Raw genomic sequence first — 134475 nt, 5'->3', positions numbered from 1 at the left:
TGTATTTGTCCCTGAGGGAACGTATCTTCCGGATACATTGGGTATGACATCATAAGAAGATGCATGCAAATGTCTAGAATCTGGTTTTATGTCAATGCTGCCAGTCCACGATCAAAACTCACCTAATTAGAACAAAACGATGCTAAAACATATTACAGTAGATCGGTAGAGTCTCCTCACTTGTATTCATACGAGTGTATCCTGAATACCTTTTACTCTGCTTTCAATCATGTGAAGTCCACTACTTCTTATCTAATGATAAAACATTAACCACTGAGACAACATGAATGAAAGTTTGCCTGCTGCTCCGTAGACGGAGAGGTGTTTGCTTGGGGCCATAACGGCTACAGCCAGCTGGGCAACGGCACCACCAACCACGGACTGACCCCCGCCCTGGTTTCCACCAACCTGCTGAGCAAGAGAGTGACAGAGGTGGCCTGTGGCTCCCACCACACCATTGCCCTCACGATTGATGGAGAGGTACCCTGTCATCAGTTGTGTCCTCGCGTGACTTTCCTCTCTGCGTAATCTGCGTCTCTCTTTGGACGGTAAACTTTTTTTCCACCGTGTTCAGGTCTTCGCATGGGGCTACAACAACTCTGGCCAAGTAGGTTCAGGGTCCACGGCCAACCAGCCGACACCGCGGCGGGTTAGCAGCTGCCTGCAGAACAAGGTGGTGGTGAACATAGCCTGTGGTCAGCTCTGCTCTATGGCTGTACTGGACAATGGAGAGGTAATGGGTCCTGTCACTCTGCATGAACAACAAGCGAATCCGTGCTACCAGTAGGTCATTTCTTTGGTAGTGGGCTGAAGGGGGTTGGCTAATGCAGACGTATATATTTTTAGAAACATACAGATTAATTAGAAGTTGTGTTTTCTCCACCAAGAAGACCGTGTTGATCTCCGAATGTATGCACCTAAAGAACGTGGCGCAAAAAAACGGTGATCAAATGCAAATGAGCTGTCCGATTTTCACAGTACTTTAAATATATACGCAGGTACAAGCTAATAGAAGCAGGAAACCTGCGTGTGCGTGTGTGTGTGGTCTAAATATGTCCCCTGTGTGTGTGTGGTCTAAATATGTCCCCTGTGTGTGTGTGGGGGTGGTCTAAATGTGTCTCCTGTGTGTAGATCTACGGTTGGGGCTACAATTGCAATGGACAGCTTGGTTTGGGCAACAATGGGAACCAGCAGACCCCATGCAGGATCGCTGCTCTCCAAGGTGTCAACATCGTCCAGGTGAGAGCCGAGGGGGAGCTGCAGCTCGTAAATCTCTGTTTTTTTGATGATTCATTTCAGTTAAAGTTCAGCCTAATCCCTTGCGTACACAGGTTGCCTGTGGATATGCACACACATTGGCACTCACAGACGAGGGGATGGTTTACGCCTGGGGAGCCAACTCCTATGGGCAGTTGGGAACAGGCAACAAGAGTAACCAAGCGCTCCCCACCCTAATAAACACCGACAAGGAGAGGTTAGTACCTTGTCCTTAATTAGCACTAACACCTCTCTGACACCACACCAGGTTACTGAGGGCCCCATGACAAGATCCTCAGATGTAGCTGCTAAATGCCTCAAAGACATAAATAGTTTGACATTATAGAGTAAAGAGACTGATTTGATTGCTGACTCTAGAGAAGTATTAGATAGAGCCCATTGTAGAGCCCATTTTATAAATATAATTTGTCTCGGATAGAATGTTCTTTATTAGACGTATTTCCACATACAACCTGCATTAGTACTTTGAGGTTTGAAGTTTTTTTTCTTTTCCCACCAGGATGGTGGAGGTGGCTGCATGTCACACCAGCCACACGTCAGCTGCCAAGACACAGAGCGGGCAGGTTCTGATGTGGGGTCAGTGTCGAGGTCAGGCTGTGGCCAGCACCCACCTCACCCACTTCAGCAGTACGGACGACGTGTTCGCCTGCTTCGCCACACCAGCGGTCACGTGGCACCTCCTCTCAGTAGGTAAGGGGGTGATAGGGAAATGGATATTTATATATATATTTTTAACACAAAAGAAGAGCCCAAGATCCCCGATAACATCCTCAATAATTGACATTGTCCCTTTCACCCCGTTACTGTTCAGAGGTGAACGCTGGGCAAATTCCCGGAAGTTAAGAAAAAAAAAAACAGGAACATCCGTTTCCTGTGCACGTCAAACAATCTTATGTTTACCGACTGACTTCGTTTGAACTCAATGCAAACTGAGGACTCAGATCTTTATTTCTCTGGTTTTTATGGAGCTAAATCCATGCCAATAGTTTTGTTCGTTTGAAAAAAAGATTTGAACCTGAAAATTCAAGTTTTGGTCTTGAACATTGAAAAATTCAACAATGTATTCGAAATAAAAATAAGTATGAAAAGTTTTGTTGGTTTAAATATAATTTAGATTCAGTTCTGCTTTTTTTTTTTTTTCGAATAAAATATATATTTTTCATTTTTCAGTAGCATATTTTATGTTTTCAACTTTCAATCTTTTTTTTCACTTTCAGATCGTTTTTTTTCAGGTTCAGACTTTTGGCCGGGATGTGGCGTGGTGGGCGTGGTTTCAACTACAGGGGCGTGGTATCATGAGTGACAGCCTTCTTTGTTAAGCTGTCACTCATGATACCACGCCCCTGTAGTTGAAACCACGCCCACCACGCCACATCCCAGCCAAAAGTCTGAACCTGAAAAAAAACGATCTGAACTTGAAAAAGATTGAAAGTTGAAAATATTAAATATGCTACTGAAAAATGAAAACATTTATTTTATTCGGGAAAAAAAACAACTGAATCTAAATTATATTTAAACCAACAAAACTTTTCATACACTTATTTTTATTTCGAATACATTGTAGAATTTTTCAATGTTTTTTTCAAGACCGAAACTTGAATTTTCAGGTTCAAATCTTTTTTTCAAACGAACAAAACTATTGGCATGGATTTAGCACCATAGGTTTTACGCTGCACTTTTTAATGGTATTGAAAAATCTGTCTAACAAGCCACGGAGAACATTGTGCAACCCGTTTCTGTCAAGGTGAGCTAAAAAAAAAACGAGGCACTCAGGCTGGAAGGCGACGTAACACAAGGGAATTACAAAGACATCTGGCACAGAACAAGGAGTAGACAGACTAAATACACAGGGGAATGAGACACAGGTGGAAACAATGAGGGCGGGGCTTGCCATCACACTTGAGGCAGAGGAGTGGCTGAGGGCAGGTGAAGGGCAATTAGGAGACACAGGGAAGACGCATACACAGGAAGCACACAGGGTGATACTCCGAAGCAGAAGGTGGCGGTAATGCACCAAATATAGGGGTGCCAACCACTGTTGAAAATCAAGAAGAAGAAGAAGAAGCAGCAGCAGCAGCAGCAGCAGAAGAAGAAGCAGCAGCAGAAGAAGAAGCAGCAGCAGCAGCAGCAGCAGAAGAAGCAGCAGAAGCAGCAGCAGCAGAAGAAGAAGCAGCACAGGGTGTTACAGTATGTGTACCAGAGAGAGTCGTGTCTAAAGGCGTCGTTTTGATTGGTCCCTTATGAGATTTTAATACGAGAATGTCGACACGGGTGAGCTTTATGTTTACAGTGAAATAAACTCTAAAATAACACTTCATTTGGCATGTACCCAGTTTTCAAAGACTGGTGTCATGAAGCCATTTGTTATCGTTCTTAAAATATTAAATCACTTTTCCTTGTTCTTGCCAGATGGCGATGACTACCTGACCGTGGCCCAGTCTCTGAAGAGGGAGTTTGACAGCCCGGAGATTTCCGACCTAAAGTTCTTGGTTGATGGGAAGTGTATCCATGTTCACAAAGCCCTGCTGAAAATCAGGTACAGAAAACAGGGACTTATTTCCGCACCTTTTTTAGTTTTTGCAATTTCATATTGTTTTTTTGCTTTTTTAAATATTTTTTTTGTGCAATATCCCCCTTTTTTAAAAAATGTAATTGGAAGTCCAGAAAAACAAAAGAACACAGTTCCCATTCAATCTGTGTTGGGTGAGGTATACAATGTGTAAGCATTTTGAGCTGTACAATATTTCATTTTGTTTCGACTATCTTCTTATTTTGGTTCTTACTTGCTTATGAATGACTTGGATGCACACAATCATCCTTTCCCTCCAGGGTTTTCTCTCTGAGGGCCACTGTGCTCTCTTCTTCTTTGCTGGACTGTTTCTAAGAGATGATTGTCCTTTCTTACTCACCAGAGCATCCTGCTTCTCCATGTTGGTCACCAGTCTATTTTTCACATTTCAAGGTTGTGCTTGGTCATGAGTAATAGAGGCGCTTGCTCTACCACAGTGGGATTTTTCAGAGGAACAGAAACACATTTATGGAAACATAAAATCCAGAGAAGCAAACACACTGGTCTTCCTATGATAATGACTTAAACGTATACCTGGTGAATGCTGCGTTGCCTGTATATATCGTAAGTTAGTTTGACAGCGTTTCCTCGTCTTTCCTGTTAATGTCACCGGGAAGCAAAGACAGACCCATTGTTTCCTGCTTTTCTTTTTATAACCACACTTGGACACAAAGTCTCTGTGTTCCAATGGCTTGCTCTTTTGCACCGTCGGTAGGAAGGAGACAGACTGTCTGCGACGCCAAGCCCTCGTGCACACGCTCACACGGAGATGCATGCAAACCGAGCAAGACACGTGCTTTGGCAAGATCACATGCAAATGACATGTTTGAGATGCTCTCTGAGAATTAAGGCGTTTCTCAACCGTGTGTGTGTGTGGGTGGGGGGGGAGGCAGGCAGCAGCCAGTGTTTTGAGCCAGTAGAGATTAGCAGCAATGGGAAATGGTAATCAGTATTTATAATGCAGAAGGACGGATACTGTGGGCTATGGTTGTTGGCAAAGTGCCTCAGCGTCGCTGCAGGATGTGTGCATTAAGAGTGAATTTTAAGTTGGATGACAGAAATATATGAATATACTTAATTTTTACTCCGGCATTACAATATAACCTTGGTGGTTTCTACATACTTTTTCAGAGTTTTAAACTCTTGGGCTGGTGGTGGGATTCAGATGTAATGGTATGGGAGCTTAAACACGATTCACATAGAATTCAGACACATTGTGAACACTGATTAATAGAAATAAAGATATCTTAAGTTTTAGTTCCTTAACTACTAATCGCATATCTTTCACGTTCCATCTGAATATTTTCAAAATGAGGCTGTAGCATTTCAGATTTTTGTAAATATTGTTCCTTCTTTACCGGCAGTTCATTCATATATTCAGCCCCTTTTATTTCCATACAGCATGAATGTGTATTGGGGCGTTCTTGCTTGAGTTGTGCGACCGATCACAGCGAACCTCGAGTCATTATTTTTTTTGTCCTGCTTTAATTACTATTGCATAATATCGTGATTCATGCAGTAGCATCCTTTTCTTCCCTCTCCCAGGTGTGAGCATTTCCGTGCACTGCTAAACGAAACTGACGAGGATGCCATAGAAATTCACCAGTTCTCATATCTGGTGTACCGAGCATTTCTGGAGTACCTCTACACAGACACCATCAACCTGCCACCAGAGGATGCTGTTGGTAAGCCAATACAAGGACCACAGTCCTTTACACACTGAACGTCTATGCAGATGTCCCTAAACGCGCTCACCGGTGTTTTGCCCCCCCCCCCCCCCCCCCCCCCCCCCCCCGCGTGCAGGCTTGCTAGACTTGGCCACGTACTACCGAGAGACCAGGCTGAAGAGGCTGTGCCAGGAAACAATCAAGAGAGGCATTACTGAGGAGAACGCCATCACGCTGCTCTCCGCCGCTGTAAAGTATGAGGCGCGGGTAAGCTCATAGCCCCTGGTACACAGTCAAACACCGTGGTGGCGGGGGGGGCCTTCTCAAGTAGCTAGTCGGTTATACTCCTCAGCACTGACCAGACAGCCCTCTTCATTTTTAGGACCTGGAGGAGTTCTGCTTCAAGTTTTGCGTCAACCACCTAACGGCTGTCACGCAGACCCAGGCCTTTGCCGACATGGACCACGACCTGCTCAAGAACTTCATTAGCAAAGCCAGCCGCTACGGGGCCTTCAAGAACTGACTAGAGGGCCCCTGTAGCGACGCACTCCACGCGATGGGGTCTCAGGTCGCTGAGGTCCTGCGAGTCGACCCGAGACCAAAGTAAACACCAGGCAGATGAGCACTTCCAAGGCCTTTGTCGCTGGGGATTTGAACGTTGGAGGAAAATGGCTTTAGGGCTTTAGGTTTCGCCCTCTAACTGATGCGTCTGTGTTGCTGCCCGACAACTGCTATCCCAAACACAGTAGCTGCTCGGGGCATAAATATTGGGTTTCCCCACTCGGTCAGTCCTGAGCAGACCGTGCAGAGGCATGAATAGAGGGATGTGCCACAGTGGTCGTCCATGTGTCACTGACAATAGGCTTGGCTGATAACGGAAGGTATCTGATTTGTTTCATCGACAGACCGATGGCATGCCTCATGGCAGCCAGCTCAGACAGGATGCCTGGAAGTGCTGCCCACTACTCATTGCAAAACAAGGGTTTGGCGTTGAGGCGTGAAACTAATTAGCAATGCGCATATCGCACTGTAGCCATGAATTGACCCTTCAAGTTGTGCTGCTTTTCGGTGAAGCCTTGATTCTCTAACATTCTGGATTGAGAAGTAGTTTTTAATGAGGAAAAAACACGAGCTGTTCTTCTTTCGGATAAAACTTGTATTTGACACCCCTTTTTTTTTTTTCTTCTTCTAAACAACTGCAGCTTGCATCTGGTCAATGGTACCATATGTTCTCCTGCATAAGTACATTTTGCCATTTTGTTTTATATTGTAGCTATTCACCTTTGCCATCCAAGCTTATGGTTCCTGCTTGATGTTTGCATCTCTTTAATATTTGCACTGTTTTGCAGTTGGCCACAGTCAGCAGACAATTTATAAAGGTGCAGTCAGCATGTCCGACCTGCAGGAGCGTATGGAGTCTGGTGTAGCCTGTGCAGGTTGTCCCACTATAGGTGCAGCTGATTTGTAATGTGTTTAATTTACAATTTGGTATGTTTACAAAAGTTTGTGTTTTTAATTTTAATTTTTTTTAAATTATCATTGTTTGTATGTTGGCAGCATCTGGATCTTTTTACAAATCTTTGTTTATATCTCTACCTAGGTAACGCCTTGTGGGAATTGAATCAATTGCCAACTGACTGTTGATTATAGGACCACAAGGTCTTTAAATGTAGTCACCAGATATTTTGTTATATTTCCAGAACTATAGCAATAGAAATGTAATTAAACACTTTTACTTTAACAAGCCAATTATTGGGGTTTTTTTGGTACATTTTGATGACTTAAAAAATGCCTGTCTGTTCTTATTTTGTATGGAAAATGCTGTAAACTGCTGACAGCGCCATAAAAGGGTAATATTTGATAATCTGACAATGAAATTAAATTGAGCAACTACATCATTTGATATCTGTGTTATTGCTTACAAACTGTCCACATACATTGACGACTGGCCAATAGGGGGCCACAGGGCCTGGCCCCACCTTGAAAAAAGTGTACAAAAATAATCAATTATACAAATTGTCAATATTTGTGTTTTGAAAATATGGAATATACCCAGTAATATTTGTAAAATAGGATATCTGCACAGAATATTTGCTTTTCCTGCACGTCCTCTCCGCATGTCTCAGCTGCGCTGGGGCCGAATCAATTGGACCCAAAAGACAGGGCTAAGAAGCAGTTTAGCCTATAACTGATTAAATATATAAATGAGTGATACACAATGTAGCCTATCAGCGTCCTAAAATAGATTCAGTTTTGGGCCAAAGTCGTCTGGCCCAAAGCTGCGCCTTCTCGTCAGGCTCTTTTTTAACGACATGACGAGCGCGAGCGCTTCTCTTCCAAGAAGATCCGACCTGCTAAAACCTGTCCTCCAAAACGCGTTGAGAGAAGAACTTTAGGGGAGAAACTACAGGTAAAACAACTGGGCCCAGATGAACCTCACAAGAAGACAACAGACTGGCTGAAAGGGAAGCAGCACAGGAAGCTTCTGTAGAGACCGGGACACCCGGAAGGTTTGGTTAGCTGGATGCTGTCGTGCTAATGTCGTATTGTGCTTTATAAATCAACGGGGACAGAGCCAGCATGGACAGTTATGGGAGTCAGGGACATGAAGAAAACATGAGAACACCAGCACACACATGGATAACATGAGAACACCAGCACACACATGGATAACATGAGACCACCAGGACGCACATGGATAACATGAGAACACCAGGACCCACATGGATAACATGAGAACACCAGGACACACATGGATAACATGAGACCAGCACACACATGGATAACATGAGACCACCAGGACACACATGGATAACATGAGACCACCAGGACACACATGGATAACATGAGACCACCAGGACACACATGGACAACATGAGAACACCAGGACACACATGGATAACATGAGAACACCAGGACACACATGGATAACATGAGACCAGCACACACATGGATAACATGAGACCACCAGCACACACATGGATAACATGAGACCACCAGGACACACATGGATAACATGAGACCACCAGGACACACATGGACAACATGAGAACACCAGGACACACATGGATAACATGAGAACACCAGGACACACATGGATAACATGAGACCAGCACACACATGGATAACATGAGACCACCAGGACACACATGGACAACATGAGAACACCAGGACACACATGGACAACATGAGAACACCAGGACACACATGGACAACATGAGACCACCAGTACACACATGGATAACACAAGAACACCAGCACACACATGGATAACACAAGAACACCAGTACACACATGGATAACACAAGAACACCAGCACACACATGGATAACACAAGAACACCAGCACACACATGGATAACACAAGAACACCAGCACACACATGGATAACACAAGAACACCAGTACACACATGGATAACACAAGAACACCAGCACACACATGGATAACACAAGAACACCAGCACACACATGGATAACACAAGAACACCAGCACACACATGGATAACACAAGAACACCAGTACACACATGGATAACACAAGAACACCAGCACACACATGGATAACACAAGAACACCAGCACACACATGGATAACATGAGAACACCAGTACACACATGGATAACATGAGACCAGCACACACATGGACAACACAAGAACACCAGCACACACATGGATAACATGAGAACACCAGTACACACATGGATAACATGAGACCAGCACACACATGGACAACACAAGAACACCAGCATACACATGGATAACATGAGAACACCAGCACACACATGGATAACACAAGAACACCAGCACACACATGGATAACATGAGACCAGCACACACATTGATAACATGAGACCACCAGCACACACATGGATAACATGAGACCACCAGGACACACATGGACAACATGAGACCACAAGCACACACATGGATAACATGAGACCACCAGGACACACATGGATAACATGAGACCACCAGCACACACATGGATAACATGAGACCACCAGCACACACATGGATAACATGAGAACACCAGGACACACATGGATAACATGCAGCACACACATGGATAACATGAGACCAGCACACACATGGACAACATGAGACCACTAGCACACACATGGATAACATGAGACCAGCACACACATGGATAACATGAGACCAGCACACACATGGATAACATGAGACCACCAGGACACACATGGATAACATAAGACCACCAGCACACACATGGATAACATGAGACCACCAGCACACACATTATAACTCCTCAAGTAGCCTTATTGGACAAAGTGAACGTCACTACCAGCTGGACGACGGACACAGGATTGAGGTGAAGAAACACAATGAGGAGGATAAAAACAGGCTCACTTTAACCCTAACAAGGTTCCTAGGTCCATCTTAATATATAAACATGTTATATTAGATTTTATATTTATATGTGATTTATATTATACAACATTTATATTGTATTATATTATATGGAATTTATGTATCATATTATAATATAATATTATTATATGATATATATACATTTATATACTGAATTGTATGAATAAGATGTCCTTATTATGTCAGTGTTGGAATACATTTTAAATATTTAACTACAAAGTAGAAATGCATGTTTGATACTTTTTTTGCATTGAATCATACTGGAATGTTTGCTGAAATTGATTGGATGGCCCTACCAAAAAAACACCAGCCGCCACTGCATATACATGAATATAAAACTATGATTTAGCATAAAGCCATCATGCCAGAAAGTAGTCATTAACAGGACCTCCCTGACTAGTTAGCATCTAAGCTAATTTTAACATTGATGTTAATGATGAAATGCTCATTGCGATGAGCGTCTATTTCTACAACACAAAGGTTATAATAAAAAACAGAATATATCATAGTAGGTATTTACATATTCTATATACATACATAAATACTTACAGACTTCAAACTTCAGTCCTGTCCTCTCAGTAGAATCAGAAATAAAGGAACTAATTACAGTAAGAGAGGAGGGATAAATCCAAGAACAAAAATGCAATTACATTCTACACCACTTGGCGTCTCTAATGCAACACATGAAAATGTGGGGCAGAACACTACACACACCGTGTATAAGTGCTCGTATTTTGTCATGTATAGAGGAAGTGGCGGCAATGGTTTGAACATGTGTAACCAAATCTGACTTGTGTTTGCAGCTAGAGATCGTGACAGATACAGTTTCCAAGTGTTCCTGCGAGAGGAAGCTTGTTATTCTACAGGTGTGCCTGTTTACATCCTGAAGTGCAGCTTTATGACGTTGCATCCCCGAGTCAGACTTCTTCCAGTTTTCAAATGAGTTTCAGGGTGTGGACAGAAGGACATCTTACAAGATGATACCATCCAATATCGTGGTGTGTAGTACATGTAGAATTTGGGAATTTTAGAAATATATCTGTTTTTCAGAATCTGGCAAAGGATTTCCATTTTACTTTCACGATCTCGACAAAAACAAGACACTATAAGCTTCATAGTGTGCTGAGCCCGAACGGAAAGCATGTTTGGAAATGTCGTGATGAAAGCCAGATCAGCAGCTCATGGACGATAATTCAGTTTGTTCCAGCTAATGGCTACCCCCAAAACACATGATGTTAGATTTATGGGCACATGGCTTTGAAGATAACACCCACTGTGATCCACAGTATATAAGACTTATTTGTTGTTATGGTCCTCTACTGATTTTGTATTTGCTTTAACTTTGTATTACAGTTGTCATTTCACCCTATTACTGAGGGAAAGGGGTCTTTTAATAGTGTGCAGAATTAGGCTGTCAGTCAAGTTAATATGTAGTGATATGGATAAAGTCTTAGACTAAACATACAAACACATTGTCACACAAAATGACTCAACGTAGCTGACATGCAAGTTAAACAGTTTTTCAAGTGAATGAGGAACTGCACTCAGCTGCCAACGGTAACTGGCAAACAAATTCTCTAAGTGCTCTAAAGTATGGATTAATTTTATCCAAATAAAGCCCATTGGTTTTCCTAAAAATAAATATGGGTTTAGAAGAATTCTAATCTCTTGATTAAAAAAACGACTTGAAAAATAATTGCAACTTAAGTTGAGAAGGTTTTCACAGTTACATGAATTCATGTGTAAGAAGCATTGAAATGTTCCCGGTCGGGAGTTAATTTTAAAATATTTTATAAGATCTGGATTATAAATTGGTCATACATGCTGTACTGTAAAATCGTAAACTGCAAAGACCCTAAAGCCACCAGTCAAATGTAGTGGAGGAAAAAAAGCCCCAAACTTCCCTCTGTAATGTAGAAGTAAAAGTATGATGTCATGTAAAATGGCTGTACTTAAGTACCTCGAAATTGTACTTGCGTACAACAATGAGTCAGCAATTTTTAAACTTACCACCAACTGTATTTTCTATATTTCAAGATAAAGAATCACCCATATCTGCTGCTTACAGGGGTGCTAGTTAAGTATTGACTAAAGCCAAGCATCCTCCTCTGTGTTGACAGGAAGTCGTTGGTTAGATAGAAAAGAGCTGCACCTTATCTGGGTTTACCATCCGCCAAATGAATATTGGTGCTGTTGGCGTCTCGGGGCCAGCTGTGGTCTACTGTGTGGTTGGCTCATCCACTCACTGCTCGTAGATCAGAATGATAATAACACCACCTTTCACTTCTGGCTGTAACACTGTGTTAGTTCCTTTTTTTTGAGTCTCGTGCTCCAGTTTCTGTGAAATCTGCAATCAAACTGGCATCGACTGGCTTGTCTTCCCCTCCTAAATACCTCTCGGCATTGCAATTCAAGCATGCACTATAGATTGTTCCACCCTCGAGACACCAGTAAAATGTGTAAAACATGTACATATAGCAGGAGAATAAAAACCATACACATGGCTATTTCTGGTGAAGAGTCGCCGAAATACACTGAGCTTCATCCAGAAAATGGAAACAACAGCCGAGGTCTTTAAATTCCAAACATGGTGTTCGGGCCAGCGGTGCCAGAAGACCAGACAACCCCGTTCATGTTTCCTTTAAGTGAAGCAGAGCTTACTTAAGACGTTTTGTCTCAGGCCCATGCCATTTACTTAAATGCAACATTATATGATGAATCTAAGGCACAGATATCGCTGGTCACGCTTTGCAATAAGCTACGCAGCATCCAAAATCCCTCGTTACTGATTCCCAAACCTCTTTACCGTCTCAGAATTGTAAATATTAGTTAGTTCAGTGGTGTTGACAGTTTAGTTGTTGGGGCTTTGGCACTACAGAGACTGTCAAGTAAAAAAAAATAGAAGGTTGACACTGAGTTGATGAGACATGCGGTAAAAGGGCTTTTTATATTAGTGTACATGCAGGCAGTGGTCTCAGCGGGGCAGGGGGAGGTATTTGTTTTACAAAGCAGTCAAAAGCCTGTTGATAAGGCAGTGTCCAAAGGGAGATAAAGAGGACAACGTTAGGATCCTCACTATCATGAAACGCTTCATTCAAAGTGTTAGAATCTAGAGACGGATATTACAGCCTCACTGATGGAACATCTCTTCCCCGTTGTGCCTTCTCTGGACATTTTAAAGCTTTCAGTCTCTTTGGGGAACCATATTGTACGTGTTTTGTATTCCTGAAGATGATTCTGGATGTGTGAGGGCTCCGGACTGCACGCACAGACATTCTGTTGCTGTGGCAGTCCTGGAACACGACCTTGGCCTCAGCCGTCCGAGTACGGACTGCAGTTCTGTTGCCTTGTGTCCGTTTCACTTGTCATGTGTTTATTTGTTCACGCCAGCTAAACATTTGTGCGGCCTCTGTTTCCAAGGTGAACATGAGGGAATGAGCCAAAAAGCACTTTGAGTTGCAGTGAAGCTGGTCCAGAATGTCTTTTTGTTAGACATTTGTTCAGCAGTTTTCATTTGAGTTGCTCATTTTGCGTGTTGCAAAGATCAAACACAATGAGTTTTAGTCCCGAAGGATGTGCTATTTTAGATCTTCTTCAAGAGGTGGGATTAAGTCATTGTTTTGAAAGTCACATGAGTCTTAAATCTCCTAAATCCCAAAGTTGAGTCCCAAATCCAACCAATTTTGGGGTTTGGAGTCCAAAACAAGTCCATATGCTTCAGAACATTTAATATCAATTACAAATGTGACCCAACTTCATTTTAATTAACTAATAACTAACTAATATTAATATTGTTAATAATATTTAATGTCTTTGGGTACACTGGGGGCGCTTTTCTAGTTGCGTGGCCATTAAAGTGAAGTCAAGTAACTACTTGATTGCTGTTTTATGGAATAATTCAACATTTTGGGAAGTGCTGTCATTCCTTCTCTAGCTGATCGTTAGATGAGAAGATTAACTCCACTCTCATGTATGTACGTTAGCTTAACACAAAGACTGGAAACAGGGGGAAACTGCTAGCCTGGCTCTGTCCAAAGGTAACAACATCCACCTACCAGCACCTCTGTAGCTCACGAACACCAGCTGCATAAACAATGCATGTGTTACCAGCTGAATGACTAATATCATAAGGGTTACCCGTTGACTGCAGGTTCATCATATTTACTATCTTTCATCTTACAGTTATGTTCTACGACCAGCTGTATTGGTCTCCTGACCTAAATGTGCTCCAGGCTTCTGTTTATTATAACCAGTTAGCTCAGTGTAGTTTGCCTCGTCTGTCTCAAATAATAAATAAATAAGTAAAAGAAGTGTGTAGCAATTCAGAAGTAAAACATGAAGGCTCAGTCTATGTTGAGGAACAACCCTTGTTGTGTAAAGTCACATTCCTGTTGCATTCTTTAAAAAATATTTGTCACCACCAAATGTATGAACTGTGTCTGACTACGCTTCTACCGCCTCTGACCACCGTTACACAACAGTTTATTATGCCACCTGCTATCTTTCTCATGCCTTTTTCTCGTCTATTTTAGAAGCCTTCAGTCTTGGCCTTCAAGGTGGCAGACAGTTTCCTGGCATTGTGAGAAATTTAACAGTCAAGGGATTTCAGGCACATGTTTTTGTTTAGGGACATTCGCATGTGAAGAGCTTGTTTTTACGTGCTGGATGGAACTATTTTGCGAGTGTAAGACAATAGTACAGGTTTTTCTATTTTTCTTGAACATTTCACTCTAGCCTTGATGGTGTTTATTTTGTGGTGGAGTGACAAAGAGAGGCACAGTGGCCATAAAACACCCACTGTCTCTTTGATTCTCTGCAATATGTTCCTTCATTTGTTTTTGGTATTGTTGGTAACTTTGTGATGTCAAGATGAAACATTGTGGAATTAGTGTCATGTTGCTCAACTCGAGCATGCTATGTTTGTATCACTGGAGTCAGTTCCAAATGGGGCAATATTATTGGAATCAATACAAATCAGCAAATCAGTCCCCCTGTGTTTGCATGGTTTTACTCAGATGAATTTGTTTTTAGCCCCAGTCGGTAGTCTACTCCCATTCGACAGTTACAGCCAGCCAACGGAAATACACTCAAACAATTTACAGTATTCACTGACCGCGCTGCCGATCACAAATGCTGAGAGCACCTTCAAGTTGTCTGAGACTAATTATTGATAAACTTCACATTCCTCCCTGCTAAGCTACTTCACTCACAACAAAGGCCTCAATGTTTTTGCTGACTGCCAAGTGGGGACAAAGACAACAAGGAGACAGTTCAATGTTGGTGTCCCGCCCACCGGACCTGTGGAGGCCGTCACCTGCGGCTTTACAGGGTTTTAGTGAACTTCTCCGGCCTCATTACTCATGCATTAGTATGTGAGCAGCCTTTTATGATGCAGCTAGTTCATTTAAATATAATTGTAATAATATAGGTGGTATTGCAACTACTAATTAGAGAAGGTAAATACATGTAATAAGGGTAACATTTAAAAAAGGAGTGGATTAGGATTTTACAGTAGTATTTAAGTCAATGTTACAATCCACCATGGATGCTGTAAAGGACTGTGCAAGGACAAAAACATGAATTAATACATTTAGAGGCCTTTTATCCTCACTCATTAAATCACATTTAAGACAGAAATGTCATAAAACAGAGCTGGTCTTTTGATATGATTATCGTGAAATTATGTTTCAACTCCAATTGCAGCTCGAAGCACTTAATTAACTTATATAAAACTGCTTTGAGAACTCTTATTGATACCGAATATTGCTTAAAAATAAGCTCACTATTGGTGGTATTACATTTAATATAGCACTGTTCTACTTTTGCTCTCTCACTGCTCAAACATTTGTTTAAAAATGATGTACCGGTATTTCATTCGCATTTATTGATGTATGAATATGTGTTCATAGTGACAGTATTCCAGCAAATGTTGAGCATGTATTGTGAACTTTCGATGAATTCCCTCACCATGCTGAGTGGTTGATTCCTACTCTAACTGGAGAGCAAACAAAGGAGTAGGAGGGGTTAGATAGGAGGCAGTGGGAGGGGTTACCACAGCTGCTCTCCCTTCCAAAGTACAAAAACTGCCTGTGATACCGGCACAAAGGAGAAGTAGAGCATAGTCTGAGTGTGATGCGTGCTGAGAGAATGCTCGGGAGGCTGTCAGAGTGAAGAGAGACAACCGGGGGAAAGAGAGAGAGAGTTACTGAGTGACTTCCAGAAACAGAGGGAAACCGTGAGACGCTCACATTGTGACACACTCAAAGCTCCAGAGCTCCTTTGAATGAGCCTGGTGGTTTGTGGTGAAGACCTTGTGAGAGGGGGAAAGCCAATAACAACTTTGCCGCTTTCGGAACTGAAAAGGCCAAAAACACAGGACTCAGTTTTTGACAAAGAGAAAGGATTTCGCCATGTGGACATCACTCTATGGTGCCTGAATGTGGATTTGCCATCATTTCTTTTGTGGACTCAGCGGCTCGTGGTAATTGTTTGACTGATCCATCTGCGTAAGTGAAGCTCAATCTGCAACTTGTGGGCCTGCTCGGGAGACAGGACAGGGGGGAGGGGAGGACGCTCCTGCCTGAATCTCTGTCCTCTGGGAGGGGTCTTTTCAATATGAGGTAACCCCCGAAATAGCCACACCAAGACAGGGACTCATGTTGACCATGTGCAGCAGTCCTCTCTAACATGGGCAGTTGTGTTGGAAAGAAACCTTTGTACCAATGGCCGGATTATCAGATGAGAGACTGTCTTTAAATGTATCGACTGTTCTGTGCTTTACTCTCCATTCATGGTGAATTCATTGTGCAGGGCAGCCCTTTCATTATATAGCTATTACATAAGAGACACCCCTCGTCCCTCCACTCTTTGTCTCTCAGGATGTACAACAGTACCCTCCCTCCCGACAACTTAACCCAGCACTGGGCTGAAAACAGCTCGGCAAACAGTTCTACCTGCGACAAGAACGATGGGTTCAAATACCCGTTGTACAGCACCGTCTTCAGCATCGTGTTTGTGGTGGGACTGATCACCAACGCTGTGGCCATTTACATATTCACCTGCTCCCTGAAGCTGAGGAACGAGACCACGACCTACATGATGAACTTGGTTGTGTCTGACCTGCTGTTTGTCTTCACGCTACCTCTGAGGGTCTTCTACTTCATCAACCAGAACTGGCCTTTCGGAGGCATGCTCTGCAAGGTCTCCGTCTCGCTCTTCTATACCAACATGTATGGCAGCATCCTCTTTCTCACCTGCATCAGTGTGGATCGCTTCCTAGCCATCGTGTACCCTTTTCGCTCAAGGGCGCTTCGGACCAAGCGCAACGCCAAGATAGTGTGCGTTGCCGTGTGGGTGTTGGTGCTGTCCGGGAGTCTCCCCACTGGATTCATGTTGGAGACCACCTCACCCCACTACAACAAGACTAACGCCATGTTCTGCTTCGAGAACTTCTCCTCCAAGCAGTGGAAAGCTCACCTGTCCAAAATGGTGATATTCATAGAGACGGTGGGCTTCGTCATCCCGCTTCTCCTCAACGTGTGTTGCTCCATCATGGTGCTGCAGACTCTGCGCCAGCCCCAGACCATCAGTCGTGGGGGGAAGCTGAACAAAACAAAGATCCTGCGCATGATTATTGTGCACCTCTTTATTTTTTGCTTCTGCTTCATCCCCTACAATGTGAACTTGGTTTTCTATGCTTTGGTCCGCACTAACACTTTAAAAGGCTGCTTTGTGGAGTCGGTGGTCCGGACGATCTACCCGATAGCCCTCTGCATTGCTGTGTCCAACTGCTGCTTTGATCCCATTGTTTACTATTTCACCTCGGAGACCATCCAGAACTCCATCAAGTGGAAGTCTCAGGTGAACCGTTCGTACGACGTCAAGTTCTCCGAGGCGCTGCAGTCAGAAACCAGCACCAACCTGCAGAGCAGCCTGAGGAATCTCAAAGCTAAAGTCTTCCACAATGAGTCGTCAGTGTGATGGCGCGGTTCCTACGCACAACATGAAAGGTATTACATCCATCCATCCTTCGAAAAATGAACCTCCTTGAGACAACGGGAAGTTTATTTGTTTTTGGTGTGCTTTATGGAACACCTGTCAAAGAGGTATTATCTTCATCTCAGGGCAAATGTTTGTACTTGTCGCCGACAACCTCGGCGCTGCAGTATTACTGCTACATGCATCTGTGGATTGCTTATTACTACTCACTCATTTTCCTTTCCTGTGGAGTATTTTGTAAATGTGTTCAGCACAATTACTCTGCAGGTGACTTTGAGGGAATCTGATCTTTGAACAAAAGGACAGTTCTGATGTTGAATGCTACTTTTGCCTGTATAATTGTACATGTCTGTGGTAAGTTTTGGTGCTAACTTTAGATTAGCATCTATTAAATTAACAAAGTTATATCAAGATATAGATTGTACAGGGCTTCTCTTTTTTTAATTTTTTTTATTGTGAATTACAAATAGGTCACCAAAGTGCCTTTTTTGTTCTTGCACCATTTCATTATCGCCTATGTCTTTATTGACCATTAAATGCACTTACACAGAATTCCAGTATTCCATACTGCTCCCATGCCACAGTAATGAATAAAAGTCAAGTACTGTTTAAAACAAAAAATTGTACCTGAAACCTTTTGTCATTTAAATGTAGTTAAATGAAGCTGGAAAAGGAAGGATTTTATATGTTGAGCATGGACCAAAATGACAATACCTGTTTATTTACAACATTAATCCTCATGACCGTTTCCACAAGTCAGGTGAAAATTGTAAGGTAGTTACTTGATAGGCCCTAGTGCACACTAATAGTTATGAAGCACACACACCATTAGGCGGGTTATATCATGTTTGTGCTGCATGCAAATGAGGAGGCCAAGAAGTGGAAGTAGACAGTCTGATGGAGTAAGTCTGACTCACTGCAGGGGGGGTAGCTTCCTGTGTGGACACCAGTGGTGAAGGAGAGGAAGTCTTTATTAATAGCAACTGTTCATTTCCAGGCCAACATTAAATGTGGTGTAAAACCCGCCAGGTTTAAATCAACATAATTGTATGTCTGTATGCCATTATGATGTCTGCTTAAACATAGTGAGAGTAGATGGGAGTGAAGTGCAGTGTCTTTTATGTTTAACTTATCCGAGATAGGAATCCCATTTTATCATCCTAGAACATTTTCTTTTCCTCCTCCACAAGGACACAGTCTTTGTAATGTCGTCACTGCAGAAGCTGGTCTTTTGATCAACAGGGAATTAAAATTTAAACAATTATGTGGCATAATTTGAAAAGATTGTTGCTCACGGCCTCATGGGAAAAAAAAAACTTCTATTTGCAGTTTGATAGAACTGCAAATAGAACAACTTTACAAGTGATATGTCATCAGTGAGTTAACACAGTGTGAGAGTGAAGAACAAGAAAGCAACATGGCACTTTAGCTTTATTGATAGCCTGAAGGTCAGGCAGCGGCACTTTATTCATACTCCACCTATAACTCTGGTTCTGGAGCCATGTGAGGGACTCAAAGGCGGGGATCAAAGACCCGGGCTGTTATTAAAACAAACAAGTTTCGAGTCGGAGGCGGTTCATGTCATCTGCACATTAGGCCGTCCTTGTGCACGCGTATACTGAGCATCTTGAACTAGAACCTGTTCTTGACTAATCACTTCAAGAGCATGTTGTTGTTTAATCCCTCTGCATGAACGAGTCAGGCCGTGTGAATGAAGCACATACAACTGTTATCTGACCACAGGGTGTTCATGGCTGTTGTCCTCTGGGCCAAAGGTCAGGGCAGAGATAGAGGGACAACTGGAGGAAATCACAGTACAAATGCAGTTGAGATATGCGAGTAGATTGTTTTCTTACACTAAAAGGAGGAAGTAAATACAGTTTTTACTGAATATACTCACATTTAAAATAAATCAGCACCTTCCTAAAATGTTGCTTAAAATGTCATGGACATGAAGTTGTGTATACCCTGAAGTCTTGTGGTTGTATAAGCTCTCTGTATCAGGGATCGGACCCCCTCACGTGAGCCCAGCAGGCTGCCCTGCATACACAACAGTTATCTAATCAGCCTGACCTCTCCTTCCCAGCAGGCTGCAGGGTGAGAAAACACAGATGCCACAATGCGTGTCATCACGTACACTCTGTTCTGCGCTGCTCTGGTAATTTCAGATGGGAGCGTGCATCAAAGCATTTTTTTTGTGCAGCACAAGATGGGTCGGGGATCTGGGAAATGTTATTGTGCGAGTGATGCGGGGACAATATAAAAAAATATATTAAACACATTTATACTTACTAAGATGACAACATTCAAAGAAAGGTTGATATTTTCGCCTCGCTCAACCTTAAGTAATTATTTTTAAGTAACTGAATCGCCCAAAACAAAAACAACGTTTGTCTTCCGCAATGTCATTGTGGTCAGTGTCTTCCTCCAGGTCTTTCTTTCCCCCCTGTTGGTAAACCCAGCATATTCTCTCCAATGAACCTTCTAATGGCTGCTTTGAAGTTCTGTCAGTCCCAACTGACTGAAGATCCTCTGGTGTGTTGAGAACTCGTGTCAGGAGTGATCTCCGCTGGGGCCTTAATGGGGACCTCTCAGTATGACGGGAGATCGTGGTGAGGTCTTCGTCCTCAGACTCACTCCACAGCTCTGGATCACATGACAAGGGCAGCGCCTGTCCCACTAAATGGATCTGGGGTGAAAGGGGGGTCTCCGCAAAGGATAATCAGCCATGTTCTCTGCACGGCTCACGGGATGAATTTCAGAGGAAATTGCTGTTATCAGCCTGATACGACGAGAGCCCATTTAGAGATGTGCAACATGTTCCCACAATTACATGAGAATCACATTCCACATTTACAGTCCCAAATTGGTTTTGGGCTAAACAGGTATTATTATTGCTCTGTAAAAAGTTTGTCATCCTCCTGGGGGGGGGGGGGGGGATTTCCTCGGAAAGTCGAAGTCAATAAAAACAATGAGGGAGATGGAACATTGCATTAACTAACCATTTATTAGGATGTGGTTTAACAAAAAAAAGAACTGTTGTCTTTGTGCAGAAACACAACAGCTCCTGTGCTCGAACAAACACAACCTTCGTTCTTCTAAAATCAGAGACAGCACTGAGCTAATAACCAGCGGTGGAAAGGGCTCAGTGTCCACAAGGAGGGAGGTAGGCTAAATAACTGCACCAACCAGCCCCATGTAATCCTCCTTAACTCACTGTCGCCTTGGAGCATAAACAGGCCTTATCAATCACTGGAAGAGTTATTTGACCCATTTGGTCTCCTGGTCGCATAACAACTTAGGAATGAAACAGAAAGCACAGACAGAATGTTGATGAAACACTCCCTTCATCTGGGTGCCGTGGTGTTTACAAAAGAAGTGTATGCCGCGAACAGGAAAGCTCATGCTTGTCTCATATGCATTTCAGCAATGCAGACAGGAATTTCAATTTGGGCATTTCAACTGCTTTTCACAAAGGGTGTGTGCACAAAGCCCATCATTGTACTTCCATCCATCGAGCGGATGAGTCTTTACCTTCAGTATTAAGAGCCTGTTTGTGCCATGTGTGACACCAGTGTAGAAGCAAAGATCTGACAGGAGATGGTTCTAGATGGATGGAGCTCTGTGGCTCCAACCGAGTAAAGAGATTTTAGGCAATAAGAAATACGAGGTAGATTTTGTGATTAGCTTTACTAGGTAGTCATACCATGCAAAGTATATTTTCAGTTTCAGCCTCCTAACAAGTCCCAGCTTGATCTGTGACTTTATTGGAATAGGGTGCAATGGTTCTGAAGAAGTCCCCACTGACTCACACTGTAGCATTCATTTCTCATTTTCCTGGAAACACAGGGTTGTTTCTACCCCTGAAATCTAGAGACCCAACAGCCCACGTAATATTCTGCCTTTGTTTCGGTCTGAGTGTTTCAGCCTGAGTGAACATAGTATTATAGTCTCTGCTTGATGGGACAGGGTGGGTTCTCCTTAACTGGGAGTCCTTCCTCTGGGAACTCCTGTGGATTTGAACAATGTCAGGACAGCCCACTGGTTCGACTGACAGTCTCATGAGAGAACGTAGAGGTCTACGGGTCAAATCCCACAGCAGCCACATGTCTCAAACATGCCCCCATGGGAAACGCGGTATAACTGACTCATTGTTAACTTTACCGAACTGTTGTGTATTGACAGCTATAGACTATAATTGATTGTAGTTTATCACTACTGCACTTTGGCATGACCTTCTCCTCTTGAAATGTTGAAAAACTTGACATTTTTAAAAACTTGCGTTGAGTCAATGCAAAACGTGATACAATTATTTATTTTTTATCTGCATTATAAATAATATTGTCAAACAATATGAAAACATACCAGTGATTCTGAGTTTAGTGTATCACGTTAACAGGTTTATTTAGTTTGGGAATAATTTAGAGCGCTAACTATCTTGTCATCTGTTCAACTTTGAGAAATGCTGAATCCTTATCTGCATGTTCACCGTACTGTGGACAGTGGAAGAGAAATACCTCACATTTATACTGTACAGTCAACACATGAGAGCTGATCGGCACAACTTGTACTGAAGCCTGGAGTCCACCGCCAATGCTACAGTACAGACCTAAAAACAAATGCCAGTAGCACACCCACACATACAAGCTTATGCTTACAGGTCAGCCATGAGGTCAGCATGTACCAGGAGGATTTTCCACAGACCACACAATACTCTCCCTCTCTTCCTCGGCAGAATTCTGTCTCCTATAACCACATAAAATTACTCTTTAAATCTCCAATGAGGTGATGTCCACTGGGTTCTCAGACCCGCTGTTCTCTAGAAGCCATAACTCTTCTTAAGACTTTGTGGTTGTGGTGTCACAATGGTGGTGCCCAAAACACAGTGCACTGACACAGAGGTTGGTGCAGTTTTGAGGGGGAGTGATGTCGGCAGGCTGAGGTTGCATCAGGGTAGAAAGTAGGCATGCAGACAGGAAATGCACCAGAATGAGAACATGTAGGTCATACACTACAGGCTGCTGAGAGGGCTGATTCACTGATGGCAGACAGGTGTGTAGGATAAGCAGAGGACCATGCCCACACACAGGAAATAGGAACACAAGCAGGAGCGCAGGCCACGGCCGTGACATGTTGGTTCCTAATCGAACTTAGAGAGCAATGATAAAAATACAACTTCCTCATCCCTTTGAACCAGGCTCCTGAAGGAGACACCGAATTTATTGACATGTTGGCCATAGGGAGGGAAGGACATGGCTCTGATACCCCCAAGGTTATCTGCATTGCTCCAAAAACACACACAAAGACGCACACACACACACACACACACACACACACACACACACACACACACACACACACACACACATCATTAGCCCCATGCAACAGGCAGATAAGATAATCCCACAGAGGCATAATCATCATATATTGATTGTACTATTTCTTTTGTTTTCCATGAACACAACATTAGGGGACACTTTTAAAAGAATACATTTTTGCTATAAACTGTTTTGTTAGCCTCTGTTAGCTTTCAGATTTTTGTTACATCCTTTTCCTTCCATTGTTTCTACGTGTTATACAACAAAAAAACTGACTTGATGTATGGATTACACAATGTGTAAAGGTCAAGAGTCTATGAAATGAGTTGAAGCTGATGGCTGACCTGACAAAAACACACATGAAAATCTGAAACGTTGTTTCAGCACAGACCAACGCAAAACATCACCGTGGGAAACTTTTCCAGAGTTGTAAAAGTACAAGTGGCACAGTGACTGATCAAGACATTAACTTGTCATTTCTTCCTGTTTGAACTTGTGCAGTCGGGGTTGCACTGTTTTAGATCAATAAGCCAAAGGCTAACTGTGCCTTTCCACAAGCCTGACATATTGGATTCATGCTGTGGCATGAACCTCCGCAATATTCTTTGTCATGCGTCACAAACAAAGCAGTTTGGAGTGTAAATTGATCTGTGACAACCTCATTGATAAACAAACATACTGGGTTATTTTTGAAAAATACTTTGCTGCTATTACTTTTTCAACTGAAGAGCAAAGCTATACTGTGAATCGGTTAATTGGGGGAGTTTTATCTGCAAATAATCTAAATGCATGCATCCAAATTTCATTTCAAAACCACAATGCAAGGTTCTACTGGATACAAGCAGAGATATAGTGGCAGATGTGAGATGTTTCACTGAAAATGTTGCAATATGGGGGAGGACAGTGTGTGTCACAAGATTAATCTTGAGATCAGTTTGTAGATCAGTGAAGTGATAAGGCAGAAAGCGCTCAAATTCAATTTCTACTCATGAAAAAAAGAGAAACGATTAGTCCAAGACTTCAAACTGGAATAGTTCATTGAATTTCTCCCCATGAGATAAGGGAAATTGCCTGCTGCCAATATCAAACAATAATAATTATCTGATTTCATAAAACTGCCTGTAAGCTACGAGTGTGGAAGCTTTTAAAGAGTGCTATCGATCTATTATCGGCTCCAAGAAGTCACCGGGCGTGTGTGAGCCACAAACAATAGCAGCCTTTTAAAATGGCAAAGGGCCCAATAACCTGGGCAGAGCCCGCACTGTCCCACTTCACTTAACACAGGATCCAAATGTAACAGTTCCTGTTTAGTTTTTTACCTTACTCTGATGAATTGTGGAGCTCCACAACAAACCCCTGCGTGTCTGTTGTCTGATACAGAGCATGAACATGCTGGCAGGAGACAATGGCGGGTCACCGCAGAGGGCTTGAAATAATCATAACAATGACAGCTCCCTTATTTATAGTTGCAAAGAGACCTCCAACTGCAGCGCCTAAGTGCTTTGTTATTAACAGGAAGAGCTGCTCCCTGCAAATAATAAAGAGCACTTCTCTTTACTGGGTGAGTCACGGTGGCAGGTTTCATTGTTTCCCTCACTGTGTGGTTGATACCACCGAGGTGATAACGGTCTACTAAAACCTCAAATACTGTACGGAAACTAATGTAGCTGAACAGCTAAAATACAAATAAATAAAACAAAAGACACTAGAAATGTGAACACTTCCCTCAGTTTGCTCTGAATAATAAAAGGAATTTGGTAGAAAATGTCTTTCTAAGCATCAGTAGCCAGACAGAGATCACTGGGTCATCTTGCAGCTGCAGTGCTCTTCCTGTTTGAAACTGGTGTGGAGGTGGTGTGTGTGTGTGTGTGACAGAAGGAGAACAGAGAGTGTTGCCACCGCGCCAATATTTTCTCAGAGGCAGTGATTCAATTCAATTCAATTCAGTTTATTTTGTATAGCCCAATATCACAAATTTGCCTTGTAAACATGGCTTTACAATCTGTACACATACGACATCCCCGTCCCAGGACCTCACATCGGATCAGGAAAAACTCCCCAAAAATAACCTTTCACAGGGAAAAAAGGGAAGAAACCTTCAGGAGAGCAACAGAGGAGGATCCCTCTCCCCGGATGGACAGATACAATAGATGTCATGTGTACAGAATGAACAGCATTACAAAGTTACATAAACACATTACATGAATATGACAATAAATGAATGGAACTCCAATCCATGAAACAGAAGGAGGTAGAGAGGAGGGGGGGCGGGGCGATCAGCAGGGCCAACGCAGGAGACCGGCTCACCAGGCATCAGACACCTCCAGGTCCAATGGACCCTATGAGACGTGAAATCACAACGACTCCGGGGAGGAAGCAGAGTTAATAAGGTGCAATGGAGAGATGTAAATTCATCCATAAGGAGAGAGAGAAGAGGAGATAGGTGCTCAGTGTATCCTAAAACATCCCCCAGCAGCCTATAAGCCTATAGCAGCATATCAAGGGGCTGGAGCAGGGCAAACCTGATTCAGCCCTAACTATAAGCACTATTAAAGAGGAAAGTCTTAAGTCTATTCTTGAATGAGGTGACTATGTCTGCCTCCCGGACTGAAAGTGGAAGCTGGTTCCACAAAAGAGGAGCTTGATAACTGAAGGCTCTGGCTCCCATCCTACTTTTTAGGACTCTAGGAACCACAAGTAACCCCGCATTTAGTGAGTGCAGCTCTCTAGTGGGGAAATATGGTACTACAAGCTCCTTAAGATATGATGGTGCATCACCAATCAAGGCTTTGTAGGTGAAAAGAATTTTAAATGTGATTCTTGATTTTACAGGGAGCCAGTGCAGAACAGCTAATACAGGAGTAATGTGATCTCTTTTCTTAGTTTTTGTGAGTACACGAGCTGCAGCATTCTGGATCAACTGGAGGGAATTAAGAGACTTATTAGAGCAGCCTGATAATAAGGAGTTGCAGTAATCTAGTCTGGAAGTAACAAACGTGTGGACCAGCTTTTCTGCATCTTTTTGAGACGAGATGTACCTGATTTTTTAAATGTTACGTAGATGAACAAATGCAGTCCTTGAGATTTGCTTAACGTGGGAGTTAAAGGACAAGTTTTGGTCAAAGATAACTAGGGATTCTTTACAGTGGTGTTGGATGCCAGGGCAATGCCATCTACAGAAACCACATCACCAGATAATTGATCTCTGAGGTGTTTAGGGCCGAGTAAAATAACTTCAGTTTTGTCTGAGTTTAACATCAGGAAGTTGCAGGTCATCCATGTTTTTATGTCTTTAAGACATTCTTGAATTTTAGCGAGCTGGTTGGTCTCCTCTGGTTTGATCGATAGATATAATTGAGTATCGTCTGCATAGCAATGACAGTTTATGGAGTGTTTCCTGATAATGTTGCCGAAAGGACACATATATAAGGTAAATAAAATTGGTCCAAGCACAGAACCTTGTGGAACTCCGTGATTAACATTGGTGGTCATTGAGGCTTCATCGTTTACAAATACAAATTGAGATTGATCTGATAAATAGGATTTAAACCAACTTAGTGCGTTACCTGAAATGCCAATCGACTGATCCAATCTCTGTAATAGGATGTCATGATCAATGGTGTCGAACGCAGCACTAAGGTCTAATAATACCAGTACGGAGATGAGTCCTTTATCTGATGCAATTAGAAGGTAATTTGTAATTTTCACCAGTGCTGTCTCTGTGCTGTGGTGTTTTCTAAATTCTGACTGAAACTCCTTAAATAAACTATTCTGATGTAGAAAGTCGCACAACTGATTTGCGACTACTTTCTCAAGGATCTTAGAGCGGAAGGGAATGTTAGAGATCGGTCTGTAGTTAGCCAACACCTCTGGATTAAGAGTGGGCTTTTTCAGGAGAAGTTTAATTACAGCTACTTTGAAGGAATGTGGTACATGGCCTGTTAGCAAAGACACATTAACAATATCCAGTAGAGAGGTGCCAATTAAAGGCAACACGTCTTTAAGCAGCCTCGTTGGGATGGGGTCTAAGAGACAGGTAGACGGTTTAGAAGTAGAAACCGTTGAGGACAATTGGTCTAGGTTAATGGGAGAAAAGCTATCCCAATATACACCAGGGCATACAGCCGTTTCCAAGGCCACTCCTCTTGATGACAGATCGGCAGTGGTTGAGGGCAAGAGATCATCAATCTTGCCTCTAATAGTTAAAATCTTTTCATTAAAGAAGTTCATGAAGTCATTACTACTGAGGTCTATAGGAATACACAGCTCCACAGAGCTGTGACTCTCTGTCAGCCTGGCTACAGTGGTGCTAAAGAGAACCCTGGGGTTGTTCTTATTTTTCTCTATTACTGATGAGTAATAGGCTGCTCTGGCATTACGGAGAGCCTTTTTATATGTTTTAAGGCTGTCTCGCCAAACTAAGCGTGATTCTTCCAGATTGGTGGAATGCCATATACTTTCAAGCATTCGTGAAGTTTGCTTTAGGTCGTGGGTCTGAGGGTTATACTAGGGAGAAAACCTCCTTTGCCTCACTGTCTTTTTCTTCAGTGGGGACTGTAGCACTATCGACAATATGATCAATCTGGGACGGACTAAAGTTAGCACAGGAGTCCTCCGTCACATTGAGACGTGGTATTGAATCAAATGCAGAAGGAATCGCTTCTTTAAATTTAGCTACAGCACTGTCAGTTAGACATTTTCCAGGTTGGATGTGAAAGACTAAGAACAAGGCTTTCAAATGTTTTGTAGTTTAGTTTAGGTTTAGGATTCATCAATAGGCTTGAGTCAAAGATGGCTGCTACTCCACCTCCTCGGCCGGTGCCTCGAGGAATGTGAGTATTAATATGACTTGGAGGAGTTGATTCATTTAGGCTGACATATTCTTCATGGCTCAGCCAGGTTTCAGTAAGACACAATAAATCAATATGATTGTCTGATATTAAATCATTTACTAATACAGCTTTAGATAACAGAGATCTAATGTTTAGGAGTCCACATTTAATTATCCTGTTTTGTTGCACTGTTGCAGTAGTGATGCTAACCTCTATGAGGTTATTTTGTATGACTCCTCTTCTGGTTACTTTTGATTTAATTAATTTAGGGGCGTAACGTAACTCTCTGAGCTTCGATGGTGCGGAGCCGTGCATCTAACCCACTTAGAACTGCCTCCAACCTAGCAAATGACACTTGTTGCATGTACCGTTATCATTAAGGGAGGCAGAGGAATATACATGAGACACTCTGAGCAAGAGGGAGCGGGAGAGGGAGAGGAGGAGATGTGCGAACAAGCAAAAGGCAAGGTCTTCCAAGCATCACTTGATAAGAGGGGAAGCTGCATGATTGGTGACACTATCGGGTTGCCGGGATGGAGTGGGAACAAGACCAATTAGGCCCTTCAGATTAGATGTCTGAGCGGGGGCCAGAGAGTAGAAACTGTAACGCAGGACGTTGCAGGTTTTAAAATGAGTAGCACCTCAAGGTAAACTGAACAGAGAAAGAGAAAGAGGAAATGCGATCGGGGCCCTCAGATTTTTCTTTTTTTTTCACTCGCGAGCTGCTCATGGCACGCGATATTCAAAAACCCAAGGCAATTGTTTTGCGTGTACTTCTCCTACAAACCAAAACACTGCAGCGAGTTTGCAGAAGTTGTATTTCTGCAGAAAGAGACACAATGCGTTGTATCAGCAAACTCATTTGATTTGACACAACCCTGATGTTAACACTCAGTGTAGGAACGCTACAGAGCAATTCATTTTTTGACCCATTTATAGCCAATGAGATATAACAGACACAACTTCACATCGTTCCTGCAAGAGGAAGCCCGTTCAACTGCTTGATCGGCTCCAAGTGCAACCTCAGAAAATTGTTACGTCACGATTTTGTTCTTGCCCCATGCAGCACCTCATACCCAATAATTAAAGGGTGTGGACTTAATAACATGAACACCTGCACAATTCCATGCAGAGCAATAGTCCTGCAATGCATTCTATTATTTGTGTAATTTGTGTTGTTCATTTCTGATATTTTAAGGTGTTTTATTATATTAATTATCATTATATATCCGCAATATTGTTTGAGATGCTGTCATTCATGGTAAATGGTGTCCAAAAAAGCAAAACCCAAACAAACAAAAAAAGGACTTTCGGCCTGCAGCAGACGCTGTGACTCAAGGCTCACTGTGGGCCTATTTCCTGGCTTGTTCTATTAGTGACACTGAGAATTATGGAATTATTAATATAATCTGAATCATCAACATAACAAAGATGGGAGTAAAACATGTTTTAAATGTAAAAATCAATAAAGAAATTGTAATATAGCAGACAAAAAGGCGTACTCTATATACTGCTGCATGTTGGCAAAAAATAATAATTGCTCAACATATTAGTGTCTAATAAAGAAATAACCCTTCATGAAATACACTTTAAAGATTAAAAAGGATTCCTGTTTTGATCAGAAAATATTTGATCAAAGAATAATTAAACAGAATAGCATTTTACGCCAATTTATAAAACCTGACACTTTGTGATACGTAAGGCTAATCCAGATGTTAGTCTCAAAAAGTACTGAGGTTAAATAATCCTCCAAAAAAATAGTATTACAGTCCTTAGTAACACAATACTTTAATACCATTCAAGCTCAGACAGTTCACATGAGACAGCTGTGCGACGAAGACGCCGTCTGCTTTGTCGTGGATGCTGATGGGAGACCCTGCTATCTGCAGGACACACAGCATGGTGGTGGTGCACTACTTTATCTGTATCCTCGCTCAACACGGACATCTTTGGAGGTACAAGGGGAGATAAAGTAAGCAGGGGGCTGGGGTGTGAGGCCCTGAGGGGGATCCAGTGTGTCTCCAAGATAAGGGGCGAGCTGCTTCCTCAATAAAACACATTGTGGGCAGAGATGTGGAAAGCTGTCAGCCAATGGGAGGCCTCAGCCACCGGGGGAACCTTGGCAGCAGGATAATGCATCCCTGGTGGGACTGTTGATGGTGAATCAGCATCGTTATGGTGTTGTTGACTCAAGGGCCTGTCGTATCTATATCCTGTTGAGCCCAAACCATCACGCCCGAGGCTTGTATTTTTGTGTTACCAACATGTGGTTAAGCTCTTGCCTGCTTTTACTCCATATTGCTGCGCTTCTAATTTGGCAAAACAAGACAGAAACCGACTCTACTTGTTCCCTTTTATTAAATGTCTTTATGCCCTTTCGGGTGGCAATAGCTAAGCAGTAGGAGCACTCCAATATTTATTTGACTATATTCGATTCTTAATATCAAAAAGGACTTCAACAAAGGTTTAATTATATCTGAGCCAGAAGCAGATGTTTCACTACAAACGGCTCACATCAGGGATCTCAACTCCACCTAGTGGTACATTACATTAATAGACCAGCAGTCAGCGTCTGCCCCATTGAATTAAAAGACAAAAGGATACCAATGACTGGACATGTTTAGTGTACTTAGGAAATGGTCATCAACAGGACGGACTCAAAATGGTGCGACCCCGTGGAGACCCGGCTGCTCTGAGGCTAGTACTTCCTGACCCCCCCGACAAAGGCAAACAGGAGCTTCCAGACGGCCTCAATCTACTGGGAATGTTATCATTGGTAACTCGACCAGTACGCGGCAGATGTGCCAAATCAAATGGGAGGAAGAGTGCAGAGAGACACACACATACACACATCTCAAACATCTTTATGTAAAAAATAAATAAATAAAAAGGTTTTCATAACAACAAATTCAACAATATCCAACTAAACTTGCCGTGTTTTGTAGCAGCAGTGCAATCAGGTTCACACAGACCCGTGCAGATCAATATACATAAACTAATGCGTTACCGCCTCACTTGGTCTCATATACTTGGTCTCATGTACATGATGTGAAATGATTTAGTGTCGTTGGTGAATGTCAACTCCTTGTGATTGAACAAACGAGGCTTTAGTGTTCCGACAGCATTTTCTCAACTTCATCCATCCAGTCGCACGGAGATTCTTCCTCAAAGTCTCTGTGAGGCGAGGAGAAACAGAACAATACATTTGAACATTGTTTCCAAAAAAACTGCACATTCCATACATTCAACAGATATTAAACACTCTTTGAACGTTCATATTTAATGTGAATTTTTATTGTGAGTAATGTATATTAGAATAGAATAAAACCAGAAGCCTACCGCCACTGTACCAGACAGATTAAATAAGGGGTGAGTAAGAAGTTAGGGGTACTTACGTGTCCTCGTCATCAGAGCGCGACCGCAGACGCTCCTCGTCTTCAGCCACTTCAGGCTCACCGCCGTCAGTGTCGTCCCCCCGCGGTTGGGAGAGGGGTCCTACCAGAGGGTCATCAACTGAAAGAGAGAACCCCAGAGGACGTCATATTCCTATCAAGAAGAAAAGGACTTTGTAACAAAAACTAAATAACACATTATTCAGATATCAACAGACCTCCGGTGCTTATTAAAAAGGTGCTGAAGGCTCTGCTGAGCCGGGCCTTCTCCAACAGACTCAGAAGCCTCTCAGGAGGATCTTTGTTCCATTGTCTCCTCTGCCTGCCGTCCTCTGGCTCTTCTGACACACCCGGACAAACAGGAAGACAGCTGACACACTCTGATACTGCTCGTCACTTCACAAACTGTGAGGAAGTGAACGCGTGCTCAGTGCTCTCATACCTCCGTGAGTAGAAGCCGCGAAGGCCTGGTTGGTTGATGCCGTGCGGTCAGATGAGACGAGGCTGGCGTTGGCCAACATCTGCCGCACGGTGTCCGATGGCTCAGCGGCCCACCGCTTTCGAGGACCCGGCCCCCTGCTTTTACAGTGCGCTTCGGGAAACCCCACTCCTGGGGTAAAAGGTTAGGATCATTTCAAATATATATATTTCTTGTTCTCAGTAGGGTCCTGGCAATAAATAACATGAATATTATGTTGAAGCTGCATGGATAAAAGCACAAAGAGCAAGGGGAGAAAAAGAAAGCATCAAACAATAAACAAAGAAGAATATTTGTGAACATCTCTTGCTGTCATAACGATGCGTTTCAGCTGCAACAGGAAGGGTTTGTTTCTTTCAACGCCAATTCGTCCGACCGTTCTCAGGTTGTTAAATAAATAAAGCATCTGAAAGTGTTTTTGAAATAACTCCGATGATACTCTCCCTGTATCGTTGGGCTGTGGTGAGGAGTAGGTATAGCGGAGTCCCGTCAGAAGGATCAAAATTCAGAGTTTGAGAAAAATCATATAAAATCGTGTGACACGTGAGCATATGTTCACGTGTAAAAATGTCTGTGAAGCGTCTCTCCCGGCATTGCAGCGGTAAATCACATATTCTTGACAACGGTGTTAACTTGGACTTGAACTCTACCTTCACATGTTGACGTTTTTATTAAACTCCTCTCTCCCAGAAGATGAGCCACCTTCTTCCCCTCTCGTTTGTCCCATCGCCCCGTACGCCTCCCTTGTTCCTGCGTCTCCAGCGCCTGTAAAAGATTCAAGGCGCTGCAGTAAATCACAACACATAACATGAGCTACGGGGGGCCATCTGAACTAACAGCGCCTTGTCAAAGGTCAGATTCCACACAGGAGAAGCTCGAATTGCAAGGGAACAGCACTTTTAAATGCACAGGTGTGTGTGCGTGTGTGTGTGTGTGTGTGTGTGTGTGTGTGTGTACCTGGGAGGGCAGGTGCGTACGCAGGAGTCTGGAAACGCGGTGAGAAGTCAGGATGCTGTGCAGGGACGGACGGTCTTTTGGGTTGGTCTTAAACATCTGCTTGAGCAAGTACTGCAGCTCATAGGGCAGGCGATTGGGGAGGGGAGGGTACGCACCCCGGCACACCTTAAGGATCAGGCTCCTCCAGCTGGATGCCTGGAACTGGACACAAGAGCGAGGCGTGAGACAAAAACATTAATGTTTAACATAAATACATAGCAGATTTCAAACTCAGCTGTAGAAACTGGGCCTCCGTGATTCAACAACAAAGCTTTTACAGCATCTCGCTGTGACGCAAGATGACAGCAGGATTATTGGACACAACAATTCATTGACAATATTTGGAGAGAGGCCCGCAGTCAAATCCCGTGGAAACATGGCGAGAGGAGGGAGGGGGGAAGTACCGGGTGTCGCAGGGTGCAGAGCTCGTAGAGAACGCAGGCCAGAGACCACACATCACTGCAGGACACACAGACACAGAGATGGTTATTCATTCCCTCCAGACATGCGTCATGTACTGGCACGGTCGAGAAGATAAGACGAGACGGGTGAACCCACGCACGAGTTACATAATCACCGCTGAGCTGAGAACACAGGCTTATTTTGAAATCCCCCCCCACTGTTATTGACACTCCAACGCCCAGGACGGGACATTCAGGGCATTGTGTGAAGGAGCGACGTCGATCGAAAACCAAGGCAGAAGGGCTTACGTAAACATGGAAATTGAGGAAAAAAATCACGAGGATTTTCTTTTCTTCGTCAAGAAAAAGTCTGTACATTAAAGTGTCCCTTTTTAAAATTGTAATGAGTTTTGGAAATTGTTTGTGCTCGTAACTATGCAGCAATAACTTAAAGAAAACAGAGCTGCTTCACACCTCTGGTCAACAAGCACCAGGAAATGAAGCCAGAGAGCGGCTCAGCGGCCCTGTGGGAACAGATGCCAGCCGGGGTTCCCCGAAAGGTAATCAGTAGCGCCCCCACCCCGTCAATCATGGGGAGGACCAGCAGGAGCTCATCTCCATTCAGCACTGTCTTTATGGACACAGCCCTCTGTACCACATTTTACAAATACTATTTATTCAACAGCTTTTTAAATTTTTTTTATTGTTCTATAATTGGGGGGTTACGTTTTTTGCTTTTACCAAAATTAACATTTCCTGTTGCAATGCGCCAATTTCCTGAAATGGCCATTGATTCAATGTTATGAAGTTTGAACCTTTTTACTATTAGATTGTGTGCCGCAGAACATGGAGGAACCAGTCGAACAAACATGGGGAGGTACCTCTTATTGTTGTATGGCTTGTTGTCCCAGATTTCTGGAGCCACATAATATGGTGTCCCAACATATGTATGAGCGTACGTCTTTGAGCTGCAACACAATTATGGAAAAAAATTGGTCAGAGCTCAAACGTAAGCAGCGGCAAATCGAGCACCGGGCAGTAATTTAAAACTATAAATCGTGGCCGTACCTGTTCAGAATACACGCTGAGCCGAAGTCCCCGAGCTTTATTGTCCCATTATCTGTCAGGAAAATGTTCTGGGTACGGAAATGAAAAAGAAGCGACGGCTTGAGATGAGGCCAAAATAATAAGACCAGCCAAAATGATGACATTATGTATAAGTGGGAGTTGGGATCTTATCTCGTTCAGCATTTTCATCATTGTTCATTTCCCTCTCCAGCATTTACACTGATGCGATTTTATCAACATGCATCCAACCAATGAACTCAATTACTGACTTCCTGTTCCAACTCATCTGGTCCTACTCATGAGTTTGGAATGTCTGTTTTATGTATTTTAACCGTTTCAGTTAACATTTATAGTAACTATGACGTCTGCAGACTACTGCACCTTGGACTTCAGATCTCTGTGCAAAACCTGTCTGTCGTGGATATGCAGTGCGGCAGCACACATTTGAGCAAACCACCTCAAGATCTGGAAACATAAGATGGCAATAAAACAAAAACACGAAATACATAAAACATCATACGAGACACAAAAGGGTGAGAATAGTTCCAGGAAGGTCGAGGCTCACGTCATCGACACAGAACTGCACAGCTTTCTGTTGCTGAATCCTCTGGAGCAGGTCTCCTCCACTGCAGTACTCCATTACAATACACAGGAAGTCATCAGCTGAACAAACACAATCACACCGTCCATCCTGCAGTCCAAACCACAATAACTGTATGTCTTGTTGGAAGAGAGATAGCCTTGTGAATACCTTCGAATGCCTCCCTGAAGGCCACAATGTTGGGATGTTTCATTCTGGACAGCAGGATGGCTTCTCTCCTCGAATTCTCCAATTCAGAGTGATTCTATAAAAATGCAAAAATGCATTCTCTATTATGCAAAACAATCAGCCTCCACGTCTCTGTACAGTCTGGTAGGTTATCAGCACAGAGCAAATAGGCCTAACATGTCCATATCCTACCCCAGGGACATAACAGTCTGGAATAAAGTAGTCTGCAGCAGGTTGGTTTACAGGGTGGTGCACATCCAACATCTCCTAACGTGTAATCCTCTATTTTATGACTAAAATCACTTGACCAGAAAGGCTTGCTGCTCTGTTCGCACATACCTTTGGCAGCTGGACTTCCTTGACCACATACTTCTCCTGACTGCTTTTACACCGGACCAACAAGGCCCGACCGAAAGAGCCCTCACCGATGACCTTCTGGAGTGAGTATCTCTCCATCGAGCTCCTTCATAGACCACAAAGAGACCACAACAATACAACAACTACTAATTCGAGCGACAGAGAGTGAGCCGATGGAGGCAAGAAGAGTGTCTTGATTTTGGTCTTCAGTGCTCACACAAAAGACACATTTAATCACAGAAATTCTACCTGACTCGGGCTGTTTGTTCAGCCGCTACTTCCTTATTATTATATGACGTAAGCAAATTACACTTGTACTGCACAGCGTGGTCGCTAGATGGAGGTCGAGTATAGCCTCCTAATACTACATATTATTATAACATACACATAAACAACATCGTTGTTATTTGTCATCGTAGTCCAATAATGTCATATTTTGTTCTGTTTTTGAACTGCTTAGGACCTAATACAAACTACATTACCTAAGCCTTAAGTAAGTATTTTTAACGTTTCCTCTTTAATTATTTGTTTTCCAAACCATCACCTTGTGTTATTGTGTCCACACTGTATTGTGTATTGTTCGAAATGCTGCTGTACTGCCATGTTTGCCCCTCAATAAAGTACAAACGTCAGTATCAGCATCAGCTTTTGAAAAATTGTTGTAGGTCATACATCGTTACGCCAATAGAGCCCGGATAGCTCAGTCGGTAGAGCATCAGACTTTTAATCTGAGGGTCCAGGGTTCAAGTCCCTGTTCGGGCGGTAGTGTTTTTGACTTTTCTGATCTGACTGTACCAGTTTAAGACCAAGATGTATCTTTCTGTTAAACTAACCACCGACGCAAGGGAAGTACGATCTGTGAGTTGAGCTTATATCAGTCGGTTCACATTCGCATCAAATTCACAGTATGAGATTACGCTGTGGAGACTGTATCACAGTGCAATGATAATAATAAGACAAATCTGATTTAAAAAGTAATGCAGACACTGTTCACTGTGATGGATTAACACAATGTCAGCACCTTTCAATACTTTTCATATCACACAGCAATGAATGGAGACCACCAACACATGCAATTGTAAATGGCCAGCACAAATATTAAAGTGTATACTACACGTTTTGTAACTATAGGGGCTGAAACTAAGATAAAGGAAAACAGTGTGCAGCAGGATATCCCAAACATATTGTGCAGCACAAACCAAGTGCTTCATAGCCAAACGATTGCATAGTGGGTCCAACTCCATAAATCTGCTCTATGGCAGTGCTCCACCACAGGAGGAAAATAAAAAGCAGTAATGAGGTAAATATTGGGCATGGTACAACCGTTTTTCTGCAGCAGTTTAATAAAATGTGATGGGCACTTTTTGAAAAAGTTCTATCCATTATAATCACAATTCCTCAAGGGATCGCCGGGGGCAGGAATCGATCGAGGCTGACAATGGGCGTGAGGCGCAGTAAATTAGGTCTCCACCCTGGGCAGGAATCGGGTCAATCACAGGGCTGACACATAGAGATCACAGTCTATGACAGAGACAGACAACGACACACAACAGTTATCGTTACCTGTATGTCTCTGGGCTATCGGGGGAAGTCGCAGAAAACAATGACGAGGAGCAATTGCAAGTTGCACACAGAAGGGCCGGACGGCAGGTTCGAACCCTCGACCACGGCTTTCAAAGATGTTTTCAGCTTCTACTGACAGATGGACGTTTCCTGTGTTTTCATACATATTGAGTGAAATACTCCTGGCAGGGTTGGCAATAATGAGAAACTACCAAGAGTATGCTTGATTTACAAAACGTATCCAACCCCCCCAACTCTTCTCCAATGAAAGAAGCTAGCAGCAGTAGCTCCAAAAGTTGCTAAAGCTGACAAGAAAGTTGTCACGTTAGGCCCCCCTTCCAAAGCCATCTGCAAAATTATCATTATGAAAGTAAACATATCATAATGAATGTAAACAGCTGACATGGCTATTGTTAGTACTCACAATTGTTAAGCAGCTTGTGGATTGGACGGGCTTCTTAAACACCTGCGACAGCCACAGATATTGGCTTTTTCTGTCAGCATTTGATACATCGATTGCTGTCAGGATGTAATACAAATTTCAACAAAAATGTCATTTTTGATCAAATAAGACAAGATAGCCATAATCTCTTGGTATTATATAATAGGCTACCAGTCGAGGGGTAAATCAGAGTCGGCCAACTGCCAACTCCATCTGGTGATCATGTAAGACAAATTGTAGATTTTGTAGAAAGTGGCTGAACAAAATTTCTTTTTTAAACACCCATTTTCTCATATAAAACTTTGTACAATTGATTATACCTATATGCAAAGATATATAAAAATACATTTAAATAAAACCTGAATGGACTGAGAGAGAAGGCATGTTCTGTCTCTTCCATGGCAATCTTTTTTTTAAACCCCGAATAGCAGCTTGGCCCTTCTGTGAGGTGTAACAAGATGGCGTTTGTAGACCTGGCTGAAGTTTGATCTGCTCCTTAATAAGTGACACTTTCACAAGGCATTCATGGGGTTTTGCTGGTTATGAAATCAAAGATCATGTTTCTCCAGGAACGGACATTTCTGTAAGTGGTGACGTTAAGAACCTCGAGTGTGGAGGTTTCTCAATCCAAGGATCGGGCCCCCACGTCGGCCTCCTTGACGAAAAGGGCGATTCAGAAGAGTTATTTATGAAGAGAATATGAAAAGTATGACTCATTCAAGTGGCAGCTTGATAACTTTGAAGCTTAGGACCAAAACAAGTCAGTAAAATGTGATGTAAAAATATGTTCAGTGTAGTTGCCCATGTCATATAATCTGACATGTTTAAGCTTCGGTTGAGTTTTTCAGTGAAATACATATTTCTGAACAAAAATCCTTGTGCCTCGCCAGTCTATTTCAAGCTCACATTATATATAGAATGCCAGTTGTATATTTAGGAATATCAGAGACCCCTTAAAATCCAGAGAAAGATACTTTGGGGTTAATATATATATATATATATATATATATATATATATATATATATATATATATATATATATATATATATATATATATATATATATATAAATATAAAAGACACAGAATATGTTTCAAGAGTCTCGTTGCCCGGGCAACACATTTTAACGTATTAGGCAAATTTTGACGGCAGTGTCAAATGTTCAAATTGATGTCCTGTGAGACATTAAAACCTTTGCGTGTGCCATTGATGTAATAAACCAGCGCATACAGATCCCATTACAGATGCAGCCTGGTTCCAAGGCACATCTTAATATTGTGAATGAATGAGCTGAAACGAAAAGGCAACCCACTTTGATTACCAGGCACTTACAGATGGACATCAAAGAAGCAAAACCACGACCTTGTGTGCCGTGTCGGCGGAGCTGCTTCGTGGATGGTGAAGGTCACTCTGTGGGACGATCCAAAGTTGATCCCGACTTTAAGGTTACGTAACAGAGGTTTCATCACCATTCTTAAGCTGAGAGCATATGTTGATATCCTGATAATGACCTTAGATGCTGTCACCGTGTCCCTGTTTTTCACTTCACTGTCTTCAGTGCTAATAGGTTTATCCTTCACAGGCCTTTGGGGATGGATCAGTCTGCCTTTTCTCCCTTTTTTTTCTCAGAGGCAACAGTTACAGTTACAGAGGGAACCTGCCAGCTTTATTAAATACTCACAAATAGAATGACACCACCATACTAGATGTTAGCGTGTTGTATCTTCTGCAGCAGTGTCAGAGAGCTTAGAAGCTCATAGCAGACCTACAGGAAAGTTATTTAAAGAGGTGATGAGGTGAGCTGACGAAAGAGTGATGGGTTCGGAAAAAATAAGCCATTCATTTTTGACATTGTGTAAAGAGAGTTACACGCTGGTACACCACGTACCACAGTGATGTTTATCAAGGGGGTCCTATTCCAGTCCTCAAAGACTTGTGAGGTATTTTTGATAGACTTACCACAGGACCATACACATGCATAACATGTGGTAAATTACTACAGAACATGTGCTGCATTCCTGTGGTAGATGTACAAAAAAGTCCACACAAGTCTCTCTGAGTACCACAGAAATGTCACAGGAAGACAAAAAAAGTACCAGAGAAAGTTACCCTAACAACTCTTGGTACTGGCAAAGCAGAACATATGGCGGTTTAACCCGGAAAATGTTTTGTTTTGGTCTCCTCACAAACAATATTTAGCTTATTTCATGCCATATAGTGTTATTTACTTGGGTATAGCATGCAGTGGGTTTTATCACAGCTTGGTTGCAGAGCTGGGATAACTCTTATTTTTTAACATTGTTGTGGGGTGATCTTCATCTGCTGTCTTAGTTAAATAGGTCTCTAATTTCTCAATAGGTATGTCAGCTGGCTCAAAGTAACTTGACAAAACATAACTTTAAAGTTAGGGCTATGGTTAGTGGTGATTAAGGGCTCAAGGAGGGATTCCTATAAATACCAGTGGCCAGAGAGCTGTTTGTGACTGATAAAATGCCGGGATTAACTTTATCAAAGACCTTCTGAAAGAGCTCTGCTGGGACAACATCTCTGGGACAGGTGATGCACGTCAACGGCTCTTTAAAAACCCGACGGGAACATAGGTTTGAGACCATTGTAAACAACATCAAAACTGCAGCAGACTGGGAGCCGGCTGCTCACAAGCTTTTGATGAAGGATAAGAGAATCTGCATGTTTCTCCTGGGAGGATTCTGTAGGCAGAATGCTGATAGCAGAGTTGATTACACTGAACAGTGCTGCGTGTTGCAATGCCTATTAGGTAGGAGCTCAGTGAATGCTGCTCTTGCATCTTCTCTCACATTACAGTAGGTCTTCCATAGGGTGCTGACATATTTTCACCTTGTTAATTGTCTCTGATGTTCCATCCCTATAGGAGTTTATGTTCCCCGAGTGAAGAGAAGGCTGTGAGGCTGGGTTTTCCTTTTCCAGTTTAAATAGTTCAACAGAGATCCATTCAGGGAACTGCGCCGTCTCTCCAAGCTTTGAAAAACTTTCTTTCATATTAGTATTCATTTAAATTAAAAACTTGTTATTATAACTTTTCCTCTCCGGACTTTTCTTCGGGTCCACCCAAAGGTTTTTGAACACAACACCTCCCACAGATGTGTTCCCGAACAGCTAGCATCAATAAAAACATGCAGGATGGAGGCCGGCGTCACCTTTCAATCTACCTCAGTTAAAGCTCAAGCTCCGGCAGTAGCATTATTCCTGAAACGTTCCTGTAACCGTGAGACCTGGTTACACCAAAAGTATTTTTTCCAGAGAACTTGCTCTGGGCACGGTCTTAACAACTAATAACAATAATAACGATTCTTGATACAGAGTATATCTCTCAGCTGAGGGCTTGTAGGCTCCGCAATACACAGACCACGCACAGCTATCCTGCTAACGGTCTCTCACGTTCCCCAAAAAGCCTCGAGCTGAATCTAAGTTTTGTTTTTATAACTTCGTGCAACGGCAATAATCACTTCTCATTGGTTTAGATTCACAGGAAATACATTAGCTCATAGGCTGAGCCGTCTCTCTGTTGGTGCGCAGGCGTGTCCACGCCTCTTGACGTCATCATTGTTCCCGTGCGCTCCTCTGTGCCATGCGGTCTTCCCACGTGGTTCTTCTGAGCTTGCCTCTCCATCTGCAAAGCTCACTACTCCTATCGTTCCCCTCCTCATAAGTTGTGTAACTTACACAGAGACATCCTTTAATAATGCAGTATATTTTCAAACAATAATCTACACATAGATATTCTTCAATAATATAGTAAACTATTAAATAATAATCTACACATAGATATTCTTCAATAACCAGTGTGAAGCTATATTAAACTATTAAATCCTAATTTATATATAACTTTAGTAAATTATCTAATTCTATAGAGGGTACCAACACCTTTTCATTCTTGCTTCCTTCCTCCCATCCCTCAGCACCACTCTGCTCGTACCAGAAACAAAATGACTTGGAGATGATGGAACGAAGTGGCGCAGAGGAGGAGTAAGAAAACGAGGAGGTCGTTTGGGATTTAGATGTTTCATTCTAATATAGTCCTCTGTCCTGTGGGATTTTATGCCCATTTTAAAGAAATTGTCAAATAGATATCAGTGAGGAGCGATCATCCTGCATGCAGATGACTGATGACCTTGTGTTACATCCACACATTTGCTGTACCCCCCTCCACAATGCTCCCTTCAGTATGGGTACTGCTTCTGCCTCTTCCCCGCGAAACAAGACAGCCAGGTGCACAGCAGCATGGCGCCCGCCGCCCCAGCCCCTGTGCAGTAATACGCCCAGCCGATCTGGCAGGAACCTGCAGAGGGAAGCACAGGATTCAGGGTGATTTCTTTCCACCGTTGGGTTCTCTCTGTCTGTCAGTCAGCAGGATATCTCCAAAAAACCATAAATGGATTTGCTGCAAACCCGTGCTTTTAATTACTCGGGCTGATTAGACCTCTCCTCAGGACTGGGCACGAGCGTGCACCGACGCCGCTCGATTGAGATCTCTCGGACTCTTGTTAGCTTTGCCTGTGCACACGATGTGAGGTGGCACACAATGACATAAACCTTTTCCACAGAAGACATTTTGAAAGCATTAACAAATAAAAATAACGGCCCTCTTTGAACCTGAGCAGTGTGTAATCAGCCGGAATTGGAAACACCTGTATGGGCGTGTATGACCTTAAAAAGAAAGGTAAACAGAGTGGCACAGCTAATATTGAGGTCACTGACATTTCGTCTTAATAAAAATGCATTCCTCCCAGTATGACGATTATGTTTTTCCTGAGATCCAACCAACTTCCTATTTAGAAGCTCTGCTGCTTTGAGTCACTGCCTCCAATCCTCTACGCTGATTTAGTTCGTCTGGCGTATGTTTATTAAATGCCCATCATGCGGACAGGGAAATATGATAATTGACACCCCACTAACTGGCAGTTCCTAATTGCAGTGTATGAGACAAACATTTTGTTTTACTTTAAATCCGAAAGATTGAGCTTATCTACATATTTTCTGCCCAAACCACTGCACTTTCTGGGGAACACTAATTGTTTGCATTCTCGTTAATGTAGATACTGCACTTAAAAACTACTTTACGTTCACATTTAGTATATTATGCTTACAGACAACTATCTTGCTATCATGCAGCACTATTAATCAATAATGCAATATCTTTATGGAGATTGTTGTTATAGTAGCACAAAACCTTTTTTAAGTGAGCTTATCTCAGTAATTATCTCGCTAGGCTACTGTCGAGGAAAGATAACTAATTAGAAGGAAATTAATTGATGCATAATATCAGTGCTTTCCCTCTCAAATAATCCCCTCTACTATAATATTAAAACTGATGGAGCACAATTTAAGGTTTTTCAACTGACGCCATACAATTGTGTTGCCTGTAACTGCAGCAGAATTCACTTTGTGGTATGAATTTCTTATTTTTTTGCTGGTTTTCCTTGAAAATTAATTCTTATGCAGGCTATATTTTTTGATCCAGCTGCTAATTTGCAGCTAATCCAGAATGTATTCCTGCTGGTTTTCAAAAAACATAATTGTAATGGAAAAAAGGTAATCCATGTAATTATTCAAATTGATATATACTGTATTTAGCTATTTTGATGAGAAGTATTTCAAGTGCTAATCTGCATTTATTTCTTGGTTCCACCCATTAAAGTGATCGCATATTGAACATTTGCATCAAATGCTCAAATCCTGCAGGTATGCAAGATGCTCTTAAAGGGCCAGTACACCCACATTATAAAAGAAAACGCAGATAGTTCTGGTTTTCTAGCCAATTCAAGTAGTGGTCCGTATAAACCAGTGTGTGGTTCTCACTGTATTACACTGCTCTGAGTGTTCAGAGCGATCAGCAGCTCAAGTCATCTTTAATCAGTTTCAGCAGTTGTAATATCCCTTTGACTCAGCAGCTGATGAGAGCAGCGACAGTTCCTCTGCTACCACACATTTTGCATGTTTCAAGACAATCCGCCTCCTATGAGTAACAACCCCTTAGTAAGATTGTCTGTCAGTCTGAGGTATGGGTACTGATGTAAAGGAGGGAGCAGTCCAACTTAACCCCAATGTGTCAGCCTGCGCTGATGAGGTATCTGGTTGACATTCTGTAACAATCGTGGGTGATATCAATCAGCTCAGAACAGAATGCAGAGGAGCCATGCTAACATATTAAACAGCAAGAGCAAGTACTGAGAGCGATTTCTCAAGTGACGATGGAGGAAGGCGGCTTGCCATTATATGGGGATGCCAGGCATTGGGAGAAAACGTGCATGCTAATAATGAGGGCCAAATACTTGGGAGTACAGCAGCATTGTAAATGAGCTGACTTTGTACACTCGAACTTGGAGTGTTGTTTGTTAATCAAAGGATGGTCAAACAGAGAGGAACAAGGACTACAAATAGGGACTGGAAAGCTGGGTGTAGCTCACACACAGCTGTGGTAATTGCTATGAAAAGGTTGCCGTTATTGTTGTTCACACTGTGAAGGCAGGTGGACTCCGAGATAGCCCTTGACATTAAGCTGATGGATGCGCGGCTACTTCATGTCCCAGGGTGTGATTGCATCTCAGGCTGTGTCTGGAAGACTCAAGACACTTTGAAGTTGAGTAACCTGATCAAAAGGCAAATAGTCTGACTAGAGGTCACGGGATTTACCTCATCAATAATAGTGAAAAGGTAAATTCACAAGCACTGCCCGGCCTTATCCTCTTTATCGATTTTCACTTGTAGTGAACACTACGGAGATCAAGAGGTCATGGGAAAAGCTTTTCAGGAATGTGAGAGGAGGCCTGTTCAGTTAACCTCAGGGTGCGATGTTCGATCGAAATAACTTTGAATACCACATTTCAATAAACATTTATTTACAAAATGAAAATAATGACAAAGAATACTTCGAAGAGTGAATACAAAACATGTGCTAATATGATAAAATACATTATCATACACAACGTATATCATCTTATGAATGCGTTAAATAAACTATGCTTAGACTTTTGGGATCTGAATAGGTTGAGTCGAGGAAGCAGGCAGCCAGTGTTGGATTGCTTTACATTATAGGGATTATTGCATTTTAGTTTGTGTTTAAGGCAAGGATGAGACAGGGAGAGGAGACACTTCACGTAACAATGAAGCAAGATTACTTTTCTCTTCATCATCACAGGGCACACTATGCACATAAACATCAATGGCTGAAGAAGAAGACAAAAAAGAAAGAGAATACTAAAGAAGTGTAACAATTTTACAAATAGGATTGGTCCATACATTTTTTCATTTAAGAACACGTTTTTACAAAGCCGTGTGTGTGTGGGTGTGTGTGTGTGTGTGTGTGTGTGTGCTGCATTATGAAACAGTCCCTGCAGTTGTCAGATGAGTTGTGTCCCATGATGCTCCATAACGACTTGGTGTCTTTGGTGCCTGATGTGCTGTACTGGTGTCCACAGGGCCGGGGTCTTCTCCCTTTCCCTGTACCCCCCTCCACAATGCTCCCTTCAGTATGGGTACTGCTTCTGCCTCTTCCCCGCGAAACAAGACAGCCAGGTGCACAGCAGCATGGCACCCGCCGCCCCAGCCCCTGTGCAGTAATACGCCCAGCCGATCTGGCAGGAACCTGCAGAGGGAAGCACAGGATTCAGGGTGATTTCTTTCCACCGTTGGGTTCTCTCTGTCTGTCAGTCAGCAGGATATCTCCAAAAAACCATAAATGGATTACAATGACATTTGGACAGATAAAGCTTTGGCCAGGGAAGTTTAAAAATGTTTACTCCATACAGATAAATAAACTGCAGGAGGATTGTATTCTTATTCAAAGTGAGTCAAGACACTTTAGTTTTTTACAAGGGCTATTTCCTTTGTTTATTACCTTTTTTGTGCTTATAATATGGATATATCGACCTTTGTTGTCCTGTGTACACACAGTGCCCGTCCAAAAGTGGTAACAACTGGCACTGAACAATAGTGTATGAATGGAGAACTGAATGTCCACCCTGATGCATGTTTGTGGTCATAAAAAGGTTCTTACTTCATTCCACACGACTGCATGCTGCGGAGGTGTTCAGTGTTGATGGATGTCTTAGTCGTGTGTGTGTGTGTGTGTGCTGTGTACGAGTGAGCCTGGATGTGAAGGTCACCGCCAACTGACAACATAACTGTCGGTTCATTTGAAATGCATCATAAAAATACGACACTGTCTCTATTTTTTCCTTCGATCAAACATTAACATGTAAGTTTCAAGTCAAGTCAGTTTTATATACAGCCCAAAATCATAAATACAGCACATGAGTCGTGACACTCTCTGTCCTTTTCGACCCTTGTTTCCGATGAGGAAAAAGTCCTCGGAGTTGAGAGCAAAACAATGTCGTGAACTGCTTCACATTTCTGTTTGAGCCACAACATTTCCCTTCCTCTTGTGAAAGGGAGCTGCATTGTTGAAACAAATGCAGTGGACCTAGTGAAACTTCATTTGCAAACAGACAGTCTGGTATGTGCCAAATGCACTCTCACAGCACAGACCTATGGAACGCACGCCAGAGTCAGAATGTGCTGAAAGTGAGCCAAAAGCAAGCCCAAATTAAAACATAAAAGGCCTTCTTCTATAATCCGCAAAAGGGAATTATGTGCACTATCAAAGAAGGATCTGACCTAAATCTGCCTCTATATTTGGAAAATGTGGAGATGACCATCAGTACCTCCCATTATAAGCATCACATTTGGGGAGGATGTCTGATGAAATGCCGTTATCTGATTACCAGCCGGGTGGTAGGAGAAAGAGGCGTCTCATTAACGAATCATATCAGCTGTCCATTCACTGCAGAAACCTGATTCAGCAGGCAAAACTGAAACCACGTCTCATATTTTCTGTTGCAAATTTCACCCAGTGTCGGCATTACTGAAAATGAGCTTCCCCTCCTTTGAAAACGTGCCTGTTCTTTATTAACTATTAACATGATGTTGGAGTATTCCATTTGAAAACATTGGCAGGCCAAAGCAGTGACTACTTTCATTCTGTAGACATAGGTGTGATCATTTCCCCAACTCTTTTTCTTTAATTTTTTTTTTCTTCCATATTGAACATGCATGTAATTAAGGTGCTCTGGCTGCAGACACCCACAGCTATCTTTGAATGACTAAAGTACTGACTGCTCTATTCATGACTAATGAACAATACTCAATCACAAGATTACAACCTGATATCCAACATCATTACTTCTGACGACACAGTCTGACTTTCCAGTAATTAAGATGACGTGTTTAGGAATTTAAATCTGACAGAATCATATGGACATGGGTTGGATTTCAACGTTGTGTCACATCTAGCTGCGATCTGTAGAATTGAAGTATTTCTAAACTAAAAACTAATGTAACTCATAACAGTTTTGTTTGCCTTGTTGGTGATGGTTTGGTTCATTGACTAGTGATGCTTTGTCAAGTCACAACCTGTCCTTGAGTAACATATGGTAAAATTAATAGTCAAATATAATGGTATCAGTCGGTTACTTTTCTACGTGTTACGGTGAATTCTTGGAGAAAACACTGTTTTTCTCGCATGCCTCCGCGGGGAATGGAGAAAAGACTTAATGAATTGAAGTAAATGGGGTCTCTAACAATTTGTGGAGTATAATCCAAGTCTCATTTATCTAGTTTTAGGCTCACTACCCCAACATGGATCTTCAATTCATCCAGACCTTTTTGATTCTCTGTTCAGCGTGGAGGCACGTGAGAAAAAAACATGTTTTCTTAAAAAAACGTTTTACTTTAACACTGGATGAGTAATTGATATACAAATGGTCATTTAGGAGGGAGGAGTATTCGTATAACTAGGTGTTTTGTAACAAGCTGCACTTTTTCGCTCAGCAGTTAGCCAGTTCTATGAGAACAGAGAAGCTCTGCATATCCTAATGTGTGAGGAAGAAAGTAGAAAAAATAGATCCAACTTCTTTAAAAAATAAAAATAGAAGTGGCAGAAACTTTAGCATGGTGGACGTTGATGTAAATTGAAAGAGAAAGCAACTTTGCATTCCTGATTACACAAGTAACGGTCTCGACAGCTCTAACAAAAATGTACCTTTGACATTTAATTAAAACATTACAATCACATGAAGTGATTTTTCTCGGTTAAGTGGAGGATCAAACGCTATTTGATTAGCATCAAATAAAAAAGCAGCTCCAGAATGAATAGCCCCTCCACCTGCAGAGCACCATACAGTAGCATATTATTGTCCATCTATTGTCTGAGATCGCCCTGACAATGCCAGCTGAATACAGAGCACAAATATGGCTCCAGCTTTATTCTCGACACATATTCAGAGCTTTAAAACTCTGCAGAAACTCTGTTGAAAAAAGTATTCTCAGTTTTCAGCTTTTTCATCCAGAAAATCAGTTATCAGTTCTGGGACAGACAAATGTACACAGTCATGGTTGAATCATCGGTGTGTGGGCCGTAGCCATGTGTGTGTGTGTGTGTGTGTGTGTGTGTGTGTGTGTGTGTGTGTGTGTGTGTGTGTGTGTGTGTGTGTGTGTGTGTGTGTGTGTGTGTGTGTGTGTGTGTGTGTGTGTGTGTGTGTGTGTGTGCGTGCGTGCCTGGTGGACACCTCACCTAGTTGAAACTGGCTTGAGCTGTTGTTGCAGGTCTGCTGCACCTCCTCACTGTCCCATCCCAGTGGATAGAGTGCACAGCCAGATCCGATGAGCAGACCTGAGGATGAGAGAAAGAGAGTCCATCAGTGATGAAGGAATCGCACCAACCTGACTGATCACGTCTCGGGGCTGACAAGACAGCAAGGACACACGCTCACCATCCAGGGGCTTAAGGAAGGGCTGCATTGCTTTGCTTTTTTTTGCGCCATGTTGTGTTTTAATAATTCAGTAACTCTGAACTGTTTTACCTAACAAGCCTCAAATCCCTTTGTAAAATGACACGGATTGTGATTTTAACACTCCATCACATTTTTACCGCGACGAAATAAAGCACTCCTCTGCCAGCAGCTCATGAAAAAGAATAGCTGCAAATGAACAAGGAACATATGCAAATAGCTTGGCAATTTCTCACAGAGGCAACAGCGAGAACCCCCCCCCCCCAAAAAAAACAAGCATCTTTTTGCTGTGCAATAATTACTGTAAAACTCTGTAAAATCCTTGGGGGACTGCTTTAGGTCAGTGATTAAAGAGACTTAGGACTGTGCTTAAAGCTGCACCCAGAGACAAGAGTAAAATCTAGTCAAGGCCATTTACATTACGGATTAATATCCACCATATTAGCCTACAGCCGGGTCTTGACAAGTTATTACCCGGATGCCAAGGCCTGTCTCTTGAAATTACCCTGTAGGTGGCTCTGCCATCACATTAGCGTAATCCCCTCCGATGTGTCTACCCTGCTATCAGTTTTGGGATGTGAGGATGGCAGCAGAGGAAGAGAAGGCAGGAAAGCTCCGCCTTCCAACCCGATTAGCCCTGCCATCCAGGACTGCCTTATTACATACAGGCCAAGATAACGAGCAGAAATTAATCCATATGCGAATGCCAATGAGTCAGACAAACTGGCTAACATCAGAGGTGGAGTTGGAAAAGTGAAAAAGACATCTGTGTTTTCCCCCAGCCGCGGCCAAAAGGACGGCAAATGTCATCCGCTCGCTTCTGGGGAGAAAATAGACTGGCTGATGATGGCACCTGTGGTAGAAAATCAATTCGGCGAAACTCTGGCATGTTGATGAGAATGAGGGGTTATAAAAAAAGCTCGGACCCAGCAGCTCAGGATCAGAGGGACCCAGGGGTTGTCAAACGTATAACAACTCTGCCGTTTCTTCTTCAGCCCCTTGAGAAAACTTCAGGGGAGTTTCTGCTTCAGACCCAAAATTAAAACCTTTAAAGTAACACCGGGGCATTTGAAGTCAATTCTGTGGACCTGTGACGAACATGAAAACACACTACTTTGCAAAGTGCAGAAATGCATTTCGGGAGCAGGCGAGCGAACACACACACACACACACACACACACACACACACACACACACACACACACACACACACACACACACACACACACACACACACACACACACACACACACACACACACACACACACACACACACACACACACACACACACACACACACACACACACACACACACACACACACACACACACACACACACACACACACACACACACACACACACACACACACACACACACACACACACACACACACACACACACACACACACACACACACACACACACACACACACACACACACACACAATATTACCAAATATTAGAAGTTACATAATGTTATCGAATGTGTTTTGATTCAAATTTGTAAAAGTAAAGACTGTAGAGCATGCGAGCATGATAATTTATTCATGATTAATATTTAACCAAATCAAAAATTCCCTTTCAAGTTTAATGCAGAGAGATACAGCAGCATGACATCAAATGGAATTTCCTTGCAGCATATGAGAGGGGGGGGGTTAATGCAAGGCAGCTTGCGGCTTTGTCTCTCATATACATTGATTGTTATTCTGTCCTGCAAACTCTAATATTTCCATTTGTCAAAAAATCAAGATTCATGGGGATTTGCAGTCATTCTTTGATGAACCGGTTTGTCAAAATGATCAAAACCATAAAGAGCCGCCGCTCTGTAGCAGGCACCTCAGAGAGGACGAAAGACTTCAGTGAATAGTTTCCACATCAGGTCAGAAGATGATGATGACGACGATGACATGGAACGCTGAGAATCTAAGACGATACAGACAGGAGGGAAATGACTGCCACAACAAAGACAAAGGCTAAGTTCCATTGTGTAACCCCAAAAACTAAAATAATCAAAAGGTTTCTGGGTGAAGTGCCAGTCTTTTCTGTTGTTTTGGGGGATAAACTCAGTGAGCCTGCACCGCTGCAGTGGGTGAAATCAATGCGATGTTACCATGACACTATGGAGACAGATACTACGTACCACAAATCACTGTGGGAGCAGATAAAAACATATAAACACATCGCCAAGGTGTAATTCAATACTGTGGCCCTGCATTTCTCTTTTGGCTTTTTCTTTATTTGATTATCATTTTCTTTTTTCATTTTCTTTTGCCACTCAAATCAAATCTGTCAAATCCCATCCGCCACACTCACTATGTGGGTTATTGAGTAGGGAGGCTGGTGACTCGGATGTAGGAGACAGATTACCAAGAATGGAAAATGTTCTTTCACACAATATTCATGAGGCAAGCTGCCCGAGAGATGTGTGGACCTGTGAGAGGCCGCTACCTTGGGCTCCGATTCTCCATGCGCGCGGTTTGGGACTGATACTTCCCGTCCTCCTCATTTCCTAAGCTGAAACAGATCTTTACATCTCATGATGAAACCATTGCGCTTAAGCTGCCATGAGGGCCGTGGCGGAACGAGTCACCACGAGGCTGTTACTGCAGCCGGTCCACAGCGATTGCTGCGTCACACCGTGGACGGACAGAAAAAAGATCAGAAATGTGAGAAATCCACGGTCGCCCACGTGCGCCTTCCACGGATGTTGTTTAGAATCAAAACGAGTTTCCCTTTGGCAGCATCACCCCGCGCCCCCGGGTCAAACATAAAGACGGCCCCGTCTTTCTGGGACATCGGCAGAGATTAAAATGCCGCTCTATCAACACAGGAACGGGAGGTTTGTTTGTTTACTTTGCTGCTTTCTGCCCACAACCGCCGTTTGGGGTCTCGTTTCAGTTGCCAGCAGAGGAGGATGGTCGTCTCTGGCAGAGGAGGCGGAGAGGCAGAGGGCCAGAGAGCGTGTGCAGTGCAGAACCTCAGAGGCCAGACAACTTATTCATAGATTGAGTTTCAATTGATCTCCATGAGGTCGTTAGCACTGTGACTATCTCAAGCCTAATGGCTCCTCTGAAGGGTTATTCTACAAACTGGGATATAGTTCAGATGAATGGACTCAACCAAATACAATCGGTCCCACGTATCAGTGTTCAATCCATAAAATCTCCTCTAACACAGTGAACTTTTCGTTGCCGCGGATTTCATCATCGTAGTGGAGCTCACTTCTGAAATGGCTTTAAAAAGCACACAGAGAAGTGCTTTGTTCCGTCAGAGCCGATCCATTGTTCCCCGGTCCTTCTTCTGTCGACGCTTTTTACCTGAATGAAAAACTGCCCCCTTTTCATATCCCCCACATTCTCTGATTTAGGGAGTACTGATGCCTTTTGTCGAGCTTTTCCTGCCCTCTGTCAAGAAGCATGGCATTTCTTTACCCTCCCTCCTGCCCCGAGACAATACCATTCAAGGTTATCATTCAGGGGCCCAAAGAGGACGGGGAGAAAGGGCTGCCGCTAAGCTGCACAGAATTTTGGTGGCCAGGGAATTTGTGCCTGAATGGGCCGGCTTAATGTAAGACGTTACCTTCTGGGATTGGATGACCCTCTGAAAGAGAGACCCACACCTGGGGAGGCAGTTTTACAGAAACATGTTAATATCACAAGGAAAAGGTTGAATACTCACTAGGTAGTTTGAGTTATAAGCTTTCATATTTTCAAGTTATTTGCTCAGTTTCCATCATTATGCAGCTAGTTGCTCTTCTGTGGTATTTCTGACAAAGCAGCTGCTCAATGAGCGTTTGCTGTGGCTAGCATGGGTGTGGATTTGAATGACAAAGAAAGACATGTTGTACAAGTATCACACAGGTTCCTCGCATTGGAATTATTAGATGAAGAAAGTGTATGCATTAAGACATTGTCAACAAGTTATTCTGAGATTTAATTAGAGGAAGCGACAGGTTCTGAGTCCCTACGGTGTCACTTCAGCCCAAACAGCCCATGTGAGTGATCTGTCAACCGTACCTTCCCTGCATGTCGAGGCATGTTGTTGTCGTTTTTTTTAAATTATCTCCCTTCACTTGAAACGCAAGGCATACATCAGCATTCCTGCTTTTCTTGTCATGTTTTGCTTCTCTCTGTCATTCAGGTTGGATCACTGCAGTCGTTTTCAGACGGGCTTCCTCCTATGTGAGCATTCTTCGCCGTCGAAGCCGGTGTTTTCGAGACGAGGATCTGGAGATTACGTTGAACCGTTAGATGCCGGAGCTCTGAGAGATGCAGGATGAGGGGGGCGGGTACAGAGGAGAGAAGGGATTTAAAGAGACTATGTGGAGTACGTGCAATGTGTGATGTGCAAAGTGATGCATATGAATATTCGCTGCAGCCGGTGGCTGGCGTTCAAGCCTTATTAAGCCAATATTCTATTTTGCTTCTTTTTTTTTAACCGCATCACTTTTCTAAGCTGCTGTGGTTTTTTCCTGCACAGGCCTCCCCATAAGATTATACATCAATCATCTAGTTGAATGAGAGGTGTGTTCATGGTGTAGATGGTTTTTCCGGTTGAACGATGTTTCCAACTGTGACATTTTCAGATACGTTTCCCACCCCCGCGTGGAGGGTGACAACACATTAGATCTTCCAATCTTCATTTGAGTCCGCTGAATATCAAACACAGGAAACTGTATGACTGACCAGGCCGGTAAGAACAGGGCTGTGTGACAAACCGGCTCTCCCCCATGCTCTGACTATTCATTCAGAGTGTGACCATCCTCCCATGTCTGCCTCTTCCCTCCGGAATCTGCTACCGCCGGCCCGAGAAAAGGTCAGACAGTTACAAACGGCCCTTTTTATTCCAGCAGCCGTCAAAGGACTTAACAAGACGCATTGTTCGTGTCGTGTTCATGTGAGGCCTGCATGGTAATATTTCCATGTCATCCTGCAGACAGGCCGTCGTGTTTTTCACTTGCCGCTTTATCACGTTCTTAATCTATCTGCCGTGCGTCGGTTTCCCTCTGGGACTAATTAATAATAAACTCAACCTAACTGTTTTAAACAGCCATCAGCACACTCTGCGTAGTTCACATTTCTGTGAAGTTGTGTGTTGTCAGGGTTAAGAATTGAAAACACCCCCCCAAGAATGTGAAATGTAGCCATTGTTTTAATTCCTGCTTTTAATGCAATTGTTTGTTACATGCTTTGCAGAGACTAAACTAATTAACCGAAGAAGCGATGCTGAATCCAGGTGTGTTCAGACACCGCTACCAGTGCTGCCAAGTTATTCATCGAAAAAATGTGAACGCTTAAAAGCCGTAGCAACGGGTCGGTGTGTTAAACGGAGCAACACAGGAGTGCAGCAAAGCAAGCTGGGAACCATGACGTGATGCAATGCACTGGATGCCGCATTGATCCACATGCAAAGAAGAAGCTGGGGCGACATAATAACGATAATCACCAATAAATGAGAGAATTTGATCAATATTGAGAGCACGATGATTTATGCCGATGACTCATTGATTTTTATTGCACACTTTTTTACATTTAAATAAAGAGCCCTGCTTTGACTCATGTCGTGTTACCTTACTGTTCATGAACAAATCTTCATTAAAATATGCATTAAAAGAAGGTTATTCTTCAACAGAATTTTCCGTGCATTTTTATTTTGCCTGTAAATTATTATTCTACTCTGAACTACAACAACATTCAGGAAAGTTTTTCACAGGCTGCCGCTGCAGAGTGCGCTCGCAGTGGCATCAAAACGCTCCTCAACAGTGAAGCCAACACATCTCATTGTCAACCTGCGAGTTCAGGAAGCGCTTGATTTCATATGCAGCAATTTCTTCCTGTCAGCAGAGCACACATTTCAAGTGTCAATATCCAATCTATCATGCTCATTTCATTGTGGGAATCCCAAATTGTGAGCGTGGTTAACATTGAGTAATTGTGCAGCACTTAAAAAGTTCAGATTGTGGAACGGTTATGGTGATGGAAAGCTGTCAAAGGTGAGACCGGGCTGAATATTACGTCTGTTTCTTGGGAATATTTAATGTACAGTATGTGCTGGTTTGTTGGCTTGTGCCGCTCTCCTGCAACACGGTCTCATTTCACTCCAAGTCCACCCTTGAGTTCCCTGGCCCTGGGTGGAAAGAGCAGCTTGTGTTGTATTGATCTGTTTCAGTGCTTTCGCTACGGGCATTCTGTCGGGAGCCGGCCTTATCTAATCACACCATTCATTTGTCACACAGTTTCTGGCTACAACCGGTAATTAATAAACACAGCAATTACAAGAGCGAAATGAACTTCTGGTTCATTAAGCAGTGGGCGATTATTAGGCAGGAAAAAAAAACAGAAAACATCTGGTCTACAGCTCAGGAGCACAGCGCATTGGATACACATGAAAGAGGGAGAGGGGGAGCTAAGTAGCAAATAACTTTCAAAAGACAACGTCTTATGAACGTGTGGGAAGAATGAGCTCTTCGCACGAGGGCGCAGATATTTTCTGTATGTCTCACTCTTTCCAGCAACAGACCCACGCCTCCCTGCGACCTCAACCATGGCTCCTCTGATCTCATGTTGCAAATTGGACATTCTTCCCCCTCCTTTCAGTAACGAGGAGAAGTCAAATAAGAGGCATGGGGGAAAAAAAACTAACAAGGGAAAGAATTCTGCAGGATATGAGAGAAATTCCTCCGCTTGCTTTTCCAAAAGAATTGTACCTTTCTCTTGTAAATGTCGCCACTCCTGTGCAAAGTAGCAGAAACAATGAGCTCATGTATGTTAGTAGGCTAACTGAGAACAACCTGATGTGTCCAGACCACCTGACCGCTGCACTGGTGTTAATTTGCTGCCTTCTTTTTTTTCCCCACTCAAGTCAGGGGGAAGATTAGCTTTTGCAATATCTTGCAATATTTTAATGACTTATTATCATTGTGAGGCTGGGTGGCAGGGTGGTGACAATAAGCTACTTTACTTGACAAAGATAGAGTCAAAGCCAAGATTCTGGACAACAGCTTTTCAGCCTCATTTAACGGACATTTAGAAAAATCTAAGAAAGTTGAAAAGCATGCTGGAAAGGAAATACAAACACCTTCTACAGACTATTCTGCAAATCAGCATGCTCGTCTGGAATTCCTTTGTAAAGAGTGATGGCTATTCAATCCATCAGAGAGGCGAGTGAAGAGGAAAAAGTATGAGAAGAACAAAGCCAAATCCTCCTCAGGGTCGGATCCACTTTATATGGTCCTACAAGTGTAGCTCTTCTAACTGGGTCACGTCTGATGTGTTGAGCCCCCTCTCCTCCCACTGACAGAAAAGCCCGACGGTAGGCCACGTGTCCAAAAGTCAGCGTCCACCTCCAGTGATGCCTTCCTGCCTTAATTACCTTTTACAATGAGCGGTAAACATGCTAACACAAGGCCTTCGGGAGAGGGGGGGGACTCAAAGACACCGCAATCTACACTTTATTATTCATGTTAATAGCATCCAAATATGCAATGAATGTTTTAGTATCTTGCACACAGATGCTGGCAGACATCAAAATAACTCTGACAGTGCTGGGCTCATCATGTGAGATGCTCCATACTGCAAACACAAAGAGCCTCCTTTCAAAAGACAATGCAGCGCTTCAGGGATCGAGGAAAAACTGACTCCCACTGCCAAGTGTACAAAGTACTCTGTAGCATGCGTTTAAAGCGCCGGCCCACTGCATCCCCGCCGTCTTCTGGGACACACAGCAGGCAAGCTTATCTGGGGAGCGAGTTTACTTCCCATACTCCCAGAAATCAATCATTCCATAAACCAACAGGTCACTTCTGCCACCAGGGTTTCATTGTGTGGGTATTCTGTGGAAACCATTATCATTCCCATTGTTCAAGCCCTGGAAAGGTTGTATTAACACCAGATTATGACCTGATGCACTACAACACTCAAAACAAAGCACCAAATCGGAATTAGTTTTAAAAGTTTGTAATTTCATGAAATTAGCCTATTTTACTTTCTTGTCGAGAGTTAGATGAGAAAATCAATACCAGTCTTATTTCTGCACAGCGAATATGAAGCTACCACCAGCAGCTGGTTACCGTGGATGAGCACAACGACTGGTAATAGGGGGAAACATCTTACCTAGTTCTGCCCAAAGATAACACAATAACTCAATAAATCACCTTTTATTTGTTTGTTTAATCCATACAAAAAAAACAAAATGTTGAATGACTCGTGGATTTTAGTTGGCTAGCTGTTACTTTCTGCTAAGCTCAGCGAATCCATGTACAGTAGCTCTAAATTCAGAGACCCGAGAGTGAATCTTCTCATCAAACTCTGCAAGAAATGTTAAACTATTCTTTTAAGTGGACATTGTCAGACGTGTCTGATGTTTCTGCTGAGTTATTCTTACTTGTGTATATATGTAGATAGATAAATATTATATGATGAAGTTCAAGTGGCTCCTCTCTCATCACATGTTGTTATCGTGACATTTGAGAGCCCGCGAGGAAGAGGAGAATAGTGGAAATGAGAGCACATTATGTAACATGTCAAGTAATCTGTGAGCAATACAATGGGCCATTACAACGTAGAGGCACAGATCAGGTTGTGCAGGGCTGTGTGTGCTTTTGATATTGTGTATGCTATTGAATTGGTATTGTGATCCTAGATAATCACATAATATCTGGTTTATCCTGTCTGCTCGAGGATGAAAAGCTATTTCTGCCCCGACGATTCAGCCGATTGAAACTAAACAGATGTCAAGAAAGAGGCGACCAATTCCATTTCACATGAAGATTTACCATTATCTTTTTATGTTGCCATGTCATCTCTGACAGGGTAGTAAAAATAAATGAGGTAAACAGAAGCGAATGCTGTTATGTTAAGATAAACGTTGGCCTTGTCTTCTTGCCAGTGTTAGGGAGGCCTTTGAACCCACACGTAATAAAATAACATTGAGCATTTCGGACAGCTTCTTAATGCTGATTGTGTGGCAAAGATACATGACACTGTCATTTGTTTATTTGGCCTTGGTGGGAAAGATGCCTGGTGTGGTACAACACGACGAAAAGCGCAGAGCGCCTGAGGGTTTTTCCCAACCCGTCAATTATTTGTACCACTTGGTCAGGGCACTGTTTAAGTGTGACAACTTGCTTCTTGTTTGGACAGGCACATGTACATTAAATCATCGTCTCGATTAACAGTTTGTAATATTGTCGGTTAAGCCCGGAGGCCAACCAAGTAAAACACATTGAAGGTAAAGAAATAAAACCAGCTGGGTCACTATATGAAGCCAGACAAATGTAAACCAAAAGGGTTAAATGATGTGCAGTGGGCTGAAAATTAAGCAGTCTATATGGGTAATTATAGAGAATACAGAAAAACACCCACAACTATTTGATATACATTCATGGCCTTGCCTTGTTTACTCCTGCGTCCACTTTGGACAATGTGGGAAAAGTACAACGTAATGCAGAACGAACAACGGGCCAGTGTTCCAGTTGATGTGTTTCTAATAAAATGAGAACTTTTAAAAACAGGACGGCGCCCTGGTTTCTTTTGACCATGCTTCCAACAACGCAGACGTAACACCTCCATTCCACTCCTGCCTCGCACAAACACATGGCTTCAATCACGCTGCAGGGGTTCTTGTCATGCGAGTCAGTAGATGGCATGAATCCAGAGATTATAGCATGGGAGCAAGGACGAATGAAAATCAATAGTTCCCGGAGTCTTTTGCAAAACTGCCTTTCACTGAGATGCTCAAAGAAGAATTTTTTTTTTTTTTGAAAGGAACAGTGCTATTTAAGCACCAGTGGTTCCATCCTGCAGCCAGGCTGGTTAGAGTGCATTTCCTCTCCCATTGTCTCACGCTCAATTCACACGGGACTAATAGCACAGTATGTTCATGTTATTCATCAACTAGCTCCATACCCTAAAGCATGAGGACCAGGGAATGAAAGTGAAACCTTTTTAGTTTGACACTATGCAAAGCTACCCTTCAAATTGTCTCCCAAAAGCATTCCCAACCATGTTCCACAGTTTCCACTACTGCTTCAAGTGTTTTTGAAGTGCAAAAAAACCCCAAAAAACGTTGGAATCCAAGAACAAAAATCAATTTGCCTGCGATTAGTAAGTATTACCCGGGGGGGCCTCTGACTTCACCGCGATGTGGCAGGTCATTTTTTTAAATTACAACGGTGGCAGACTCGCATTAGGATTAAAATTATCAAGGATCTACCTCTATTATACAAATCCCAACCTCAGGTTATATCAGTTTCATACAAACAGAGCTTTAGAAAGTTTCATCAGTATTCATGAACATGAATGTCTCTTCGTCAGAAGCTTAAAATTAGATAAAACTTGGGTCTGCATGCGCTGACGGTGATTAGAGATCAACTTTATGGGACGAAGCTGTGAAACTTTGCAGCCAAATTAACTCTGTGCTATTGGTGATGAGGCAGTAAGATTTGCCTGCGGTGTGGTGTCATGTGGCCACAAAGGTTCCCATTCACTGTCATGAGAGCTCCGTCTCCTGATTAAAACCAGTTCAAGTGCATGTGGCTCTGAGAGGGACTTGTTCCTGCTCTCAAATTAGGACTCAATTGTCCAAGATCACAGGTTATTTTCAGAGATTTTCTTCTTGACTGTTGATTACTGTAGCCTTGCGGTGACTGAATAGCCTCACAAGGGCTGTTGGGTATTTACCACTGGACATTTCAGAGCTAGTCAGTCTGATGGATTGAGCCATAAAGTGTTTGTCCGTGGGGCTAACAGGAGTTGGATAAAAGATTAGGAGTCTGTTGAGTCTTGATTAATGTTAGAGGATATAACCTCTGGCCAGTGGTGCTGAAAGATTTATATAAACAGGGGGCTCGGTGGCGAAATGTACGCACACTGAATTGGAGCGATTTGAAGCCAGTGAGGACAAAGCAATCACAGGGTATCCCCGCGAGACAAGCTCAATCAAAACAGAATTGTCTCAACTCCATAATGAGGCACACAAGCGCATTAACAGGCAGATGAAGCAGGACAACAGCAACACAGACTAGAATAAAAGAGACATGCTTAAAAAGGCAAGAAATGTCCTTTTTCCCACAATCAGAAAGAATGTGATGACGGAGGGGAAAAAATTCCTGTGCATATTTAACGAGGACCATGTCCATGTTAAACCCTGCCCCACCCCCTGGACTTTGGCTGCCTGATTAGCATTCAGTGAATTCATTAAGACACAATTGCTGGTGTCTGGGAACATGGGAACTCCTGATGGAGGAGAGGTTGAATTCAGCCCACTGGGTAAGTCTCTACAGAAAAAAACACCCCATCCCCCAAACCTGAAGGTCACCATGTCCTTACTCAGCTACTGATCTGATGATCTCAGGCTAACAGCAGTTGTGGGGCTCTGCGTTATTTGCACACGCTGTGTTGTCTCCAGCATGCAAAGATCTGCACCGTCCCGGAGAAAACTGGAAATGAGAGTGTGACTTTTGGCTTGATTCATGATCACCCACAAGTCATCCCCCCTGGCTCCTGTGCTGTTTCTCCATGTGAGCTTTTAAAAATATATATAGAAACGAAATCAGACTTTATAGCCAGCACACCATCCATCCCTCAAAGGTTGCAACCCCACCCCCACATCCCCAACTATTAAAATCAATGTTGAGATGAATTAACAGCAGAAGCCAGTGGCGGTGGTGGTGTAGGGGTGGGAGGTGAGGGGCACCTGGTAGTAAACTCCGGCTGCTCCAGTGGTTCATAAGTTAGGGAGGCGAGCTTTGGTCGCGTCCCGGAGAAAACGGTGATGAATCATTCCTCAGGGAAGCACTTACACACTTCAGGCCGTTTAATGAAAAACACCAAAAAACCTGTCCTGCATGAAAGCCTCAATAATAAATCACTGGTGAGGAGAAAATATTGCATACAGCCACAGTGCAAAAACCCAATAGAGTTTGGCTTAACTCCCCTCTCACTGCCAGACTGTCAATCTTGTGTGTTTCTTCCACCCAGTCCGTTATCTATTTGACCTGCAGCTCCAAATACAAATCCTTATGTCATCACTTCTCAAACAGAGACAAACAACCCTAACCCCCCCCCCCCCCCCCCCCCCCCCCCCCCGGGGGTTGAATATTACAATTTAGGCTTCTCTGTTTTTCACTGAGTGGTCTCTTGATGGCTGAGGAAATATCTTTTACCCGCACAAGTTTTAAGGTATTCGCAAAAAAACTTAATTACCATTCAAGAAAAGAAAAAAGAATAATACGAAGAGCAGCCTGGCGGTCCACAGCTCTCGTTCCAGAGAGAAATGTGTGCCATATCCTGAAGCTTATTTCTGTTTTCCTCCACCACAATATGGAAGCAAGACTTTGATCATCCACTAAGTGTATCTCACTCACCAGGAGAGGAGCAACAACAGAGTCAGGGCATAAAAGTTGGGTGTTCCACAGAGGGGCATGCGGAGCGGAGGAAAATGAAAAGAAAAGCAGAACACCTCCAGCTGCTGCAACACACTTGACAGCAAGTGTCAAACAAAACAAATTGCTAAACCTTTCCTGACAGAGCGGTCTCCGGATTGTCCCGACAAGAGTGGAAAGTATTATTATTTACCAGGCACTGAGACGGCCATAGACAGATCACCAACACCAAGATCAACACTGCCTTTGGTGTTGGTGATGGTGGGGAGGTGTGTGTGTGTGTGTGTGTCTATGTGTGTGCATGAGTGAGCTCAAGTGGTATGAGTTCACATCTGAGAATTCATTCAGAAATGCTCAGTTATTGGTGGTACTTTCGTCCAAAAGGTACCACCAATAACTGAGAATTCCTTCGTACCGCGTTCAGTTTTTGTCATGGAGCCAAAAGCTAAAATGGGCTTCCTCTCAGCAGGGACCAAATTCTTCTGTCTCAAAAGATTTCCTTTTGGAGCCCCGGCCATGGCAGGCACATAGGCACGAAGGTGAGAGGGTCGATAAACACACCCAGGTAGCGCGCTTTCATTTGGGAAGGAGGGAGTGCTTTAAAAAGAAATTCAGCTAATGGCACTTAAGAGAAAATACAAAAGAATGCAGGGGAATCTGCGCCGTTTGTAGATGTATTAAGAGATGGACAGGAACTGATACCGCAGCAACAATAGCTACGATAAACACATGGGCAGTGCTTTCAAGTCAAAAGAAGAAAGAAATGTGATGCATTTGAAATGTCGTAACCACGCCTCTATGTTAATCCCTTCTGTGCATGCGCGTGCACTGGACCAGGTATTTGAAGAATAAACACTGCAGAATAATAAAGTTATTTTGAGCAAATGACAAAATGTCAGCATTATGTAATGTAAGCATTAGCTATAAATCAAACTAAAACACAGTGACGCTAATGCAAGTAGAAGTAAAAACTACAAAAGGGATTATATATATATACTGTATAATAAGTATTAGAGAGGAAACGGCAACAAAGAATGCAGTTTGTTTCCGTGTGAGCGTGTGAGTGATAAGATCAGGGGCATGTTGCATAGGCAGCCATTACTGCCGAGTGTTGCAGCGATGGGATTACTGGTACCCGGAAGGCACAGATGGCACCCAAAAGTCCTCGGAGTCGTTCGGAAAAGGTCACGCACAAAACACAGGGAAGCCACCTACTCACCCGCCCGTTCACCGCTGCTAACCGATGTCTCGGGCGGGTTGCGGGTCGGACCTTTGGTCCCTCATCAGTCATCCGAATGCTGCACAATCATTCTTTTCAAGTGTGGAACAGGGAGAAGAACAGAAATGCCTTTAAAATGTCAAACGGCGGCGTGCCACACGCTTATTGGCGAGATCGTGGCAATGGCTGCTCTCAATGAGAAGCTTATGGGGGAAAACAGATTTTATCGCAGCTCTTTTGTTACCATGTTTAATGGGACAGGAAAGGAAGAGGGAAGAGATCCAGAGTGATGCATTAAAAGTCATTAGTCTTTATGGCCGTGCAGGGAACAAATGAATGGCTCTGCACCTTGTGATTTAGTCTGAAGGTCAGTTTTGACCCTTTCTATTCTCCTCCCTCTCATTTATTCATCCCTGTCATTCTGCATGCACGCTCTAGGTCTGTGCTTTTTGCATTGCAAGCAAGGAAACTGGCATTCCTCTTCCGTCTTGTTTTGCCACACCGCTGTGTCTGTGTATTTCCTGCCACCATACGGCTGCATCCTCCCCAGGCGTTGGCTCCTTCACCAACACCATAAGGCAAGGCCAACGAGACAGGCAGCGCTCCGCAAGACTCTCACAGCGTCTCCGTTATCCCGGTTTTATTTCAGCGATCTGATTACAGAGGGATATTACTGTATAGAATACACATACATACCGACTCATAAAGAATCGGGGCACAGAAATGCAGCAGAGCAATTAGACCGCCATGTACACAGACAACCCTCAGGAGGGTTTTCAGGTATGAAGCTGTTTGGAAAACCGTGCAGCTTATTTGAGATTTCTAAGTCCTTATTCTTCTAAAATTATACAGGTATAAGCAATAGCCAATGTGCATACTCTTTCTAAAATATAAACAAGCGTCTTGTGCATGAGAAACAGCGTCACTTGACTTGATAAAAGGGCTAGATGAACAAGGTCATCATTAGAAGAAAAAATCTTCGGAGGTAAAGGTTTGCCTGTAAGGCAAATAACCCCCACAATCCTTATCCCTACTCCACCATACGGCTTTTAACTCAGACAACATCCACTGGGAATGGACCGAGGCTGACAGCTGGCAAACCAATCACTGAACTGTGGGGAGCAATTCTGATGATGTTACCAGTCCAAATTCTCTCCACCCCAAACAAACTGGTGAGTTACTGCTTGTGGATGTCAAATAAAGTGTGATTCTGTAGCTGCATGGCTCATTTCTGACCAGTTTTCCTGGATAATCGATTAAACAATAACTATACCTATTCCGAAAGGAAGTCACGAAGGGCAGCTGGTGACAGCCAAGTGAGCGGCGTGTTCATCCAGTCAGGTGCTGGAATGGTTCATAATAATGGATGAGTGAAGGAGAGCACTGTCAGTCGCCGGTTGAATTCTCCACAAACCCCAATGAGTCAAATGTGTGGGTTGGCTGTGTGATGTGTTAGCAACCCATTTCATTCCAAAACGCAGACATTACAAAGGTGCAGTGCAGCAGTATTTTGATCGGCACATACTGAACCGCTGGACCAAAACTGTTGTTGCACTTCACCTTGGCATCGCAACACGTAAACTCGCCCATTATCTCCTCAGCTTGGGAGTCGGGCGGTATTGTGAGTGGTCGGAAAGAAGTCAAACATCATTTTGTGTATCCTGATTTTTGGTTGCATTTTGCATTTTGGCACCAGCAGTGTTAGACTGAAACCAACTTGTGGTGGAAGGAGGAGTGAAAACCAAATCTGGAGCCGTTAATTGATTTAGCAAACTGCGACGGCAGACAGACATGTCGAGTACGTGTTGAAGCATTCATACCCCAGTATCACACCTCATGTGTCGAATGTGCTTCTCCCTACACCCTCGTTTCAAATGAAAAGGTGTTAACACTCCACTTCTTCTGCACTGGCATCACGTTGCAAGGAAACTGAACTCTGACCCATTTTTAAATGAAAATCTTCCGCCTATGAATCAAAAGACGATATAAATGAAATCTGTGTTAAAAGGATAAAACTGTTTCTCTGATCATTTTCGGTCTTTCCACATGAGATGCTCACATAGAGCTCCTCTGCATTTGGCGGGGACGTACATGAAAGGCATTATGATGCAGTTACAGATACCGGTGTCAACACATGAGGAGTGACAGAGTCAGCACCGCCCCTGACATCTGTGACTGATTACAAGTTGTAATGTGCCGGTGATAAATGTGTGAACACGAGGCGGTGATGAATTTAACGCCGCTCCCCAAGGAACCCAAGCCTTCCATTACATGTCTTATTACTGCCTCCCGTTCCTGATGGCTTAATTGATCCTTGTGGGCCAACAAAGTAAATGCTCCTCCACCCATCCGGAGATCATGATACCCGATAGGAGGGGGAGGAAAAAAGAAAAGAAGCGTTTAACCCAACCGGCCCCTCGTTCAACATTCAATTACAGAATTGCGAGTGTCTCGTAACATCGAGCAGTTGCTGGTCCCTAAGGGTGAACGCAGCGTTTGATCGCTGGATGCAACGTGTTTTTTTCCTCAGCAAAGAAAATATGAAAATAGAGGCCACCGGTCTGATTGGCATGTCCTGCTGCCTGGGCTTCCTCTGCTGTGGTGCGTGCTAAACTGAGCGCCTTCATGGATGAATTCAGAGGAGAAATGCAAAGCATGGAGGAATAGCACCCACAGAGGTTGACCACAGCATATGCTGCCGCTTATTATTCCCTGTGTCTGCCTGTTTTCCATCGTATTTATAGCAGGGGGGGGGGGTCTTGATTTAGATCTTCTCCATCTGGTGATTTGTTGTAGGGATGAGTGCCACATCTTCCGCTCTCCAGTGGAATCTGCCCCCCCCCCCACACTCTGTGTACAGGCCTTTATTTAAAGAAGATGGTAAGTGAGATAGCAGGGCATTGCTCCTCTCTCCATCTTCTTCTCTGCCACCAGCTGCTGCTGCACAGTTTATGATGCTGGCTGGGAGGCATTGGGGGTGCATGAAGTGTGTGTGTAAGTGTGTGTGTGTGTGTGTGTGTGTGTGTGTGTGTGTGTGTGTGTGTGTGTGTGTGTGTGTGTGTGTGGTGCCGGAGGTGAAAAAAAACAACAAAAAAAACTCCAACTTTCTCTGCTGGTATGCAAAGATTCCACAGGCGGCCTCCAGAGCCCCTTTCCTTCCACAACCCTCCCCCCGCCTCAGCTTCCATCAACCTTCAGCAGCCCCTGAAAGGGCGGGGAAGAGAGTGGAGGTAACAGAGCTGAGGTTTGGGGCACAGAGGGGGAAGAGGCTGATTATAAGCCATTCTTACCCACTGACTTCCATGTCTGTGTCTCTTTATGCATCTATAGAAAGACGCGCAGGCATTTGTGGAGCAAATGTGAGTGGCAAAGTATTTGATTTCCTGTAAATGCACAGGAAATGTAGGGTAGGAAAACCAGCTACCAAAAGAAGATGTGTTTGATCTAATGAAGAAAAAATGACATAAAGGAAATAAAATTACAAAAAAAATAGAATTTGCTGTATATTCCAGAACATTTCAGCAGCACAGACATGAGCCCATTTCCGCTATAATTATATTTTAGAGGAGATCATAATACCTCTTAATGGTCGGGAAAGTCATTTCAACAGACAACTGGTAATGTGATCGTCTACCACACTCAATTCAGATCTTTCTTTAAAAGCCTTTATTTCATTACACTCTAATGTATTCTTTACTCAGTGTGCTTGTGCAGGGAGAAGTGGATGAAATGAGGGAACAGACGGTTAAAGATGAGCTACTATCTCAAATGCCTCATTTCATGGGCTATTTTTATGCTGAAAAAAACCCTGCAAAACTTTAAAATTGGGCAATTTCTGATTAATTAGCATCTGGCTTCAGCTGAAACGTGCCGTTTGTCTCATTCACTGAAGTGTTTGTTGAAGCTGTATTTGACTTCCTCTCGAATGGCTGGGCCCCCAGTCGCTCTTTCAGGGGCAACCTGTCATTCACTTTGGCACGATTGCAAGACTTTCTGAGTGTACTTGCCAGAGTAAATAACTCACCATGAGGCCGGCCGTCTGTCTGACGGAGCTTTAATGTTTAATGCTGAATTATATACAGGCCAGAATAATAATCCAGTATAAATAAGCACATACAGACTCCTAAAGATTCACACAATGCTAAAACAGACTGTAAAGCCCTCAAACTAGTCGGATAGAGGCATTCTGTGACAAAACACACATAAAAAAAGGAAAGAAAAAGAAATCACACAAATGACTTGCAAACACTTCTTTTTTCTTTGCCTTCCTGATTCTTAGCTCAGCCGAGAACAAACACCCTGATGGGGAGCATCTTTGGCTGCCTCTGCACCATGTGCCTGTGTTTGCAACACTGTGAGAATGATTGTTTGCTTTAATCTGGCTACGTGACAGAGCTATGACGGAAATTTGCAACCGGGGTAAGCCAAAAATATAAAATGTTGTTTCAGCAAATATTTCTGTGAGCAGCTTCCAAAACAAGATGGAACCCGTCGTGAGAAACAGGAAACGGCACAAACAGCAGAGCCAGGGAACGTAACCTCCCGGGCTATTTGCTGGCCGTCACCTCGGAGTGCGAACACTGTCACGCACGCTTGTTGCCGCAAGGCAAGAGGGCCGTCTTCACTTAATTTAAGAGTTTTACGCTCACTAATGGAGCCTGGGGGGGTGCCGGTGACCAGATGAAGGCTTTGGGGTTCAGCATCCCATTGTAGCTCTGCACTAGGCCGCACCCCGCCTGCAGTCTGTCTTGAAGACGGATGAGGCAATGGAGCTGGGCTCGGGGGCCCCCTAACTCCCTGCAGGGACCTCACTATTGGGCTGGTGGATTAGGTCTGGATCACAGTTGACGTGCCACAGCAGAAAGCAATGGGATGGTGGAGAGAGAGAGAGAGAGAGAGAGAGAGGGCAGTGTGTTTCTTCTCTCTATACTTCAAAAGTGGAGCAGCCAACGTGTGACCTCAGGGTTTGAGATCTTCAGAACCTTTCTATAAAGTCATATAAAATATATACATATATATTGCTGAAACAATTAGTCAAACAATGAATTATTCAATCGGCAAAAAAAACATTACAAACTAAATTATAAATCCTACTGTACTGGACTTCTGGTTGGACAAAACAAGCTGTTTGAAGGCGTCATCTTGGGCTCAAGGAAATGAGCTGCCACCCCCTGTCCGTATTAATATCACGGAGAGCCTGTGTGCAGCACCTGTGTGCACTGTTTAGGCTCCGAGAACATAATAATAACAGATCGTCCTTCCAATTGTTTCATATTATCACTGGCGAGACCACATTAGCAGCCACTCAAGCGACAGTAGCCCATTCACCCCCACCCCCACCCCCAATGATCACCCCAACACCCCTATCCATTACTGCTTCCTGAAGATATATAGCCAGCCATATACATGCCAATGAATCACAGCCCTGCTCTGCACGCGACATGTTGCCCTTGGTTAGGTGTTACTTCTTAAGCTCAAGGTCTAACAACCGAGGAGTAATTACCACAAAGCGGTGAGATAGAGGAGGATGTTAGAGGATGGTATGTTTAGCCGGAGTGCGGGCGTGTGGGATTGTGTGTGTGTGTGTGTGTGTGTGGTGGTGGTGGTGTGGGGGGGGGTTGGGGTTTGGGGGGGGGGGGGATCTTTAATTGCTCGACGCACGACCAATCCTTTGGGGTTTTTTTCCAGAAAAAAAATCTGCATGATCCGCATGTGAAGAATGAAGATTAACACAATAAACTGTGGAGAAACACATCCGGAGTACGCAGCGAGGCAACTAAAAGACATTCATCATCAAGTGCCAAGTAGTGGTCAGCCGGTAGCGGCAGAGAGGATCTATATCTCTTTTCACAGATCAATAAGTCCTGCAGACGGCCCTGTCACAAGCCCCGGGCCCGGCTCCTGCTCGAGTCTCCACCCTGCACCGACCTACCACTCGCCTCCTGTGTAACTGCCTGCGGGGCTTGCCAAGGATAGAAGAGCCCGCTCAGAACAACAAAGCCTCCGAGAGCAAGGACACTATGGCTCCAAGCTGACGGATCCAGAGCTTTGATCATGATTATTACAGATCAGGTGTCTTCATGACTCGGCGACACCCTGCTGAGAGCCCATCAGGAGGCGCGGCTGTTTGAATACTGTGGCTCGACGACAACACACCTCTAAATCCCTACGATACAAGCTGTCAGCTTTTGAAATGTCGTTTTGTTCAGTTGCCTTCCAAGAAAGAGGACGTTTGCGAGAACTCGAAAGGAAACGCTCGCCCAAAGAAGTATTTGAGAAACAATCAGTTACTTTACCCCATTTATGTATCTGTTCTTTCTCATCAACCCATGCAGGTTTTTACTTTGGGCTGCTATCCCTCCGTCACACGTTACAGCAGAGAAAACCATTCATAGTGACGTGACTGCGTTGGCAGTAATTGTAAAACACCAGTGCTTTTTCTGTTTGACGTTTGGAGTGCTATAAACGTTCTTTTCAAACTGAATGGACGTCGCCGGGGAAATCTACACGCGCCAGTTGGCAGTATCCGGTTGAGAAAAAAAAAAAAGTGCTCAGCTTGTCTCAAGTCTTTCACTGTAAGTGTCTCTGGAGGACGGAGAGCAAAGCTGCGGATTGACCAGCAACCACATATTTGCCACTTTTTCTTCAGTTTGCCCTTACCTTTTGGATTTGAAAGCCTAAAGAACAGGCTGAAAGTGAGGTTGACCAAGTTGTCAGATTTCATTTGAAAGCTGTGCCATTTAAATCTAAACTCTTGTTTTTTTCTCTTCTGTTTTTCCTGTCTCGTTAAAACACATATTTCCCATCCTAAATGGCCGTTGAATATATATTGATGCATTACAGTTATATGACTGCTGGCAGCATTAGAGGGAAACTCCAGCCCGAAACGCTGTATGCAGGTTTTTTTTAAACAATTGTTTGAACGCGGAAAACTCGGTTTCACAAATCTGTGGATTACATCAACTAATCGATATTGACTTAAATAGCTGTTTCAGGAATCGCTGAAAATGGGACTGATCAACTCAATCCGATTATATGTTTATATACTATCCATACTGGAATTTAAATTATTGTATCAAAAGCTTTACACTGTAGGATCTTTTTTACCAACTTGCTGTTGCACAATTCATTATTACAACAATGAATAACAATTCAGTTCATTCTATTTTATTTGACAAATTCAAGGAAGCAATGTTGAGGCCAAGCTTGATGTTGCTTTACACTTCAGAGAGCGATCCCACTTCCACACAGTGAGGCGTGAAGCCTATTGATTTAACACTCGTATCAGATCAGTACTCGGTATCGGCCGACAGCCCAAGCATGACTATCGGTATCTGGACTGAAAAAGCCGGGTCAGTGGGCCCCGACTAATCAAACCCCATTGCAGAATAGACCGATATAGCAGTCTCTCCAGCAGAGCAGACTGCAGATCAGCCACTTGAATTTCTATAAAGAGGTGCAGCTCGCTTGCTTCACAGTTTGATCTAAAAGTTGGTCATATGGGATGCATCCGCCAAGATACATAATACAAATTCTGCTCATATCCGAGAGAGGACATTTCCAGCACGGATCAACAGCCAGCAAGGCCACATGCTTTTCAGCTGTTTCTCATCTCTTTTGGCAGGCAAAATAATAATGGATAACTCATCTTCAACTGCATTGCCCGGGGAAATGGAAGCTCTCAGAGCTCCAGACACAGTGGAGGCTGGAGTGGAAGATGCTGAGATAATAATGGACATTTCGTGGCCAAAACCCAGAATGGTATGGCAGGGTCTCCGTCTCTGTATTTATTGACATTTTGTGCAAGCAGCCTGGGTCGTTTTACCAAATGGCTTACAGACTGACCTTGATGTCGCTGCTGTTCATGGGTGATGGGCAGTGCAACTACTGGATGACGGATGTCAAAGTCGCCTCCCTCTATAATAGCCACCTCTGCCACCTCACTTCAGAGAGCTGATGCAGTTACAAAAAAAAAACTGATGTTGGGTAGCGTTTCATTTCTGGGCGGGTCAAGTGAAAGACATGGATGTGACAATCAACAATCTGATATCAAGGAGGCGATCAAAATAATACAACCTACTATTTGCCCACTCTGCTGTGTGGCTGCTGTTTTATCAGCAGGCCTGAGTGCCTGACTTCTCCCCTTCTATTATCTCTCTCTTTGCAAGACATTCGGCATCCGTCATGAGTGAGGCTGAGTGCTTTCCGTTTGAAAAAGAAATTATAAAAAAATGCTCCGGCCAACCACTTGCTCTTGGTTATCTTCAAATGTCAGATGGTGAAGCCCATCGCGGTCAGGCTGAAACAAGTTGAGCACAACCGCTTTGAAGGACTTCATTTCCTGATCCAGCGGATCTCTCAGAGATCGAGCAATGTCGGGAAAAATAACATTGACTTCTGGACTTGTCAGAGGAGTTCAGCCAGCCACTGAATGTTGTTATGACAAGCAGTCAGCCAAATTTCCTTTTATTTGTAGGAAATGCAGCCACCTCTGGCAATGTTCTAATGCTTTTCCTTCATCTACGTGCTCTAGACAGGAAACCGCGGGAGGCAGGGAAGGAAGTTGCCCGCATTAGAGGAGCACTATCAGGACGGCCACAATAGTGACACATTCACTAATGATCAAGTCTTAGCTGGCGGTGAAGGAGATAAGGAGATGTGAGTGATACCACTGGCACCGCAGTTCGTACGCTTCACCTCCCAAGGGTTTGGATCCACGTGTAATCACACCACGTGTACAAATCCTTCCCTCTGCTTCACCCGACTCCTTTTTCTTTAGTCGTGTCTCTTAAAAACCTTGAGGTTCTATTCTAATTTCCCCCTGCAATGGCACTTCGGTGTGGAGTAAGCAATTGAGGTTCATTTGTTTCATTAAAAGAATAAAAAGCAATACTTCTTTCAGATGTTGGATACTAGAACAGCACAATCATTGCCATGAAAAAAATATCCCATTTTCACTTCTGAATTAATTTAGATTGCTCTTTCTGGCGACAGCATACTGTAGATGAAAGCCACGGGACAAAGCATACAAATGATGGTGGTCAGTGTTTGTATTATCTTGGAGCCACACACTGATGATTGACGTTTTCCTTATGTTGGAGAGTCTATAAAGCCAGAGAATAAGTCACATTTAATAAATTCGATTCATCCACACCATCCCCCGCTAGAGACAGCAGCTCGTGAGCCAGCTCAAGCAATAGCTGGAATATGTGATTAAAAAGCCATGGGTTCGGCCACAGTGTAACTTTAAATCACTCCCGTGGAAAGTTCCTGTTGTATTCTGATGCGACAGGAACTAGAGCCAGGTCCCCGTTGCCATGGGGACCCCCTAGCGAGCCCATGGGCCAGGAACTGGTTGTAGTTGGCTCGTCAGGCCTGGGAGAACAATACCGGGGGGCTCAGACTGGTCCAGAGACAGAATTAGTGCAGAGAGAAAAGTCACTCTGCTGGATCAAAGAGTGCCTTTGTTCTCATGCTCCCCTTTTGGAAAGCAGCGGAACTTTTGCAGCCGGCGCTTTTCATTTCAGTTTTCTGTGTCATTTTGTTTCGGTTTCATTTTGAACTCGTACACGGGTCAAGCAAGACTGAAGAGAACACAGAAAAGAGAACACGTGACTCAGGGTAATAAAGGGCATGGAAGGAGGCGGAGCGGGCATGGAGGGCAGGTGAGGAAAGAGATACGTTATCGCTGATGATATCAGTCTCACCACCTACGATATAGCTATTTGTAAACTGCCTTTGAGACAACTTGTCCCTCAGGTTTTAACTCCAACATTATTCTATGTCTCACAATTGTCTCTACAACACCTTTCCAACCTCAGACAGGTGTGCGCAGCTCTTCCACCAAGCAGTTTTTTCCATAACAACCCTATATAAGGGCATCAGCGCTTGCTGATCTTCTCAAACACATACAAATATGGGTAGAGCACATCTGCTGTCCTGTTTATAGCTCTCTCCGAGAGGGAGCTCCTCTCTCTGAGCATTCCAGAGACCTTGTGTTATGCTTTACGGCGCTGCATTCAAAATACATCCAGCCAGACTGTCTTACGGGCGTTCCATCTCTGGGCCCTCTTATCCCAGCGCACTTTCACAGCCTTTGTCTGCTGGCTAGATGGGGAAAATGCCGGACTTCAGGCTCTTTCTTGCCAGGTTTAGCTTTTTCGTGTCTTGTTTGGGTTCACAGGAAGGCCAGGCAACAAGGTGCCGTGTAACTGTTGAGTCTTTAATACAATCTGCTTGCGGAGGGTCACAATGTGCTTGTTGAGCTGAATGAACTCCAATCAGCAGACTGCTGGTGGTGTGTTGTTTATTGTATCTAAAGGCAACTTGTTGCTTAACTTGTTTATCTTCAGCAACAGAACACTGACAGAGAAGACTCGGGGGATGTCTCCAAATGTTGATCCTCCCTCCCTCTCCCTCTCTCTGCTTTGGGGCTGTACACCCTGCTGCTGTAGAAACCAGATCCTATAAGGGGGAGAGCCCACCCAACTGCAGCTGACCAGCTGGAATGAGTGTCTGGGAAGCAAAGCAGAACTGGAATCACAGTGTGTCGCCTTCCACCCAACCACTAAACCCTCCCTGGTCTCCACAAGCACAAACGTGGGCCACAAAATGGAGAATATTGTTCAGCTCGTGTCAGCCTGATAAAAACTGAGGCATGCATTTTTCTTTTTTCTTCCCCTGAGACATAATTTCATGCGGCACAATTACAGGTTTGTCATTTTATGATAATGACGGGAGTGACATTTTGCTTATTACTACACCAAGGTGCCTCTGATGGATGTTTCTGCAAGGCATCAAAAAAGCCCAGAATGCACATCCGATTCCTTCAAAGGATTTTGTATTTGTATTGATCACTAAAACACACAAATGCTCACTCTCTCAAGGGCCTTGCTGCCTCTAATTTATATGAGATGAATTCATGACGGAAAAATCCTCGCCTCTGCTAGCACGATCACGAGCTAAATATAGATTGTAGCCCGCTGCTGTTACGACAACAAGAGGAAAGCAGTGGAATGTATTCAACTCTAACACTTTCTCTTGTGCAACACATGCAAGCGCACTCATTAAAAGCCTCAAATTAAACTGGTAGTGGTTCTGAGGATGGGGGAGTTTTGGTGGAGGGGGGGCGGGGAGGGGGGGCACCAGAATGTATTTACCCTGAATTCCCAGCATTACTTTGGGCAGACAGTGAAGGCAGGCCTTGGCCCCAGTGCACAGGACATTAATAAACTCAGCCGCATGCAGGCTAAACTACCAGCGCTCTCAAACAAACACATATGGACGCAGGAAGCAACATCTTCACACGTTACGCGACTTTTCACGCGTGCAGCCCCGCCACCAAGTGATCCAACAGGCCGAGGGCCGCTGGGGACGGACAAATGCCTGTGCACAGGTGACCCCCACTCCCCCGTCCTCCTCTGATCTGATCTCCAGCTGCCTTTTACGCCACCTTGACCTGTCCTCGCAGTCTCTCCACTGAGGGACAATGCTTCCCTCCCGGAGCTGCACACTGACCCTGATGTAATTCACCCGAAGACAGAGGCGACTCTTTTCCACACATTACCGCCCATGAGGGCTCTGGCTTTTCGTGCAGCTCCTAATGCGATTCCTGGCCTCTCGGGGATAAGATGCAGGAGATGCTCCTCAGTCAAATTAATAGAGACATCCAGTAGTCAAAGTGGCAAAAAGGAGAAAAATGTCCTTGTTCTTAAGAGGGAATTTCGCATGGAAAGGACAGAGAAGTGTACAATACAATGTATATATGGTTTGAGGGAAAAGAAACTAAAGACAGGCAATTACTGTGGATTCTTATGCCAGGAATAGACTTGTCTCCCGGCTATTATACGCTGCCATTTTTATTCACAAATCCAGCCCATACTCTATTTCTTTGCTGGCCTGCTATTCGACCTATGAGATGGCAGCACAAAAGGAGTATTGACCCCACATTCCCCCTCACTAGGAGGAACAGGGTATAATTAACTGTAGTGTTAAAGGCATGATGCCTCTGAGACTGTAAAACAGGGTACGCATACTGAGCAAACTACTTCATCCCAAAGGACTCAGGCCCAATCCATCCAATCCATACCTATTCATTTATTCAGCCGACTCCTGGCCTCTGACTCCCTCCGAAATGTCTAACGGGTCAAATGTGAGCTTTCCATCTTCTTCATCTCGAATTAGATGTAACATGTCGGGAAGTTCAAGAAAACAGTTTTTTCTTCTTTCTCTTGTTCTCTCTTTGCATTTCTGTTCACACAGCGGGGTTTTATCTGTCACAGAAACAAGTCCTAAGATGGCTCAGACTACATGAAAGGGGTTTATTCTTGTATCTCTACCTGTGACTCAAGTATTGCTCACTGTAAGTACCGGCTAGTGCACTGACACCAAACATGCTCTCCGCGATGTGTGTCACCAGCGATACAGAAGAGCGGCGCCTCCACCATCTGTTAAGCATCTGCCTGAGCGGTGATTCACACATATTCACTGTTTTAGGTGTCAGTGATACGTGTTAGCAATTACTTTTCTGACTGCTGCGCTCCTTCTAGAGGAGCAAAGGAGAACATCCTGGGTAATTATCTCAGGAAACCAGCAAACTCTTCACAAGGAAGTGAATCTGCTTCCTGAGTTGCAATACATTTGTCAGTTAAATAGCAATTGTGATGGTGTAGGAATGCCGATGTTAGCAGTTAGTTGCTAGCATGGCTAACTCGTTGTGTCTAACCAACATCCACAAACTAAAAACATTAGTTTTGTTACAACGATAACAATGAAACAAAGAGAATCCTCACATTACAATATTGATTAGCTGGCCTGGAACCAGCAAATGTTTGACATTGTTGCTTGGAAATTATTTATAAATTACCAATTGATATCCCAAATTCTTTTATTGCCCACAACTGGCTCTGTGTTTTATAGCTGCATTAAAGCCAAGCACAAATGCAAACGTGCAAACACTTTTTTTGGAACAGTTCGGTTCCGAGTGACAAAAATGAGCCGATATGCAGCACGCCTGCTACTATGGCAGTGAAAACAATGACCTAACAGAGGAGCAGACTGAAATAACCCTTCTGTCTGTCCTTTGGTTGCCCAGACTTCCTGTTTGACAAACCTAAATCCCTGTTGATGCTGGGCTTTCCGCCCTGTTTCTCTCTGTTTCTGTTTCACTCTTTTTTTAATTTTTTTTTTCATCCGTTCACTCTTTCTGTCCTTCTGGCCCAGGTCCACCCTTCGGGTCACTGGCTCAATCTTTTATTAAATAAATTATGACAGACAGCGTTCACACCCACTGCAAGGAGGAGGAGGAGGAGAGGGAGGAAAGGAGATGGAGAAGGAGAGAGGAAGGACACAGAGGGGCGGACAGAAAGTAGAATTAGGGGAAAGGTGAAACAAGGCTGAAATAGAAAGTTAAAGCCTGAGAGAATTGTAAATAATACTGGAACCCGAAACGGTAGAAAAAAAGGGGGTGGTGGTGGTGGGGGGGGGGGGGAGGGGGGGGGGGACAGAAAAGGAGGTGTGAGTTCATCCTGAGAGAGTGATGGGTGAAGGAGAAAGATATAGACCAGAATGTTGGAGACCACTCTGACTCCAAACACCCTTGTGGTGATGTTGGTGAGGCTTTAGGGAACTGTATGTTGAGCAAAAATAGCTGCCGGGCTCAATGAGCCCATTACAGTGTTGCGAGAGGGTCTGCACTTTAGGTGATCAATCAACCCGGAGGAAGAGAGGTCCACTTTATAACCATCAGTGGCCGGAAACGCGTTCCAAAAAACATTACACGAGACTTGTGTCCATAGTGAAAAGGCCTGGCTTCCTCCTCCCAAACATCTGGGCCCAGTGCTATCTCATTAGTTGTATGCAATGCCTACATGACAGATGAGATAGTGTAGTCCATCATCGTCACATCAAACTGGCAGGCCTTTGAGGAGGAAGGAATACAGATTTTGGGGAGTAAAAGGATAAAAAGGCGCATCAGGGAGTATTCATCCATCGCTGAGGAAATGCCTCGCGATCCGACATCACTGTCAAGAGACACTGTTCCAGACAGAATCGCCCCCCCCCCCCCCCCCCCCCCCAGGAAACATGAGCTCTTCATCCCAAAGCCTTCCTCATGCGGATGCGATTTCATTTAGTTGCACCTCTTGAAAACGAGTGCTGATGGCGAGAGGGGAGTGGAAGCACACATCCTGGGACTGGGCGTGATCCAGCTGGCAGGAGCTCACAAAGCCGACACAAGGACAAAGCCCCCGGCTGTGGTGGTATGGCTCTCGAACAGGACAACACGCCCCTGTGCCAAATAGCCCTTGGCAACATCACGGAAGCCAAAATTGCAGACCATCCGTAATTTATTTCCATGTCTTTAAATGTACCACTCACACCCATGCCCTTGACGTACACTTTGTGGTAGCGCATGCAGATGTGGGACATTGCATTTGAACGACACATGACCAGAATGCTGTATTACATGTTACACTGAGGAAGGCAAACTTCGGTGAGACAGACCCAGAGTTGAAAGTATTTAATGTTTGTTTCATCCTCTCCGCGGCTTCATATTGTTCATTTACTGACATCGCACACCGGTGTGGGCAAACGAGATGCTGGCACGGAGATGTAAACAGAGCCAATCAACCAGCAAACAAAACAGAGGAGCTTTTCCAGCAGGCAACTGCTGCCAATTATTTGATGGTTCAGATCAACTGCAGCTTCACCGGAGGCAGGTGGGGGGGAAGTGTTCAACCAGCGCGGCCAACAGGCCCGTGCACCATATGGAGGCTATAAACCCAGCGCGTTGCGTTCTCTCACCCACACACATGTCCTTTTGTTCAGACAAACCAGCCCCATCTCCTCTTATTAAATGATGGTTCTGCTTTCACGTTCACATATCTTCAAACCCGCTTTGAATGAAAAATAAAAAATAAAATTAAATAGAGAGTCCAATTCACATGTTTTGAAAGCGGTCGAAGCATAAATCAAATTAAATGAAAAGTGTGTCATCTCTCTCTAAAAGGCCTTACGTAGGGGCATCACAAGGCATGTGGAAGAAAACCCACATTTTTCATCTTATTTCATCAAAGGACTGTCAGAACCCAGGGGGTAATATTTAATGTAATATACATTAAATGTCTCTAATCAATAATAAATGCTTTTTAGCCTATCCCAGAGCGATGGCATTGCAAATATCTGCTAAAACTGTGAAGAGTATTCGGCACTTCTCCCAACAATGACAGACACAATTAGACTGTATGGATTCCCTGCTGACCATAACCTTCCCTTATGGCAGTGAAATATGCTGCGTTGGGCTGTTTTAAACTTCTTCTTTTTTTCCCGGGACAGAAAACTTAATAATACAGGAGGTCACATGAAGTCCTCTGCTTGCACCATACAAACTGCCCCAACAAACTCCCTGCGAGAGGCCAAGTGCAGCCTCTAATGCATTATATTGTTTGTCCTGGTTATCGCCTTCAATTTGAAGGATGCGGCGGTTCATCACCTTCTCAATAAAACTATATTGCCTTTATCCTGCAGCCTTGCACAGCTATATCGCCTGACGTTTTTATCAAGATCTCAAGTGATCTCAGACCATCTGACATTCTCCGCGGGTCGAGGCAATATCTTTTGTAGATTTAAGGCATGTTTTAGAACAATGCTTTATCACTGCCTCTCCGAATGTGACTTGTGATGTTATTTGGGCTTCACATGCTGCAAATCAACCTTTGGAACCGTAGTTTTGGGGATTGATTGATTGGTTTGAAAGGGCAACGGGGTGTAGAAACTGGGTCTAACTTTGCAATTCCTGTTACCAAATGGACATCACCAAAACTTCAGAGGCCTCTGAACCAAAATATATATAATAATGACGTTACATCAGTGCACAGTCTAGATATAGCTACTTTAACATGGCTTTATAATTGAACTCTGGCTCTGGCACAGACCACTATTTAAAAGCACTCTCTTTTACAAATCTGGCACCCAGCACCGACTGTCTCTTTTTCAGCACGCTTCACACAAACTGACTGCTGCCTACTGGCATTCGTTCCCTTAACTCCAACTGCACCACCCGTCATTTCAGAAAATCACATTTTAAGTTTGTTTTCCGAGCCTTTTATAAGCCCCAGAAATAGTATCAGGTAAAAATAGTCCTCCCACGCATCATTATTCCTATTATTTAATTGGTGAGGAAGCAGACCCGTCGTCCAATCACAGAGCACATCAAAGTGTCAGTCATCATGAGGCGATCAAATAGCAAAATGTCAAAACAAAACCACCTGTCAGACGCAGAGAGGACAGTGAGAAAATAAACACCAAAAAAAGACACACAAGAATAAATTAAAAAGGCAGCTTTCGGTGCCGAGGGGAGATACAAAGTACTTAAAAAAGTTACACTGGGGTCTTGTATCGAGCCGGTGGAAAACACACGTTAAACAGCTTCCTCCCCCCCTGCTGTGCAAGACTCTGCTTAAGGAAGCCAAAAGACAAGGCGAGACTCTGCAGGGGAGGATGGGATCAAAATCCCTAACAACCAAATCAAAATCAAAAATCTTTCAATGTCTGAACCTCCTGTCTGTGCCACAGTGGATTGGAGCTCGCACCGCTGCATAACTAAGACAAGAAATAACCACACAGGCGCTTGTTTAGTGTAAACAGCACCGAGCGCTCAGGCCTTTGATTTATGAGCCAGAACCGTCTCATAGTATCATAATCAGACGCAAACTCTCCGGCCCGTACAGGGAATCTGGGCCTTTTCCATTAGCAATTAACCAGCTCCGGAGCAACTTGCCCAGAAGCAAACTGGGAGAAAGCTGAATTACAAGACGTAAACAACAACAGGAGCAACAACAGTTTCAGTCTGTGCTGCAGCTAATGAGATAAAGCGCTGATAAATCCTTTCTGCTCTAATCTATTTTTATGGAATTGAGATAAATTACAAGGAGATATTAAAGTGGATGTTTTCCTCGCGGCGGCCCAGAGGCCCCGGCCTCTCTGGTGAGACACTCTTCATTAGTGGCCAACAATAGGAGCAGAGGAAGCACAAAAGGAGGAAGACACCGGCTTTAGACCGGGAACCATGAGTTGTTTTTTTCATCTGGCGAATGTGAAATGGCCTCATTTACTCCCTCTTACTGTTCCCGCTAATTGTTGAGATTTGATCACATGTTTCAGTAACAGTTAGGTTACACCACCACACACACACACACTCACCAGCAGGTCCTCATTTCACAGCGAGATTCTCAGTTAATAAGAAGTGAATGCAGAATGTTTTACTCATCTTCTTCTCTCCCAATTTATCCAGACATTTCTCCACTCTTTGCGAGCGGTAGAAGACAATGCACGGAGGAGCCCATCGAGCTTCCCAATTGTGTCATTTCCCATTTGCCCTTCAGAGACATCTCTGCCCTTTGGCTCGCCAGCATTCAAGTTAAAAAGAACTGAGCGGTGCCCCTTGTATTCGACCCCGCCTTCCTCCGCTGAGAAATTGCAAGAAAGACAGACAGGATTTTCTTTTTTTTTATCCTATAACCAAAAATAGCATCTTGCTGTAATACTCTATGTATGGGGTTGCTGTGAGCTTAAAAGGAGCTCTCCTTACATAAAAGTGCTCATTTCTGAATAAGCCAGCCAGCCTTCACCTTAATCATCCTCCATATTATACATCATTAATACTGACGTTCCAAAAGCGGCTAAGAACTAGGACATGACACGTCCTGGTGGTCCTCTATAGATTTATCCTTCTGGAAGAAAAAAAAAAGAAAAAACCTGGCAGCTCTGTCAAATCTGCCTGCAACCTGCTTCTCTGTCACATCATGTTTAAAGCCCGGCTGAAGTGACGGGGATTGTTGGGGATACCCGCACACAGTATGTGAGCAAATGCTTTTGAGTTGGTGAGAGGGCCGGAGAAACATGCAGCTTCAGTGGAAGCCTTCGCTCAGACCTCGCGTCCCGGGGAGAACGCGCACAAAAAAGCCGACAGTGCATACAAACAACGCTGCTGCCGTGCTTATTGCCATCAAACAAACAAACAAAACAAAAAGGCATTTCCATGGCCAGGACTCCCATTTTTGCAAAGAGAAGGAGAACGGCCGTGGGTCTCTCTGCAACTCGAAAGGATCAAATCCACAACATATTTTGGGCACGCCGGCTCGATTTTCCATCATTTCATCAGCTGAACTAAAAAACTAAAAGGTATGCATTGATGCCAAAGTCTGCTGCACATAAGAGAAGAAGTAAAATAGTCCAAACTGTCTTAGTTGAGACCAATGCCACGTGTTTGGCGCAAACACACTTGATGTGAAATCAACAATTCAGTTTGTAAATGGGGTATTTCTTTTTGAAAACCTTCTTTTAAATGTTCATTCAATGCAGAATCGCGTGTGTGCTATTTTTAATCTGCAATCAGGAGCTAAGAAATGTAAACGGACCCGATGTCTTTAGCCGGGCTCCATTCCTTGTGGAGCCAAGTGTCTGAGGAAACAACAGCTTTTCTGGGCCAACAGCAGGTTTGTTGGCCAAGACAACTGGAGCCGGAGGTGAAATGTTCACGGTTCATGAGATTCCTACGCCTCCTTGTTCCCTCGCGAATGTGATCCCGTTTCCTGAAGTTGATCACAGCCATTAAAACCTCACAGTTCTCTATAAACATCTCAGCAGTTCAATGCAAAGCAAACCGCCAGGACTTATGTGATTTGAGAGATCAAAACTCCTATCTCCTCAGAATTCTAACCAGAGCCTCGGCTCTGCACGCCTACAGTCAGAAGAGAGACACAAAAACACAGAAACATCAACTCACCTCCAACAAACTGAATGCCGCCGGCCACGCGGCCGATCGTACGCGAGATGAGGTCAGAGATGCAGCAGCCCATGAGAGCTGTGAGGGCCACCAGCAGGAGGAGGCCGCAGCCCACGCCCGTCACCACCGTGCAGATCCTCCACTCCAGGCTCGGGATGCCGAGGAAGGAGGCGTAGCGCCCGCACTGCTCCAGCATCACCGTGGCCTGCCTCTCCTCGTCCCTCACCGGGTAGGAGCAGCGGCGAAACGTGCCAAAGGACACCGGCTTGTCCATTTGCGTCCCCAGCAGCCAGTAGGGCATGAAGAAGCCAACGCAGGAGGCAGCGGCGCACAGCAGGGACAGCAGGGCCCAGATAACACCTGTACATGTCAGACTAGACGCCATGGTAAACAGCCTGCGAGCGGTTCACACAGTCCCGGACCCAACAGCAGTTATATGAGCAGTCGCAGTGTGGTGGAGCGGCCTTCACCTTCTCAGTGACTCCCGGCCCCTGTCAGGAGGGAGAGACGCAGAGAAGACAGAAAAAAGTCATCTGTGGGAACAAGTTGATTGCTTTTGGAAGACCTTGAACAGCCAGGACAGAATGAGAGTGTTATTACTTATTAGTTTGTCAGGTCTTACCCCCCTCCCCCCTCTTTCCTGTCCTGTAGTGCACTGAAGGATTCTTCCTAAGTAAGCAGATAAGTATGCTGAACAAAACTCGTCGTTTAATAAGAGGCACAGCTATCCGATATCTTCAATACGATTAGGATTCGATTCATGACGAATAGCAGACACAATTCAGCAATTATCAAACCCAGGCCGACACGTTATCAACTCAAGTATGCTGAGGGAAAGCAAGGTTATTCTCTTTTTCCTTTATAATCACCCAAGAGAAATAAATAAATAAAGCATTCTAGTTAATTCACAACATGCAGAGCATTTAAGGCATCCCTGAAAATGCATAACGACAACCAGTATACCCCAACAGGTAGGCTATTAACTGGTGATATCACGTGTGGTTACTTGTGAATGTAGTTTTATTTTTAAAACAATGTTAACTATTGTGCAAAACGGCAACAATCATCAGTATAATACACTTGATCATTATAGTACACACATATCAGAGCACAACTGGAACAAGTGTGGGACTATAACAACGAATGAAAATGCTCAGCAAGGAGCAGAGGAACTGGACACGCAGTTTGAGGACGCGCTCCCTGCAGGAGCAGCCGCGACGGGAACATGCATGCCGGGGTTTCTTCCTTCGGGGTGACCTCACGGAACGCGCTGTGTTATCGCAGTGCTCACACCGCCGGAATGCAAATCATGAAAACAAGAAAAATAAGCGCTTACATGTCGGGAGAGCTCCGGAACAAGGTGCGCTCGGTGTCCACTGCGAGCTGATTTCCATCTGCTGACTCCAGCTGTGTCGGCTCTCAAAAGCAAACTTTTTTTCTTCAGTCGAGGAAAAGAGGAAAGAAATGCGTTCGGCCGAAGAATGTTGATTCCCCCCACCCCCCTGGACACACACACAAATATAAAAGTGATGGCAGAATCCGTTCACAAATCACTTCCTTCCTCATCAATATATTTAAGCGAGGCGAAGATCAATTATTCACTCCTATGCGGTGCAGAAACGTGCAGCGCGGACTGACTGGCTGAAGTCCCCGTTTGCACATTCCTGGTTAGAGAGAGAGAGAGAGAGAGAGAGAGGGTCGGATGGAGGGAGGCGGGGAGGGGGCGAGTCCATGAAACACTCTCGGGAGACGACCATCAATCACACAAATCCCCACCCAGGGGCTGGACTCACCGCGACTATCATTCCCCTCATGCTTCTGATGCATTCAATGGTGCCTCGTAAACTGCTGCACTTGGAAATAACCATCCCGCATCTAGTAAAGCTCGAGTTGCCGTGGCGAGGAAAGGAGGATAGGTTATGAACGTATTGGTGTAGCAGTCCGATAGTATTTTCAGCACATGGTAAATATTCGAACTAGTGAATACTTGCAAGTATTTGGTCTTTTTCATGGAGCATTTTGTAACAGTAGGGACTTTGAGAGAACGGATGAGAGCTCACATATTGTGTATCATATATGTTTAGTCTGCCTTTGTATCTTAACGTCTTGAGACAGAGTTGGAAAAAGTGTTCTCACATTAACGTGTTACCTTTTGGAGTCAATGTGTTCTGTAGATCAATAAATAAAAATGTTCGAAGACTTAGGTGATTGATGAAGACTTTGGGTTTAACCAGCCTGATGTATTAACATTCATAATGGAGGATACTTGCATCCTGTGCCAAAACGTATATGTTTATTAGTCTAGGATACACTGCCTATTAACTGAGAGACACTATTAGACTATGGAGATGAATTTACTGGAGCAATGTTTTCTTGAAAGGCCACCAAAAGAGTAAAATATCTCTGATATCTGTCGACAGCATTCAAGTAAAGATCTCATAGAATACACAATTGCTCAGAAAAGGATTGAGTAGTTGAAACCCTAAATAAATCATACTTAACACCATGTCGGGACAAGATAATTGAAAATGATATCAGCTGTTTATTATTAGTGTGTTACAGGTCGAAAATAGCGGAATAATCTGTGTCGGTTCGCTGATAGTCACGTAATTTAGCCTACATGTGTCTAAACCCAGGCCTATGGATGTGGGACATTAACTCACTAACCACAAGGTCACCCCACTATCTTCATTCTAAAGAACCGAAGCACGATTCATAAAAAGTGGAATATTTCCATATGTACATGAACGCAGCACACCCTGAACAGGCTTTAAATCGGGGATCTCTTTTAATTGTAGTCTCGTCTCTCTTAGTTAACCTGTCTCAGATATCGACCCAGTAAACTACCTAAAAGAGGTTCTCACTTGTAAATAATTACTTTGAATATCTAGTTACATGGCATTAACGTTATTATCCCGTACTTGGAATGATATAAGAACATATAAAACACAGCTTCTGGAAGAGGTGACGAAGCCTAAAATTGAGAACAAGTTATATTTGTATAATGTCATCGCAGTTATCAGTCCTGTGGCCTCTTCTCTTAAAAAAATAATGAATTAACTGCTTAGCGGAACGTTGCATCGTTTTCCCACCGGACGCTAATTTCAGACGGACCAAAACATCTTTCCGAAAGTTGACGTGGAGGTGTTTGTGTACGATGGCTGATACTAAACTAGACATTTCTACTGATAGCTCCGCTGTATTACCGAACCCAAATGCGCCTTCTCCGCCCAATAACCCGCTGTCGAGGAAGCTGAACAAAATACTGGAGACGAGGCTCGACAATGACAAGGTACGAGGGAATAGTTTAGCTTCTTGCTAGCTAGCTGTCATTGACTAGCTAAATCTGGAAGATAGTCGCGTAATAACTGGACATAATGCTGCTCCAGTTACTCACGGGCTGTGGTTAACCACAGTAACAACGTCCAATAAGTGTCATTCATTTAACAGTTAGCGTGCTGATGCAGTTTCAGTGCGGGCTGTAGTTGTACACGCAGAGGTTAGCTGTAGTTGTACACGTAGATGTTAGCTGTAGTTGTACACGTAGAGGTTAGCTGTAGTTGTACACATAGAGGTTAGCTGTAGTTGTACACGGAGAGGTTAGCTGTTGTTGTACACAGTTTTACACGTAGAGGTTAGCTGTAGTTGTACACGTAGAGGTTAGCTGTAGTTGTACACGGAGAGGTTAGCTGTAGTTGTACACATAGTTGTACACATAGAGGTTAGCTGTTGGGGTACACATAGTTTTACACGTAGAGGTTAGCTGTAGTTTTACACGTAGAGGTTAGCTGTAGTTGAACACGGAGAGGTTAGCTGTAGTTTTACACGTAGGGGTTAGCTGTAGTTGTACACAAAGAGGTTAGCTGTAGTTGTACATGGAGAGGTTAGCTGTAGTTGTACACATAGAGGTTAGCTGTAGTTGTACACGTAGAGGTTAGCTGTAGTTGTAGACGGAGAGGTTAGCTGTTGTTGTACACATAGTTTTACACGTAGAGGTTAGCTGTAGTTTTACACGTAGAGGTTAGCTGTAGTTTTACACGTAGAGGTTAGCTGTAGTTGAACACGGAGAGGTTAGCTGTAGTTATACACATTGAGGTTAGCTGTAGTTGAACACGTAGAGGTTAGCTGTAGTTTTACACGTAGTGGTTAGCTGTAGTTGTACACGTAGAGGTTAGCTGTAGTTGTACACGTAGAGGTTAGCTGTAGTTGTACACGTAGAGGTTAGCTGTAGTTGTACACAGAGAGGTTAGCTGTAGTTGTACACATAGAGGTTAGCTGTAGTTGTACACATAGAGGTTAGCTGTAGTTTCACACGTAGAGGTTAGCTGTAGTTGTACACGTAGAGGTTAGCTGTAGTTGTGCACGTAGAGGTTATCTGTAGTTGTACACGTAGAGGTTAGCTGTAGTTGTACACATAGAGGTTAGCTGTAGTTTTACACGGAGAGGTTAGCTGTAGTTTTACACGTGGGTGCTTGTTGGGGTCCTGGTTTGTGTGTCCTCATCTCACACACGTTGTGATGTCCTTGTTATGCTTTCAGGAGATGCTCGAGGCTCTGAAGGCGCTCTCCGTGTTCTTCACCGACAACAGTTTGCGCACCAGGAGAAATCTTCGCGGCGACATCGAGAGACGAAGCCTCTCGATCAACGAGGACTTCGCCCGAATATTTAAGGACGTGAAAGAGGTACGTTTCTAAAGGAAATACCGGTTGTTTACCATTAAACATCGCTCATGTCCAACTCAATTTAACCAGGCAAAGTACCTGTGCAGTGGTTATTATTATTTTTGATTAAGATGGGTTGACACATATTCACATGGAGAGAGAGGCTGCTGCGTACATGGTTTACAATATTTTACTAAACAACACAGACTGGCCCTGGTGTTTTTGTTTTCATATTATTAGAAAGGTTTGCTGTGATTGTGATGTAGAACAGAAGATCCCATTTAGAAAGTGCATTTTAAAGTTCAGGGCGTTGAGATGGAGGTTCTAGTTCAAGGAGTTGTGTACGTTTCTTTTGGGGACTCTCAACAAGAGCCTAGACCGTAGTGGGGAATCTGAAAACCTGAGATCGAAGCAGGCCACTCCACAACATTTTATTGGATCTGTAGTGTTTGACTCTGCATGTGTGAACAAGGCTGCATATTAAACTGTGACTTCATGTTCTCCAAAGGAGCTTGAAAGTGTTCATGAGGATGTTCAGGCCATGAGCATATGTTCTGAAGAAATGACCAATCGCTTAAAGGTACGTTATATTATATCGGCATGTACACATAATGACTTACTAAAGCTAAACTCTTCATAACAATACATATTTATAGATAGTATATTTGTGCATGGGGTGTCATTCTATTTAAATTTGCGAGCATAATGTTTGCAATCCAACTTTTAAAAACGCCAACTTTTCTTCAACAGGCTGCGAAGGAGCAAACTCAAGACCTGATAGTAAAAACCAACAAGCTGCAGGGGGAAAAGTGAGTTGAAAGCTGACTGAGAATCTTCGTAGAAATCTCTAAAATACATGAATCTTACAATTATTGGGTTACATGTTTTGCCTCTTGTGGCTACAGCAGATACACCAGGAAAGTAGAAATTTCTTTACATTATAATGCAATCCAATAAACGGTAATCATTAACTACCACGATCAAACAATTAAAACACTAAGTCTCCCAAATGTAGTCGTGTGTCAGAAAGTTAATTCAGCTCGACAGTAGTTTGCTTCTCTTGATTGTGATTGCATTATATTGTACGGTTCTTCTGATATTTTGCTCAATACCTCTGCCTGACACAATGTTATGTTTTATTGCACAACACTGAGCTACTCAGTAGAGGTTAGTAAGCATTCAGAAAACTGAATCTTTTATGTCAGGTTGTGTTCATCGTAGTCATAATGTAGTGTTGGTATTGGAATTAATCCAGAGACACAATTTAACTTTTTAAAAGCAAAACTGAGTGTAGCTAAATTAACAACATGACAAGGCAGTCGCCTGTGAACTTTTAAACGAGCGTTTCAGAATGTCAGCGAGGGATAAGAGAGATTTTATTCTAAAATATCTTCAGACATTTTCTATTCTCCCCATATCTGTTCTGAGGCCACAAATCATTCTGGATCACAAACGTCACTGATAGGCATCTTCATCAGGCCGAAGCTCGACTCCATCAGTTCACTCTCTCTGTAGTCTCATTTCTCTCTGCAGAGAAATGACCTTTTCTATTCAGGCACATTTCAAGACAAATAGCACTTCAATCAAACCACACTGCGGGAACAACTTGATCCACTTTGGCAGTGATGAGCTTTTATTGCACACACGCTTTTTGGAAAGAGCATGTGTGTTGTTTTACAAGACTTTCCCCTAAAAGTTATGAACCAAAGGGTATTTCTACATTTAGTTGGAGCCATGCAATTCAATTAAGAAGCACATGTGGATCATTTCAATATTTGTACAAATACAGATTTGACCTGGAAAACTAATAAGTTGAAGAGTAGATGTTCTAGTCTGTGAAATGCAGCTCTTTTTTATACTGTCAAATGTTGGAGAGATATGGGGCAGGGCAGGAGGAGCTGGCAAGCACAGCTTTATTTCTGATGAGGAGTGGTGAATGATTTATGAGTTGGATGAATATTTCTCCCGCAGTTGTCTATTTGCATAAGGAGGGCGGCAATCATCATTAACGGAACTTCATTTGTGTTATTCGTACGGTCCTGTGATGTTTAGCTTTGAGATGCACATCAAAGTAGTTCTTGTTTACACTGCATTACTCCCTCCCTCATGGAAGCCAGACAATTACAATTGGAGAGTACCCCTTCAGAGTGTTCCTGTGTTTGAGTGGGGGCATTGGGGTTTGCTGACGACACATATTAGGAGCCATCAGATATGAAGATCCAATATATAGAGCTCTGCATGAAGTGGAGCCATGAGTGGAGTCAGACGGTGCATCTCGCCCAGCTGTTACTTTTGAAATGCTAATGGAGGTTTTTTGGGCTTTAAAGCCTGCCAATAATATGAATTGAGGTATCATGAAAGCCGGAGTGCATGACTTTTACGTATAAATGAACGTCTGTTACGTTCAAGCCCTTACCAAACAAGTTCTCTCGATGCTTATTGAGCATATTGCCGCCAGGGAAAGCGCTCAGTATTTAGCAGTAGTTGTGGTGACTTTCCTGTGCTTCCAGGTGAGCTGGCTGCATTGCTCTCGCCTCCAGAACTGCTCTCTTCAAGTCTTAAATCCTTCCTCTGACCTCTGAATGTTTTGTATTTAATATTTTTATTCTTATTTGGTGGAACCACTCCTGGAAGCTAGCTGCTGCTCTATCGACATGGCTCCTCCATTAGTGTGAATACTCTCACTGCCAGAGGGGGGAGACAAAAGGCCCGCACTCCAGCTTTAATCTATGAATTTGGCAGGGCGAGTTTTCGACTGCAGAAAAGAAAATGCCAGCTCCTGTTCGTTCGTAGCTGAGGGTTGGGATTGGAGTCATTAGCATTTTGTGGCAATTGTGACCTTAGTACTCAGTGACCTTGTGAGCCGACACAGGCAGCGGCACGGGCAAGATAAGGTAGGTCTCTGGCAGAAGACACTGTATACAGCTGCGATGCACAGAGGCAATTCCACGCTCCGCTGACACAGCTTCAGGACCTCTTTGGCGGAAAAGTGCCGGGGGGGTGGGCTCTGAATCTGACAGCAGTGAATACGTGCAGGCAGTGAATTAATACAAGTCGTATCGTTCTGTGAAGGGAGTCTCTTTTTTCTTTTCTTTTGAAGGTAGGTGTTCAGAGGTTTTACATGGACGCCCTTCTGAGTGCCCGTCTTTGCACAGCGGCCCCATCGGGACCTGCTGTCCGTCCGTGTGACATGTTAATTCGCGGAACTGGAGTGACCCCGCAGCCAGATGGGACAGTGCCTTCACGCGGGGCTTTAACCTTGTCTTTAGTGATTTCTCTCTCAGAAGAGATGCCAGGGGAAGCGTGGAGTCAAGCTGTCCTCCTTCAGTCACCCATCAGTCAGCCCTCTGCACCACGCCACTCCTGTTTTCACTGTCGGACCTTTTTCAGGTCACACAATCCTCTGCAGTCCCCGGCCACTGTCTTTTTTTTAAGGTTTCTTCTGTTGACACTTTTTACAGCAGCGCTACATAATCTCATATTTGGTGCTTATAGGTGCAGCTCTGCTGAAAGAGAGCATAGTGGTTGTCAAACCCTGCAGATGCTGCTGATGTGTATTTATCTGGCAGAGCAGGTCTGTCCCGAACTGTTTGCTATCTTATCTGCCAATGGCACTGTGTCATTTGTCAGCTCTAATGCAACGGAAAGGAGTAGCGCATTGCTTACAGTGTGCAGAAGCAAAGGTGGGAGAGGTCGGGCCGGCGAGAGGTCGGGCCGGCGAGAGCCGACGACCTGTGTTTGTCTGCCGACTCACAGACGTGTGCTGCTCTTTTGTTTTGGGCTGGCCCTGTTCAAAGGCGCTGTCAGAGAGATCCCTAAATGTGTGTTGTGTGTTGTTCCCTAATGAAACGTAATGCTCCCCAGCTGCCCGGCATCGTGTGATCTTTGCATTAGCGTGACATGTCGTCTGCTGAACAAGTTGAGACCGTGACCTCACGAGCAGCCGGTGCTGAAAGGGGGGGAGGGGGGGTTGGTCTGTTGGTTTAGTTCGCCAGCTATTGCTGAATTGCACAGGTAGCTTCAGAAGGCCTACATGGAGCTCTGTGTGTTAGTGAGACAATTTCCCCTGAAAATACAGCAAATGTTTTCGGTATGATCAAGAGGTTTAAATGCCTCGAGAGAACAATCCGGACATCATAGGGTAAACACAACCTGTATAAAAGGACGCTTGAGCCTTATTGAGGCCCAGCTGGCTGTGATCATTGGCCCGTGGCTAACTAGCGGCTCCTCGAATGCCAAATTTCCACGCAAAGCCTTTTAAAATGGATAATCGACCCACATGGTTTCCAATTTACGAGAGGGTTGGATGTCCACTTGTTGAGAACAGTCAATCTCGGCATCATCTGCACCGTGTGAATTGTCAGGCAGAAAAAAAAGTCAAAAAAACATTTTTTTGGAAGGGTTTATTTGATAAGGGACAGTGCACATTAATAAAGACATTTCTGTAAATGTGCCAAAGTTAGCCAAGAGGCTATTTTTCATCTGTAGTCCTGAGAGGCAGATGTCAACAAACCTAAAAACATAGATACGATTACATATACAAGGTTTATACAATATTTACGCTTTTCAATGGGTGCACAAACAATTAATAGTGAGAATAGTGAGTATCCTCATTTAGGAGACTTTGTCAAGTACTAACAAGACATGCAGCACAGAGGCTCACAAATTCAAAACACACAAGGCAAATAGAATAAGGGAGAATTATCGGTTAAAAGATGGACAGAATAAGAACATCCATGTCAGAGGCACAGAACAGAGTACATGAAATATAAAAATCTGTCAGACACATCTAAACAACAACAAAAGACATGCATGCAGGTAGTCAAGACATACAGACAGCTGACAACAGACGGATAGTCGACAACAGACATACAGACAGCTGACAACAGACGGATAGTCGACAACAGACAGACAGCTGACAACAGATGGATAGTCGACAACAGACGGACAGACATCTGACAACAGACGGATAGTCGACAACAGACGGGCAGACAGCTGACAACAGACGGATAGTTGACAACAGACAGACAGCTGACAACAGACGGATAGTTGACAACAGACAGACAGCTGACAACAGACGGATAGTCGACAACAGACGGGCAGACAGCTGACAACAGACGGATAGTTGACAACAGACAGACAGCTGACAACAGACGGATAGTCGACAACAGACGGACATACAGCTGACAACAGACGGATAGTCGACAACAGACGGACAGACAGCTGACAACAGATGGATAGTCGACAACAGACGGACAGACAGCTGACAACAGACGGATAGTCGACAACAGACGGACAGACAGCTGACAACAGACGGATAGTCGACAACAGACGGACAGACAGCTGACAACAGACGGATAGTCGACAACAGACGGACAGACAGCTGACAACAGACGGATAGTCGACAACAGACGGACAGAGGGAAAGTTCAACACGGGCAGATTGAGGACAGTAAGGAGCAGTTCAGTTCTAGTGCTGACAGAAAGTGCTGACTGGGTACTGACTAACTATTTCCTTAATTGAGCTTTAAATGAACTGTATGTTTGTAGATCTCTGGAATGGAGTTCCAGTCTATTGCAGCGTGTACAGAAAAAGCAGACTGACTGAAAGCACTTCTCCTGAGTGGGACAATACAATCCCCTCTTGCTGCACCTCTTGTGAGCCGATATCCAGTTTGTGTGATAACAAATGGGTTTTTTATCGAACAGTTAAAATGAGATCGAAATCAAATAACTTAAATGTAATGTTATTCACGGAGCAAGCTCTCGGGTTTCATAAAGTTGGTGCTGCACCATCAGCTCTGTGAGGTTATTAAACGGGCATCGGCAGAACTAGTGTTGGCGCTGTTCATGAGATTGGGCTGTGTTATGCTCCTGAAACGATATCTCTGCTTGAACACACTAAATCAATTCAGAGGAATCTGAGCAGTGTGCTCGCACACAGAGACAAACGCTGTAACTGTGTTTCACTCCATCGTGTAACATTATGTAACCTGCCTCTAAGTCCACCATTCACACATTGTGCAAGAAGAGCTTCCGTATCGAGCTTCTTTGAGGTCTTCCTTTGAACCACCAGCCCAGAGTCTCTGCACACTTGCCAGAGTCACTCAAGTATGTTTCCCCTCTCTGGTATTCGATAATTGCAGTCTGGTGGAAGAACGTGTCGTGTCCTGACAGCGCCGTGGAGAAACGATCCTGCTGCTCTCCTTTGCTCCGCTGCTACAGCTCCCACAACCCGCCCTCTCCTCACTGGTCTGTCACTTTTAGCTGAACGCGGGTTTCGAGAGGGGGGAATCAGTTGCAGTTTTGCTGGTGCTTCCACGTCTGTGAAGTTCAACACGTCCATCGGCAGAAGCTTTTATAAATAAGGGATTAGGAACGATCGCTGCCTTAGAATGAAACTCATGAGGTCAGCTGAGTAAATTATTTAATTGCCGGTCAAGTTGCGTAATTCTGAGAACAGTTTTGCAAGGTGATAAAAACAGACACTGCCTTTTGGTTCTTTAAAAAAATATTGATTTTGTGTTTTCTGCATGTCAGTGTCAAGTAGGCCTAATTTGACAAAAGATATTACAAAGTTGTCTGTGGCTTAATCTTATAAAGTCCTGAATACAACATATGTGAGTCACTCAAATGAACTCCTCTCATAAACACGGGGAACACAACCTAATTTAAAGGCACCAACTGTTGGTAGGAATGCAGTCTGTGGCTTAAATGCGTTAAGAATGAAAGTCCAAGCTATGGCGTGTTAAATATGACCAATCAGATGAGGCTTAAGAAGCTTTGGTTCATGCCATCCCATAAAACTGATGCGCTGGATGGTATAAAAACATTTTTTTTAGCCCTGATTCATGTGCATTTCTGTCTTTTTCTCTTGAACTTGTGAAAATAATAACTCAACAACCTTTTAATGATATAAATTCCCTGTGTGCACAACCGTTTCTCACCGTAGAACCGATAGAAAGCTCTCTGCCCACATTAGCATTTTAGTGATAAAATCTCTCCTTCCTGAGACAACAGTAGCTTCTCGCTGTACAAGACTTTACATATTTCATGTTAATGTTGCTTGTGTGTTGAATAAAGCATGTTCGCGTGGAAATAGTTTTATTAATGGCCTCATTAGCATAGCTTGTTGTTTTTCTTAAATATATCACTATAGTTCTAATGGTATATCGGGTAGCTGTGCCTCTTGTTATCTCTCACTCGTATGGTGTGTTTTCTCTTTTTTGTCACGTATGCAGGGTCGGGAAGTGATAGGTACCTTTTTAAATACAAATAATATAATTTCTGTCACCTAAATAATTGCCTGTAATTATAAATATTGCTTTTGACAATCTCAAAGTGAAAGTGCAGCTTTTTAAAAAAAAATCTTTGAAAGTATGACACTGCAGCCTGTGTGTGTATAGGGAATTAAAGGCGCTGGGACCGCCAAGCTGTTTGTGCGGCGTGACAAAATCTCAACCCACGAAACACATGAAGGGCAAAGATGTCCTCGAGGTCCCGCGTGTGAGCGTGAGCTGCACACAAAACTACTAAATCATAGAATCCTCTTACAGATTTACAACCCAGTACTTTCAGCTGGCTGAGCACTGGTAATAGCTGTGTGAGAGACAATGGTCCGATCACGTTGGGTTCCTCTCCTCCACCAAAACAACCTGGTGATTTACCGATCCAGCCTTGTTTTCGCAGACGGGAGGAGAGAATATAGCCACGGTGGTTTGGATGGAGCCACAGGGACCGAGGGAGCGCTCCCTGTTGTCCTCCTATCCCGTGACAAGAGTTCCCTGTTTGACTGGGGCGGTTGCCATGGACACTATTGTGTTAAGACACTTATAGTGACACGGATAGCGTTCGCTCCGCTGTTATTGATGGTGACAAAAAACATGGCCAGTATCTGGCTCTGTGTTCTTTTTGTGTCTCTTGTCTTCCTCTGTTATTTATTCCATGCACATGATATCTTGAGTCTGTGCGTGTGTCCCACCCTGTTGTCTCCGTCTGAGCTCACTGTGACCAGAGTGGTGTGACTGCCATCTGCTGGGCCGCTTCAAACATTACAGCTTGTTGACAACATGCGTCTTCCTTTTTTCTTTTTTTGTTCAATAAAAGCATAAAACTTTGTTCCTCTGACAGGTCTTTTTATTTGCACAGTAAGAAAACACAAGGGGGGTGACAGAATATGGAGATGAAACTCTGTGATAAAAGACGGAAGGAATGAACTGAACGCTTTTAAAAATCCTCAAGAGCCTTGTAAAGAAAAGACCCAGCTGAAATGAAGAGAAACTAAATCACAAAACATCATGAGGCGAAAATAATTCTCCATACATGGATATTAAAGTGCAACAATGGCAGGGGAAGGAAATTACAACATGTATCTCTTTCCTCTCAGTCACAGGCTGGAGTTGAGAGCTCAGGTTGCTCAGGCCTTCCTTGCAAAGTTCCAGCTGTCTAATGAGGAGACGGCAACCCTGCGAGGGGCTCGGGATGCACCCATCACTGAGGTAATCTCCATCATAATGTAGACTACTTAATGGCATCAATGTCAAGAATCCTCCTATCGCAGCCAGAGGATGGGATGATGCAGCCTCGGGTACAGAGGAGTGTGTCGCAGATCTGCTGCTGGCTGTCCTCTAGTGCTTGATCTTCACACTCTGCCAACATGCCGCCACACATTCAATAATTTTAATAATGTAATAATTACTTAAATAAATATCATTTAATAGTAATAATGACACCACACTTCTATTGGCTTCAAATCAAGGTTATATATCGATCAATATTGCATGATCAGTTACAATGTAGTCACACTTTTTTTCTTTTTATACCAAAGCTGTAATTGTTTTGCATTTGGACAAACCCATAATGCTGCCGTTCAATTCCCCAGGATTTCTTCAAAGCTCTGAGCCGAGTGAAGCATATCCACGAGGATGTTAAAATCCTGTTGCGAACCAATCAGCAAACTGCGGGGTAAGGTGCACGTCTCTCCTCAGTGGGTTACTCTGTGCCCAACTTCCTCTGACAGAATAGAATTTTACATTAAAAAAGTGATTCTGTTCTAGTTAAGTTCATTTTAGACCTGAATAGTGGAACAGATGAGTGGGACAAGAATAACTAGTATTTATGTCACAGTCGTGGATCTGACATATGCAGCAGGTTATGGGTATTTAATATGTGGATTTGGTTTGTGTGCTTGCTCCAGGTTAGAGATTATGGAGCAGATGGCCGTGTTACAGGAGACCTCATATGAGCAGCTCTACCGCTGGGCTCAGAGTGAGTGCAGTACACACCGACAGCTGACTCACTGTGACCTTCAGTGTATAAGGCCTTCATGCTGATTTACACCATAATCAGTGATTTAAGTCAGTCTTGTGTCTTAAGTTTCTACCGTTTGATGGTTTGGGAATTGTGCCCTTTCAAGTGCAAGTAATGCGTGTAAAGGACACATTTGAGGACTCATGTGACTCGTAACCCTTGACTGAGTTTTGCTAAGAGAATGCCAGAAACCCAAATGTTCCTCTGCTTAGCCATGTGTTTTGTCATTGTAATTGAAGTATAAATAAACCATTTAGATCACAGACACCACAGAGCCCAATATAGAGCATCTACTAAATTATGAGCTACAGGCGCTTATTTGGCTGTCTTTTAGAATTGCCAAAAGATATTACCGCACATTGTTTGGATCGGGCATTTAGTTGTATTTCTAGGTCTGAGTAGAGTAGACTAGAGTGTGTTGTAATGTCTGAAGCATAAGTTAGAGGACTGAATTCTTGGTACAAGCTAATGGGAAAATAGGTTTGAAAATGTGTTTGTGCTTTCTTGCTAACAAGGTGACAATGGCCCAAAACATTTAGCAACAATAAAGGGAGCATGACACCACAAGCATAGTTACTAATGGACACTGCTATTCTTATAGATAGACTTTTTGTCCCATGTTCCTTCTCTCCACAAAGATGAATGCAGAGGACTGACCCAAGAGACCTGTGATGTCTGCCCTGTGTTGACTCGAGCCATGGAAGCCTTACAGGACCGACCTGTCCTTTACAAGTAACCGACAAACACACACCATGTTGCATGTTCTGTCCCTTTGTTCATCTTCCTGTCTGTGCCAATCAGTGTTTACACATCTTCTCAGAGCATGAACAGCTGGTAGAAGTATACATGTTTTAAAATGGGATAGATATTCCTTTATTCAAATGAATAGTGACTGGAGCCCTAAAAATGTTCTCGAACCACTTCTGTTTTTTTATATCTTTGTCAGATAGCTACAGGCGCCACACTTCTCTTGCATTCATCAGAGCAGCAGAAACGCATACTCGTTAGATTTAGAAATTGAGTGGCACTTCCCTGACTGATTATAAGGCAGGCATTCGCAGGTTTTTGATCGGGGAAGCTACAGCCTGAAGCAACAGAAAAATGTCCCCGAAAGTGCAGACCCAACCACGACAAAAACATAAAATACAAGGATTACCATGTAGCATGAGGAGAACAAATTTCAAGTGTTTTATTGCATAAATTATTCGAAAAATCTTCTCCCATCGGTTAATAAAACAGTACTCAAATTATATCAAGAAAATACACACTTTGTTTTTTTACAGCAGCTACATTTTTCATATATTTAGTTTATAATTCCTGTTTTTAGGGGATGAACTTTAAGATGCCGTGATTTAAGAAGTCGTGATTCACTGTCATTTGCCGCGTTTGTTTCTTGACTCAGTAATTTCAACACGTCTCCTTTCTTTCTTCCCCTTCATCTCTTTCAACCACTTATTAACACTTGGCAGTAAATTACAGAAAAAGCTGACCTTTTGAAACGATAGGTAACTAATCGGCCGGTAATTCTGAAGTTATTGGGTTATAGCGTATTTTACAATTGTAAATAACCCCATGGAAGGTTTATTATTTTGTTTTTATTGCCTGCATTGTATTTTCCTTATTGCCTTTGACGTATTCATAGTTATTGTATTGTTTGAAGAATTTATAGAGGCTTTATGCTACTTCCTCTCTAATAGTTTAAATAAGACTTTTATTTTGAAACGGTTAAAAGGAAACGCAGTTTTGTTTTACGTTCGAATGCTAACTTTACGGTACGACTACGGAACTTGTTACGGACGGATGCGCATTTATATTTGCAAGAAAGTGTAATAGTTTAATGGACCCGTATGAGGCTAAAGCTCTTACGGTAGTGATAGTTTACAAGTTTAATGAATGTATTTTGACCCAGAAGAAGAAAATAAAAGAGTAATTTCACCAGCAGTAAGTTTTATGCCACTTCATATACGGGGATCCGTTACAACAATGCTTCAAAGGAATCTTTCTAATCTAGAAAAGGTTTAGTCCTCTTGAGAATCATACAATATGTACTTCTGGCTTTTAAAAATGCCAGAAGTACATATGATGATAATTATTACTAAAGCCATTTAAGGCATGCACTAATACATAATAAAGAAAATGAAGAAACATGTTATATAGTGCAAGATAGCAATTTGTGCCCATAAAAAACAGAATTGCAGAGGACTCAAAAATGTCCTTCAGCTTACTGTGAGTTTGACACAAAGGAAAGTTCCACACGTCATCCCACGATACGTTTTAATGGCAAACCCTCGTTCTGTTTGTCTTCATTTTGTGAAATGCACCTGTCTGTGGCCAGTCAGTGTTCAAGGTCATGCGCCGGCTGGGGATGTTGAGGCTATGAAAGCGGAGACTGCCGTTCCCGGAATCTTAATTCAGCACCATCTTCTGTTTAGTCTGTCACAGAGACCGCCACCGCCAAATAATCAAAACCACCCCAAAGCATTTCCTTTTGGAAAAGCTGCCTGCATTGTTGACGTGTGTCAGCGACTGACCTCCGTCACACAGTCTGCACACAAAAAACACTGCGGCCAGCGTCTTTTCCCGTGAGGCTTGGGAGTTGAATGTTTCCTTCTCTCTCGTCTGATTGGCCAGGTACACCCTGGACGAGTTTGGGACTGCACGCAGGTGTGCGGTGGTCCGAGGCTTCATCGACGCCCTCACCCGCGGCGGGCTAGGAGGGACTCCTCGCCCCATAGAGATGCATTCACATGACCCCATGAGGTACCGCTCATGGATGACCTGGACTTTGCCCTTTCCTACTGTTAGTTCTGATAACCACAAATAAATATGTTCATTCATGTATCTGGATCAAGTGATGAGTTCAGTGTGGCTTCGCTCAATTAAAGGATGTTTATAAAATCATACTCAATCCCCCCTTTAAAAATAGGTATAGCGTCTCCAAAGATGTCATAAAATAAATATGTTATATCACATGTTAATATGTTAGTTAACATATGGCCACAACCAGAGCTGGTAAATGCAGTTTATATCTTTTGTAAAATGCATGCTGCAATGCCAGGCTGTTTTGCAATTGTTAGGATTTTGCTTGAAAACAATTCTCGTACTCACAAAAAACTTCAAACTTCATAATATACACAGACATTCAAATGTAATCAATGGGTTTGTGTAAAGATATTACAGTAATATAGTACTTCTTTCAAAACACAACTGCCCCTTTTTAATATATATTTAAGCTATATAAAACCTATATTGTGATTATTGTATGATTGCGAATGTTTATGAATTAGATTTTGTTACAAACTCCTCCGATTTTTTCCTTTCTAAATCCAATCCAAGAAGAAGTTAAATGTCTATTTCACTAGCATCTGAGTGTGTCTCTGTTTCCTGTCGTACAACATCCTCTTCCTCTTTTGCCCAGGAGCCAAATGGGAGATTTTCTCAGAATACCAATCAGACCCTCCACTTTACAGGAGGCATCAACAGTTCTGAGAACACAAGTTCTTTCTCACCTCCCCATGTCCTTGCACGCTTACACGCACACACACAAACACACACACACACACACACACACACACACACACACACACACACCACTTCTGGTGTTACATAACGTTGAAAAACAGCCAGGTTAAACTTGAATTATATTGTGTGTGTGGCTGTGGTGTCAGCGTGTTCAGATCAGCCCTCGGGTTGGCCCCTCAGTGACATATTGTTTCATACAGACTGTTTTGTCGCTCTCAGGTATGTCGGGGACATGTTGGCCTGGCTGCACCAAGCCACCGCCTCCGAGAAAGAGCACCTAGAAGCTCTGCTGAAACAAGTCACTCTGCAAGGTAGGATGTTTGCTATTTTCCTCTTGTTTTTTTATCTTGCACTCATTGGAAATGTTTGCTTTGTCGCATATTTTACTTTGGTGGAAACAACAGTCACACTGACTCACAAGTAGCGTGTTAATTGGACAGAGTTTGGGTGACCGGTCCTTCCGTAAGGTTAGAGATGTTGGCAACAGTTTGAGAGTGTGAACAAAACTAATTCCAGTACATTTAGTTGAGATGGACTAATCCTGTGCTCGTTTCTCTCATTTAACTTCTCCAGTTCTCAAAGGAGTTAAGAATGACACAGCTCAGGAGGGGATCAGTCAAGAACGTTTTTTTTTGCCTTTTGTCCATTGTGTTATGCTGAGCGGCTGCTGTTACATCCAGGCTCTCAATTGTATCTCCTGTCTCCGCAGTAAATGTTGCGTGTACGACAAATAAAGACTTGAAGTCTTGGTGCCAACTGAGTTTGCATAATGGCATTGCTGCCACCTGCCTAATTAATTAATACTGTCCTTGCATTCATGGTCACTCAAAAGTAAGTGTGTGTGTGTGTGTGTGTGTGTGTGTGTGTGTGTGTGTGTGTGTGTGTGTGTGTGTGTGTGTGTGTGTGTGTGTGTGTGTGTGTGTGTGTGTGTGTGTGTGTGTGTGTGTGTGTGTGTGTGTGTGTGTGTGTGTGTGTGTGTGTGTGTGTGTGTGTGTGTGTGTGTGTGTGTGTCATTAGGTGTGGAGGAGAACATGCAGGAGGTGGTTGGACACATCACTGAGGGAGTCTGCAGGCCGCTGAAAGTGAGCAATAAGGCGCTGTCAGAGAAACACTGACCAGCTCTGTTGGGTGCACTCACGTCCTCACTCTGCGTTTTATGGGTCTGTCCCTCAGGTTCGGATAGAGCAGGTCATTGTGGCGGAGCCAGGCGCTGTTCTGCTTTACAAGCTGTCCAACCTGCTCAAGTTCTACCACCACACTGTCAGGTATTTTAACTCACTCAGTCGGCAACAGTTTTCAGAGTCTGTTAATAAGTCAGTTACAGAGCAAAATCTACTCCTTTTTTTTTTGGTGCTCATTTGGGTATTTGGTGCTTTTCTCTGTTTTGTGTTATTGTAAATTGAAAGTTTGCTTTGCACAGTCAGTTATTGAAAGACATATATCATTTGTAATGTAAATAATCAATGATCTTTGTCTAGTTCCATCATTGGGACCAGTGTGGCCTCTTTGCTCATCAGTATTGAAGAAATGCACATCCTCAGCAAAAAGATGTTCTTTAACAGCCTGAGCCTTCATGCAAGCAGACTCATGGACAAGGTATGAGTGGGATAACTTCTATTTGAATAATCCACAATTATTTGTTATATGTTTTCTTTTCATAAAAATGCTTAAATGTTAGTGCAGAAGTTCAGAGTGATCCCTGTAAACAGGCATTGTGTATTTCAGCTCGGCGTCGAAACCCTCAAAGACAACAAGGCTATTTTTTTTAAGTACTTCTGCTTGTAAACAGTTTCAGCCTGCTGGCCACAGCATCGAAATGGCGCTAGCTGCCAAAAAACACCAAACATGTTACCATATACCAAATATACCTCTTCATAAAATGCTGGCCGTGTCCTGATCAGTAGCAGTTACAAGAATTATCTCTGTAGCTCGGTGTTAATCAAATTGGAGGGCCTCAGGGTTTTGGTGTCAATTCCAGCTAATGTCAGGAACACAGCCTTCTCATAATTTGCTCTATTAGGTGGACAACGGTGGCTGGGCGCAGTTCTGTGTTGTGTATCCAGGAGCCAATGAAATCAAAACCCTCTTCATTAAACAAATGCTTTACTGACTCTGAACAAGCTGAGGCTCAGAGTAGCAGCAGGAAGCAGTCGTATATACTCGGTCTGTCATGCTGCTCATTAGGGAAGTGTAATGCTTTGATAATGTTATGAGGACCACTTGTCTCAGTGGAGGCTAAAGCACACGCACAACTAATCTCTGCAAGGATCACTCTTGCACCATCTACTTCTACCCTGTCTTCTTCCGTCCGTGTCTGCCTGAGTAGGTGGAGCTACCACCTGCAGACCTGGGACCGACATCCTCCCTCACTCAGACCCTCGTCCTCCTCAGGGAGGTGCTGGCCTCCCACGACTCATCAGTGGTTCCTCTGGATGCCCGCCAGGCAGACTTTGCTCAGGTGAACAGTAGAAAAGTCAAACACGTTTCCCTTTGTAGTCACATTGAACCAATTGCTCAGAATCTATCTGATATAAATGTGTTGATAATTGTTGTTGTCACCCGCCAATGATATATCATTCATATCTTAAGGATCTGTATTCCTTTATCTTTCCCAGGTGCTCTCTTGCATCTTGGATCCCCTCCTACAGTTATGTACTGTGTCTGCCAGTAACCTCGGCACTGCTGACATGGCTACCTACATGGTCAACTCCCTGTATGTCATGAAGACAACTTTGGCTCTCTTTGAGTTCACTGACAAGAGGCTTGAGATGCTCGAATTCCAGGTATGTCACGATAGTAAACAATAGTCTCACACATTAATACAGACAATTACATTTTTCATGTATTAGGTATGCATTTACATTCAATTAGAACTAATCAAGGGCATGAAACTAATAATAACAGACCAAACTTCAGTCATCTAACATTAAAGCTTACAGTTCGAATACTGTCTGTGCATGAATGTATTGTTCATTGAAAATGGTTCTCCTTCCTTTCAGTGATACCCACAGAGCCCAAATCTTGTATTAAAAAGATTTAATTTGCTATCTAATAAAAGGGTTTGCGTCATGCATCGTTGTTCATGCTCAAATGCGCCATCTATCCTCTATTTTTAGCACGTCTTTTGTAATTGAGCGCCACAAGAACTCCTGTGGAAGTTTCATTATCAATGGGACAATGGCTCTCTATCAAGCACAAGTACCATCGGCTCAATGCGGGCTTGGACTGGATGTTAAACCACTCTCTCCTACATTTTCTAGATCGAGGCTCACCTTGACACCCTGATCAACGAGCAGGCATCCTACGTGCTGACTAGAGCCCGGCTGAGTTACATCTACAGCTGTGTCCAGCAGCATAGTGCTGAACAGGTCTCACATGGAGCACTCACCTCTGCATTCACACGCACTCACTCACCAAGTTAGATAACTGTGTTTTTGCTCTCATCTTCCCTGTAAAAGTCCCTAATGGTCCCCTTTTTTCTACTTTTATAGGCCCTAACAATATTGTTTACGCTACCTCTTTAGGCTTTAGACTAGCTATCGCTATGGTTACCACATGACTGATGTCTTTATTAGGGCATAATAGCATTTCGATCACATGAGAAAAAGAGAAGGAGGCAGATAATTTCATGTTCTATAACAAATATACAAGCTTCTCCAGGATGGATCTGTGCAAATGAGAGAGCTGATGTCCTGGATTGTTCCTCCCTCTTTGTAACACTGTGCTGACCGAGACCCATAGTTGTGGTTTCGCATGCAAGTCTTGAAACCCTGGTTCATGCCAGGACGCACCACACCCTGCTGCTGCAGCTCAATGCAAAGCTCAATCAAGAACTGTCATTCTTCTCGCAGACTACGGCTCTCCTCGGTTTGCTTTAAATAGTCTTCTGTTTGAAAAGATTTAAGTCTAGCTGTCCACACTCGACGGCATACCAGATGTCAACGACTACAATGAATACCCAAGTTTATTTTAGACATTTTAGGATTACCATCACTATCTGCTTCACATTTTATCCCTGTGATTTCCTTTGATGCATCAGATGAACACGTCACATGCAGGGCAACCGTGATTAAATCAACACGCGCTTGTAGCTGGCCGATGAGTTTGCAGGCTCATAGTGTGTTTGTTAATGCGGCCATATCCCCATAAAATCCCTCTCCGTACTCTAGCTTTGACCCTTGCACTGCCTTCTATTTGCTGCTTTTAATGTTGGCAATTAAGGCATTTAAGCTTGACCATTCTGGATAATCAGTGTCAACTAATTGCCTTAAAGGTACCAGCTGTTGTGTTCACACAAAGTCAGTGATGTCGTTGGCTATCAAGACTAAGGGAGGATATTTGTCTTCTTTTCTCTGTTATCAAATCACCAACATTAGTAATCTCTTACCTACTTAAATTGACTCTCTGTAGTTTTTCAATACACAAATAGTCTAAATCCCATATAATTAAATTACAACAACCCATGACATCAACCTGATGTGTAACTAACAAATTAGCATGAACTGATGCACATGCGGGCTCCACGGTGGTGTAGTGGCTAGCACTGTCGCCTCACAGCAAGAGGGCCGCGGGTTCAATTCCCGGTCGGAGCGGTCCTTCTGTGTGGAGTTTGCATGTTCTCCCCGTGGCAGCGTGGGTTCTCTCCGGGCTCTCCGGCTTCCTCCCACAGTCCAAAGACATGCTGCAGGTTAATTGATCTCTAAATTGCCCATTGGTGTGAATGTGAGAGTGAATGGTTGTATGTCCCTACATGTGCCCTCGATGGACTGGCGGCCTGTCCAGGGTGTCCCCTGCCTTCGCCCTATGTCAGCTGGAATAGGCTCCAGCGACCCCTAATGAGGATAAGCGGTATTGAAAATGGATGGATGGATGGATGATGCACATGCACCAATTATAGTCATTGAGATAAATGTGACAATTTATTATAGGACAGATCATATTGTCCAGCACTAGCCTACATTTTCTTTTTTCTTTTTTTCATTAAAGGTAGGAAGCAGTAAGACACAATGATGATGTGTGTGTGCGTTTATTTTTATAAACTTTCTTTAAACCAAATCAAAATCAATTAAATGATCCTAATTATCGGCCAATGTGGTTCTTTCAGTCATCAGATACTCAATCCATTTTACTTATCTGCCTGAGGGGCAGTAGAACTGCTTGCAAATGTATGAATGAATTGAGATTCAACATTGTTGCTGTTCAAACACCGACCTTGAGCTGGATTCCAAGCTAATGTGGCCTCTTTTCTGTCTCAGGGTCCTCTATCGCTCCTCCCCAGCATGGACAGTTCCTCTGTGAAAGCAGCAATGGTGAGTTTCTCTCTCTCTCTCTCTCTCTCTGTGTGTGTGTTAAACGTAATTATTATAATTCTTTGACTCATCACACAAACAGGTCCAGTTCGATCGGTACTTGTCGTCGCCTGACACTCTTGTGATGCCACAGCTCAACTTCTTGCTCAGTGCAGCCATCAAGTGAGTTCCCGTCTTAATTGTTGATAATAGCTCTTTCTGTTTGGGGAAAGATTAGCGAATAATGTGTATTAAATGTTGACAACATGGTATTTCAGCAAGGTATATAGCATATTCAGAGTGATAGAATTAGAACACGGGTGTCGGCGCAATAATTTAACATTAATTAGTTTCCCAGATATAATACGATCATTACTACATTACAAACAAAACACTCAACTAAATGCATGGCGAGCTCGGATGCTAAATTTGCTCAAGCCACCAACACATTGAGAGTGGTCGGCAGGACTGCCTGTATTTGTCTTATACTGCTCACAGAATTCATATGCTTTTAGCTCAATCCAGCTGCTACATTGGAGGGCTCTTTCTATGAGTCACGTTTACTGGGAAGTGCAGCAGACTTGAGGAGCACTCTGTACCGTAGGTTAATGTTCTCTATTAATGAACATGGGAGAACTAATGGCCAGGATGCCATTAATTAGCTTCTGGTCCATTTCTCACTCGCACTCATTCCCTAAATTTTGTTTCTCTCGCTCTCTTTTTCTCTCTCTCTCTCTGCTATTTCTAAAGTCTGCTTCTCTGCTCACCGAAATACACAAAAACACCCGCCAGCACTTTGAAAAGGCTCCTTGAGTTAAAAACTAATGGTGATTTACTTATAGACTCCCCTTGTTACACAGTGCACGTTATAACCTGCTGTGTGTTGGACATTACTTCATACCAAATGCACCCTGTTCTCTGTGGGCCAATTAAAAATATGGATCTCAAGAACCTGAGTTGGATAAAAGTGAGGCACTCCCAATTTCAATTCAGTTTATTTTATATAGCCCACTCACAAATTACAAGGGCTTTACAATCTGTACACATACGACATCCCTGTCCCAGGACCTCACATCGGATCAGGAAAAACTCCCCAAAATAACCTTTGACAGGGAAAAAAGGGAAGAAACCTTCAGGAGAGCAACAGAGGAGGATCCCTCTCCCCGGATGGACAGATGAATAGATGTCATGTGTACAGAATGAACAGCATTACAAAGTTACATAAACACATTACATGAATATGACAATGTATGAATGGAACTCCAATCCATGAAACAGAAGGAGGTAGAGAGGAGGGGGGGCGGGGTGCATCAGCAGGGCCAACGCGGGAGGCCGGCTCACCAGGCATCAGACACCTCCAGGTCCAATGGACCTTATGAGACGTGAAGTCACAACGACTCCGGGGAGGAAGCAGAGTTAATAAGGTGCAATAGAGAGATGTAAATTCATCCATAAGGAGAGAGAGAAGAGGAGATAGGAGCTCAGTATATCCTAAAACATCCCCCAGCAGCCTATAAGCCTATAGCAGCATATCAAGGGGCTCGACCAGGGCAAACCTGATTCAGCCCTAACTATAAGCACTATCAAACAGGAAAGTCTTAAGTCTATTCTTGAATGAGGTGACTGTGTCTGCCTCCCGGACTGAAAGTGAAAGCTGGTTCCATAAAACAGGAGCTTGATAACTGAAGGCTCTGGTTCCCATCCTACTTTTTAGGACTCTAGGAACCACAAGTAACTCCGCATTTAGTCCCAGCTCTCTAGTGGGGCAATATGGTACTACAAGCTCATTAAGATATGATGGTGCATCACCAATCAAGGCTTTGTAGGTGAGGAGAAGAATTTTAAATGTGATTCTTGATTTTACAGGGAGCCAGTGCAGAGCAGCTAATACAGGAGTAATGTGATCTCTTTTCTTAGTTTTTGTGAGTACACGAGCTGCAGCATTCTGGATCAACTGGAGGGACTTAAGAGACTTATTAGAGCAGCCTGATAATAAGGAGTTGCAGTAATCTAGTCTGGAAGTAACAAACACGTGAACCAGCTTTTCTGCATCTTTTTGGGACAAGATGTGCCTGATTTTTTAAAATGTTACGTAGATGAAAAAATGCAGTCCTTGCTTCACAGGGAAGTTAAAGGACAAGTCCCAGTCAATGTGTCCTTGAGTACATTTTTATTTTCCCTGAGTCCTCTCACTGGGCTCTTCAGTCAGACTGTTGCATCCTCCATTTGTATTTCCACTTCAAGAAATAGTCACATTATGTCCTTTACTTAAATGTTGAGTTTAATTTCTTTATGATACATTATTTTGAAAGGAATTCAAACTTTAGAAATAAATGATCAACAAAACTAAAAGAAATGGAACAACATATGTTGTATCTAATTAGATTTTAAAATGCCCCAAGTGAGTTATAAATCCATGCTGCCTTCAAGTAAGCAACAAAGACAATAGCGCCGCAAAGTATGTATTATATAGTTTTAATGGATTCATGGTTTGGTCTCTAAAATGTCATCAAGTGACACACAAATGCTGTGTTTTGTCCAAAAAAACTTGTTAAAATGTAGTATTATCTATTATACTGTACTCATCCAACTTCACTGGCTCCCTGTACAATACCGCATCGACTACAACAACCTTCTCCTCACCTATAAAGCTCTCCACAATCTAGCCCCCACTTACCTCTACGACCTCCTTCAGGAATACACTCCCTCCCACACCCTCCGCTCATCCTCTTCTGGACTGCTAACCATCCCCACGTCACGCCTCAGTACCTTGGGTGCCCGAGCCTTCAGCTGCTCAGCACCCAGGCTCTGGAACTCCCTCCCCCCACACATAAGACAATCAGACTCCATCACATCATTCAAGTCTCAACTCAAAACTCACCTGTTCAAACTGGCATACTCTTTATAACTGGACCCTGTGCACTTCACTTGTTTTTATGTTGATGTTCTGTTTTAATGTTGTTCCTATCTTTCATGCTTTTATCTTTTATCCTGTATTATTTTATTGTCAGGTGACTTGAAAGGCGACTCCAAATAAAATGTATTATTATTATTATTATCCAAGAAGTTGCTTCATACATTTTTTGCAGCACTAAAAGAAAACCATAATTAATATTATTTGTAGCGATGGATCCAGAAATCCATGACATGAAAAATTATACTGTATTTTACATTTTTAGATCATAAGACCGCTGCAAATGATGATTTGTAGGAATAAAACATTTTTCCTTTGCTGAATCAGTATTTGTTGCTGTGGCTGACAACCGATGCTTCTGCATTTATGCAGTGATATGTATCCACAGATGGCAGTGTGCACCACATACTGCCACTCATTGTTTTCACACAGCAAGGGGCACACAGTGCTCACTGAACATAAAAAAAAACAAGTAATTAGGAGAAGATTCTTCCTCCTAGCTAACTTACTCAGCTCTTACAGCCTCTGCTCGTCTGATTTAGACCCGATATGTCGGGATTTAAAAGGCCCACTCACTTCTGGTGCGTTGTTTTCTGAGTATAAAAACGTAAAGAGCTTTCATCTGTGTGTGTGTGCAGGGACCAGATCTTCCGTCAGTCCACAGAGCTGGTGTGCAGAGCCTACAGGGAGGTGTACACTGCGCTTATCAGCCCAGCTAACAGCTACAAAGACCCAGAGAACCTGCTTCCCAGATCACCTCAGCAGGTTCAGGCCTTGCTGTCCTGAGAGACACTTTTGGCCCACCTGGTTGATCTCACAAGCACAAGGTGAGCCCCAGTGAAGGACCGCCTGTAGGTGATTTAAAGAGCGGAGTCATTTGTACAGCATAATAACATATACAATAATATAAAATGTGGTTGTGAAGGTAGGGTTCTTCCTTGTGGGATGTGGGTCAGGGACCTCAGAGAGAGACTCTCCTGTGTGCCAGGAGGAAAGCACATTATATTTCACTGCTGTGGACAGTCAGCTTGTTATTCCCTCTGTCCTTCTTTCTGTCTGTTATCACATTCTGTACTCTATTCTACCATGTCCACAATTGTACAAAACAATGTCTTTTTCTTCTTTTTTAAAACAGTAAACGTTATATATAAAACAAATGGCTAGACTTGTCTTATTTTTCAACCCAAAAGAAATCCGCCACAATGTGAAGAGGAGCCTCAGAAGCTTCAGAGCCAACCTTTTCCTCTCAACTGTTTTGAGTTGTCGGCATGAAATGAAAAATGTGTCTTTCCATCTCGTTTGGCTTTTCAAAAAATGGTGTACAAAAAAAAAAAATTCTACCTTTTTAAATAAATCTTTGACCATGTAACATGCATTATGGTGTTTACGGTGGAGAAAACCATATTTTCATTAGCACATTAGGCCTCTGTGCTATCGACAGCAGTTTTGGGCCATAACTCAAAAAATCCTATGGTGATTATGACAATTTCACACAAATGTTCAAAGGATGAAGGGGTGACATTATGGACACGCATTGATGTACACTCCATTATGACTGGTTTGCAGGGGCATACAACCACATGGCGGTAACTCTAGTTTGAAATATTTATGTTTATCCCAATAGGGGGCTCTTTTTTCTCAAAAGTAAACATGATATCTGTCTGATGTCATATTGCAAATCTGACACCACCCGGCCCACATAATCCCCAATAAAGCGCCACTGAAACAGTAAAGAAGTGGATATTGATCCTGGCTGTTGATCCTGCAGCATTTCATTGCTGCTGTCTGACATCAAGGTTCATGGCAGCAGGACTGATCTTGGCAGCTCTGCCAGCACTGAGGTCCAGGATTTCCCCATGTAACTCGGATATCATTGGCCGGGACATTGAGTACTGGGAAAAGATGGAATACCGCAAAGTTCAGCATCTGGACGGTTCTCTTCAACCCTATAAATAGACCAGCTCTCTCTTCCAGTACTGCTTGGCTACGCTCGGACACAGGCTGGATCCTCAAGTGTTTTTACTCGCCGCTCTTTGGCGAAAAAGTGGGATAACTGAATAGCAACATTATTGTGCATGTGTAACAATACACACGGCGCATTATGACTTACTCGGCTTCACATCAGTTGTGTGTGTGAATCCGTGTGGGCCTACACAATTCAGCATGTGAGCTTTTCTCCTGCCGGTGGCTGTATTAATGAGTTAGCAGATGTGAGAGGTGATGGTGTCACCACTTAGAGGCAGGTAGTGGTGAGCAGGATGGCAAACATTCATCCCATCATCCGCTCCACATGACAGGGGCCACCAAGCCTTTGCCTGCTGAAGCATGAGACCAGCAGGAATCTGGGTTAAAGGATAATATTGAGTTTCTACCCCCCCCCCCCCCCCCCCCCCCCCCCCCTCCCAATCACGCTCCAGTGACTGATGATTACTGTCGATCCAGAGCTAACAACTCCAGTCTTATCTATTCTCAGCAAAAACTTTAAAAGGAAAATGACTCGAGCAAATGCACAGCTTACTGAACTAAAGCTGCTTATTAACTATGTCCATGCTTAGAAATAGCACGAGCTGCGTCCTCGCTCGGAAATGAGTCATCAGCTCCTCCGAGTAGGATTTGGTAACTAGTTGAATAAGAGGAATGAGGTTTTTTTTGTGTCACAACGTAGTGATGCGGTTCTTATGTAATTCGAATTCAGGACAAATGCAGGAAGAGCTGCGTCCTTAGGTTTGTCCTTAGCACCGTTTTCTTACATTTCTACGAAGAACCCAGGGCAACTGTCACTGCCATTGACTTCCATAGTGTTAGCCTTCACATTTTTCAAACTAGTTCTGATCGAGCATAACCCTTAGCAGCATGGACAGAATATTAAAAGTAAAAAAATATAGAGCAATACAAACTTCTGATCGGATACCCCAGATTGACTAAAATGGATTAATGAAATGGATTAATTTGGAACGTTCTGAGTTTAGAAAACTATTGTACAAGTCACACCATAGTTCAGGTAAAAAGCCTTCTCCTGCTTTCCAGCTCTAATCTTCCCTCATAGATAAAGTCCTGTCCAATAGGAAGTTGTTGAGAAATGAATGACCAAATAATGGACTTTGAGCCACTACACGACAACGTAGGAACACTGTAAGGTGTACAATGTGTTATATTCATTTCAAAAAAACTGTGCCGTACAGTACTTGCAGATTGTGGGCGGTTGCATTACGCCCGGACCCCTTTAAACATTGAACACAAACTTTCTCCGGGAGTTTTTTTAATTTATCCCCAAAAAGTCTCATTTATGGGTCATGACGTGTAACATGCTCTTAATTAACACTTATTTTGTGGATTTCAAATAGAATTCTTGGTTTAAATTGAGCCGCTTGTCCGCTTCAGCCTCAACATACCTTATTAGAGCCAATCATCCCCATGCTTTGTGCACTAGCTGCTTCAAGCCCGGGGCATTGTCGTCTATCTTATTATAAACCTCAAATATCTCCTGCCTCATATCATTACTAATCATAATTATTTCTCCACATCGCTTGTATTATTTGTAAGGGTTACCTCGTGTCAAACCTCTTTCTCTTCGGAGGCTATTATGTAATTTGTCTATTAGCGCAGGAAAAGGGGACACTGAAGTACTGACCTGAAACACTGGTGCACAGTAATTAATTCTCCTTTCTGATTCTCTGCGGTTCCCGTCACACTAATCAGCATTTCATTCAGTGCACTCAACACAACACGGGGCTTCAGAAACTCCAAAACTGCATCAAAAGTCAGCGTTTGCGGCTTGTGATTTTGGCACATAAGACACAGTTTTTAATGCCTGTCCATCTATCACTGCTATTGACCGGCATACTCCCTTGCTGACCAGATGCATGTCCAGGTGGCCTGACAAACAAAGCATATCGGAGACACTAACAGCACAGTGTTTGGTTAGTTGTGGGATGAGAGGGGAGCGCAGAGATGACTGGCTCTCTGCGGCCAAAGATTAGCCAATGATAGAGCAGCCGTGCCCTCGCGCTGTTGGTAGAGGTTGGACCCCCCGATGGTGCCCCAGAATGCTTGTACGGTATTGCGTGTGGCTGTGATACTTCATTGTGTAAGCTTTTCCTCCCAGCAGAAACATGTTTGCTTTGGCTGGTATGAACACTTTGTACAGAGTCCTGGGCCGAGCACAAGCACATTCAGTGATTTCCGAATTGTTTTACTAGTGACCATATCTGTCCTGTGTTGTTGGATTTTGAGTCAACTATTTGTTGTTCTTCTTCTTCTTCTGCATGGACATGATATCTTGTTATGAAGTTGTGTACAGTCCCACAAAAGATAGATTTACTGAAACCTGGTGGTAGTCAAAGATGTGTATTTACTCTTTTCTTTTCTATGAAATGTCCTCAGTATTTTAAACTGAAGACATTTTTTTTTTCTTCTGCCAAACATTTTAAAAGATCACCATGTCTGCCACCAGCACACGACCACATCTATGAACTAGACAGACAGACAGACAGACCTATTCACACTTACAGAACAAGAACATGTAACAAATTCACCATGACGAATACCTCCATGAGTAATCCAACATGCTGTCAATCATTACTCACAATGTCTCCGCTCTCATTGGTCCCAACGTGGCCCTGCTGCGCACTTCTTCAAAACACAGTCCAGTGACTCTCGTCCTGAGGCGAAAGACCAGGGCCGAGCCGCGGCGGGTGCAGGAGAGGGAGAGAGAGAAAGCCGGTGACTATATCGACAGGGGTCGTTGTTGTCGCCCGGGTCATTGCCAAAGACCCGTTCAACCCACCGGCCCTCTCAGGGCCAGAAAACAAACACAACAACACACCAGCTCTGGCTGCATTCCACACGGCTGTGTTTTGGCGCCACAGGGCCCCGGAAGGCAGTGCAACGGTAGCAGGCTGGGAAACAGTCAGATCCTGTACTCCGTCACTGGAGTGTTGAGTTTAAATTTGAGCATCTGCATCTCATACTCGGATCAATCACACTGATCATATGTATTCTCTTGGCCCATTTAGAGCACCGTAGAACAGCTTTCACACACCAAATAATTGCAGAGGAACCTCGATTCCTTGAAATACACATACATGGTATTTTTGTAATCCTACAAATAGAGGTACAGTAATAAAGAAAAACGCAACAGGTTAACCACCCAAGTCCCTGTATTTTCTGTCATGAAGTGTGTCCATTCTGTCTCTCCCGTCCTACAGCTGCCATTCACCCTGCTGTTTTCATTGCAGACATTGCTGATCAACCCACTCCATTGTTGGTTTTAAGACTTAGGCTAATACCTGAGTTTGGTCTTGAGTAAGCTATAGCTTGTCACATTCCTTGAGGCAGTCTGTGACAGATATCTATGCACATAAATGAAACTTTCAGGTTTTCCGATGGGAAAATCTATATGAGAAATAGAGTATTGCTGGATTATTCCTTATTTTAAAGAGAGAACGCAAGTAAAAATGGAGAAAACAGTGATACTTCGTGTGTGTGTGTGTGTGTGTGTGTGTGTGTGTGTGTGTGAGAGAGATGGGGGTTTGCGCAGGAACAGCACTAAAGGCCTGAGAGGGGAAGAAGAGAGACCCAGTTACTGAGTAACCCAGCGTACTCCCATACTCACCTTTCCCCTAATAGCCCTTCACCTTCCGAACCACGTGAAGTGGGCCTGAATGCTGACTCCTCCTAGTGTGCACTCAAACAGACAAACCAACAAAGTGTAGCTAGTGACAGAGAAACACAGCAGCACACGCTCGCGGGAGCTTTAAGTGGAAGTTTCCCTTGACAGCAGCAGCAAAAAGGTGGAACGTGTTTCATTTTACTGTGGGAGTCCACTGTAGTGTTTGCTGTGTCATCAGTGTAACTGTCCCTTTTGCTAAGTCCCGCCCTCTACTGCAGACTGGACAATCTTAATCAGGCTATGACCACTTTTACACTGTAATTTTTTAGCATTCGCTTCTATTTTTATTTTTTAACTTATTTTTTCGCTACTGAATTTGTTTGATATCCTGGATGTAACCTACCCATGCATATTGTAGAATCGTCTGTCTGTTTCTCGTTGTTCTAAAAATAATCTGATATTATTTATGCAGGGAGTGCAGTTAGTGACCGTGTGGGCTCCATGGTAGCTCCGACAGCTTGACTGAGAAGCATTAGGGTTCGGGGCTTAGCGAAAGGTCAATTGGCTTTACTCAACCCTCATCAGCGGCCATTCGACAGAGCGTTCTGAATTGACATGGGAGGCAGCTGGCCTTAGCATTTAGTGACGTTTCTCCATGTTACACCTGTTCTTTGGGTTGACGGCGTCATTGCAAAGCAGAACCTTTATTAGCTAGATCCAATCTTTTTATCTCCTGGAATCGCAATATGCATTTGGAGCACATGACGAGATTGTTTGTTTTGTTAGACTGCAATTTTTTTTGGAGGGCACGTGCAGACATCTGACCAGTTACTTCCCCTTTTGAATGCTCAGAACATACACACATAGTGTTTTCTGTGCTCAGGTGAAACTTTCAGCATCGGTCTTTGCAAGTGCTAGTTCTTTCAGGTTGGCTGGCAGATTGCCATGAGTGACCAAAATCACAAAAACATTACATCTATGAATGTTAATAAGCCTGACAAAGCAGGATTATCACTCCAGTGAATGCAAAGCATTTTCATATTGTGTTTCTTCTTCACTTTGTAATGGATTTTCTAATTAGCTTGTCGCTGGCAGAGTTTGCAAAAGGCTTACGCTGCTTTAAAGTAAGCCACGAGTGAACTCTGTGGAGCAGGAAGTGCCGCTGAATGTGGCGGTAAGGAGCAGTGTGTGGGAATGTGTGCACCACTGTGTCAGCAGAAAGCCACTCCCTCCCATTGTAGCTGCTGAATGAGTAAGGTGTCAATGGAAAGTATGAGTCACCAGACCTACAACTCACAACAATAATATTTAGCAGGAGCGGGGGAACTCTGAGCAGTCTGCTGGAGGTAGATTGGTGATTTAGTGGCTTTATACGCAGACTGGGAGTGGCTGCTGTACTGACATCATTAATCCACACCCAGCCCACACACACTCCACGCCAGGCTGGTAAGGGAGGTACCGGCTAAAAGACGGGCTGCTAATTCAGTCCAGGGGAGAGGAGCAGCAGAACCAGAGCGATTCAGATCAGCCACACTGAAGGTTTCGCCCGTTCGCTCATCGTAAGGGTGTGACTGGGACATTCACTGGTAATGCCCTGGGTTAGAGAAAACATAAAAGAAAGTGTCACACTACAGAGTGCATTCTTCCAAGTCTCTACATACATACTTTGTGGGTATTGAATGCGTAGGCAATTTGACTTGTGCCCGTCACTGTTGATCCTCTTATCAGATTAGCCCTGTGCACGTTATTTAGCAGTCTGATGGGAATGAGTATGGATGTGGAACTCTAAAATGTGTGATTTGGTGTTGTACCAATAATCTCCTGCAGGCCCAGCTATACAGCCTGTGTCTCCAGCAGCGTGGTGTCGCTTCCACTCGGTGTAAACGGTACACAGAAATGCTAAAGACACATACATCCAAATGCATACTGACCAAGCAACAGAATTTAAACGAATAACGGTGCAATCCGTGCTTGAGATCATCAAAGGATGTGAAGTTCAAAACCTCACAGTTCCAAGATAATAGAACTCACATGCATGACTGTCGCGCTGATTCAGCTGTTCGTCTCTTGATCGTTTGTCAAACTAAAATCTCGTCTTGTGAGCAAGTTGGATAAAAGAAACAGCTTTTTAGTTGTTTATCAACTGTGCGTTTTTGTTTTTTTGGCAACTCAACATAATTTGTATATTTTTCAAGACGGTCATACTGTCATCATTTAGTGTCTTGCTTTATTTGTCTTTGCAGTCTCCATGGGGTATACGTATACTGGACACATTAAATTGAGTCATCATTCAAATTTACAAATCTGTCTGTGAATCACAATCTGCATTGAGGTAGATTGAGTTGGTGGTGTTGACTCAGAAAATGAATCATGGAAGCTTCAGAGAGCCCAGATCATCTGAGCAGCTGTCCCAACAAGCCGGGGGCCGGGGCCAGATCAGGCCCTGTTTTCACTGAGGAGGGGGAGGGATATAAAAACTTTCCACACTCTGTTTTTTTTGTTTTTTTTAACCTTCAATTTCTAAATGATGGAGGCAAATCAAACCCGTGCAGCGAAAACAAGCGCTGGTATTTAACCTGAGTGCACGGTAGCAACGAAGGGGTGTTATCATTGAATGACTGGCATGGAGTAAGCTCCTCAGCCATTTCCTCCCATTCAAACGCCGAAAGGTCTCGACTTTCTCTTAAGTGAAATCTTGGCTCGGCCGTATGAAATGCTCCGGATTGATCAAGAGGTAGGAAGCGGCGTTTGGCCTGAACTAGGAAATCACAGTAGGAAGTGAGATAAAATTCAAGAATGGAGGATCAGGCCTTCACAAAACACTTTTCAACTTTATCTTGCAGTGTGATTTATGGGGATTTGTTTTTGCCTTTGCCTGGGTTCAACATCCATAAAGAGAAACGTTTGTCTCACAACCCTTACCTTTTATGCAAAGTGCATGATCTCCTTGTTAGACTTATTTTTCTCAAACTTTGCAAAAAAGCGGATTCATGACAGGCCAAAAGCTAGTTTTCTAAATACGTGTGTGTGTGTGTGTGTGAGATGAAACAAAAAACGTGTTTTGAAGGTATACATTATGGTTGTCATGGAAATGGTGTCATTTAAGCTTGGCGCTCTCATGCGTGGGTGGCCCAACATGTACGAAATGGACCACTTGGGTTGCATCTGCTGCCACGATATGGGAGGGATCATGAACTTATTTTTTTATTCCATGATGAGAGCGACCATATGGCCAAGCCTTCTTTCTGCTGGTGCAATCATCGAACTGGGTTGTCTGGTTCAGTTTAGCATTTTTTTTCTTCTAGATTACATCTCAAGAAACACTGATGTCAAATGAATCAGGAGCAGCAATATTTTGGTTATGCAATATGACGGGAAAATATGGATGTATTGCTGCCGCACTAAACCCACTAGTACCCTGATAATTAAAATGCTCCATGAAAGAGGCTGAGCAGGTGGATCCCAGTGAAGGCTTCCCAGTTCTGCTGAGCAGACCCAGTTGGACGTGAGACTGGGCTCAGCCCAGCAGGGTACAACTTGTCAGAGTAAGACTCAGCATTAAATACACCTGTGCTTTTCCTTCTATGACGTGTCAAAATGTCTGCTTTGAAAAAGGCCTATCATATGCACAATAAAATACAGTATCATACAGTTCATACAGAATCAAGTCAGAATATGTGCTGCTGTGTACTTTTCATCTTTTCATTTTGATGTTGTTTATGACTACTTTGGATGCGGCGTACTTTGACTGTCATGGCAACAGAAGAAATCAGAAACATGGACGGAACACTTTATTCATGTTGCAGAGCAGTGGACCGTTTATAATAAAGTCAGAACACTTAGTGATGACAGAAATATGATTGAAGTGCGTTTGACAAAGTTCTGAACAAATACAGAAAGATTCTGGGCCACCTAAACTCACTGTGGGTAACTGTTCACTCTATATTTATCTTTCTTTGACTGAGATTCTCTAAAGGAAATCCACAGGCTGTACTGACTAAAGGTCTCCTGCACAGTAAATTACAGCTGTGTACTTTCTTTAGTGCTAGACCACTTAACGTCACTCTACAGGGACCATAACCACTGAATAGAGACTGTAATGATGTTCTCTGATAAAAGACTAATGTTTCTTCTGGTACCTGTTCAGAAAAAAAGAAAACAGATTTAAATACTGTATGTTAACTTGCTGTTGCTCCGAGAGTGCCTGTTATATTGTTCTGATAACATTATTTTAAAATAAAAGCGTGTAATACACTAGTTTTTAATTCATTATTGAATTTTGCATATAATGCAATGAATCGCTGTTAATCACAGAAAAATCGTGCGATTAATAGATTAAATTTGTTCATCTTTGACCAGCACTAAATATTACATTTTAATTAATAATTTTAAAGTATCGTCAACAGAAGATTTGATTAAGAATGTCAAATCAACCATGTTGATTGATTTTCCCTCTGTTATAGTGAACACTATTTTAATAATTTAAAAGCAAACATGTCTTCAAAGTTGTCTTTAAAGGTGACAGTCCAATGTGTCCCACTGGAAGGCCTACAGAGGCAAGTCAACCGTCCTCATCATATACACAATAAAATACAGTATCATACAGTTCATACAGAATCAAGTCAGAATATGTGCTGCTGTGTACTTTTCATATTTTCATTTGATGTTTATTTTTAAATACGTGAGAGAATAATGCAATTAAATTCACTAAAGTGGCATATTTAATTGACTGTTTCTTTAATTAAGGCTGGTTCAAGTAGACTAATTCACACTTTCTTCACGGCTGAAAAGATGGAACACGTTCAAAACCTCAATTTTTGAAAATACAAATGTTTACTTCTTTGCTGGGAGTTAGATGAGAAGATTGACACCACTGACCCATCTGTGTAGGAAATCTAACGCTGGACTTCCAAGCTTAAGACTGGAAACGAGGATCTCTGTCCAAATTTAACTAAATCCACCTGTCACCATCCCACTCTCAGGCTCACTACTGTAAGATATGTTCAGAACTCAGGTCCCGTGGCCGCAGGAAATCCAAGATTCAATGAATTAAAGTTTAGCAATATTTAATGGCAAAGATAATATTCATATAGCGTTCAGGGCCGTGGGGCCAGAAAGGAAGAACTCTCCACAGACGGACTGCTGCTCTCAAGAGCGAGACCTTCAATCTAGTAGAACCATCTCCCCAGAACAAATGCTCGGCTATTAGTATGATAATGCAAATGAATTCACACCTAAGGGTTATTTGTATTGGCCAGTTCAAAGAATGCCGCCGTTCTGTTCGCTAAGCTAATTAATAAGCTGGCGGGGTCAAAGCGCACACATCCGGCCAGGGCCGGAAGTTCCCCGTCAGAATAAAACCTATTATCCTGCCTTCAGAATAAAAGCAACATCTCAGGTTCCAATCAGCATCCATTTAAACTATTGTCTAAACAATAAAACATCCTTCATTCTCATGCATCATACAGTTAATCATTACATTTGTCATCAACAAACAGAATAATAAAACAGTGATCCTCTCTTATGTTTTATAATACATTTCTCCAGAATATTCCTCATAATATCCCAAATTAATTATAACTTTCTTTATGTATTAATTTAAAACATAAACTCTCTTATTTACATGTGCAAGTATATATAAAATCCACTACAACTCAACACTACTTAACACGTTGGTTCTGATTTGTTTGAGTGAGGCTCCAGCTACATATTGAACTGATAAATGTGACTGGGATGAATCTTTTCATGTAACCATCGACCAAAAGCCCAAATCATATTTCTTAAAATCTACAGTACAATCAAGATGATACAAAAAAGCTGCAATTTAATAAAAGGGGGGGAGGGGGAGATAAAAGGATGAAAACAGACAGGAATCAAGCAATTCGAAATCAACTACAAGATTATGGGCCACTTAAACTCACTGTGGGTAACTACTTAATCTACGTTTTTCTTTCTTTGACTGAGGTTCTCTAAAAAGAAACAGGCTGTACAGACTAAATGTCTCCTGCACAGTAAATTAAAGCTGTGTACTTTCTTTAGTGCTAGACCACTTAACGTCACTCTACAGGGACCCTAACCACTGAACAGAGACTGGTTATGTGCTAGACCACCTGACTCTACAGGGACCCTAACCACTGAATAGAGACTGGTTATGTGTTAGACCACCTGACTCTAACAGGGACCCTAACCACTGAACAGAGACTGGTTATGTGTTAGACCACCTGACTCTACAGGGACCCTAACTACTGAACAGAGACTGGTTATGTGTTAGACCACCTGACTCTACAGGGACCCTAACTACTGAACAGAGACTGGTTATGTGTTAGACCACCTGACTCTACAGGGACCCTAAACACTGAACAGAGACTGTAATGATGTTCTCTGATAAAAGACTATTGTTTCTTCTGGTACCTGTTCAGAAAAAAAAGAAATCAGATTTAAATACTGTATGTTAATTTGCTGTTGCTCCGAGAGTGCCTGTTATATTGTTCTGATTTAAAATAAAAACATGTAATACGCATAATGCCATTAAGTGCTGTTAATCACAGAAAAATCGTGCGATTAATTGATTAAATTTGTTCATCTTTGACCAGCACTAAATATTACATTTTAATTAATAATTTTAAAGTATCGTCAACAGAAGATTTGATTAAGAATGTCAAATCAACCATGTTGATTGATTTTCCCTCTGTTATAGTGAACACTATTTTAATATATCAAAAGCAAACATGTCTTCAAAGTTGTCTTTAAAGGTGACAGACATGGTCATTCTTTAGTATCAAATGTGTCCCACTGGAAGGCCTACAGAGGCAAGTCAACCGTCCTCTTTTAGTGAAAAGGCCGGGCCACTGATGAGCTCAGGGAGTCAAACAGGTAGCTGTAGCCTTCCACCTGCTCCCTGGCTCTGGCACCCGTGGGAGCAGGTCTGGATCACACCTTGCAGGCAGCGCTCCGGCCCCAGGAGATGCTAGGCTACAGAGGGCCTTGTCCAGACTTGCCAGCTCACAGTCAAACCGACTCCCACCGTTCAGGTCTGACCTGTTTTCCTCCGTCTCGCCTGGAGCTGTGTAAGGGCTAATAAGCAAACTTTCAGGGGTGAGTGTGACTCTGGATTAACTGGAACACCTGAGCCACCACCATATGTCTGTGATCTTGTGGGAAAGATTGGTTATGTGTGAAACTAATTCTACTTTTATTTTCGAGTTGCCTATTAGATACTGTATGTGTCTATTTATCAATTTGTGTAACTGGAAAAGGGACAAACGGAGAGGAGAATAAAATCACATTAGATGCTCTTTGAAAGTTATTAATCCAAACTTCATTTAGGAAAAATTATTAGACTGCCTCCATGGTGTAAAATATGCTGGTGTTTTGGGGTTAACATCTCACACATTTCCAAAATAGAAGACTTTAACACAATTTTTAGAGGGTTTACAACTTGTCATTTGTGGATTTATTTATGATTATTAAGTAATTTGTTGAGGCTCTATAGACATTAATAAGAATTGCCATATCCTTACTTAATGCCTTACTAACATAACTGCAGATCTGAAGTCTGAATATATTAAACATTTGAAAAATGTCTGCAATTTGAAATGTAATTAAGTTGTTCATGGATTTTGGCCTCTAAAACTGAGTTACATTATAAAGATGTATGATACTGCATCCGCTTTTCAGATCAGTGCTCATGGAATCACCACTTATGACCGCTGGTCCATATGACAACACCCACATAGTGGAACCGGTCTGGCAGAGTGCACTCTGCAAGTCCTTCCAAATGTCAGAGTCCACTTGATGTTGCACGGCAGCTCACTGGGAGCCTCAGGCCTTTTGGGGACTAATAATGTCTGTCGTGCTGTAGTGGCCACGCAAATCCAAAGGTGAGAGGCAGCAGCAAGCAGTCCTGACGGATCTTCCCACAGCTTGTACAAGAGTGTGGCTGCGTTACACCGGGCCTTGTGGGCATCAGCTGGGGAAAAAAGCCGAGACTGATAACGGATCGGGCCCGGATTCCATCCTGGGCTGTGCTAAAGGAACAAGGCGGACCACCGATTCTCACACCCGGCGATAGCGATTAGCGTGGGAGAACGGGTGAGGCCTGCAGAGGCGCGCGAGTTGGCGGCATTACACAGAGCTCCTATGCTTTGATATGTATCTCATATCACGGCCAGGTTACAGTGTCACGTGAACGCCTCAGTGGGAGAAGAAAATAAAAAACATACATCTCACAGGCTTTAGTCCGTGTCAGTTTTAGGCTTGTCTGTTTCTAATAACGTGAGGAATGGCTTGGCACTGTAAGGCCCAGGTGCTGACAGACCTCCCGACGCGCTGTGCAGGTCCATGCTGAGCAGGTCCGTGCTGTGCAGGTCCATGCTGTGCAGGCCTGGCTGGGCCCGGCTGGACGGCTGAGTGCAGGTTGCCCAGCAGGCTGTGTTGTCTCAGCCTTCAGCCAGGGATGATGGATGGAGCTGGAAACACTCCCAGAGAGGGGGTGAGCACATGTGTGGCAAGACGTGGCAGGTGGTGAGCGCTGACTTGATGGCAATTAAATGTACAAATCTTTGATTAAGCTCATGGGAAGGCAGTGATTAGCAACACTGAATCGGCTCTCCCCCAACACACAGACACACACACGCACACACACAGAAACACACACTGCCTCTCTCTCACGAACATATACACAGGCACACATTTTTCTTCCTGAGTAACACTAACACTACTGTAGTGACTAATACAGTGTACACTTTGTAAAGAGGCAGTTTTGTTCGTGTTTGATGTGCACTTGAGCAAGGCACTGGTATACTGCTTTAGAATTTGAGATTGATATCTACTGAATTCAATTCAGTTGATACATGTTTCTGTTGCTTCTTGTCAAAAAGAAAACTAAGTTTGTTTAAAGTTGAACTAAATTAGAAACAGCTTTACTGTTACTTGAGATAAAGAATCTTTTGAATCTAGTTAGTATAACTTCAAAGTTGTGTTATTATTTCAGTTGTAAATGTGGCTCAAGACAAAGGATCTTTTGAAAGGATTAAATTGAAATTATTATGAATAAAGCAATAGCTTTCTTGTGTCTGTAGTACCTTCTCAACTGTGTGGTGTTACATGTCAGTGGCAGAACAAAACATAAACGGAAAAGCCTTCTTTGGAATGACGGGGGTCTGCCATCGTTCCTTGAAAATGAACCACGATAATAACATCCTTTTCCATAATTGAAGATGTGATGACATAGCTGATAAAGATTTGCAGCAGAGTTCAATAGGGTGACAGGATTGGTCAAACAACCGCACTTGCTATTAAAACAATGATTTGCTAAATGCCATTTGTTTTTAATAATATTCTATTATCTCTTATATTGTGAAATATCATTCACACCCAGCTATGATAAGTACAGTAGGTCAACATGAACAACTGGTTGTGTAAAGTGTATGTTATTATTGTGGTTGTTACTTCCAAATAAGTAGTTTATTATTCTGGACTTGTTTGACTGCTTGTCTTGTTGTCCTAGAAATCAGTTGTAAAACTATATGACTACGTCATATCTCAGTGAATATAATAATGCCAATCCCTGATAAGAACGATGGTCTACATAAATAAAAACTCAGGTTGTAAAAATATAAATAGAAAATAGAGCTTGGGTAGAACATACCAGTAAAAAAGCAGCACTCAAGCTGGACGAGTCTCTACTCCGCCCCCACAAAGGGTTAAAAAGTATGGTATATTACTTGTCACATGCATGCGTGGTATCATGCTTTTCCCACGGAACCTGAATGCAGCTTGTCACAGCGCTGTGGGTGGAAATGGTATTTAAGGAGTAGCCCTCCTCAAAGTTAAACTGAGTTTTATAAAATGGAAACAAATACAGTAAAAAAACAAGTCCTCTAAGCTTTCAAGCTCAGTCTTGAAATCCTGAACGTAACACGTATGAACCGGTCCCTAATTTTATGCCAAACTATGCGTGAATCAAATAAGTAAATGAGTTGTCAGTTCATTATTTATTAGTGGTCTTACCTTGATACACTTTTAATCCCTCATGCGTCTGTATGCTATCGTGGTTTAATCAATCCTCATATGACTTAGTGAATTATAACTTTTAAACCATGAGATATTCAAGTTATGTACAATTTTAAATAATCCTAATTAACGTGGAGTTAGCAGTGCTCTTTGCTAGGAAAGAGGGACATCCAAGTCTCTCACTTGTAGAAAAAGGTGACATCTTTATGCACAGTGTACCACACACACCTAACAAGTCCCTTTAGAGTTACCTCTGCCTTCCTGTGGGGCTCAACTGGTAATTGCTATCCTCTCCCCAGCTCGCTAATGAGAGCGATACCCAGGCTGCCCCCACGGTTTGGACATATCTCACTGTCTACATCCCATAATCTCATTGTCTAGGAAACAGAGGAATGCTTAAAGCTCAACACCTGACAAGCCTCCAGTGTATTCAATCAGTTCTCAGCTACCACACAGGATTATTGAACATACATCACTGTTCAGGCCAACGTAATTGGCTCTCCAGCGTCACGTTGCAGTACAACTCAATGTGTTTTGTTTTTTACATGAACAGTTATTTTCAAGGCACAATTTTTCTATTCTGAGGGCAAATGTATACAATTTCTAATAACAGTCCTAGTAAAAACAGCAGTTGTACTTTTCTCCACTAAATCCTGAATGTCCCACTTTAGAACAAAGCTCTTCATCTTCAGCGGCTGTCGAGTGCACCGCTCCACTCCTCTCATGGGAATCTGTCTCCGTGGAGATGCGGAGGTGCTCCCCCCCCCTGCCTGAGCCGGCAGCACATCCCGCAGGACCAGATCCATCGTCAGGTTTACACCAGTTGACTCTTCATGATGAGATAATCAGAGGCATGGAGCCTAATCAGTGACACTAGGAAGGAAATCACGAAAATTCTGAAATAAAAACAATTAAAACAGACTTCCTATTTGGCATTACACCACAAAAGCAGACTTTTTTAGAAAAAAAGTAAACTTATAAAGTTGTTGAGGTCAATCTGGGAAGCATTTTAAATAAATAGCCATTATTTGGTCTACTGCTAATTAATAGCCTAACATAACATGGCACCATTAAACACATTTGATGTGATCCCTTTGTCCCAGGATGAATGTTTTCCTGCAGGATGCAAAAAGGATTTAGAAACAATAAATGGCAGATTAAATATTGTTGCCCTCAGTACCTTTTCTTCCTCTACAGCACAGGTGTCAAACACAAGGCCCGCCATATCATTGTATGTGGCCCGCCACGGCTTGAAAGACATATGATCAGAGTGCTGTCTATTCACAGTCCTTAATGTTGTGTTCACACAAGTTTTGTCAGTTTACTCGCCCGGACGATCTGTTTTTATTAACTTCATTTGATGGAGAGGAGGCGTGGCCTATCGCCATGGATACAGTTAATTGCCGCCGTCCACCAATGGAAATAACCACTATTTCTGCACTCTGGGAGCAACAGCACGTTTACATACAGAATATAAATCAGGTGGTCTAGCACATAACCAGTCTCTGTTCAGTAGTTAGGGTCCCTGTAGAGTCAGGTGGTCTAGCACATAACCAGTATCTGTTCAGTAGTTAGGGTCCCTGTTAGAGTCAGGTGGTCTAACACATAACCAGTCTCTGTTCAGTGGTTAGGGTCCCTGTAGAGTCAGGTGGTCTAACACATAACCAGTCTCTGTTCAGTAGTTATGGTCCCTGTAGAGTCAGGTGGTCTAACACATAACCAGTCTCTGTTCAGTAGTTAGGGTCCCTGTTAGAGTCAGGTGGTCTAACACATAACCAGTCTCTATTCAGTGGTTAGGGTCCCTGTTAGAGTGACGTTAAGTGGTCTAGCACTAAAGAAAACCTTTAAGCCTGTAGATTTCTTTTTGGAGAATCTCAGTCAAAGAAAGATAAATATAGGTTGAACAGGTACCAACATTGAGTTTAAGTGGCCCATAACTGTTCTGCATTTGTTCAGGACTTTGTCAAATGCACTGCAATCATATTTCTGTCACCACTAAGTGTTCTGACTTTATTATAAACGGTCCACTGCTGTGCAACATGATTACTATGTTCCGCCAACGTTTCTGCTAAATGTCTGTCTTCTGTTAAATGTCTGTCTTCTGTTAAATGTCTGTCTTCTGTTGTCATGACACGATGTAACCGCCATATGTGTTCCATTTTTACATTTATATTAATGCATATTCCTTCCGTTTCATACAAGTTGTGTATTCTCCTGACGACGGTACGTCTTGATATGTCTCATACACGCCGTGCCGTCTTTCGTTGTGATTCTCAGGACGCTCCTCAGACCGACATCTTCCTCTACAGGAAGCGGCCTGCAATCCGCTGCTCTCCACTTGGCAGAGCCATGTGTTCATTGTTCATGTGTTCATGTGTTCATGTTGTGGCATCACAAGGGGACAGGTAGTGGAGGGGCGCTACAAAATGGCCACCAGTGCAAGAACTACATCTCCCAGCCTGCCTCACCGCTCATCCAGCTGCAGCTGCTTAAGGCACCTGATTGAGGCAGGGCTGGGAGACTTAAGAGAGAGCACCTGGGAAGGAGGAAACACACAAGCGGAAGGTGAACCCACAAGCACCTGGAAGAGGACGTCAAGGAAGAGGACCTCGTAGCCTGGATTCACCAGTGTTGAGTTTTGTTTGGTTAATTAACCACTTTCTCCTCTGGGATGTTTTATGTTGTCTAACTGGACCTTTTTTTTGATACTTTGTTGTTTTTGGACGTTACCTTGCTGGTGGGATGGGAAATAAACCTTTACTTTTTGTTAAATACCCTCGGACGTGCCTGTGTCCAGCTCTCTTTTTGCACCGCCCCAGGCTAGCCTGTCCTAGCGAAAGCCTGTGACACTACAGGTGGTGGAGAATGCGGGCACTGGGGCCAAAGTGCGGATGATTGAGAGAGGAGATATTGACGACTTGTCCCAACTTTTTTCAGAACTGCAAACCTCAGGCCACCAAAAGTTAACAACGGCCACAGGGTTGGTAGAAGGTGAGAACAGTTCCAGGCGGCCTCGGACATGCTCCGATCACCCTGTAAAGCGCCGGTGGCTTCTGTTCCGGCCCTGGCCAACCCTTACTCGGACCCACCCAGCAGAGGCGGTAGTCAACCTGGACAGCCACGAGCGTTCCTGAACCCAGAGCCCCGCCAGTGCTATTGCTGTGGCAAATTCGGCCACATCTCCTGGCAGTGTGAAAGGCTAGACGAGCCCATGCCCACAGCGGAATCCGCCAGCGGCCCCCATGTCCACTTTGCTGCCCTCCTGGGCGAAAGTAGGGACCGGCGACCAACGTGCCCCGTAACGGTGAATCGACGGGACCTAGAAGCCTTGCTCGATTCAGGAAGTGCCCGGACCCTAGTCCAGGAGGCAGTTTTGGAGGCAACGTCCCCAGCTCAAGGCGATCCCGTCCCGGTGGTTTGTGTCCACGGAGATACCCGAGAGTATCCAACCACCGTAGTGAAAATGACCACAACTAAGGGCACGTTTAATGTCGAGGTGGGAGTAATCCGGGACCTCCCGGTCCCCGTCCTGATCGGGCGTGACTTCCCAGCTTTCCGGATGCTGTGGAGGGAAGCCCTAAAGAAGCTTAGTTGGGAGCCCCGCAAACGTAAGTCGAACCATCCACAAGTGAGTAAAACCTGGGTTAACGTTGCCAAACCATGCTTGTCCCCTCTAGTGTCAGTCCAAGCATTAGCAGAAGCTTCTAGTGGAGCTGAGTCTGATGACTCTGAGCCCCAACCTGGGCCAAGTGAGGAGGACACTGATGGCCCTCGAGAAACACTGCCCCTTAAAGGCCAGTATGGAACAGCACAGTTGCAGGACCTGACTCTGGGTAATGCCTTAAGAAACGTCCAGGTCCTAGAGGGAACGTTGGTGGGAACCCGGTTGACCCCTTCCTACCCTCATTTTTCAGTGAAAAATGGCCTCTTGTATCAGGTAACAAGAAGTAAGGACCAAGTCGTTGAGCAACTACTTGTGCCCCGGCCTCACCGTTCTGCAGTTGGCCCACACTCACTTGCTGGGAGCGTACTTGGGCGTAGAGAAGACTAAAGAGAGGGTTTTACAGAGGTTATTTTGGCCCGGAGTCCACAAGGAGATAGAGAACTACTGCCGCAGCTGCCCAGATTGTCAGGTCACCGCTCCGAAACCGACTTACTGGAACCCCCTTATCCCTTTGCCTATTATAGAAACCCCCTTTGAACGAGTAGGCATGGATATTGTGGGTCCCCTGCCCAAAAGTGCCCGGGGGCACCAGTACATTTTGGTCATAGTGGACTACGCCACCCGTTATCCGGAAGCTGTGCCTTTTTAAGAAATACCAATGCTAAACAAATAGCAAAAGAACTGTTCCTCTTCGGTCCAGCTCTCTTTTTGCACCGCCCCAGGCTAGCCTGTCCTAGCGACAGCCTGTGACACTACAATGTGTTCATTGTTCCTGTGTTCATTGTTCATATGTTCATGTGTTCATTGTTCATGTGCTCATTGTTCATGTGTTAGTTGTTCATGTGCTCATTGTGCATGTGTTCATGTGTTAGTTGTTCATTGTTCATGTATTTATTGTTCATGTGTTAGTTGTTCATGTGTTCATGTGTTCATTGTTCATGTGTTCATTGTTCCTGCGTTGGTTTATCCACAGTTCTCCCGCACGCCGCATCCAAAGTAGTCTGATGAAGTTTCGCTCCACTGGATGTTTGGTTAGCTAGTGACATCAATGCTGTGTAACGCCTTTAAGACGTACTTCATGCTCGTCGTAGTACTTCATGCTCGTGGTACTTCATGCTCGTGGTACTTCATGCTCGTGGTACATCATGCTCGTGGTACTTCATGCTCGTCGTGGTACTTCATGCTCGTAATACTTCATGCTCGTCGTGGTACTTCATGCTCGTAGTACTCCGGTGATAAGATAACTCCAGTTTGAGTGGTTACAAATAACTTTGTTTTTATCAACTACGCCGTCTGGTAGAGATTTAAAATAAAAATGTCCATTTAAAAAGTACCTTTCTCCATGTTCTCGGTCAATGTGTGCAGCAGTGTTAAGCCCCTCCCAATGCTAAAAACAAAATGCCGTTAACGCATGATAGAATTATTGTCGGCGTTAATGGTTTGTTACAGTTACAACCGGCCCTTTGAGGGTAACCATGATGCTGATGAAAATGATCTATAGGATGCAAAGTGCATCATGTTGCTCTTTCTTTGTTAGCTAGTTGCTAACTTATTTGAACTTTCCCTACCGAACTTGAGTTGCATAACAAACCATAATCTTTTACTCAACCTAAACAATTTTAGTTTTAGTGCCTGAACATAATACAATTGATTTATTTTGCATCTTTGTTTGGTTTAGTTTTAATTCACAATGTTAACAACGTGTTACAGACTGTATGTTTATATATAATATGCTTCCCTCAAAATCTAATCGACAATGCAGTTTATTGATATGGAAACGTCATTTTTAGGAGACATGGTTTAGATTCTGATAAAGATAGAGATGAAATGCACTTGTTATGATGAACGTCTAAAGTCAGAATGGAGCTACCATCACATCATTATTATTATTATTATTATTATTATTATTATTATTATTATTATTATTAATAAGCCAGTAGATCAATAGCATTTCCTGGGTCTTGTTTTATTTCCCCCATGTCTTCCTGCTCCTCCCCTCTTCTGGGAATACGCTGGCCAACCTAATCACAGGAACCGACCCAGGCTGGAGGTGCATGCCTTTGCACATGGCAGCACAAATTAAAATGTCTCCTGCCGCCCGCTTCTCTAATTCCCGGACCCTATGCCCTGGCCTGTCCCACGAATTACAACCAGACCTCTCCATATGGTGCAGCCAGCATGGGGCAGGCCAGCTTATTGGCATAAGCTCCTCCCTGAACTCTGAGTCAATAACTGAGTAGCTCAGAACACACACGTTTGGCCATGTTAGGAGCAATAGTTAAAGTGCTCGGAGAGTATCAGCAGGATTTGTAGTCTCTTATCAAAAGGAGAGTACCACTCGATACCAAAAACACATAGAAAGATTTGTGTATCTAATACTGGACCGTTAAATCCTCCATGAGCTACACTGTGTGATTCAAGGGCGGGGGTCTCCAGTTCATTCCCAAGTCAAAAGAGACTGGACCAGATCCACCATGGCTCTTTGGCTTTTTAAGCACACTTTTATTGTCTTGCTCACTGTTAAAGGTTTCAAATAAGTTTGATTTATTTTAATTTTTCTCTGCTATTATCTCTGAGTAACTATTATTATCCTTCCAGCACTGAAAGATAAATCGCTCTCTGGATGATAAGAGGTGACGCTTCAGATTATTTTGTTGTTTAACCTTTATCAGGCAAGACGTAGGAATTGTTCCTTTTAATCAGTCATAGGTTGATGCTGTTTTTGGTAGTTTTGATAGTTAACAAAAGTGTATACAGCAACAATTAGTAGTATTGTCCTGACGAGGGCAATACTAGAAAGTAGGCTGATATGTATAAAGAAGTCAAAGAACAACCAATGTTCAAACAGGTCTAATATGACTCTAAACTGCACATCATATTTTGGAGTTGTACATTTTTTTTGTAAAAATTACACATTTTATAGCATCTTTATTCAAATATAACCTTCAAAACTACATGTTTAGACAACACATTTCAAGGTGAAAGCAGTGAGGGGAGGTTACAGAGCGTTTCAGCTTAACTAATTGATAACTTGAAATAAAATGCAAGAATGTTTACCACAACAAAGCTCCAACACAACAAAAATCTTTTTTTGTTGCTCAAATCTGTAAGAATCTATGCTATGAATTTGAAAATAAAAAAAGGGTTTTGGTTGCCATTTCCTTTACTTTGTTCTCTGAAGGGCGGATAAGTGGTTTGACTTCTATTATGTCTGCTTCTCAGCTCTATGCAGACAAAGTATAGTTCACTAACTAGCTGTGGCTCCTCCTGCTTGAAGCACAAGCTGAAACATTTCCCTCGGTGTACACTTGCATTGATGTGACAATGAGCTAGACTCTACATATGTAAATCCCCCAACAACACTGTCGAGTGTGCTGCAGTGAGGGACAGCCCCGAGGCTAAGCAGACAACCCCAAACCAAAACCACGACAATAATGTTGTTGTTGTTGACTCTGTTATCACAAGACTGCAACAGAGATGGGACAAATGCTGTGGATGGAACACGGAGACCGACTGCCTCCACCTGCAACACCTGTCTGACTTTTACAAACACACATGCTGCTTTGTTAGGATCAGCGCTCAGTGTTGTTGACGGTGTTGTTTACCCGTCCTGGTTGGACATTGGTTGTCACCCACATGTGCCCTGGATGCAGATTATCAGTCCGGGGCTCAGGTAACCGATATGTTCCGAAATGAAAAATCTTATGACACCTATGAGTAGAGGGGGCCGAGAATCCAATACACTTATGAATAATTTCATCAGCGCTTGAATGAGCCACTGCTGCATCATTTCCCAACGTGTGTCTTTTAACTACATAAAAATGACCTTTTGATAACAACAACATTTCTCAGGGTCTAAAGTGGCAATTTAGCATTTGTTAGGATGAACAGCTCCCTCAATGGAAAACCAGAGAACCACAACTCCCAGTTGTAAAACGTTCTGGGGCTGCTCCATCCACAAGAGAGCGAAGACAATCATTGTGGGTTTGTGGGTATTATGTTGGGACTTAAACATGCAAATGAGCACTATTGTTCCAAAACCAGAAAATGTACTGTACCACGAGCCACAACCCAGCAAAGCAGTCTCAGCGTGTACAGCTGCTGAAAAGATTAATAATTCAGTGCCAGATTGATGTATATTAAATGGAGGATTTATCTCTTGTAAGACACACTACATACTGTAGTTCTTGGGAAAAGGTGAATTTAAAAAGAAAGCATATTTCTAATGTGAAAGTCAGGGATCGAGGTTATTCGTTTAGTGGAATAATGTGCACAAGTTAAATATTAAGCTAATTTAGAGTACAATATTGTAACATGCAAACTTAAGCCTTCATCGTTCCGTAAAGGGCTTTGCTCTTACTTTTTCTTTCTGCCTGTTAGTTTTATTTTGTAGATTATTCATCTTGACTACTGTGTTTCTTTTCTTCCCTGTCCTGTCTTTCAATACATTTGATCATTAATGCAAAGCACTTACCCCGAGTCTTTACGTTTGAAAGATGCTACTCAAACACATCTGCCTCACCTAAATCTTTCTTTATTTGGTCTGTTGATGTTTTAGTTTGTTCAAATCTTTCCCTCTTTTCCCTATTTGTCCTCTTGTAATTTTACCATAGAAACTTCAGTGTTTACATCCTGTGTCTCTCTCAAGAAGATCTTGTATATGTGCCAGTGTGTGAGTCTCGCATTATCATTCTGGAGGAAATACCATGAGTCGCGTGCAAGTCGCAGCTAACCACAAACCCAAGCTTGGTGGAGAGGGGCATTTTTCATTAAAATCATGGAAAATGTCTTTCAGCGAACCGTTGCCAGGCTGCGTGAACAGCCATAAATAGACTCCCATTGCATGTAGTAACAGCTTTGAGCAACACAAAGGCAGACTGTCGTAACCATCGCCTGTGGTATAGCTGGGTAAAAGGGCTCTTATTGTTTCTGTGCATTTCCTAAGCTAGTCATTAGATATTACCAGGCTGTCAGGTTTCATCCATTAGGCAACAGGACTTTTTTTAAAAACCTTTTAATTCATTAAAAAACGTAAAAACTTTTTAAAAAACTTAAAAACTGAAGAAATGTATTTTTTTAAAAGACCCTTAATGGATCCCACCTCAGTTTCCAGGGCCCTAAGTCTCTGACACTTTGGTCTTCAACAAAACACTTACATTATGTGATAAATGGAGCTCCATGGGATATGTAAATGGTGCTGCGATGATCGATACTTAAATAATGTCAGAGGTGGTTCGGGAGGGCTCCTTGAGCAGGAAAGTGTGACAGTACAAAGGCTGCAAGGAGCAAAGACTGATGTGGAATGTAACTACCCTGGAAGCTGAAGTCATATGGGGCTAATCAGTTCCAGTAATGCATAAATTACAAAAGGGGGAACAGTGATGGTCAGCAGCACGTTCAGAGACAGTAAAGATAAAAAGAGAAAGGATGATAAAGAATCAGATATTTATGTGTGTATGTGTGTCCTGCTGTGTTGGGTGTCTTATCAGTGCGGCCTGAGAGGTCAAGTGAGGACACAAATCACACCCACCAAGTTCGCCTGTCTCCTCTCAGCTTACAATTGAGCGACATCTGTTTCTCTTTTACTCTCTCTGTCTCTCTACGTCGCCCTCTCTGGTCTCTTCCCACTCCTGAATTGCGTTGTGCCACAGTGACGTTTGTTGGATCAAGAGTGGAGTTGCTTTGGTACAGGATGACGTGGTGTACAAGTTGTCATCGGATCAGTGGCATGCACAGGCTCTCTGTGGGACAGGGAGGAAGACAAGGTGGTACCTCTATGGTTCTCAGGGGCAGGCTTATGGTTGGGTTTATGGTTTGTTTAGCCCGAAGGTCACATTAGATCAGCACTTGAGCCAACCAAAGGGTCACTTGGGCCTTTTTCTATGTCGATACATGTTGAAGATCTCCCTGCACTAACTAGCAATGGAATAAGTGTCAATACAGAAAAACTCAACCGGTCAACTCTCTCAAAGGAGGACTTCTTAGCCTATTATGCTCGTAGAGACAAATCTGTAAGTAATATTCATCTACCTAGATATGCAACTATGTGTACTGATGTTAACTGTAAGGATCTGGAGCATAGGAGAGATCTCTGCTCAATGTATAATGATATAGTGAGTGCTCTGTATGAAGGCAGTAAGCCCTATGTCAGCACCACAGTACTGAAACTGCTCTTGTTAAGGTTTTCGACAACATTCACTTAAACACAGACAGTGGTAGCACTTCAGTCTTTGTATTACTGCATTCGACATGGTCGATCATGACATACTACTAGACAAACTAAAATTGTGGGTAGGACTCTCTGGTGCAGCACTTAACTGGTTTGAATCCTACTTGAAGGGCCGACAATACTTTGTGTCTGTAGATAATTACTTATCAGAGCTGACTAGGATGACATATGGGGTTCCCCAAGGTTCAATACTGGGGCCTCTTCTGTTGAACATCTACATGCTTCCACTGGCTCAGATTATTATCCCGAGGACGAACGATTGAAAGTCAGCGCTCAGCTTCAATCGCTGATGTTAAAAACCACAAACCAAGCCAGAAATCTAGGTGTAGTTATGAATTCAGACCTCAACCTGAATAGTTATACCAAGAAAATTACAAAATCAGCCTACTATCACCTGAAGAATATATCAAGGATTAGAAGATTTGGATAAACTTGTCCATGCATTTATCTTCAGTAGACTTGACTACTGTATCGGTGTGTTCACAGGTCTCTGTAAAAAGTCAATCAGAAAGCTGCAGCTGATTCAGGACCCTGCAGCTTGAGTCCTCACTAAGACCAAGAAAGTGGATCACATCACTCCAGTTCTGAGGTCTTTGCACTGGCTTCCTGTCCAACAAAAATAAAAACTTTAAAATTCTGCTGCTGGTTTATAAAGCACTGAATGGTTTAGGGCCTAAATACATGTGTGATCTGCTGCTACCTTATGGACCATCTCGACCCCTCAGGTCGTCTGGGACTGGTTTACTTTCTTTACCAAGAGTCAGAACTAAACACGGAGAAGCAGAGTTCAGTTCCTGAAAGCTGCAGGTCAGCTGAGACCCTCAGCTCCTTTAAATCCAGATTGAAGACTTTTCTGTTTGCTGTTGCCTTTAATTGAACCAGATTCAAGGATATCAATTAATTCTTGCATCTCACTACTATATTTTATTTCTCTAATTGCACTGCAACTTTTATTCTATTTCTATTTTCTTTTGAACGAGTATGTAACTGAGTACCGCGCTGAAGCCTGTGAAGCTTTTAAATCATGGGCTGTCGCAGGTAAACCCAGACAAGGGCCTGTGCTCGAGTACAAGAAGCTCATTAATGCAAGATATAAGTATGACATCCACTTCATTTGTAAAAATGAGCAAGCCATGAGGGCTGACTCCATGGTCAAGAAGTTGACAATTAACAATGTTGTGGATTTCTGGAAAGAAGTGAGAGAACATCTTTGCCGTGTACTGTTGATGGAATCTCAGGAACAGTTGAATATATATATTATGAAAAGTGACTTATATAAGGTGGATGATATTGAGAGTAATGTGTCAATGACGATGATGTCACATGAGGTGTAACAAGCTATAAATAAGCTGTCTTATGGCAAAGCAAGTGGTTTGGACCATATTACTGCTGAACACCTTAAATATGCTAGTCCGAGGATAGCTCCTCTTCTTGCCATTTGTTTTACAGGCTTCATAATAATATAATAATAATAATAATAGTAATAATAATAATAATAATAATAATGTATCCTTTATTTATCCCACAGTGGAGAAATTCTTCTCTGCATTTGACCCAACCTTAGTTATTAGGAGAAGTGTGCTGTGCAGTGAAGCGCCCTGGGTTGACTGAGCATTCATTTTGGGCTCCTTTGAATTTGGAAAAATCTTTAGCATGGAACCGTCCAGTTAGCACACGAACATATCCAAACAATAAATAAAGTTTTTTTTTTTTATTTTTTTTTAAAAAGACACTTTGGAACATGTAGCTTTGCATATTACAGTGTTTGACGTTATAATATATTAGTTTTATTCTTCAGGGTTGCATGATTGCTGAGTACAGTAGATACAGTAAGTCTCAACATTGTTTGTGTGTTTCCCTATTTACATTATATACTGGTTCAGTTAAGTCCCTTCATGAATGTTATTTTCCCACCCAGTTACATAGTCAGAGTCCAATAGAATTCCGATTGAAAATGTAAAGATGTGTTGTACAAAAAAGCCCTCTAAATGGGCATGAGTAATCTGGCAGTGTGATTGAACTATTATTGATTTTGGTCAATAATGTGACTTTTTGGTTCCAGTCTAATTATGTATTTATGTATTTACTCACAACTGTACTGCTCCAATGTACACCTCTTAGCCCTTCACACTTTTCCCTTAAAATATGAAATAATGTGCATGCCTATACACTTAGCAGATCTCCCAGTTTTGTGTGTGAATATCAGTAAATACTACATATAATATAAATTTAAGTCTAACTTTTATTTCCTCAAAACACTTATGCTATAAGTATGATCCACTTTGTTTTTTACAATGAAATGCAGCAAAGAGTGTGAACTCCATGACATATTACTTTGTCCTCACTGTGCCTGTGTCCTGAGATGGCCCCAACAGTCTGACCACATTTTGACTTCTGGCACCCAGGGGAACATAAGGATCGCATATGCCTTTGGCAGGAGTCCACACCCACATTCCTCAGCTATGTGCTCACATGCGTCCTCTCTGCCCCCCTATCTCCTCTCCCTCTCCCTCCTACTTCGCTCTGACACCAA

At 43.2% G+C, this 134475-nt stretch overlaps 5 protein-coding genes and 1 non-coding gene across 7 annotated transcripts in view; 4 read left to right on the top strand and 2 right to left on the bottom strand.

Annotated features, from left to right (window-relative positions):
* Positions 1–7412, top strand: part of rcbtb2 (regulator of chromosome condensation (RCC1) and BTB (POZ) domain containing protein 2) — a 10022-nt gene extending 2610 nt beyond the window's left edge. The window contains exons 4-12 of the mRNA XM_034548305.1: positions 314–480; positions 575–733; positions 1132–1239; positions 1332–1474; positions 1778–1968; positions 3688–3814; positions 5393–5532; positions 5651–5781; positions 5897–7412. Coding sequence (XP_034404196.1) covers positions 314–480; positions 575–733; positions 1132–1239; positions 1332–1474; positions 1778–1968; positions 3688–3814; positions 5393–5532; positions 5651–5781; positions 5897–6037 — 1307 coding nt within the window. The 3' untranslated portion in view covers positions 6038–7412. The remainder of the gene's footprint in view (positions 1–313; positions 481–574; positions 734–1131; positions 1240–1331; positions 1475–1777; positions 1969–3687; positions 3815–5392; positions 5533–5650; positions 5782–5896) is intronic.
* An 8572-nt stretch (positions 7413–15984) lies between these two features.
* lpar6a (lysophosphatidic acid receptor 6a) lies at positions 15985–18515 on the top strand. Its single transcript, XM_034549176.1, has one exon. The coding sequence runs from the start codon at positions 16782–16784 to the stop codon at positions 17880–17882; it is 1101 nt and encodes a 366-aa protein (XP_034405067.1). The 5' UTR covers positions 15985–16781; the 3' UTR covers positions 17883–18515.
* Positions 18516–30391: 11876 nt separating this feature from the next.
* On the bottom strand, positions 30392–35792 carry nek3 (NIMA related kinase 3). 2 transcript variants are annotated; one of them, XM_034549168.1, is made up of 14 exons: positions 35761–35790; positions 35494–35617; positions 35137–35230; positions 34951–35048; positions 34767–34850; positions 34386–34453; positions 34199–34285; positions 33321–33375; positions 32878–33078; positions 32571–32685; positions 31885–32052; positions 31661–31783; positions 31446–31563; positions 30392–31224 (listed from the first exon to the last, which is right to left on the bottom strand). In XM_034549168.1, exons 2-14 carry the CDS (start codon positions 35608–35610, stop codon positions 31158–31160), a joined length of 1395 nt encoding a protein of 464 aa, XP_034405059.1. In that variant the 5' UTR covers positions 35611–35617; positions 35761–35790; the 3' UTR covers positions 30392–31157. The 2 variants fall into 2 exon arrangements, with proteins under 2 accessions (XP_034405059.1, XP_034405060.1); XM_034549169.1 differs by having other exon boundaries at positions 31661–31780; positions 35494–35792.
* A 408-nt stretch (positions 35793–36200) lies between these two features.
* On the top strand, positions 36201–36273 carry trnak-uuu. The gene has a single exon. It is a non-coding gene; the product is annotated as a tRNA-Lys (tRNA).
* Positions 36274–44377: 8104 nt separating this feature from the next.
* LOC117741409 (LHFPL tetraspan subfamily member 6 protein) lies at positions 44378–82650 on the bottom strand. The gene is made up of 4 exons (XM_034548444.1): positions 82068–82650; positions 80732–81222; positions 48126–48224; positions 44378–45140 (listed from the first exon to the last, which is right to left on the bottom strand). Exons 2-4 carry the CDS (start codon positions 81114–81116, stop codon positions 45022–45024), a joined length of 603 nt encoding a protein of 200 aa, XP_034404335.1. The 5' UTR covers positions 81117–81222; positions 82068–82650; the 3' UTR covers positions 44378–45021.
* An 895-nt stretch (positions 82651–83545) lies between these two features.
* On the top strand, positions 83546–107575 carry cog6 (component of oligomeric golgi complex 6). The gene is made up of 19 exons (XM_034548393.1): positions 83546–84023; positions 85270–85413; positions 85901–85972; positions 86143–86201; positions 93778–93889; positions 94273–94355; positions 94588–94658; positions 95339–95432; positions 97332–97460; positions 98442–98533; positions 99240–99304; positions 99396–99487; positions 99701–99818; positions 100549–100680; positions 100838–101005; positions 101483–101590; positions 103478–103531; positions 103614–103693; positions 107063–107575. The coding sequence occupies exons 1-19, from the start codon at positions 83889–83891 to the stop codon at positions 107208–107210; spliced, it is 1956 nt and encodes a 651-aa protein (XP_034404284.1). The 5' UTR covers positions 83546–83888; the 3' UTR covers positions 107211–107575.
* Positions 107576–134475: the final 26900 nt, after the last annotated feature.

The sequence above is a fragment of the Cyclopterus lumpus genome, chromosome 13, assembly GCF_009769545.1.
Source record: "Cyclopterus lumpus isolate fCycLum1 chromosome 13, fCycLum1.pri, whole genome shotgun sequence".
NCBI lineage: Eukaryota > Metazoa > Chordata > Actinopteri > Perciformes > Cyclopteridae > Cyclopterus > Cyclopterus lumpus.
Note: the sequence above shows the minus strand (reverse complement) of the source record. Positions and strands in the feature narration are given on the sequence as shown.

Coding starts and splice junctions, on each gene's coding strand:
- lpar6a (XM_034549176.1), top strand. CDS start 16,782: ATGTACAACAGTACCCTCCCTCCCGACAACTTAACCCAGCACTGGGCT.
- nek3 (XM_034549168.1), bottom strand. CDS start 35,610: ATGGAGAGATACTCACTCCAGAAGGTCATCGGTGAGGGCTCTTTCGGT. Junction 34,851..34,950: donor TGCAGTTCTGTGTCGATGAC/GTGAGCCTCGAC, acceptor TTATGTTTCCAG/ATCTTGAGGTGGTTTGCTCA. Junction 34,454..34,766: donor ACAGAGATCTGAAGTCCAAG/GTGCAGTAGTCT, acceptor TTCCGTACCCAG/AACATTTTCCTGACAGATAA.
- LOC117741409 (XM_034548444.1), bottom strand. CDS start 81,116: ATGGCGTCTAGTCTGACATGTACAGGTGTTATCTGGGCCCTGCTGTCC. Junction 48,225..80,731: donor CGGCATTCAGTTTGTTGGAG/GTGAGTTGATGT, acceptor TCTCATCCTCAG/GTCTGCTCATCGGATCTGGC. Junction 45,141..48,125: donor CTCAAGCCAGTTTCAACTAG/GTGAGGTGTCCA, acceptor TTCCCTCTGCAG/GTTCCTGCCAGATCGGCTGG.
- cog6 (XM_034548393.1), top strand. CDS start 83,889: ATGGCTGATACTAAACTAGACATTTCTACTGATAGCTCCGCTGTATTA. Junction 94,356..94,587: donor ACCAATCAGCAAACTGCGGG/GTAAGGTGCACG, acceptor TGCTTGCTCCAG/GTTAGAGATTATGGAGCAGA. Junction 103,694..107,062: donor TTGCTCAGTGCAGCCATCAA/GTGAGTTCCCGT, acceptor GTGTGTGTGCAG/GGACCAGATCTTCCGTCAGT.